General features: G+C 45.6%; 1 pseudogene; it reads right to left on the bottom strand.

The window, feature by feature from the left end:
• Nucleotides 1–50,783: 50,783 nt before the first annotated feature.
• Nucleotides 50,784–50,922, bottom strand: LOC144122325 (U2 spliceosomal RNA; annotated as a pseudogene).
• Between the last annotated feature and the right edge of the window lie 93,257 nt (nucleotides 50,923–144,179).

Genomic DNA, 144,179 nt, shown 5'->3' with positions numbered 1-144,179 from the left:
CAATCAACGCCTGTCTCTGTAACATCTGGCGTCCCGCAGGGACCAGTTCTAGGGCCGCTTTTATTTCTCATTTACATTAATTACGTATTTAAGATAACTGAGAACACATCCGTTAAACATCTGTTTATATGCAGGTGACTACGTTCTGTATTCAAATATAAATAATGCATGCGACAAGCTCACTTTAAATATTACGTTTTCTTCGTTCGGAGATTGCAGCAACAAATGAGAAAAGAAGATAAATTTTGCTAAAACTATGTCAATGACATTCACTAACAAGAAAAATCCTTTTGTTTTGCATATACTAAAATCACACATCAACTAACGCAAGTGAACAAGTTCAAGTACCTAAGTGTAACAATCTGTTCAAACTTGAATTGGTCTAAATATTTTGATTCAACTTGCTTCAAGACACTCAAGTAACTCGAGTTTTTAAAGCGTACGTTAAAAGATGCAACCAAACACTGCAAGCTGGTGCAGTACAAATCTCTAGTAAGGCCTGTGCTTGAGTATACCTCGGCGGTCTGGTCACCACACTTTGCTAAAGACAACACTCAACTTGAAAATGCACTGAAAAACGCAATAAGATTCATTTATAAGCGTTATGAGTGCCACTTCTCTCCCACAGTTCACGCCCGCACCTTAAAACTGCAACCCTTCAACACAGACGCTGATGTGATCGCGTTGCCGTTCTTCACCAGATCATCAACAAGGGTATTTATGTTGACGCCACCTTTTCTTTCGACAGTTCTTCAGCACATATCATGTCAAGCGCACGTGGAAAGCAAAGTTACCACTGTAAAAGCTTCACTTTTCCCCTAACCTCTTTAAGCCGTTTGAGGTCGTTTTTATTACCTGACAGCTGGTCGACCAGTGCGGCAAGGATAACCTGACTTGATAAGATTACAGCTTAAACCCTGCCAGGTTGAGTTAGCAATGGCGCCCGGCAGGAGCCAGGAATACTTAGCAGCCTTAGGGCAATGAAGACATTGTGCCCCATTGGTTAAGTAATGTAGAAAATAAATAGATAAATATTGATTGCGAATCAAAGTGCATAACAGAAAGAAATTGCGAGATGAGCTCCCTTTCAAAAATAAAGATAGAGAACTCATGGCGGACAGGCAGCAATAGCCATTGATGAATAGCATTTTAACGACCTGATAATCGCCGTAGTAGGGAAGCTGGTGTGGTTTTAAATGAAGCCCTGGGCTTGCAAGTGTTGTTCATTAATGTGAAAATAATTACAGCACCGCCCACGCCGGAGTTTAAAAGAGGAACGTCAATGACTAGGTTCACATCAGCATGTATTAGACAAGCGCGCTCAAGTGCCACAGCTTTTCTCAACTCTGCACGCATCAAGGCCAGACAAAGTGCATATTGTACGTTTTGCGTACATTGTTTCTTATGCCAGATGATGTTAATTTAACACCAGCTTGTGATTTTTAGTCGTCCGTGTCTTTAGGTGGCGTACATCCGTGTACACGTGCGCAAGTTAAATTGCATGCCTCATTGTTTTCCCCGCGAGAAGTACACGTGCTTTGGGGTTGCCTGCACTAGGTTGTGAAGAAGCCCGCATAAAACTCTAGCTGCCAGGTTGTCTACAATGACTCAGATTCAGTGGACAGAAATATAGTTCTGCAGTTCTTTAACAGGTCGAACTTCCGCGTGTGAAATTTCTGGTTGTAATTTTCTAGTGTGTCTTTCAGGCTAGCGAACGTCAATACGCCATTCTATTGCTAGTTTGCTTCGCTGCAAGTGAAACAAGCAAAGCCTTTCTTGTGCGGGCATTAACGTGCCTATTCCTTTTAATTCGTGTTAGGCGCATTGCCGCTTTATGAGTTAAACGTGTAACCATGACGCATTGCAGTTATTACCCCAAATGCACTTCAAAACAAAGTACGAAAAGCCACTGCTCTGTTTCGTAGAAAGGCAAGAAAGAAGTAGGAACTTTTCTCACGTCCGACCCTTAATGCCATCTTATTTGCGGAAAGGCGTGCAACTAGTATTCAATGGCTTTGCTTTTCACAGTAAGTTCTAGTCATCGCTGTACAGAAAGATATGGGTGTCCAAGTCGCACTTCATTATTTTAGCATGAAGTGTTGTGTGTGTGCCTTTCTTTTTTTGTTGTCCTTGATCTGTTGTGACTAGTTTCCTTAAGTATGCACCAAATGACCCAAATTACGACTCGACCTGTCAGGAAGAGAAAAGTTGTGGTTCCATTAACTCCGTTTTCCGGCCGCCACTTCAAAGTGGCCCGCTCAGCAACTAAGGAATTAGGTACAGCAACTTGATCATGATGGTTATGATGACAGCGGCTTAGGCCTTGGTACTTGAAAAGGAGCTTCGTGGAAAGGCCGGGGCCAAAGCCATGCGATTCAGTCCGGGGTATGCGACGGAAGCGGACTGGTGGGGGCACGAAGTGCTTCTGACGATTCTGCTCCTGCGCTGTAAGAGAGCGGGCAAGCTTGCGGCATTGTTCAGTACATGTAGCTGCTAGAGAAAGGGTTAGGGACTAGGTAACCTCAGGATTATACGGGATCACGGTATTTATGCTGCAGGTGGACTGCGGTCATAGAGAAGGAAGAACGGAGAGAAACCAGTTGTTGCCTGCGTGGCAGTGTTATACGCGTAGGTTACAATTGGAGAATGCGGTCCCAATTTTAGCCAGGATGTCGCTCAATGTGCGGTTGAAACGTTCATTCATGCCATTTGTATGAGGGTGATAGGTCATTGTAGAACGATGAAAAATGCGGCACTGGCGAAGAAATAATTGTTTCGACGCTGTCAGATACAATCACATGGCCCGGTCGCTAAGCAATTCTTTAGGTGAACCATGGCGCAAAACGAGATGAGGCAAAGATGCAACATCTTGTGCACACGTGGAAGGCAAGACTGAGGTATCGACGTAGCGAGTGAGGTGATCCACTGCCACTACGACAAAGCGGTGTGCAACCGAAGTGATGGGAAGGAACCCGTAGAGATCAATGGCAACCTTTTCGAATCAGCGCGTGGGGCAGGGCAAGCGCTGCATCAGAGGGGTTGTACAGTGAAGAGGAGCTTCGTGACATTGGAATTCGGGCAAGAGCGAACATATTGTCGGATAAAACGTATAAGGCGGTAAATTCTCGCCAGTAGAAGCGCAGCCGAAGGAGCGTGTAAGTCTTCGCCACATCGGCGCGAGCAAACTGGGGCTCGGCGTGAAAAGAGGGGCGTATATAGGAACGAAAGTGCCGACGTATGACTAAGATTAATTTGCGCCCGTCGGTAAGGTAGTTGCGGTGGTAAAGCAGGCCGGTAGCAGAGATTGTGTAGATAGAAGAGCGAGCAGGGCAGCGATCCAGGGGTCCTGGCGTTGCTGAGATGGCATGCCGCCAATGTAGAGGGAAGAAGAGTCAGTGGTGGCGAGAGATGTGGAGTCGAAGTGACAGGGGAGAGGTGACCGGCATAGGGCGTCGGCGTCGGATTGTTACGGCCAGAACGACTGATAACTTCAATGCCACGTTTTTGTAAACGCAACGCACAACGAGCAAGACGGCCAGAGTGGTCTTTGAGGAAGGACAACAAACACACGGCATAGTGATCAGTTACGACAAAACATAGGCGACCATATATTTAAGGACGGAACTTGCCAACAACCCAGATGATCGCCAAGCATTCTTTTTTCGTTATGGAACAACTCCTATCGGCTTTGATCATAGTGCGACTGGCGTATGCAACAACCTGTTCGGCGAAGACAGGTGGTTTGCGTAGTGTCAAGAATGCGCTGAGGCCCATGTCGCTGGCATCAGTTGGAATATCAGTGTTTTGGCTGCGATCAGAACGGTGGAGGATCGGAGGGAACACAAATAGGCGGCGGAGCGTGGAGAAGGCCGCATCACAAGCTGGTGCCCAAGATGACAGGTTGGGGTGACCGGCAAGCAGTTCAGTCAGGGGAGACAGGATGGTGGTGAAATTCGCGCGAAGCAACGGATGTGGCTTATGAACCTATGTATCTCTTTCAGTGAAGTCGGTCGACTGAAATCGGTGACTGCACGCAGCTTGGCAGGATAGGGAAGAACGCCTTTTCTTGAGACGACGTGGCCCAAGTGTTAAGCTGCCGGGCAGCGAAGCAGCACTTCTTCAGGTTCAGTTGCAGGCCGGCGTCGGTCAGACATTGTAGGACACGCTCGAGGCGGAGCGGTTGGTCTGTAAAGTCTCTAGGAAAGACTTCGACATCGTCCAAGTAACCGAGACACGTGTTCCACTTGAGTCCGCTGAAAATTGCGTCCATCATGCGCTCTATTGTGGCCGGAGCGCTGCACAAACCGAACGCCATCACGTTAACTTCGTACAGACCATCGGGTGTAACAAAGACCATTATAATTATGTCGGTCAGCAGCAGCTATGAACGCCTAATAGTAGACAGAGAGCAGGTCGAGCGAGAAGAATTCTGCGCCTAGCAGACAGTCGAGGGCATCGTCAATACGGAGAAATTGATAGACATCCTTTGGAGTAATCTTTTTCAGTAGATAGTAATCAACACAAAAGCGAATGGGTCCGCTTTCTTCCTTACGAGAACAACGGGGGAGGACCAAGGGCTGTGGAAACACTGGATGATGCCGCGCTGAAGCAGGTCAGCCACTACTTTGGTAATGAAGTTCTGTTCAGTGGCCAGCACACGACGCGGGTGCTGGCTCAAAGAGGCATGACGCCGGTGTCTATGCAGTGAGTGATGAGAGATTCGAGGACAAGAGAGATGTGCACAAAGTCTAAAGACGGACGGAAACGCTGAAGCAATACGACGAGCTTTTATCGTTGAGCTGTCGAATACTGGCTGGGGACGAAGGAGGACTTGGGCAGTTCCAAAAAAGCGCAGTTCTTGCCTTCCGAACTGCGGCTTCTGGTTTCCCTCCGGACGAGGAGGAGAGCAACGACACATCAGAGAGAGAGAGATCGACGACGAGGGGAAGGCGATCGAACTGGAGAGAATGAATAACGGTCAAAAGCGGAGTCCGCAGAGGGGCAGGAAGAACTTGGCTGCGAAGGAGGCGCATCGTCGCAGCTGCACGAGAGTGCACAGGGCCGGAAACTCGGCACTTGTTGTCGACAAAGCAGTGCGACGTGGCCCGGCAAGCCACAGGCATAGCAGATGGGCCGGTTGTCCTTGGTGCGCCATGCATTCATAACGGCGCGGCGAGGCGGCGGGTAACGACAGAGAGGTACCGGCGGTGGTGGCAGTGGTGCGACGGGCTGGAGGAAGGTGTAAGCGTAACTGCGCCGAGGTGTGGCAGCAAGAGCAGCGTAGGTGAGTTGGGTGGTCACTGGCGGAAGCGGAGGGCTGCAGGGCAAAACGTTGGCGATCTGGTTCTGAATGGCGCGTCGAAGCTTGAAATGAAGAGATGGCGCAGGATCTCCAGAAACAGGCAGGAAGTACAGTTGCCGGATCACTTGCCGTATAAAGACCTTGATCTCGGGAAGCAGTGAGGTCGGGTCAGAAGCGAGACTGCAGGTCATTGGCGCAGGAAGCGACTCGTCGAGCACGCTGGAACGGCGAGTAGAAGCCCGCTGCTTCTTGAGGACGTTAAAGTTTTGATAAAGTGTGATCAGATTGTCGACTGTTTGCGGATTCTTGGCGAGCAATATTTGGAACGCGTCGTCGGAGACACCTTTCAGGATGCTGTTAATTTTTTCGGCCTCAGGTATCGATGGGTTGATGCGCTTGCATAGGTCGACATCATCTTCAATGTAACTCGTAAATGTTTCGCTGAGGTGCTGAGCGCGAACGCGGAAGCTTTGTTGGCGCGCAGTTTGCGCGTAGCAGGACGGCCGAATACCTCCGAGAAACTAGTTTTGAACGAAGACCAGATTGGCAAGTCGGCTTCATGATTTCGGAACCACATATTAGCCACCTCGGTTAGATACAACTTTTGTCCGTAAAGTTCCAAGACTGAGTCCATTAAAAATTGGTTTAACATTGAAATCATTTCTGCAGCACCCCTTCGAAATAGTCTCGCTTGCAGCCTATACACAGTTTCCAGCGCTTCTTGAGGCGTTGAAAAGACTTGGAAAGCGCTTATTTTGGCAGGCCTGTCAGCTCCTTTGTCGTGGCGTCTTGAATGGCTTCCACGCTCTCCATCCAGCGACCTTTTAGGACTCTCTTCACAAGAGGAAGCAAGAAGTAAACGCATGGGGAGAGGTCAGGCGAGTATGGTGGATGAGGAAGTACATTAATGCTGTGGGACCAACTCGTTGTGTATGACACCTCTGGCATCAAAAAAAAACTATCAGCATCGTCTTTGTTGAAGAAGGAAACCAGCGCAAAAGACGAAGACACAGGAACAAGGAACACAGGACAACGCTGGACTATCGACTGTATTTATTTGAGAAACGATCACATTTATACCCTTCAGTTATCAACCAAGCTTGCGCACACATGACAGATTAACGAGACAAGGTAAATAGCAGCATCACATACAACCGCGTGAGTTCATAAATCTAACTTCTTTATCAAATAGACTAACCGTCGTGTCACTTACACATAGATGTCTTTGATTAACAATATGGTATGCCTCTAGAATTTCACGTTGGCTCTTAGTATTACCGCGTACAAAAATCGTAGACTTCTTGAAGAGCGGAATGCATTTGTGTTTTCTGCAATGTTTCTGCAATACAGTCGATAGTCCAGCGTTGTCCTGTGTTCCTTGTTCTTGTGTCTTCGTCTTTTGCGCTGGTTTCCTTCTTCAATAATGTACCGACTCGCCCAGCTCTCCACTCAACTAAATCGTCTTTGTTTTGGTCTTCTGTCACCGCACCTTTCTCGACGCCAGAGAGCTTGTGGACCGCCATTCGGCGCTCTGCTTTTTTTTTTGAGTATCTTATTGAAAACATCATGTTTCATCTTCAGCAACAATGCTGTCGACGGATGCAGTATCCTTCTCTGCCTCGGATAGAAAATAAGCGCTAACTGATGCCTACGTGTCCTTCTAGTTCTGTGTGAGGGAGTTCGGCGCAAGTTTGGCAGAGATTTCGTTTCCCTAAGTCTCCACGCAAAATTTGGTGGCATGTTTTCTTGCTACTGTCGAAAGCATTTGATAGCATGCGGACTGTAATGGTGAGGTCTTGCTTTACCATTTCCTTTATCCGAGCCAGGTTGTTTTTATTCCGTGAGGTTAAAGGGCGCCCCTGCCTTGTGTCGTATTCCACCGACGTTCCACCCGAAACGAACCTCTTGTGCCACTCGAGAACTCGCACCCACGATAATGTCGCTTCGCCGTGAGTATCACGAAGGCGCTCATACGTCTGTGTGGCTGTCTTGCCAAGTTTCACACAGAATTTTATGTTTACACACTTTTCGAGGTGGGCGTCCATCTCTCCACATTCACTTACATTAAGTATAATGCGCAAACGACTAGTGACAACAAATATTTCTACGTGTAGTGCCATCTGGCGGCTGCCACAGCAATTATTATAAATGGATCAGGTTAGCCCGAAAAGATGGCGCTATTCATACGCACCAACATTTATTTTGCGGAATAATTTCTAGGCAAGAAAATAAATCAGTCTCGAAACATTTACGGACAAAGGTTGTAGAACAAAGCGTTATCGAGCTTGGTGACATCACCCCATTTGTTGTAGGCGCTGACGAGCTCGTACGATGACAACCAGCCGTCGACGTCGTGGTCGTAGGCGCCGCTGAAAACGGTTAGGTCGTGCTGCCGGAGCCCGGCGTATTAGAGGATGGTAGGCGAAGGAACGGGAGCTGCCTGGCTGTTGACGTTGGGCATAACGGACTTCGGAGCTAAGGTGCTGCTACGGCGCTCCAGGACGAGATGGGGAACGTATAGCCGCCTCCATCAAATATAAGAGTCGGTTGTGGCTCAGCTGAATCTGCAACACGTTGAGTTTGCAGCACGCAACCACGATTCCCCCGAACGTTCGGGCTGCGAAAGAACTTCACACCACAGGGTCGTCGCCTTCTTTTTCATCAGACTCCACCATATTCTGTGAGAGCGGCTGCTATGCTACATGCTAAATAATATGGCATGGGTCCTTCCGAGAAATGGTATAACGGAAAAAACTGCATTCAGCAAAGTTTAAAAGGCAAGAACTTTCTCGCTGACCTCGTTGAGAGCCAGCGTCAATATTTTGAAACACAAAAAAGTATAATACTCTACCAAAAAATGCCGATATTAGTTTCTGAGAATATCATAGAACAAAGTAAAACGCACCGAACTATATTGCATGTTATCTGAAGAATCGCGTGGGAAAGTAAGCAGTACATGGCTCCGTATTGTTTTCTAATATTTCAGTGAGTTTTGCCCAGCCTCAGTTCTAGGCCTTCCTCACCTATAGCGTAGAAAGAACCCAACAGTCATTGCAGCCAAAGAGAGCATGGGGATTGTAATTTTTTTTCCCGGTAATGTAAATATCGAGGATTTGTTGCGGAATAGTTTTGAGTACACTAGCAGCGCCAGTAATACTTACCTGTGGTAAAGGCCTGCAACAGGTTCCGTGGTGATTGTGGCATTTTGGAGCAGAGTTCGGCGTAAAAAATACCTCTTCAGAAAATCTTAAACATCATAAATATACATAGCATTGAATAATTGTCGAACCGCGAAGGCACTCAACTACCTTAACCTGAATGTCCTCTCCAACAGCGCAAAGCGCATTATCACCTCAAGGTATTTATTACATTATAAACACGAAATGATTAAAAAGGAAGTTTTCCTCTAGCGCAGGTTCTTTTACAGACAGAGTATCCTGCTCAAGCTCTGCCATTCATTTCGATCCCTAAAAATAAAGAATACTTACGGCTGGCAACAGAAACAAATTCAAGCTTCAAAACATGCGAAGTTCTAGCAGTGTTTTTTTAAAGCGAAATGTATTGCCCTAGGGCATCAATGAAGGGTGAAGGTGTGATGAATGATGTAGTAGAGATTAAATTAATGAGAAAAGGTTAGCTTATTTGATGAAGTCCAGTAGAAAACGATGGTATGGTCCCTGCGTCCAGGCAATAAATGAAGCAGGGTTACTTGGTGAAAGACCTGCTACCATGAGGTGCCGGATCCTTGTATGCTTGAGAGCTGGGCAGTCCCACAGTAAGTGATGAATATCGGCCTCAATGTCCTCGTGTTGACATATCGGACACCCTGGCCGAGGAAACAATTCTCGGTACTGAGACCACTTTCGAGTGATGGCTGGTGAGTGGGCAACCCTGACCCGGATCCTCCTAAGCGCAACCTCCTCTGTATGGTAAGACAGTGGGGGAAGGCTACCGCACACCGAGGGATAAGAGCACGTGTGCGGCGCCGAAGGAGTTCCTTTCTTGATGAAAGAAGGGTAAAATAGTCCAAATGAAGGAGCCGAGGCGGCGATGAGTTTGTATTCGCTAGGCGGGTCGTTAAATCTGCCTGGCTTTGATAGGTCAGCAGATCCCGTGGGACCCACTCAATACGTACTGGCTGCAGGATGCGTGCCGCGAGCCGGTCGATGTCCTGACATATCGTGGGACAGCGGCTAACACGTCGTAGCAACCGGAGAACTTGAAGGGATTCAGTGCAGATGACAACGCGCGCCGCAGGGAGCATAGTTATGTCGGCCACAGAGCAGAGTGCTTTTTGAACTGCAACGAGCTCAGCACAAAAGGACGAATGGGGTTCCGTAAGCTGAAACCAAGAGGTTTGATTCAGGGCAGGTCTGCACAGACAGTAGATAGTTGTTGTTGCTTTGCAGTCTTGTATGCTTGCGTCTACGTAGACAACAATGGATCCTTCAGAGAGGCAAGCATCTTGTTCCTCAAATTTGTGGCGAAGCAACGATGCCGAATGAGCAGATGTTGGCGGGCGATTATCTTTTGGCTTGTTGTCGCTGAGCTGTACAAACTTCCATGGGGCAAGAACTGGCGTTGGTGGCTGAAGAATGGAGTGCGACGTTGCATAGTCCTCAGTGCATGCGTGGAGCGCGATAGTCTGGCCTTAAGGCTGCGCGCATCACGGCGCTGCTGCACCAGCTCATCAATGGCATTGAGCTGCGTATTCTCTTGTAAGGCTATGACCGGTGTGATGTGTGGAAGGCACGTGATGCTCCTCATAGCCTCTCGGTTCACGGCTTCAAGGCGATCGCATTGGGCTCTTTTAAGATGTTGAAACGGGGCTTGATAAACAATACTTGGCTGCAGAACTGCCATCACCAATTCCCGTGCAAGGAGCGAGCCTGCGCCACCAGTTTTAGGGGCAATTCTTCTAATCAAATCCAAAGTCTAAATAGCTTGCCTTTTTGCCTGAGAAAGCCAAGCAGTCGCTGATCCTGATTGGTGAATCATTAAGCCAAGGATTTTTGCACTCGGACATTCCTGTGGTGGGGTGCCTGATAGACAAAGACGGATTGAACTTGCAGCAAGTTTACGGCGTCCCTAGCGGTTGGCGACTGACGTGTATGTTGTTTTATGTACGGATAGTTGAAGTCCGATGGATGATGCCTAATTACAGGTAACACCCAAGGTAGATTGAAGGGCAGCCTCCTGAGTACAGAGATCTTGGTGAGTACTCCACATCGTGATGTCGTCAGCGTACTTAAGAAATTTTATGTCATGGATGTCATGTAAGCGCCAAGCCAGGGGAATGAAAGCGATATTAAATAACGTCGGCGAGAATACTGATCCCTGGGGCACGCCGCAGAGAGGAACAAATGACCGACCGATTCGCCGCTGAGGCGTATTTCAACTTTTCTGCCTTCCAAAAATGATTGGACAAAACTACGCACTGTCAGAGGGAGATGAAGCATGTCAATGGAGTTCAGAATGGCTGCATGACTGATGTCATATGCCTTTTCAACGTCCATTGCTAAAACAGTACGCACATTGCGGCTGCGAGTAGATGAAAAAACTGCAGATGCTAACACAGCCAACGCGTCCTCTGTACCAATGTATGGACGAAAGCCGATTTGTGCTGGGTGATAAAGACCGTGCTGCTCTAGCCACCATGACAATCGTGTGGCTAGCATTTTCTCTGCCACCTTGCACAGCATAGGAGTTAATGAGATAGGTCGCAAGTTGGCAAGGTCCGTAGGAGGATTTCCTGGTTTCGAGATAGGAATCACGACAGCGGATTTCCAGCTCTCGGGCACTACGCCATCCAACCATACTTTGTTTATGGTGTCAAGTAGTTGAGGGAGTGCAGCGCTACTCAGGTTCTTGTACACCTCGTACTGAATACTGTCCGGGCCGGGCGCGGTTTTCCGTTTCGCATCATCTATTGCAGCCAGCAACTCAGGTATAGACAATGGACATGCAATTCCATCTACGTCGACATCAGACGGCATATGATATACATGCGCTGGGATGACTGCCATATTTAAACTAGCGGATGAAGAAAGCACAGCATCGTATTGCGGGAAAAACTTTCGCGCTGCTTCTTTGGCGAAATCATCTGGCGACAAGTTAGCCGCGAAGCATGCGGTTGCCGCTGAGTCAGTCGAACGGCGACCGCATTCCATTGTACGGAATGTTCGCCAGAGAGAGGCATTCGAGGATTTTGCAGAAAATTGTTCGCAACACGCATGAAACTGCCGCCGAGAAAGGTCGCGTTCATATTTGCGTGCCTTAGCTGTAAGATAGTGCAATCGCGTACGTGCCTGCGACGAATTAGGGTCTCTCGTAGCAGCCAGCTCGGCTTGACGGCGTGCCGGCCACAAGTTAAGAAGGCCGAGGTCTGGTGCCGGTCGACAAACATCAGTCCAGGTGGTAGTTATAGCACTGTTGAGCGCTGTTTGTATGCGCTCAACAAGTATTGGCGAATAATCTGAGGAGAGATTGTCCATACAGGAGCGGAATCTGTCCCAGTTGATCACAGAAAATTTTTAGCATAAAGGTCGGAAATGTGAGGTGTGAAGACCGATGATTACAGGGTGGTGATCACTTCCCAAGCAGTCTGGCTGCATGTGCCAGGAAGGAGTACTCGGAACCGACTAGCACGTAGTCTTGAGCATAGGAAGAACTGCGAGTTTGACGCACTGGCCGTGTTGCTGTCCCAGGATGGTTGAGCAGCACAAATTGTGCATCTGGGAAGGTGTCCCGCACACGCCTGCCACGAGGGATTGAAGTGGGGTACCCCCCATCCTGGTGAGAGGCGTTAAAGTCACCTCCGACTAAAATCGGACACCCGGGATACTGCCGATGGACACTTGTTAACGAGCCAAGATTAATACGGGAGGAAGCACCACCGGCTGGTCTCACGTAAAATGAAACGACCACAACGGGTCCCTTAAGTTTCGCAGCCACTGCCACTACTTCTTGATAAGACGTGAACCAGTTTTCGAGAGCAGGACGTACATGCGGAAAACGTGAGTCCACATACACCGCCGCCTTTGCTTGGGGAGCAGGAGTTTGTACACGACGGTCTATCATTGAAGGAGACATGTACGAGCTGAAGCCTGGAATCGATGGCAAGGCGTTTGTTTCCTGTAGGAGCATGGCCCACACCTGCAGCTTGTGAATTTGTAGTCGGATCTTAAGCTCTCCCACCTTCGTGGCAATGCCTCTGCAGTTCCACTGCAGCACACCAGCACGACTGGAACTTGCCATTTCTAGTTACTAGCCCAAGTGCTGGTGAATCACGGACGTCAGGTTAGACTACCGGTTGACCATAAACCGGAGCAAAGAAGTCTCAGAGTTGTCCAGTGGCATTGCGGCAATCTGGGAAGAGGTGGCAGGAAATGACACTGGTGGGCGGCAGGAAGGCGATGTTGCTGCGCCATCGATAGATGCGGCGGATGATTCCGCTGCCCGTCTACGTCGAGTGAGCAGTTCACGTTGTTGCCGGAGCTTGGTGACCTCAGCTAAAAGACGTGCTATTTGTTCGTTGACTGCGGCCTTGTCGTCCTACGGTAGTTCAGGAAAACTGCGCTGCTTTGCTGGCTGTTTTCGGATGCGTTCTTTTCGCACTGTACCGTTTGAATACTGCTGAGCTGAAGGATTATGCGAGGTGTACTCAGGGAGCTTCGGCCACTCGTCGTCATCCCACTGCAGAGATGTGAACCGATTGGATTTCGGCAATGACGTTATACTGTCCTATATTGGCCAATCCTTAGTCATTCGGCGACGAGCCTGTTGTGTTGCCTTTTGTTTTGTCGGACAGCTTGGAGATGTTATCTCGTGGTCGTCGGATTTAGAAAGGCCGCATCGATAAGCCACTTTCCCTTCCGATACATTTTCACCGGCAGCAGTGAAGGGGCACGATTTGCACATATGTCCAGTACGGAAGCAGTTACAGCAATATACTGCACTCGGTTTATATGGCCGAGGCCGTAAAATACAGCCATAATAGTACAGACGGGCTGGTAGTGGCAGAGGGCCTTGCAAGGTGACTATGCAAGAGCGCCCCTTTCCCATGCGTCGGGCCTGGATGACACGGTGCGTGGGACAGTGCAGCTCACGCTGGAGGGCAGTTTATCCTCAGTGATATCGACGTTGTAGACGACGCAGCGCTGCAATTCGGAGAATTCAACTAAATGCACTTGTACTGGCACTGAGATTTCTCTTGTCAGTGAAATACTGGTGAGCGTTTGCAGGCGCTCTACGGCAGTCAGACTCGGAAGCCACACTGCAATGGTGTTGGACTTTGTCCTGGCTGTGAAGCCCCGAAAGCCTTTGGTTCCGAGGCACGCGTCCAAGTTAGCTTGTAAAATCTTGTTCGGATATTCGAGAGGCTTTTGTTGGCCAGAAATTTAATAGACACTTTGTAAGAAGACGATCCAGGTGTAGGTTCCACCGAGTTCTCGATCGTAAGACAAGTGCGCTTACCTTGGGAGCCATCACTTGCCGAAGGTGGAATCGGTTGGTTGTCGTTTGAAGGACGCTTGTGAGTGGCGTGAGGGCACTTTTGCACGGTTAGAAGTGCCGATAAGTCCATTAGAATGCCCTGTTCATCATGCCGTGCCGTTGAGGCCCATCCGGTGGTGTAGAGTTGATAGCCATGTGCCCTCGTGGCAGATGACCCACGAGCAGTCCGGCATTTCGGGAAGGCAGGAGGGGTGCATCTGCCGATGAACCGGGAGCACAAAGCTAGACCTGGCGCCACGGATCAGGTGTCGACTGCGTGACACGTGATGCCACGAGAGACGCCGGCAGAGCTACCTCCGCCAGCATGGCAGCGGAGGCACTAAGCCTAGCGTCAGTGCCCAGCTCAGCTGCACTCATGCATGGTTCCCAGGAGGCCTCAAACGGTGGGAGGACGTCCGGAGCTTCTTGAGAAGGCGAGGATGCTGTTCTCTTCAAATAGGGCAGGTATTTACGTGGATGGCGAGGTTTTTCTGAAGAGCGCTGTGCATCCACTTTAGCAGGGACACGCTTCTTTTTTTTTCTTGACTGTTTTCTTGACAGATTTCTTGACAGTTTTTTTTGTGTTCAAGCAGTTGCTAAGATTATAACCGAGGTTTCAATATCATCTAATTAGTAGCCTCAAGGCCTCGGGCGCCGGGCTTAGAAGTTCCCGGCACTGCTAAGTGAATCAAGTTACTGTATTTTGCAGTGAGAATACGATATCGATGCCGAAATCGAATCTTCTCTTTAGCTGACATGTGGCGCTAGTTTTTTGCTGTCCTTATCTGTGGCTAATGTTGATGTTGCTATGCCCATGACATGAAGGCCACAAAGGTAATGTACTCATTTCGTGATAAGCGCCCCTTGTGGAGACCACTGTCGTCTCTGTCGACTGCTAGAGGTTAAATTTCATGACCTCTAACTCCGTAGCTAGCGGTTCGCTGTTTAGCAAGAATATTATTCATTAGCCGAATGTTTGCTTAGATAGCGAATAACCACGCATATAATGAAATTCGTGTACGATTCAGTTTTCTTAATATTCAATTCGTAGTAGGTTTCGTCTGTATGTACAATGTTTGCACTCTACTCGGTTTGGAAAAAATTCTGTTCGCTCACCCGTAATATTTGTCTAAAAATTGCGTGGAAGAAAGCAAACATCACCGAAGGCAGGTAATGAACCACATGCTGAACAATAAATCGTTTTTGGCAATTCAGCACATCTTGCGATGAAAGCAAGTTATTTCAACTGAATAGGAATTGCCTGCCATAACAGAGCAGAATGGATAGCTAAAATGAACGTAGTATTACTATTTCGGTGAGAAGTGAGTGCTTTGGTCGACGAGCGACGTTGCAGCATTTGTAATCCTGTGATCGAACAAATCACCCAGTGCTCAGAAATCTTGCTGCCATCGCAGTCGATAGCTGTGACACTCTCCGTTCGAAAACATATTGATCGCGACTAGTGGATTTGAATTCCCTCATACACCTTCGTAGGAAGTCGAGATACACGACAAAGCAGGTGCTCCGTGAAACGTGATTCTTCGCGACGCTCTCTTTTTTGAAGCATCAGCATTTGTCTCGGGCCGCTCGACACGCTGTTCACGGACGGTGCCAACATGAGATATGCACGCGCTTGTTGTGACCTGCAATCTTTGACGTCAGTTTTACAGCAGGTAAGCCCGGGCGCACTAAGAACTTCCATTGTGGTTCTTCGCCCAAACGCCCGTTTTAGAATCCTCATATTCTGGCGCGTTGGTGAGGCGTCCTTCAATGACTACAGGCAAAGCAGAAAACGGCAGGGCCATGTGCTTGTATAGAGTAGTCCGCCTGTGTCACCTTTAGGCACCTGTACTTTCCTTGGGTTCTAAGCAGTGGGTTGTGACGATTTAAGCCCCGCATTCTCTTCTGAATATTTGCGGCGAAGTGCCTCCTACGGCTATGCTTGGTCCCTATCTTTACATAGCATGGAGTGCCACTGCCATTGACGAAACGTGATCGAAAACCTCTACACCTCTACATCCAATAGACAAAGAGAGCTAAGGAAAAGGCGCTGCTGCAGCCAGAAGACGCGCGACTGGTGGCCAACTGCATCTTTTCGTAGGTTCATTGCTGATCCTAGAAGCTGGCCGCAAATCCCCTGTATTCGCACTGTCAAACTGAAAACTATTTCATTGGCACTGGTAATGAGTGCTGCACTTATTGTTCAAGAATTAGTTGCTTTCGGAACCGTGTTAAATGACATGTCCGCGTAAGCAGCCCGGTGGCTTCTGGTTGGCTTACGGGTTCTTCTGCAAAGATCCGATAGAAGGGTTCCTTCTTGTGGCCTTCTGCATCAAGCAGTTCTTGATTTTTGCTGGTGATGTTGAGCCAAATCCGGGCCCGTGCCGGTTTGACGAGGAGATAGTCATAGTTAACCGCCTTCAGGAGGCTGTAGACGTCAACAGGAGAAAAAGATCACAGCTAAAATGAGAACTGCTGCCTTGGGTATCGGCAACGCATTCAAGCGCGTATCATAGCTTGAAACAGATTAAGGACTTTGCTGGCCTAGAAGAATACGTTAATAACATGCATATAAGCACAGCTAACTTGGTATCTGACAAGAGTGCTGTTAAGAGCTCAAAGAATCAAATCAGAGAATAGGGAGCAGTGTACATGACCTTATCATCGAGAAATACCTTGAGAGCTAAGGGCTTATTTCCTGAATTTCAAACCAAAAATGGGAATACATTAAAAGGATCCGAAAGGAATTTTTCGTGACGAGTTTAGATTTGAAGCCGAAGAAAAGGACCACGCTCGCCGCGTCGGTCGGTGTTAGTCGTGCATTATCCGTCCGACAATACTTCTAATGGTTCACTCCAAAACGAAAACTGCCATTGAACGTTAGTTTAATTATAGTAAGCATTAACGATGGCTTTTAATGAAAGTGCAAGAAGCGCTAAAAAGTGGATGAAATCCGCAAATGCTGACGCAGGTAACAGTAAATTTCGATTTCTATGTGATAAACTTAGCAGGATCTACCAAATCGAAAAATAAAGGGAGATCTGTGGTCATAGTGTATCATCAAAGAGAGACTAGCGTTTTTCAAGGGATAACCATGAGCACTGCAGTGTTTTCAGAACCAAGGCTTGCATCCTTTCTGGCTATGTTTAGTACTCTGCTACCTAAGGACAGGGAATTGCTTTCCATCATTGACACGTGTGATGAACGTGTTATGCCTGGACTAGAAACCCGGCTTAACTCCAGTATTTTCGATTTATCGAAGGGACAGGTCTTGCTCCAAGGGGCCAGGCGCTAGAACGGTTGTCATTTTAAGAGGATTTCCATTAAAATCCGATTCCACTATCCGCTCTAGCTGTTAATTGGACTCCTGAAATGTAGTGGATAAGTATTGCTGACATGAAGTAAAGGTCCTCGATACTACTCTTCTCCTAGCTGGCAGTGTTACCAACCCCGAAAATTTTACTGTTCCAAGCAGATGCACTCGTTGAACCACATTTATAAAAATGATATAAATGACGAATTACTTCGAAATAAAACATATAGTTACTACGCCAACCCAGCATAAGACTTTGTTATACAAACATCTGAAGAACCGTTCTCAGCTTATGACTTGCATTGTTAATAAACATGTCAGTGAGAACTGCGTTTCGCGTTGCATGTTCATCCTTCATGTTGAAAGATGTGACTTCATGGGAAAACAATTATTTGGTTACAGCAGAGCTCACGCGGATATGCCAAATTTATTATTAAGAGATTTCTCACCATCCTTCTCGCATCGAATTATTTATTAGTATTTGAGAAAAATGACAGTATCTATGTCGAAAACTAACTGATTGCGAAGCCATATGCGCTCGCATGCAAAATAGTGCACCTTGTGATTGTGTCCTGTGGTTTACGACCAAAAACAAAAATAGCGTTATTCGTGAAAGGAATTGGTTATATAGCAGCGCTAACTCCACAGCCACAATGGATGTTTATATCTGTTATTATGCCTTTTCTCTACGCTTGAAAACAAAACACAACTAAATGAAGCTAAAAACTGTTCATCACGATAGCATAACAACTATGACCCGATCGGATTCGAAGAAGTTTTCGACGGCTTTGGGATACTTCCAATAGTTTCCCTGTCTGGGTTCAAAGGGCACACCACCAGCAGCACCTACGCGGGCGGATTAATTCAATGGATTTTTGTTTGACTTTACTCCCTATTATTTTATACGAAGAACTGGTTCATCGCAGTAGAAATTTGAGGACTTCGCGGCTGACATAGTAAATTATAGAGACAGTTTTGCGTGCAATCGATCGTCTGTCTGTCAACATCTGCCTGTCAACTCAAGCCCATGACCACATAGATTCTCATCAAAGGTGCTGAAGATTACCAAAGCATTATCTGACCCTGTTCAACAGCTCGTTTGAACATTCGAATTCTAATAAGATTGGAAGTAGGCGCCGATCATTCCTATGCAGGTGACAATATTCTATGCTAATTACAGCCGATATCCCTGACCTTTGCTCTATGTAAGCGGCTGGGGTTTATATAATTCAATGTCACGAAAGATTTTGCCAAAGCATATATTTGTGTCGCTAGCAAATGTTCAATCTACAGGCTAGCTTGTAATATTTTAACTTCCACCGTCTATAGCCGTAGAGTTTTTTTGTTATATGCATCGGATCTAAATTGATTTTGAAATATATCTCCATTTTATTGCCACTCGTCTTGAGTTCCCAAAGACTCCAAGTTTCAGTCCGTTCATCTCCTGTATATTATTAATTTCATTTACATATACTGCAGACATACAGACTAAGCAGCCAGCAACGTTAAGAAAAAAATAAACTACAATAACCAACTCGCAAATCCAACACGCCGTGGTAATGACGAATAGAAAGAAAGAGCATTAGGATATGCGGTAACACAAAGTTAATGCGTAAGGTATAACATTCTTTTAGGAACCAGCAGCCTAATCCATGAAATTATTCACGCATAAGTCAATCGCAGATGCCTGTATTTGTGGCAGTGGTTTATAGGCACTTGCGACCACAACGTGTTGCAGGAACATTTAAATACTTTCATACTGGTGCGCCAGGCGGGTGACGAATAATATTATTGGCAAGAAAAAACGAAACATTCCCTAGAGAATGCCTGCTCGATATTACACGGTTGCACCTTCAGTATTAACGCCAATCAAAACGAACCCGTACAGAATATCTAGGCGTCTACATTCAAAACATGACTGATAAAATATTCCTTCGTTTACTTTAAGAACTCTCCACTAATACCACGCTTGTATGATCTCAACTGCAGTTAGCATGCATCATTTGTCATCCACATATATTATGTTTGATCGATTATATTGAATGACAGTAACACAAAGCAGTTAAATTAATTGAGTAGGACTATTTATACCTGTCTATCGTATCAAGCCCGAAATGCTTTCTTAATTTTTTGGCACTCCATAGCAGCAGACGGAATGCGCGCCCGTCATACTGCATACACTATATTATGGGTCAACATTCTTCAGCTAAAGTTTTTTTTTGTCCAGAATACCCTATAAATTGCTTGTGGACCATCATTTAAAAACAGTACTGTGTTTGCACGCACCAACAGGCTTATTGAGCACTTCTTGAAATTTCAAATAGGAATACCTTTAAAAAAGGGGTACGTACCTATGATCGTTATCCACTGGGCCATTGTTAACGCATTTGAAAGGTTCCCACTTTAAGAACTCTTTTGAGGTTGTTCGGGGACATTTATATTGAAAGTATTTTTGTATACGCAGTGTTGACTAGGTGGAAGTGTATTTCATGCCAACATTACTATGTCATATTAAGAGTAACTTTCGAGTAAAGGTAGCATATTCACTTTCAATTTTTTACATGTTAACAATTAGGAATAATTGAATTTTTGGGAAAGGAAATGGCGCAGTATCTGTCTCATATATCAGCGGACACCTGAACCGCGTCGTAAGGGAAGGGATAAAGGAGGGAGTGAAAGAAGAAAGGAAGAAGAGGTTCCCGTAGTGGAGGGCTCAGGAATAATTTCGACCACATGAGGATCTTTAACGTGCACTGACATCGCACATCACTCGGGCGCATTAGCGTTTTGTCGCCATAAAAGCGCAGCCGCCGCGGTCGGGTTCGAACCCGGGAACTCCGGATCATATCTGCTGATTCCTGACTGCGGTGAAGTGTATATGCACAGATGCTGAGTGTAACAATCTGCACTACTCAGTTTTATTGCCTTCTCTGTGTAATGCCCGCTTACAGTGCTAGGATACGCCAATAATAAATAAAAGTCATTCATTATGGTTTACATTGGCGATGTAAAATGAGATGGTACCCAATAAGTTAATGTGCCACTTCTCAGGTAATGTGTGAGAAAACCTTAGTAGCAGTGTGGGTGTTCTGATTGAGAGAATACCTTAGACATTTCTAATTTCACATATTATCTCATTTTTCTTGGTATATCAACTTATTCTCCCTGTATCAGCTGGTTCTCTCTGTTGCAGAATAACGCGGAAACGTAAAAGCCAATGAAGGCTTTCTTATGTGCAGACTAAGCTCGTTGCCGAAAAGAGAAACTTTTCATATGATGTGCTTATTATTAATGATGCTGTCGAAGAATGCACTGCCGACAACTTGCCTTGTTATATGATTCTTGTACTTAAGTAACTGCAATGGGCACACCTATGAATGTTAGCAGGGGTAAAATTGGCCACACTTACCTCATTTATTTGGTCGCTTCAAATAAGGGTGTGAACTTCAGATATACGTTGATGATGAACGATGTCACAGTTTTGTACCGATCCGTCTCGCATGCGGGAGGCGCGGGGTTCGATCCCCACTGTCGCCGGATGCCAACCGGTGACAAAATAGGTACCAGCTTTCCCCTGCCCGGTGCTCGTCTTTTCAGGGTGAATGCTTTTGAAATGGGTCTTTGACCCCAACTTGTGCAATGAAAACTACCTTGTGCCATGACGCTCTTTGACCAAAACGGCCCTTGGGCCATAAAAATTTCTCATCATCATCATCAGCATCATCATCAGTTTTTGTACCGAGCCGGGAAGTGAAAGCACACGAATTAGGTCGCCATCAGATAAGTCCGCTGGCAAAGGCCGGTGGGGGGCATAGTAGATTTACGACACTGCTCGGAGCGTCTGTTTCAAGACGCCATCAACACCTCGAAAATTGTGACTAAGGAGGAAAGCGATCCCAGTCCGGATGCTAAGCTAGTACATATGAAAGATGAAAGAATAACAGCGAAGTATACACGATCAATGGCGTTAATGTAAGCATAATCGACACTTTAAAAGCCGACTAACCCGACTTGAAAAGGATATCGAGATGTACACGTGGGAAGTAAGCCGAGAGCAGTGGCATAAAACTTACGACCGCCTTAATGGGCAGCTAGGCAATAAGAACGCATAGTTTCTGCTCAAGCATTTAATAGATCTTACCAAAACAAAGACTAAATCTCACAAGCCCCTACAGAGGATCGCGCAACTTTTCAGGGCAGTAACGAAGTACTCGTGAAAACATTAAATGATCAGTACGTAAAAACCCAGCCAGATGGGCATTCAGGGTCGGGTAAACCTCACATGGATAAGGTGTTTACCGTAGCGGACGTCAGAGCTGTTCTTCATGAAATTAACACCACCTCGGCAGCCGGGGAAGACCGCATCACAAATAAAAATTTCGCAACTTAGAGGGCAAATCAGCAGAGGCCCTAACCGGCCTCTTCAATAGACACAGGTCAGGAGGCAGCATCCCCGACGAATTTAAGCAGGACAAAATCATTTTAATTCCTAAACCGAGCAAAAGACCCGAGATTGGGAACCTCCACCTGTCACAAAATTCGGCGCATTTTCGAAAAAAACCGGATCTGCGTTAAAGCATCGCCCCCCGCGCGCGGTAAAATAAAACAAAAAAAGAGCGATGAAGGAACCACGGAGAGTGCGTAGCTTTGCGCACTGCTGCAACCAGCTTACCGGCACGGCGCCGAGGGGTACATGGCCGCGCGCGGTGTCGATTTTTCGCGAATGTCGGGGAAGTTTTTGCTTGTCGACGGAAAGGGGGTAACCTTGTCCGCGTCAAAATTATACCCTCTCCCCTTCGCTCCTGCGCCGATGACTCAGCCTGCCAAGATTGACCTAGATTTTTCTGGACGGTGATTTCCGCGCTCGACCAATGGTGTCATGCGACCTATTCTCTGGCTTGCGACCGGCGAAAGCTAGGCACCAAACGACCAACCCTCTTGTCACTTGGTAGGTGGTCTCCGGCTGAGCTTGCCACGCTGAGTCGAGGGCATCTCCTCTGTGACCGAGACCGCTACCCCCCCACGCTCTAAGGGTGTCTGAGAGCGCACGCAAAAGTGCGCGAAGTGGTGACACCGCCTAATTTCACTAATGTCAAGTCTAGAAATGGCAATGGAGCATGCTGTCTTAAACAAGCTCCAAATGCATATCGACGCGAAAGACACGTTTCCCCTCCCATGATTGGGATTTGAGCAGGTCCCTAGACTCGGGACATCATATGGCACACACAGCAAGACAGTCTAAACTCAAAGCGCTGAAGAACCACGCGTACCATCCAGGGACTCGATGTAAGGCCTTTGACAATGTGTCACATGCTTCCATCCTCTTTCACCTGTCACTTATTAACGTAGGCAAACGGACATAGGACTGCATTACCACCTTTCTGAACGAGCGCAATGCTACGCTGCATTCCGGGGACAAAAGTAGCGACAAAATTATGCTAGAGACCAGAGGAACCCCGCAAGATGCTGTATGTACTTCACACCTTTCCTCTTCAACATTACTATGAGTGGCCTCCCTCGTCTGTTAGATGCTATCTCACATATGCATCATTCTACATACTCGACGACATTACCATATGTACCAACTCAAGATCCGATGGAGTTTGCAGAGTCATTACAACGAGCGATCGACATGGTACTCCCTTTCGTGCTGGGGAACGGCCTTGCGTGTTCATGCTTATGCGCGGCATGCTTGCGTGGCACGCTGATTCAGAATAACGCGACACGGAAGCGATCCGCCGGCTACGCGTCATGGCCCACTAGATAGGCCGGCTTGTAAGGCACATTGCCACCCGTCGCAGAAGCAGAGAGAATCCGAACTTTGCTGGATCTTGCAATCCTTCTTAATAAGTCGAATCTTGTACGCCTGCACGTCCTATCATCGGCACCGCAGGGAGGAAGAGGCACTTAATCGCATCATTAGAGCAGCATACAAGACGGCTCCTGGCCTGCCGGCATACATAAGATGGCACAAGTGACCCGCCTATCGCGAATCGTTGTGGGACGCGTAATTCTCGATAAACTTCACATAGTTTCTGTCGTGGAGGTGTGTGCAACATTGCATTTATCAGTTGACATTATTAGTTGACTATGGTTGTTAAACGGGTAGCCAAGAACACGCTTCCAGGCAGACACGACGCCTGCAGGAAAGCAAGGGCGCATGCCCATAAGAAACAGTACGAGAACAAACAACGCTCAGTGCACTTGGATGCAGTTCAACACATCAAAGGCAGAACATACGTGACATGCTTGGCCACTCCATAATCACCCCCATTAACACCATAACCTTTCACGCTAGCTCTATGCCTGAGGCACAAGTTGTAGCTATCGCATTAGCCATCGCGAATACCCTCACCAAAACTATTCTAATCGACTCTAATATCGCTGTTAAAAATTTCGCTCAAAACTCTGTAAGCGCGCTCGCAATGCGAATTCTGCGCAACCTAACTTTCGATGACAGCAATCACACATGGGTTCTGGCTTCCGCGGGTAACTATGGAAACGAGGAATTCGACCGTCTTGCCTGAGGCTTAACCAACCGATGGATGGGAGACCTCTCGGGAACGGGCGCGCTCGCCGAGGCACCTCGCTCGCAGGCGGAGATTGCAAACATTTATCGCGAACTAAGATGCACGTACCCCGCCCCGCCCCTCACCCCGACCTGGACTGGGCGCAAACTATGACACTCAGGCGCCTGAAAACAAAGGCTGTTCTTAGCACCTACCTATTTTGTTTGATTTCAAGTCGTGAATACGACCCTGAATGTCCGCACTGAAGTAACGGGACCTACGCCAACCAAATGTCTATACCATATAATATAGGAACGCATTAGCAAACTCCCTCCGGTGACACTCTTGCCAGCTTCCTTCGTGAAGGAATGGGACAAGCTGTTGGCCATTAAAAAAACAACGCAACTGGCTCTCATCACGCGAGCTCAACAGGTCGCCCCCTACTGGAGGCTACTAGGCCTGCACTCACCCCAGTCCCAACTAATCACTTCCCTATTGAATGAACTAGTATCCACCACCACCACCACCACAGTTTTGTACTACAAAACTATAGCGTCTGCTTTTAACACATTCTTTCATTCACTTTTCAAAGTAGACTATTCGACAATTATTGCCATTGCTTCCCACTTGTATTCCTCAGCCGGCCATATTTCACAATCCAAGGGAGGTGATTATAACATTTTATTAAACTTATATGCTGTCTGATATAAGGCGACGAAGAACCAGCCCCCACAGCGCTAGGTTTTGAACTGATTTGCATTGAGCGGCACGAACTAGCAGGCCACGTGCGAAACTTCTTCTTCATCTAAGTTCACCGCAAGTGGAGTGAGTTGCGGCCTGCGGACAGAACGCAACGCGAGGGGCGCTACAGGGCTGCACACCGTAGAGCGGAAGACACAGGAGTCGCCCAGGAGACGCGTTTCCACAAGGCCGCACAGAAGAATGGCAGGGTCGAAGCCATGGTGAGTGGGGGAACCACGAGCGCAAGAGCAGAAGAATTGGTGGGTCTGAGCCTGTCAGCAGAGACGACGTCTTCACAATCGTCTATGACTAGCTTGACCGCCTTAGTCGTAAATTTAGGCACGCGCAACGGTCCATCATAGGTCTTTGTTAAGGGAGAGATGGTTTTGCCGGACCAAGCCATGGGTGCAGGAGTTCATATCGTGGCTGAGAAAAAAATGTATAGGGGTGGTGGTTAGCAGACATGACAGGAGTAATGTGTCGAAACTTGTTGCACAGGTCTCAGATGTAGGTGGTAGCATTATGGTTGAACGGCTAGGTCGGAGGCGAGAATTATCAACGAAGCGCAATGAAACATTGTAGACTAATTAAGCAAAACAGCACTCCAGAGCAGCCTTCAGTGAAGAACGAATGCCCAGATGGACGAGGCGATTGTGTTCGCACCAGCGTTCTGTTGGCTGATGAGTGGTGAGGGCAGCCTTCAGTTATCAGTGGAGTAGCTCCAACTTGCCAGTCACCGCAGAATAGCAGGCGGTCGTTGCGCAGGGCGGCTGCTAGCTCTTCAATGTCGACTTGTGGTTGGGACGCCAGAGCATTCACGTGGGACACCGCATCAGCAGAAGCATTTTCTGGCCCAAAGACATTACTGTAAATTCGGAGATGCAGCACAGTTGGCGGATCTGAACTGCAGTGTATGTGCGGTGATTCATTTCGAAGGCAAACGTCAATGCCTCATAGTCTTTATCCTCATGAGAATGCTTGATGGTGACCTACGCGTAGAACGCGATGAATGTGCTGTGCTTAGCCTTAAGGGGTCCCAACTTTTGTGGAAAAAAATCGAGAGGCTGCCAACCAGAGGCGCTATAATAACAAGAACGCATCTCAGCCTGTTACTTTCCTTGCTCGTTACTCCCATCGGTCCAGCGCGTACGTACACCTTAGAAAATTCTAAACAACCGTCACTCTTTTCTCGTCATGAATATTTGCTAATCCTTCGCCAACTTTCAAAGTCCGTAATTTACAATTCCTCTATACCTACAGGCGCATTTTGTTGTCAACTCATTCGCATTCGTGTTAAACTTCTGAGGCGCATTATTTCTATTGTTATAATATATATCGAGACTAATTGATATTAATTGATTTCCAAAATGATTTTCGTCGCAGGTCGCTACCGTAATACCACTCGCAGAATTTGTCCAGAGTTTTAACAGTTCCCTTGATACAGGAGAGCAGTTCCTTCGAGCAGTTCTCTCGACCAGTTTTCTCTAGAAGTTCTCTTCAAAAGGTTGTAGCCAATTTAATGAACGTTTTATTGGCGTATGGCATGACTTTTCACCGTACACTAACGCATAAGCTGTGTGCCATATTAAGGCAGTCTGCGCGGTTAACAAATCACCAAATATTTTTGCCGGCATACTCAATAGGAACGCTATTACTAGACCAACTCATTTGTTATTGTTTCGTATGGAACGCCCCAATGTTCAGCCTGGGTCCCTTTTTTTCATGCTGTGTATTAATAATTTACTCCTTGACACTTTAACAAAGAGAGCCATTTATGCGACTGTCTGAATTTTTTACCGCTCCATTAACAGAGCAGTCGATCACACTATGAATAACGATTAATTCCCTGATTTGTGCTAATGGTTCGAGACCCGGCGAATAAAAATGAACATTCCTAAGACCGTCTTTATCGAATTTTGACGACTTTCATGGCAGCCCTCTGTTACAGGTACATTCATTGCGATGGATTTACAAAGTGTACGAATATAAACATCTTGGTGTCCTGCTCACCCACGACATGTGGTCAAAATATATTGATGGGATCTGTAACAATGTTTTTAGAAGGCTACCGCACACACATCCTGTTCGGAGGTCCTGAAGAAACTAAACATTTAACTTATGACACACTCAATCCCTCCTTCGTCGACTATGGTTGTGTTGTTTCTAATCTTTATGTTGCAACTTCACGTGTGTTTTGAAGTGCGCGCACCTGTTATCGCCTTATCTGGCGATCTTTCAGAGCTTCGGACTATCACTACTAAGATGAGCTCCTTCCTATCTTCCTCCCACTTGGCTACTTAAAAGTACGCTCAACACCTGTGAATAAATGTGCATTTTTGATTGTACTGAAGACGCTGCAGCTGCCCTGGTCTGGCGTTACTGCGAGCAAGCCATGGCTATGATAAAGTGGCGACGAGGACGGACATCGAGCATGCAGTGAAAGTCGACACTGAACAGGAACCCACGCAGAGCCGAGCAATTAAGGCCATCATGGCTCACCACCTTCCGGACGTTGGAGAAGGCAAAGATAAGTGGCTGTCGTACAAAGTAGAAGCATACTTCCAAGCGAATGCGATTGAAGACTCGACTAAGAAAATAGCATTGTTGTTTGCCGCGTTAAATACGAATACGATCCAAGTGCTGGCAGGGAAGGTGGCTCCGCGCAAACCAAATGTGTTGACGCATGAAGAAGTCGTCAATGTTTTGAGTGAGAATTACAGTCAGAAGAGACACGACATTACCGAGAGCTACAAGTTCTTTAGTTCTGGTCAAGCGGAGGGTGAGCCGATGAATGAATTCCTGGTAGAGATTCGCCAGATAGCTGACAATTGCAATTTTGGCAGTGCTTTGGATCGCATGCTACGAGATCGCATTGTGTGTGGTATACGGTCAGGTGCCCTGAAGAAGCAGCTACTGGCAAAGCAGGAATTAACGCTACAAAAACTTGAGACAATGGCCCTCGCAGCTGAAGCTGCGGATAGTAACGTAAAACGCTTGATCGGGCCGGCATGGACACCCGTGTTAAAAGCACAGGCGTATCAGAAGGAAACTCTGCTGAATGAGAGGAGGGCTGCCCCACACCAAGAATGCAGAAGGTGTGTAGTACAAAACATAATGACACATGTTGCTCCTGGTCTAACGCTGTTTGTTACCGCTGTATACGATATGTTCACCTCGCAAGGAAATGTCGAAGCCGCAGGGCTCGACAACAAAGCACGGCAAGGACGGCACAAACTAACTCCCTCTTGAGTACGGAAACCTCAGAAGACGAGGAACACGAAGCCGCCCACATTTGGACTTTGGTATCACAACAAAAAGGCTGTCTGGAACCGCCGATCCGTCGAACATTTGCTTGGGGCGGTGTGCAGCTGAGCATGGAAGCCGATACCGGGTCGCCCGTTTGTCTCATTCCGCGTCAACTGTACGATAAGCATCGCGGGCAATGGCCAAAACTGAAACCGTTCAGTCTGAATTTATCCTCTTACACAGGACGCCTTTCAGAATTTGGGGAGCCTGAGCCCCAGGTTTGTCATAAAGGGGCGACAGTAAAGTGTGCGCTGACCGTGTTGGACTGTTCGGGACCAAGCCTCTGCGGTCGCGATGTTATCCAGCAGCTGAAGAGCGCAGGTGTTCCGGTGGTTCGTTTGTCGAGGACTCAGCGTCAATAATAGAAGCACGCGAATCCAGCCTGAACAGTATATTCTATGACTACCACGACGTGTTCTCCGAGGTACTGGGACTCCGCGAAAATCGGGTAAATCCCCAGAAGAGCTGTTTTTAGGCTATCAAACACGCTCACGCTTGGACACATGCTTTCGGCCAGAACCTCCGGGACCAAAAAAGAACAACGATGACTGGCTGTCCATACTTGGAAATGAGGTGTATACCCACGATTGCGGTGCGGGGAGCAAGTGGACGCCCGGCCTTGCGAGGGCGATGTCTTCAGGGAGAATGTTCCCCGTGGAAATGTCGGACGGTGTCGTCCAGCGGCACGTCGACAAGGTGCGCCCGTGACCAGAAGCACTAGGGGATAACCCGGCAGTAAATACAACCACAACACATCGCAGTGAGCCAGACCAAGCAACACATATACAGAATCCAGAAACAGTGAGCCTGGAAGAAGGCATATCTGCTCGGCGACCCTCAAATGGCACCAGTTCCCCAGATTTTCCAGCACCAGATATTCCGGTGGCCCAGTTGAACGCGAACCTGACCCTGAACCCGATAGAACGCGAGCCTGACTACTGACTACGCTGCTGCTTCCCTGGTCTGGCGTTACTGCGAGCATGCCATGGCTATGCTACACTTCATAAAGAATGTAATGGTAACAAATCAAAGTGGAATGTCTATTGAAAAAGCAGCGCCTTTGTTTAGAGAAGATTGGACAGATATTTCAAGCCGTCTCCATTTGTGCTCGCACTAGACGTCCCTGAATGTGCTGCTGCGTTGTCGTCTCGAATACGTAGAATTCATGTACAGTTTGGTCAGTTCACCTCGCGTCTCGTCGCTAAATAACTGTCTAAGATTTTCCAAGGTTTCATGTAAAAGGAGCTATCACGATTTAAACATTTCCTCATGCTGCCCACGCACCAACTTGCTTACAGCATTTCCACTCTCTTAATTCAAGTTGGGAACTGCTTAGCATAGAACACCACTCGAATTTTTGTCAGAAGAATTATTGCAAGCCCTTCCAAATGTTTATGAGTGTTGACTTTCTTTTTTTATTTCTACTGTCCCCACTTTTTCAATATCCATGATGAGGCTGCAGTATGTGCAAGTAAAGAAAAAATTTAAAAATGAATCGCGAATGCGAAATAAATATGGAGCGTTAGCTAAGTTGTTTTCACCTATGCTATCGACTGTTCTTTATTACTAACAATGATTATTAACGTGCCCCTTATTATTAACGTATATCCAAATTTCACTCCAAGGTTCCAAATTCGGATATCAAAGTGTACATTACGAAAGTACGATTGCTTTGGTATCACCCGTATCTCTCTGCGACCAGTGGGTCGCCGCTATTACAGATTCGAGGACCAAAGAATGTCAGTACATATCCCTTACACACCAGGGATCAACTCGAATAAAAGCTATGTTCACCGAATCCCGCCGATGCGTTTGCCACCATACAGAATCTTTTGCGCCGAACGGGTGGGCCACAATTTTATCACCGATTGCGACCCGAAGTCGCACCAGTCAGGGCACCCGCTCCGCTCAGACGGTACATACATATATATATATATATATATATATATATATATATATATATATATATATATATATATATATATATATATATATATATATATATATATATATATATTGTTATCTTGAACAGGGATGACTATATAGCAGAAGGCATCCGACAGCTTTCTGACAACCATTTTTATAAACAACTGCATGGCGACCCCACCGACGAGCACTCAAAAGCTATATCTGACATTCTCCTCGACCTCATAAAACACAATGAAATCTCCCCGAAACTATGCAAGGCACTCACGGCTACCCATCCTTCTCCTGGGCGTTTCTACATGCTCCCTAAATTACATAAAGCCGGTATTCCTGGACGGCCAATAATTTCAGGAATCGGCACTCTCACAGAACCAATATCAAAGTACATTGACACTCTAATTAGCCACATTCCAGCCACACATCCATCCTACATCAAAGATACAAACCACTTTCTCCGCCAGATAGACAATATAACATTACCAGAAGGAGCCTTTCTTGTGACCATGGATGTAACATCTTTATACACAAACATTCCCCATGCCGACGGCATTGCAGCCCTTTTAGAATCTTATGAACAGCAGAAACCTCATGAATCTCCAAGCCCAAACGTGTTAGGAACACTAGCCAAAATTGTGTTAGAATATAATAGCTTCGAATTTGATCTTCAATATTATCTGCAAGTAAGTGGCACCGCTATGGGAACAAGAATGGCCCCAAATTATGCCAATATCTTCATGCATCATATAGAGTCAAAATTTCTTTCTTCTTGTACAATTCAGCCGTATTTTTACAAGCGCTATTTGGATGATATTTTTATAATATGGACAAACACAGAACAACAACTTATCCATTTCATTGACAGTTTCAACTCCGTGCACCCAAACATAAAGTTTACGCACACCTACTCAGCCAGTCAAATCAATTTTCTTGATGTTGACATTCTGGTGGACAAGGGGTCAGTTCGTACAACCGTTTATAGAAAACCAACCGACTCACAAAAATATCTACATTTTCAAAGGGCCCATCCCCGTCACTGCAAAACCAGCATCCCTTATTCGCAGGCCCATCGTTTTCGAAGAATCTGCTCTAACGACCTAGACTTTCATGAAAACTCCGAACACATGCGCAACGTGCTCTTAACACAGCGCTATCCACGTTCCCTTATTGATGACGCCATAAGCAGAGCTTCAAATCTTAACCGTAGTAAAATACTCCAGGGGCACCAAATAGATAACCGAAATGACTACACTACAAACCTTATCCTCACATTTAACAGTAACGCACCGAACATAAACAGAATTCTTAATAAGCACTTTAACATTCTCCAGCAAAGTCAACGACTATCGAAAATATTTACATGCGCACCCCGCGTGATTTACAGGCGTGCCAAAAACATTCAGAACCACCTAGTCCACTCCAAGGAACACAAAACCCCAAAATATGGATGCCAGCCCTGTGGTAAGGGTCGCTGCAAAGTTTGCAAGCACATGCAGACTACGTGTTCCGCAACTAGTACGAGGTCAGTTTTCCAGCATTCAATCAACGGTAACTTTGACTGCGACTCATCAAACATTATTTACCTTCTTGAATGCACTTTGTGTAACCAGCAATACATAGGACAGACAAACACTGCATTCCGCATTCGATTTAACAATCACCGCGCACACGCCAAGTCTCTCCCAAACCTTCCCCTATCCAAGCATGTAAACGCAGAAGGACACCCATTTGACCAACTAAAAGTAACAATTATTCAAGGGGGCTTCAAAAACAGGCGAGAACGTGAACAGCGTGAATCCTATTTTATCCACAAGTTTAATACTATTCAAGAAGGTCTTAACAAAAAGCCTGGTACCCTTTCTTTTATTCACGACCTCCAAACAAAATAATACTACACTTCTCGTTAATTGGCTAACTCAGATATACCTTTTATAACTCCTAGTGTATATCCCAGGAAATCATACCCCTCCTTACTTACACTATCCTGCCTCGTGCAGTATTGATAAGTTTTTGACGTTCTTTCCTTACATTTTCCGACAATCTGAAATCTTTGCACACAGCTAGCCCAGCCCTCCTTCCCTACAAACAAGTATTCCCGGCGAGGTCGGTTCAACGACCTACCCACGGAGAGGGGTGCACCGTTCAGTGAAACCCAGACCCCGTGAGTAAGTTCTTAGACATGTGCTCGTTAACGTAGCCCACTCCTTCCTTAACGTTCTAGCCCTCGGCTCACCGGAAATTAGTGAGACCCCCAAAAGGCGCCTGGTTTGGCCTGTTAGTCACTGCCAGTGTCATTTGCGCAGCGGCTCCTCTTTGGCCACGCATCTGCAGCGGCGCCCTTTGAGTTTGTGCATTTTGTTTGTGTGTTTTGTGTCCGTGCTGCCCATGTCCCCCGCACCGTCTTCCTCTCCCTTTCTCTCGTTTCGCCATCTCCTTTTGTACCCCACCCTTCCTTACTATACTAGTTTTCCCCCCTTTTTTTCTTTTATTTCTATTTTTTTGCTTCCTCCCCCAATATTGTCCCGGTCTGCTCCCCGCACCCCCATCTTTATTTTCTTTTTTTCAGTTTTTTGAACCGTTGTTGCTATTTGCGTGTTACACTCCTTTCTCCCTCCTCTTGAGCTCACAAACTTAAAACGTCCATCTGACGCGAGACCACTACAGTCCTGAAGAAGACCGCACCGCGGTCGAAACGTTGATAAATAAAAGTGTCTTTGTAGAAGTGCCCACTTCTCTTAAATCTTTATTCTGCGGAGCCAATGCAACCTACGTTCGTAACATTCTCTACAATGGCTCCTGCTCGCACTTCATCAAGACACGTCCTTTGGAAATTCCCCGTCGAGAGCCCAACTACCGCCATCATCGGGGACTCTCAAGTTAAATACTTACATCAGCACTTTGATCCTGCAATCCTGCACACCCCAGCATTTATCTGCCAACCTGGTGCCAAAATTGAAGACATCCCCAACCTCCTGGATTGGGTACCACGAGGTGTGTCGGACATCGTCCTTCACGTCGGAAGCAACGACGTCGCAATCATGGATGCCGCCACCGCCGCAGACCGGTACGTGCAACTAATACATCAAATCAGAATAAGAAGACCGGATATCATTAACATTTTTGCAACGCTCGTGCTTCCTCGGGCTCCAAATTTGCGAAGGAATTCAACCAACAGGCCTCAAGTGGTAAAGATCAACCAGAAGGCCCAGACCTTTAATGCCCTTCTTGTAGACATCTGCCGACGAGAGCAGAACACCTTCTTCGTAGACCACCAAATGGAAATGTTCCACCCTAGCACAGTTCTGTCTGCAGATGGCGTGCACCCCAGCTTCGGTGGAGTCTCGCTGCTGTCATGGAATATCTATAATTTACTCCTCCAAATTCGCCACCTCACATTGGGGCAATGGAGAGACTACGCGCCACAACATCCACAGCCTCGGCAGCAACAAAATTCGATGAGTACTCCAGAGCCTCGAACATTTGCACAAATCGTAGGCCAAAATGCTATGTCTACTAGACAAGCAGCAGCCAGCCGTCCAGACATCACCACCAGGCTACCACTCAACTCCCGGACATCGAGGGGACACTGCAGCGCCGCACTAAAACAGCCACACCAGACCACCAGTGGCACAGCAACAGCACATTCCCCTACAGCAAGCACCTCAGCCCAGGCGAGCACATCAAACAAGCCATCGTGTCGAGAGGCAAGCCCGAAGAGAGGTATGCAACCGAGGCAAAAACCTGCCGTGGATTCTACACCAGAACAGCAACCCATCACCTGCAGCCCGTCATATAACTGTGGACTGATCCCCAGCACCCCTGTTTTATCATATGACCTCCGGAAGCGTTGTGGTTCCGCCCAGCGAGTGCGCCGGGACTGATACACAGGCCGCGTGAGTACTCCGCCTCCCTTGTTCTCATATCACCGGCAGCCCTGTTTCAAATCTTCAGCTTTTCTTAAATTACGAAAAATAATTGATAAGCGGCTTAGACATGACCTTCATGTTAAAACCTTAAAAACGTACCTTCGGGCTAATATCGTACCGAAAGGTCTACAAGTGAAGCTGATACCAGCAATGAATAATCTATCAGAAGGAGACAAAAAGCAATGGAACGACATATTAAAATCAGCTTCCCTAGAGTTACTCAAAATCACAATTCGGCACTCTGAGAAAGCTTCGGTGATACTGGGAACAGAGGAGCGTCGGGCTCGGAATAATCTTCTTGTTTCCGCGCTGGAGGCCGAGGAACTAGAACGTTTCAAAACAAAAAAAACTTCAGAAATTGGCATAATCAAAATTAGAAAATTTACACGGGACAAAGTTCCCCATGACGAATGGATGAAAGAAGTACTAAGTGCGGTTGGATCGAATTCTCCCAACCCCGATATCACTCAGTCAAAGGTCAGCCAAGGGCAAACACTCTCAAAACAGGGCCATCACAGTGTAGACAACATCACCAATCTATCTCTAACACCGCTCACAGAGTATGAGCGAGCCGTCCTATCTAGAGGGCTGACTTTTTGCCCCCGCACAGGCAAATTCAATGAATTCCAACTCCTGAAAGATCTTGACGACTTCGCCCGAAAACTTCGCCTGAGAGAATACTTTTTTGATAAGCCCGGAAACCCCCACCAAAACACGGACTTCCACCCAGCAAACCAAAATTGGACTCCCAACATCGGGCGGGAAAAACACTTGGATATCTATATTAAGGCAGTTCAAAATGACATTGTTGAAAATTTTAAGAACCGCAGGTTAGGACCAGACAATCTTTCTAAAAGAGAACGTACTGCTCTCGAGGCGCTCAGCAACCGTACCGACATCGTCATAAAGCCAGCTGATAAGGGCGGAGGCATTGTTATCTTGAACAGGGATGACTATATAGCAGAAGGCATCCGACAGCTTTCTGACAACCATTTTTATAAACAACTGCATGGCGACCCCACCGACGAGCACTCAAAAGCTATATCTGACATTCTCCTCGACCTCATAAAACACAATGAAATCTCCCCGAAACTATGCAAGGCACTTACGGCTACCCATCCTTCTCCTGGGCGTTTCTACATGCTCCCTAAATTACATAAAGCCGGTATTCCTGGACGGCCAATAATTTCAGGAATCGGCACTCTCACAGAACCAATATCAAAGTACATTGACACTCAAATTAGCCACATTCCAGCCACACATCCATCCTACATCAAAGATACAAACCACTTTCTCCGCCAGATAGACAATATAACATTACCAGAAGGAGCCTTTCTTGTGACCATGGATGTAACATCTTTATACACAAACATTCCCCATGCCGACGGCATTGCAGCCCTTTTAGAATCTTATGAACAGCAGAAACCTCATGAATCTCCAAGCCCAAACGTGTTAGGAACACTAGCCAAAATTGTGTTAGAATATAATAGCTTCGAATTTGATCTTCAATATTATCTGCAAGTAAGTGGCACCGCTATGGGAACAAGAATGGCCCCAAATTATGCCAATATCTTCATGCATCATATAGAGTCAAAATTTCTTTCTTCTTGTACAATTCAGCCGTACTTTTACAAGCGCTATTTGGATGATATTTTTATAATATGGACAAACACAGAACAACAACTTATCCATTTCATTGACAGTTTCAACTCCGTGCACCCAAACATAAAGTTTACGCACACCTACTCAGCCAGTCAAATCAATTTTCTTGATGTTGACATTCTGGTGGACAAGGGGTCAGTTCGTACAACCGTTTATAGAAAACCAACCGACTCACAAAAATATCTACATTTTCAAAGCGCCCATCCCCGTCACTGCAAAACCAGCATCCCTTATTCGCAGGCCCATCGTTTTCGAAGAATCTGCTCTAACGACCTAGACTTTCATGAAAACTCCGAACACATGCGCAACGTGCTCTTAACACAGCGCTATCCACGTTCCCTTATTGATGACGCCATAAGCAGAGCTTCAAATCTTAACCGTAGTAAAATACTCCAGGGGCACCAAATAGATAACCGAAATGACTACACTACAAACCTTATCCTCACATTTAACAGTAACGCACCGAACATAAACAGAATTCTTAATAAGCACTTTAACATTCTCCAGCAAAGTCAACGACTATCGAAAATATTTACATGCGCACCCCGCGTGATTTACAGGCGTGCCAAAAACATTCAGAACCACCTAGTCCACTCCAAGGAACACAAAACCCCAAAATATGGATGCCAGCCCTGTGGTAAGGGTCGCTGCAAAGTTTGCAAGCACATGCAGACTACGTGTTCCGCAACTAGTACGAGGTCAGTTTTCCAGCATTCAATCAACGGTAACTTTGACTGCGACTCATCAAACATTATTTACCTTCTTGAATGCACTTTGTGTAACCAGCAATACATAGGACAGACAAACACTGCATTCCGCATTCGATTTAACAATCACCGCGCACACGCCAAGTCTCTCCCAAACCTTCCCCTATCCAAGCATGTAAACGCAGAAGGACACCCATTTGACCAACTAAAAGTAACAATTATTCAAGGGGGCTTCAAAAACAGGCGAGAACGTGAACAGCGTGAATCCTATTTTATCCACAAGTTTAATACTACTCAAGAAGGTCTTAACGAAAAGCCTGGTACCCTTTTTTTTATTCACGACCTCCAAACAAAATAATACTACACTTCTCGTTAATTGGCTAACTCAGATATACCTTTTATAACTCCTAGTGTATATCCCAGGAAATCATACCCCTCCTTACTTACACTATCCTGCCTCGTGCAGTATTGATAAGTTTTTGACGTTCTTTCCTTACATTTTCCGACAATCTGAAATCTTTGCACACAGCTAGCCCAGCCCTCCTTCCCTACAAACAAGTATTCCCGGCGAGGTCGGTTCAACGACCTACCCACGGAGAGGGGTGCACCGTTCAGTGAAACCCAGACCCCGTGAGTAAGTTCTTAGACATGTGCTCGTTAACGTAGCCCACTCCTTCCTTAACGTTCTAGCCCTCGGCTCACCGGAAATTAGTGAGACCCCCAAAAGGCGCCTGGTTTGGCCTGTTAGTCACTGCCAGTGTCATTTGCGCAGCGGCTCCTCTTTGGCCACGCATCTGCAGCGGCGCCCTTTGAGTTTGTGCATTTTGTTTGTGTGTTTTGTGTCCGTGCTGCCCATGTCCCCCGCACCGTCTTCCTCTCCCTTTCTCTCGTTTCGCCATCTCCTTTTGTACCCCACCCTTCCTTACTATACTAGTTTTCCCCCCTTTTTTTCTTTTATTTCTATTTTTTTGCTTCCTCCCCCAATATTGTCCCGGTCTGCTCCCCGCACCCCCATCTTTATTTTCTTTTTTTCAGTTTTTTGAACCGTTGTTGCTATTTGCGTGTTACACTCCTTTCTCCCTCCTCTTGAGCTCACAAACTTAAAACGTCCATCTGACGCGAGACCACTACAGTCCTGAAGAAGACCGCACCGCGGTCGAAACGTTGATAAATAAAAGTGTCTTTGTAGAAGTGCCCACTTCTCTTAAATCTTTATTCTGCGGAGCCAATGCAACCTACGTTCGTAACATTCTCTACAATGGCTCCTGCTCGCACTTCATCAAGACACGTCCTTTGGAAATTCCCCGTCGAGAGCCCAACTACCGCCATCATCGGGGACTCTCAAGTTAAATACTTACATCAGCACTTTGATCCTGCAATCCTGCACACCCCAGCATTTATCTGCCAACCTGGTGCCAAAATTGAAGACATCCCCAACCTCCTGGATTGGGTACCACGAGGTGTGTCGGACATCGTCCTTCACGTCGGAAGCAACGACGTCGCAATCATGGATGCCGCCACCGCCGCAGACCGGTACGTGCAACTAATACATCAAATCAGAATAAGAAGACCGGATATCATTAACATTTTTGCAACGCTCGTGCTTCCTCGGGCTCCAAATTTGCGAAGGAATTCAACCAACAGGCCTCAAGTGGTAAAGATCAACCAGAAGGCCCAGACCTTTAATGCCCTTCTTGTAGACATCTGCCGACGAGAGCAGAACACCTTCTTCGTAGACCACCAAATGGAAATGTTCCACCCTAGCACAGTTCTGTCTGCAGATGGCGTGCACCCCAGCTTCGGTGGAGTCTCGCTGCTGTCATGGAATATCTATAATTTACTCCTCCAAATTCGCCACCTCACATTGGGGCAATGGAGAGACTACGCGCCACAACATCCACAGCCTCGGCAGCAACAAAATTCGATGAGTACTCCAGAGCCTCGAACATTTGCACAAATCGTAGGCCAAAATGCTATGTCTACTAGACAAGCAGCAGCCAGCCGTCCAGACATCACCACCAGGCTACCACTCAACTCCCGGACATCGAGGGGACACTGCAGCGCCGCACTAAAACAGCCACACCAGACCACCAGTGGCACAGCAACAGCACATTCCCCTACAGCAAGCACCTCAGCCCAGGCGAGCACATCAAACAAGCCATCGTGTCGAGAGGCAAGCCCGAAGAGAGGTATGCAACCGAGGCAAAAACCTGCCGTGGATTCTACACCAGAACAGCAACCCATCACCTGCAGCCCGTCATATAACTGTGGACTGATCCCCAGCACCCCTGTTTTATCATATGACCTCCGGAAGCGTTGTGGTTCCGCCCAGCGAGTGCGCCGGGACTGATACACAGGCCGCGTGAGTACTCCGCCTCCCTTGTTCTCATATCACCGGCAGCCCTGTTTCAAATCTTCAGCTTTTCTTAAATTACGAAAAATAATTGATAAGCGGCTTAGACATGACCTTCATGTTAAAACCTTAAAAACGTACCTTCGGGCTAATATCGTACCGAAAGGTCTACAAGTGAAGCTGATACCAGCAATGAATAATCTATCAGAAGGAGACAAAAAGCAATGGAACGACATATTAAAATCAGCTTCCCTAGAGTTACTCAAAATCACAATTCGGCACTCTGAGAAAGCTTCGGTGATACTGGGAACAGAGGAGCGTCGGGCTCGGAATAATCTTCTTGTTTCCGCGCTGGAGGCCGAGGAACTAGAACGTTTCAAAACAAAAAAAACTTCAGAAATTGGCATAATCAAAATTAGAAAATTTACACGGGACAAAGTTCCCCATGACGAATGGATGAAAGAAGTACTAAGTGCGGTTGGATCGAATTCTCCCAACCCCGATATCACTCAGTCAAAGGTCAGCCAAGGGCAAACACTCTCAAAACAGGGCCATCACAGTGTAGACAACATCACCAATCTATCTCTAACACCGCTCACAGAGTATGAGCGAGCCGTCCTATCTAGAGGGCTGACTTTTTGCCCCCGCACAGGCAAATTCAATGAATTCCAACTCCTGAAAGATCTTGACGACTTCGCCCGAAAACTTCGCCTGAGAGAATACTTTTTTGATAAGCCCGGAAACCCCCACCAAAACACGGACTTCCACCCAGCAAACCAAAATTGGACTCCCAACATCGGGCGGGAAAAACACTTGGATATCTATATTAAGGCAGTTCAAAATGACATTGTTGAAAATTTTAAGAACCGCAGGTTAGGACCAGACAATCTTTCTAAAAGAGAACGTACTGCTCTCGAGGCGCTCAGCAACCGTACCGACATCGTCATAAAGCCAGCTGATAAGGGCGGAGGCATTGTTATCTTGAACAGGGATGACTATATAGCAGAAGGCATCCGACAGCTTTCTGACAACCATTTTTATAAACAACTGCATGGCGACCCCACCGACGAGCACTCAAAAGCTATATCTGACATTCTCCTCGACCTCATAAAACACAATGAAATCTCCCCGAAACTATGCAAGGCACTCACGGCTACCCATCCTTCTCCTGGGCGTTTCTACATGCTCCCTAAATTACATAAAGCCGGTATTCCTGGACGGCCAATAATTTCAGGAATCGGCACTCTCACAGAACCAATATCAAAGTACATTGACACTCAAATTAGCCACATTCCAGCCACACATCCATCCTACATCAAAGATACAAACCACTTTCTCCGCCAGATAGACAATATAACATTACCAGAAGGAGCCTTTCTTGTGACCATGGATGTAACATCTTTATACACAAACATTCCCCATGCCGACGGCATTGCAGCCCTTTTAGAATCTTATGAACAGCAGAAACCTCATGAATCTCCAAGCCCAAACGTGTTAGGAACACTAGCCAAAATTGTGTTAGAATATAATAGCTTCGAATTTGATCTTCAATATTATCTGCAAGTAAGTGGCACCGCTATGGGAACAAGAATGGCCCCAAATTATGCCAATATCTTCATGCATCATATAGAGTCAAAATTTCTTTCTTCTTGTACAATTCAGCCGTACTTTTACAAGCGCTATTTGGATGATATTTTTATAATATGGACAAACACAGAACAACAACTTATCCATTTCATTGACAGTTTCAACTCCGTGCACCCAAACATAAAGTTTACGCACACCTACTCAGCCAGTCAAATCAATTTTCTTGATGTTGACATTCTGGTGGACAAGGGGTCAGTTCGTACAACCGTTTATAGAAAACCAACCGACTCACAAAAATATCTACATTTTCAAAGCGCCCATCCCCGTCACTGCAAAACCAGCATCCCTTATTCGCAGGCCCATCGTTTTCGAAGAATCTGCTCTAACGACCTAGACTTTCATGAAAACTCCGAACACATGCGCAACGTGCTCTTAACACAGCGCTATCCACGTTCCCTTATTGATGACGCCATAAGCAGAGCTTCAAATCTTAACCGTAGTAAAATACTCCAGGGGCACCAAATAGATAACCGAAATGACTACACTACAAACCTTATCCTCACATTTAACAGTAACGCACCGAACATAAACAGAATTCTTAATAAGCACTTTAACATTCTCCAGCAAAGTCAACGACTATCGAAAATATTTACATGCGCACCCCGCGTGATTTACAGGCGTGCCAAAAACATTCAGAACCACCTAGTCCACTCCAAGGAACACAAAACCCCAAAATATGGATGCCAGCCCTGTGGTAAGGGTCGCTGCAAAGTTTGCAAGCACATGCAGACTACGTGTTCCGCAACTAGTACGAGGTCAGTTTTCCAGCATTCAATCAACGGTAACTTTGACTGCGACTCATCAAACATTATTTACCTTCTTGAATGCACTTTGTGTAACCAGCAATACATAGGACAGACAAACACTGCATTCCGCATTCGATTTAACAATCACCGCGCACACGCCAAGTCTCTCCCAAACCTTCCCCTATCCAAGCATGTAAACGCAGAAGGACACCCATTTGACCAACTAAAAGTAACAATTATTCAAGGGGGCTTCAAAAACAGGCGAGAACGTGAACAGCGTGAATCCTATTTTATCCACAAGTTTAATACTACTCAAGAAGGTCTTAACGAAAAGCCTGGTACCCTTTCTTTTATTCACGACCTCCAAACAAAATAATACTACACTTCTCGTTAATTGGCTAACTCAGATATACCTTTTATAACTCCTAGTGTATATCCCAGGCAATCATACCCCTCCTTACTTACACTATCCTGCCTCGTGCAGTATTGATAAGTTTTTGACGTTCTTTCCTTACATTTTCCGACAATCTGAAATCTTTGCACACAGCTAGCCCAGCCCTCCTTCCCTACAAACAAGTATTCCCGGCGAGGTCGGTTCAACGACCTACCCACGGAGAGGGGTGCACCGTTCAGTGAAACCCAGACCCCGTGAGTAAGTTCTTAGACATGTGCTCGTTAACGTAGCCCACTCCTTCCTTAACGTTCTAGCCCTCGGCTCACCGGAAATTAGTGAGACCCCCAAAAGGCGCCTGGTTTGGCCTGTTCGTCACTGCCAGTGTCATTTGCGCAGCGGCTCCTCTTTGGCCACGCATCTGCAGCGGCGCCCTTTGTGTTTGTGCATTTTGTTTGTATGTTTTGTTTCCGTGCTGCCCATGTCCCCCGCACCGTCTTCCTCTCCCTTTCTCTCGTTTCGCCATCTCCTTTTGTACCCCACCCTTCCTTACTATACTAGTTTTCCCCCCTTTTTTTCTTTTATTTCTATTTTTTTGCTTCCTCCCCCAATATTGTCCCGGTCTGCTCCCCGCACCCCCATCTTTATTTTCTTTTTTTCAGTTTTTTGAACCGTTGTTGCTATTTGCGTGTTACACTCCTTTCTCCCTCCTCTTGAGCTCACAAACTTAAAACGTCCATCTGACGCGAGACCACTACAGTCCTGAAGAAGACCGCACCGCGGTCGAAACGTTGATAAATAAAAGTGTCTTTGTAGAAGTGCCCACTTCTCTTAAATCTTTATTCTGCGGAGCCAATGCAACCTACGTTCGTAACATATATATATATATATATATATATATATATATATATAGCAGAACACCAGCCTGAGGGGTGAACCGGTCGCCATGCAGACCCGACGACTGCGGTCGCGTAGTGACGTGAGGGGGGTCACATATTGCACGATGCTGCAGCCATGCAAGAATAAAAAACTAGCAGGGAGCATGACGTCACGTGCTCAGCCTCCGCAAGCTGTCCTCCTCTAACACCGCTGCTAACTTTTGGGAAATAGGCCCTCCACAGTTACCTAACTACCAACCATCTTGGATCGCGGTGCTTTATAGTGAACGTGAGTGCTCCGCAACGCAGTGAGAGAGCGACACCGAAACCGAAATTCGGCTAGGAGCTACGGCAGCTTTGTCACGTAAGGGCCTATTTCGCATGATGCTTTGCATTATATTTTTTATGACTAGCTTCAAGATTACTACGTCACGCTGTCCCGTAGTTTTTTTTTTTCCTCCATGGCTGCAGCAGTCTGATCACATGGTGCCGGCTCCTACCCCACGAGCGGCCGACACCATGCGTACATATGCATATATGCAGCCGAAATAGCTCTGTGGTGCCGGGTACCACCGGGCAAGGCGCTCCGCGTGCGGTGGCGCCTTCAAGGAGCTCTGACCGCAATCGACGCCAGCTTGCGCGGCCTTGGTCTGTCGCTGAGCGTGGGCAAATCGGTGGCCACGGCCTCCGTTTCGCGCTCGCGCGCGCACCTTGCGTCACTGTCACTGGGCAGGACTCCAATTATTTGGCTTAAATCGATGCGCTACCTTGGACTGGACATCGACTGCCGCCTTTCCTTCCAACCTGCGGCGACCAAGGCCTGTCTGCAGGTGAAGAGGATCACCGCCGCCGTGTACAAGCTCACCGCTCGAGGCCAGTGCATCTCCCAGGAGGCCGCGATGCGGCTATACAATGCCGCCCCTTTTAGGGCGGTGCTCTATGCGTTGCCGCTCGTCCCGGTGCGCAAGCAGGGCTAGAAGAGCTCGAGGTCCACCACCGCAAGTCCCTGCGCCTGTGCCTAGGCCTGCCCAAAAACTCGCAGAGCGCCGCAACGTTGCCCGAGGCAGGAGCGTGGCCGTTTGAGCTCCAAGCAGCGCGCATGGCACTGATTCACATCGACCGGCTTCACCGCGCACCGGACTGCTTCTCGCTGCAGCAACGTATGCGCTCGCACCCGCGCTCACGAATGGGCGCGGCGCTGCTCGAGTTTGAGCAATTAACTCAAGGCCCACCCCTACGGCTCCTGCCCGCCCTGGCCTGCTGCCTCGGAGGTACAGCGAGAGATCGTCGGCATCGCGGGAAAGCGGAGCACACCCCTCTGTGCTGTGCAGCAGCTGGCCAGAGCCATCATACACGAGGAGCTCCAGGACCATCTCCTACTGTACACCGGCGGCTCAGTGGCCCGGTACAGCTGCTCCCATGGAGCGGCGGCTACCATCCCCGCCCTGCGACTGCACAGCCTACAACACGCAACCTACCCGGGCTTCTCCACCACGGAGGAGTTGATGGGGATCCGGCTCGGGCTGGACCTGCTGCTCACCATCGGCCCTGCGCCACACAGGAGTGCTCTGCTGTGCGACTCCCGCACCGTCCTCAGCCGTCTGCAATCCAACGGCCGCGATACCCCACTAGTGCTGGACATTCGCTCGCGCGTCGAGCGCCTCGCCCAGAGAAGATGCGCCGTGCGTGCACAGTGGGTGCCCGGTAACTGCGGCATCACCGGCAACGAAAAAGCTGACGACCTAGCGACCTCTGCACACCAACTACTTGCCAGCGATCTGCCCCTTGCGCTAGAGGATGTGCGTGCGGCCATCCACGTCTTTCTCCGAAAGCACCACCCTGACCTACGCATCGCAGGAGGTGAGCGCATTGTCAACATCACCGGCGGTCGCGCACTTACCCGGTCGCAACGTGCAATGATCCTCCGCGCCCGCATTGGCTGCGTGTGTCCCGGGGAACGAAGGGAACGTCACGAAATCGCGACGTGTGATGTTTGTGACGGATGCGGTGCAGTGGAAACCAGAGCACCTGCTGCTTCACTGTGCTGCGTTCGCCGATGCTCGTCGCGATATGCTTGCGGCCTGTAGAGCGCTGGGCATACTACCAGACTCCCCCAAGACGCTATTGTGGCCGCAGGGCAGTGCGCTCACTCTCGAGCGCACCTTGGTTAGCATCTGTGCGTACCTCGAACAGACGGGCTGGACGTCCCGTCTGTTCTCCGCAAGGTAGTTACACGCACTGACCGAACGCTCCGCGAGTTCTACTTCGGACGCCCCACTCCATTTGTAGTCAACATAGCGCGTAAGTTGTAATTGCTCCATCATGAACTAATTACGCGAACAACCTGGACACACTTGTTATTGTGTAAAACTTTTTGTATATTACATCCATCCCTATCCTCTCTTCCTGTTTCCTCAACTCTTTCATTTCTTTTCTCCAATCTGCCTGTTATGTTTTATTTCCGCTGCCCCAGCTCAGGTGCTTAGTATCGATGGCAGATGCCGGGGTTAGCAAAAATCTTTCCTTCTTTTTTATTATTATTCTAATAAAACCACTTACTACTGCTACAGAACGGCCGCCATCTTGAAATATCGGACGGACAAGAAACGTTCGAATACGAATAGTTATAGTTAACGCTCTTAAAATTGATCAGGCATCTTGCCAATGGCTACAAAATATAAGACCAAGAAAATGATTGAAGTTAAAACATCTTTGTAAGCATATTTCGTAAAATGCCGTTACCGTATGTATTGTTGTTTGTTATGTCGAAATGCTATAGACAAACAAAAGTGGTTGGGGTTTAGAGTAGTTAAACCCTTTAGACCTGTGAAATCCTGTGTTTAGCCTGATTGGCTCATGGTTGTGCTGTGCTGTGTCGTCAGCACGTATGCCGAGGATATTACACTCAGATTAAGCTCTGATCGAGGATACTCTCGTCTGATCTGTTTGCGCCGCAGACCGAATTTAATGAAGACGACGATATGAAACGCACTGTGCGAGAGTGTGTCGCAGTTTAACCAAAGGCCTGATCGGCTGCGGCGATAGCATAGTGCTCTCGTGTAGTGGCCAGCGAAGCTGCTTCGTCCACGCCGCCGCGTTCTCGGATTCCAGGCGCGGCAACATTTTTATATTCATTTATTTATTCTTTCAAAATCAAGGTAAAGGCTTGAGCGATGGTCCGGCTTTTGCAGCTTCTGCCTTGATCGAGAGCTTTAGCTGTAAATGTGCATGTTATGATGGCTGAGAGCGATGGATGTGTTTTCCAATGAGACGGATGGGGTCTATACTTCTTAAGGCACAGCTTACTTTCGACGTTGTCCAGTGCCTGCAAAAATGGCCGCTTCTTTGCGGGGCATCGGTGTGGGCTACGGTTAAAACAGCTCGCAAGCAACCGCGCTAGAAACGATGCGCTGCTTTTTCTAACATTTTTTGTGCACCGTTTTGCCCACGTGGCTCTTACTAATTGATTCTGGGCATTGTGATCAATATAGGCTGGGCGTTCGATAAGTCGATAGTGGAGGGTGTGCGCGGTCAGTGCGTCCTCCATCATTTTACTCAAGTTCATTGTTGTATGTGTTTGAAAACCATAAAGGGGCATCATTAATAGCGCTTTTATGTTTACTACCGCAAAAGGTCAAAACCAGCAAGCGAAAAAAGAGTAAATAGCACTTCCTTTCTGTTGGAGAAAAAAATATATTTGTTGGATAGCTCTAACATATCCTAAATGTTCATTTCCTGGGCACTACCTGGACCCCCACCTCACGTTTTATATTGGGGACGCAGAAGTAAATAGCCTAAACCGTTGCTTCGAATTATTCTGTTCCTACCCGTTTTTTATTTTATCATTAGGAGGAACTGTAAGCTCTAGCTCAGAAGGTTTTTTGGAGATAAAATATACCATGATCCTGTCCTAATAGCTCATATTCTTATATCAGAGGGCCGGGGCTGCATGACACGAAATCTGGCTATCGGTGATGACAAAGACATGGCTGCATGAACCTCTTGTCGTATGAACTTGCTTCTCGATGCTACCGAAAGCCAGCAGCGCAAATAAAATAACCGAGTTATAGCCATTTCTCAGCCTGCTTTATACCACTATGGATCATCTACAAGCGGTAAAGACATATGTTATAGTGTTTACATTCCGCATGCGGTGCAAGCTGCAATCGATATTCGAATGAGTTGCATGCGCTCAGAGCAGAAAACGCTAAGCGCGAACCAAAAATAGCTTTATTCGCATAAATTACCTATTAAGCAGTCAAAGGGCATGATCTCGGCAAAGAGAAAAAAAGATAACGGGACCATCCTACTTCTGATTAGACAATTATGCGAACGAAGTTAGACTTATCCCCGCCGATTATTTTGAAGCATTCACTCTGCTGAATGTGTCTACTATATGCCGAGGTTTCACACACGCGAAAGGATTTTGCCGGAGGGTGAAGGTGGACGGTGGTCGGTAGAGAGTGGCAATAGGTGGTTGAGGAGCATTGTACAGAGGGTGGTTGGGTTGGAGGAAAAGGCGACGGTTGGGTGGCGCTTAGGGGTGGCCAGGTTCCTTTCCCTCTGCGTCCTAGAATCGGATTTCGCCGCCTCTTTTTGTGCCGCAGCTGCTTTTGCTTCTAGTGAGTGGAGGCCTTATGCAGTGTGGTGGAGCTGGTAAGGTATCGGTTGGCGCTTCTGAAGATTCAAGGCAGGCAGGGATGCGGCAAGGCGGTAGATAGAGGGTTGTGAGGTGATGGCCAGCGCCCAATGAAGGCAGTGTGATTGATAGGCTCCTTGCTGCTGGGTGGGGCTTCTGAAAGCGGGGGGGAGGAGGAGGGAAGCTGGGGTGCCTTGACAGAGCTAGTGGCTTCACTTCAAAATACATGATTCCGGAGAGGTGGTATAGAGAAGCCTTGCTTCCACACAAAGGAATATATAGTTTATAATTTCACGTGAAAGAATCATTTGCCTGTTTCGTTGCCAGTTTGAGGCAAATCTACTTGACGTTTTTTTAATTAACCGCTAATTTGGCTACTGCAATCGAAAGCGCAAAAGTAAACTTTCTTACGGTTATGACCATAGGGTTAAATGAAAAAGTGAAACCTTTGTTAGGGCACCAAAATTGATGCTTAACTTGTACTGTTGTTTTTATGACATTAGAAGAGATGTTACTGCGCACCTGGAGTTGTAGGCGCGGAAGTCCGTCCGGAAGAGTTCTTTTTGATTCAGCAATACAGAACAAAGAAAAGAGCGGAGAGGAGCTTGCCTTGGATAGCACTACCTCCGGTGAACAGTATGTAAATATTCCTACTAAATTATCGGTGTTTGGGTTGTGACTTGAAATCCTTGAATCTAGCAGAGATGAAATTAAGGAACTAAAATACTTATCTGGACAAGGCGCTGATAATGCGCTACACGCGTGACCAAACCTAAAACCTGCGGAAACGCAAACTAACCACTGAAGATTCCATGAAAAAGGAGTGACGTGAAGCCTTCTGCTCTCGTAGCAGCTGCACAGGGGGCAGTGAAAATAGGATACCAATGATTCTTCTGTGTTCGTGCCTACACCGCGTTGCAGACACGCAACGGCACAAGACGCATTACGGACGAAACAAAAAGCATTCGTGCGCATTTTCGTAAAGTACAATCCAATTGTTTCTAATTTTCAATATCCTGATCAGCCCGTGGTGCCGCCGTACTTTTAAGCAAGTCAGTGCAGTGATATCGGGGAAACTTTTCGTTACTGTTTAGCTAAGTCGAGTGACATAGTATGGACTCATTTCCGACCTCTTTATGAGGCGTTGTACTGTTTCAGCAATGCAGCAATACATACGGATTCGAAGCCTATCACAAAGTTTATGAAGTCGCCGCGGTGGCTCAGTGGTTAGGGCACTCGGCTGCTGTCCCGGAGTACCCGGGTTCGAACCCGACCGCGGCGGCCGCGTTTCGATGGAGGCGAAACGCAAAGGCGGCCGTGTGCTGTGCGATGTCAGTGTACGTTGAAGATCCTCTGTGGTCTAAATTATTCCGGAGCTCTCCTCTCCAGCACCTCTTTGTTCTTTTAGTTCCTGCTTTATCCCTTCCATTACGGCGCAGTTCAGGTGTCCGCCGGTATGTGAGACAGATACTGCGCCATTTCCTTTCCCAAAAATTATTTTTCATTTCATTTTAACTTCAATGCCAAAACTGGAAAGTCACCTATGGCGTTCGTCATTAGCAAGTCGGTTTGGGACGTTAAACCTTATATACCAAATCATTATCCCATTATACAAAGATGTGCTTGTTTTCTTCTTTATAAACGTTTTTTTTTTGGGGTGAGCACTATATTGTGTACGCTTCATAAAAAAAACTGTTCTGCGTCACACAACACTGATTTACGTGATTTCAAGCCGTCCAAACAGCTCGAAGCACTGTAGTACCATATATCTCGTTCACAATTTAAGTTGTAAAAAAACACTTCATGTTTTATTTTCATTCATTTTAAGCCTTGTTAATGTGATACGCGTCCTCCTAAGGAGTCCCATGCAACACAGTCGTTCAGATACCTGCTCTTTTCTGAGTACCTACCATATCATTGCAGTACGGGCTAGATTGGTACGTACTGTCGCTGAAGGATTCCCTAAGGCCATGAGATGTCTGAGGTTTGAGACAAAGTCGAGCGCAGGATCATTTCTAAATCCGTACTGCATTCCAATTTGTTGCAAGGCAGCCGCACAACTAAAGTTGGTTGACTATGTAAGGTATCTCGTCTTATCTCACGTGCATGTGCAACAACAAAAAAAAACAGCGTGAGAGGTCCGAATGAGCACTTGTGCGGCGTATTTCAGATTACTGTGCAATCAGCAAGCTGAATGCATTTGTGTATGTTCAGGCAACTTGCAATGGAGATCTAAAACAAGTTTTTGTCTTCAGCGAAATGGTTACATTTTACAGGTAAATGTGTCACACAAAGCATTGAAACTTGATTTCGAAAGAGCTTTGTAGTCGTCTGGGAAAAAAATCTGTTTTGTAAACTTGCATTCTTACAACCTTGGAGCCCATATTAGGATACGAAAACTGTAAAATCTGAACTTTATATACATAAATATACCAAAAGATTTCACTCTTGATTAAACCCGGAAAGCTTCAGAATGCTATTTTCGGTGAAAAAAACTCACAAATATTGCTCTTTGAAAGTGTGTTAAATCAAAAACAATTTTATTACGTTCAAGGGAGAATAAAGAGCGTAGGCATATACCTAAAGCGTTTTCTCAAAATTCTTCAAACGCATCAATCCCTGTCACAAAAAATTGCTTTTCATGGCGTTTTTATAGCTTTGTTGTGACATCTTTGGATTTTGTAGGCATCTACGATTTACATTAAAAACAAATTTTCCCGATTCTCTCAGTGCTTCTGCTAAATTACACTAAATTCTTTTTTTGAGGAGTTCTTCGGGAGGAATTCAAAGTGTAGAGGTCAGCTATTTATGTCACTGCTTGAGAGGAAAAAAAATGAAAATCGGTTTTTGGGCCAATGAAATGGCCCAGTATATGTCTCAAATATCGGCAGACAGCTGAACCGCGCCGTAAGAGAGAGGAGCACGTTGATTTTCAGTTCACGTCAGTTCTACCTGTTAGACGCGCGTTTTATTGCCACCTGCAAAGTTGAGACAATTATTGATTTTTGTTATCACTGCTCCTCGTGGTATGTGCTTAAAATTTCGATTTTTTTACAGTTATTTTCTATTCAACGTTTTTTTCTTTAGCTTGATAGCGGAAAAAATATCAGCGGGGCATTAATTGTTGCTCAATTCCTCAGTCATTTCAAGCAATATAAAAAACTCCTTTTTAAATGAATATTTGGCTCCGAACAATTGATAAATCTTGCATGCTCCTTGTTCTATTGGCTTCCAGTGCGGATACAAAACCTGAAACTGTTTCATTTCTCTGTGTAATAGTTAACGGGAACAACCCGCCTCTATGCCGGAAGGCAGATGCATTAACTAACAAACACTATAATTCACATAAAATTCACATAAGAAATTGTTTTAAATATTGCTTTTTGCCTAGGACAGTAAAAGAATAAAATAACTAATATCGAATTTACTGAATCTTCCTTCTTTTATTTCTTGCAGATATCACTTATCTCTGTTTCAAGGTGAAATATCTTTTTTCTTCAATTTTTACTTTCGTACCACTTTGTATTGATTGATGACGTTTCTGTTCTAATTTGAAGCAGTGTATTTTTCCTTCATTTTATTTCTTTTCCTGAAATTATGTTCAGAGAAGTTGTATTTCCATGGTGCTTAAATGCTTTTTGTCTACTGGTTTGTCTGTGAATAAAAAATAAAATAAAAAATTGCTGGCGCCTCCCGCTAACTTCTTCGCTATCAGATGAGGCGCTTTGTGGAACAACACTACGCCAAACGCCTCGAAACGCGCACTCAGGCAACATTACGAATTGACTTAATGACGCAGCATCCGGCCAGCATGTGCAGATCCAGGCACACCAGTTATTATGACAGAGAAGCAAGCAGTAACACAGCACATAAGACATGTTAGTGGAGGGCCATAGACGTAGCCGAGGTTGAGCGTCGTGCCTGAACGCTACACGCATGCGGGTGGCAAGAGCCTCAAACATTAAATGTCGAATAGAGATCAACCGCTTTCAGTGCGGTGAAATCAAATGAATGATATGAAATTAGTTTTTGGGGAACGGAAATGGCGCCGTCTCTCTCACATATCGGCGGACACCTGAACTGTGCCGCAAGAGAAGGGATAAAGGAGGGAGTGTCTGTCTGTCTGTTGTTGCAAGGAAGAAAGAAAAGGAAAGTGCACAGGCCTGCTCACTGGCTCAAGCCGAGCCAGAATCGCTACCACGTGCAGATAGTAGGAGAGTTGAAAGACGGGATAGTAAAGACGAGCTAAAGGCAAGGCCGATCCCGGAGGTAATGCAATACCGGGCCAACCGGTGGCGGGAGTGAAGCATGCTTCAAACTCTCCGCCACATTGCCAAAAATAAGTCCAATTGGACCCGTAACAGATACTTTACGGGGTCCGGAGATTCGCTGTATCGGAGTAAGAGTAGAAATAGGTAGGTTGTTGGAGTGAGAGAAGAAATAGGTACCGCAGTGGAGGCCTCCGGAATATTTTCGTACACCTGGGTAACTTTAACGTGCACTGGCATCGCACAGCACACCTACGACATTTCAGGGGCGGTGTCCTCAAATGCGCTGCTCAGGACGGTCGTCCTGCGACGAGGAATCCCGACGAGTGATGTGTGTGACGGATGCGGTGCAGTGGAAACACTTGAACATCTGCTCCTTCACTGTGCCGCGTTCGCCGATGCTCGTCGCGATATGCTTGCTGCCTATAGGGCGCTGAGCGTACTTACAGACTCCCTCAAGACGCTATTGTGGCCACATGACAGTGCGCGCACTCTTCAGCGCACCTTGGTGAGCCTGGTGCATTCCTCGAACACACAGGCTTGACATCCCGTCTGTTCTCCGTCAGGTAGTTACTCGCAGTGACCAAACGCTCCGCGAGTTCTACCTTGAATGATTAATAACTGGACGCCCGACTCCAGTTGTAGCCAACACAGTGCTGTGCGCGTGTTTTAATTGCTGTGTGCGTTTGTTTTAATTCCTCCAAAATGATCTTATCACGCGTACAACCTGGACACATTTATGATTGTGTAAATAGTTTGTATATACTACCTCTCCCCCTATCCTGTCTTCCTGTCCTCTCACCTCATTCATTTCATTTCTCCATTCAGCCTGCTATCCTTATTTCCGCTGCCTCAGCTCAGGTGCTTCGGTATCGATGGCAGATGCCGGGGCTAGAAAAAATCTTTTCCTTCCTTTTTGCTATTATTTTAATAAACAACCGCTACCACCACCAGTACGGGCGTCCGTGACTTCACAGTACTAGCATCACAAAGGATTCGCTGTAATGCTGGCGAAACCAAAACGCAATCGACGTCCGCACATGAATGGCAGCTGCTGCTGCTACGGCTACTGCTGTCAAGAAGAAGGAAAAAGAAAGTACACGGTCCGGTCCACTGGCTCAAAATGAGCCACAACCGCTGCCACGTGCTGAAAGTAGAAGCGTTGAAAGATAGGAGGACCCGCCGTGGTGGCTCAGTGGTTAGGGCGCTCGGCTACTGATCCGGAGTTGCCGGGTTCGAACCCGACCGCGGCGGCTGCGTTTTTATGGAGGCGAAACGCTAAGGCGCCCGTGTGCTGTGCAATATCAGTGCACGTTAAAGATTCCAGGTGGTCGAAATTACTCCGGAGCCCTCCACTACGGCACCTCTCTCTTCCTTTCTTCTTTCACTCCCTCCTTTATTCCTTCCTTTACGGCGCGGTTCAGGTGTCCAACGATGTTTGAGACAGATACTGCGCCGTTCCCTTTCCCCGAAAACCAATTATTATTATTATTAATAAGATAGGAGAGGAAAGATAACGAAAGACGCGTGCGTGCTAATATGCATAGAAAAGGAACCAGCGAAAATAGACGCAAGACAAGAACAAAGGAGGCACACACCACAACGCTGGTGGTGTGTGCCTCCTTTGTTCTTGTCTTGCGTCTATTTTCGCTGGTTCCTTTTCTATGCAATATGAACCAACTAGCCCAGCAGTTTGCACTCCTGTGCTAATATGTCCCGGGCCGATCCCGGAGGCAGTGCGATACCGGGCCTACCCGTGCCGGAGTGCGTTAAGTACTACGCCATTTTTGCAAAAATAAATTTATTATCTTGGGCCCAAATGGGACCCGTAGCTGATATTAAATCAGAACCAACCCACCACCAGAAGCACTCAAAGCAAAAGCAACAATATCAAAGGGACGAAGTGGACCAGCTGAGCTGATAACCTGCATGAACCCGGTAAACGTCAATACTATTTTTCTGGAGGACATCTCAATGACGGCCGGAGTTAAAGCTCAGTGGTTGTTTTAATTCAAATCAATTAGTTTGGTAAAAAGCAGGCTGCCGACGAGGTGGCTCAACGGTTATGGAGCCCGGCTGCTATACCCGAAGGATGCGGGTTCGAACCCGGCCGAGCAGTTGTATTTCACTGGAGGAGAAATTCCAGAGGCCCGTTTACTGTGCAAAATCAGTGGCTGTTAGAGATCTTCAGGTGGCCGAAATTGCCGGAGCCCTATACTGCTGCATTCCTCATAGCCCGAGTCGCTTTGGGACGTTAAACCCCCATAAGTAATAAACCATAAACCAACTTCGCTTTAACGTTCACTGACATTGGACAGCACACGGGCGCCTTAGCGTGTTGCCTCGATGGAGGCGAAACGCTAAGGCACCAGTGTGCTGAACGATGTCAGTGCAGGTTAAAGATCCCCAGGTGGTCGATATTATTCCGTAGCCCTCAACTACAGCACCTCTTTCTTCCTTTGTTCTCACAGTTCCTCCTTTAGCCATTCCCTTACGGCGCTGTTCAAGTGTCCGCCGATATGTGAGACAGATACTGCGCTATTTCCTTTCGTCAAAAACCAATTTAATTTCACTTAGCAATCAATGTAGTGCATAGGTTCTCATTTCTGTGTGCTGTGTTTGTTTCGCTTGAATTCTGGAATCGACAAGATTGTTCTGTATTTTTTATATGTTGCAACACAAAAGTTTTTTGACAAGTGGAAGGTGTAGGACTGTTTCTCTCTTCCGCCAAGCAGTACTTATACTATCGGGCGTTTCGTTGTGGTAGTGTCATATTTCATGCGTCAAGAGTCTCGTTCAGCAGAAAACCGGGCGTTACCTTAGTGACAAGAAAATCCAGATTGGTCGAGAGGGTCGCGACGTCGCAACCGCATTACTTCAGGCGGGTAATTCAAGAATCCCGCAAAGATCACACAGCAAACAGTGATAACCTCAATACACAATTTCTCACTGAATTATCTTATCGTGACGTCACTCCACCACCATTACGTAGCTCCTCCGAAGCAAGAAAAAGAATTTAGCAGAACTGAAAAATGGTCGAGCCAGGATTCCGACCACTGTTGTTTAGGTCGCGACATAGGCGCGTTAACCCTCGTCAACTGAGGACGTTCGTTTGAATTGGATGAAGGGACACCTTAATTGTGTGTCTTGTGTTGGAAAAAAATATATAATGTTAAAAATTAACTGAAAAGCAACAATGTGCATGTCTGCGAAGTAATATGCAAAGAAGACCCCAGGCTGCTACATGTAACACATTAATGCTAATGCATTATACCCTTAAGGTGTCCCCAGACTTCCTGACAAGCCTTAGCCGCCACCGTCTCAATCTTTATTTGTAGATTTCACGTTCATTGAGACTTCGAACCTGACAACTTTTAAGGTCATCATCCAGTGGCGAAAGAAAAGACTTTTCCATCTGACCTCTCAAAGACCAACAGAGCCGTCTGCTGTAGCCCGAGAAGCCGGTGCAGCAATCAGATTAGAAGACCGAGGATCTGCCTGCTGACGTCCTTTCGTCAATGCCAGTGTTTGCTCCCCGCAGCAGTTCCATGGCCCAGTCATTTAAGAATTATTCCTTATTTCCCCTGCATTCCACACTTTTTGTCTGCGCTCTTGTTGTAGCTATAGACGGCACTGGTGTCCGAGCTAGAGTTTCGGGAAAAGGTTCATGGCTCCTGCCAGCGAGTGGTCATTTTTCCATTCTTGATGGGATTATAGTTCATAGCTTGTTTTAGTTCTCTGGTTCTATGAAAGCCTGCCTGCCGGAGAGTCGCTGGCAATATTTGCTGCGTTACAATTGTTTTCACGGAATAATTGCGATCTAATCTAAGCATCTATTCTGTCCTCAACAGTACGGCTTTCAGGCCGGTAAATCAAACCAGTCAGCTCTGTTAGATAATAAAAACCCTATATTTACAATTTTGAGAATAGGCTTTTTTCTGTTGGAATGTTTCTTGATATGTGCAAAGCCTTCGATTCTGTGAACCATTCAATACTTCTTCATAAATTAGAGACTTATAAGATCCGTGGAGTAGCAAATGCACTTTTGGAGACTTACCTAACTTCACTTATCCAGTACACTCAGATTCACGATGCAAAATCTACTTTTGGTATGAAAAATGTCCGTGTCCCTCAGGGTTCAATTTTAGGACCACTTTTATTCATTTCATAGATTATTGACATTGTTAACATTCCATTAACTCCTAATATTATGATATATACCTATAATACTAATGTCTTTTTTTCTTGCTCCAATCTTCAAGTACTTGAACAGCAATCGAATGCCTGGCTTAAGAAGTTTGCGGTTTGGCTCTCTGTTAATCAACTTCAGTTAAACGTCAAGAAAACAAATGTTATGCTCTTTCATTCTAAAAACGAACCCTTAGATCATCGCGTCAAACTAGCTTTTAATGACTTGAACATCGAGCAAGTTTATAGTTGCCGCTTTCTAGGTGTTATTTTCGTAGTGATACGGGGTAGAAAGATCACGCAAACTGCGTTAGACTAAAAATGGCCAGGTCTATTTGTGTTATCGATCGCATTAGGCATCTACTTCCACTACAGGTTAGACGACAATTAATCTTTGCCCTTTTTCATTCCCATCTTGTATACTGCAACCTGGTGTGGGGAACTTGCAACAAAACCGATTCGTATAAATTGTTTTCCTTTCTGAAAAGAGCTCTACGCTCATCATATACGAGCCCAGTTGTCGATAATAATCTTTTCGAAAGATTTCATGTTCGCAATTTCTCTCATTCTTACAATTTGAATTTGGCTGCTCACATTTTTTTATAAAGCAAAGCATAATTTCAGGTATTTCAAAAATGCTTAAAATTCAAGAAATGTTACGTATGGTTCACGTGCGGTCGCCTTATCCACTGAAAGACCTAGAAGAAACTATGAAAAATAAACTATAGATAACCAAATTGTAACATTGTGTAATACCTATCAGTCTCTAATAAAAATCGCCGTAGAAAGTCATACTGTATCTGGTTTTCAGAAAAACTGAAGATTCTTTTTCCTGTATAAATTTAGCTAACTTTGTATATTTTGTCTTTTGCGTTCCTTCTTTTACTGCCGAGTGTTCATGTCATATTTTCAGCCAATTGCTGTTTATTATCTTTGCGTCGTTTTTCAGTGTTTGCTATTTCTCTCGTATAAATTTTGTTGCTTATTTTGAAGTTGTCTTTTTTTTGCCATGCGGCCGCTGCTCGATGTATTATTCGGAGTGTAGGCCTCGTCAGGAGGTTTGCCTCGTCTTCCTTCTTTTGCCTTACCTCGAGGGTTTATTGTATTATATGGCCAAATAAAAATACTACAACTACTACTACTACTGTGTTGATGATGATGTACGACATCATCAGCAGTGTAGCTCTTCCATATTTTGTGATGGGGGTGGTGATGACACATAGAGTATAACGTCCCAAAGGGAAATGGACGGTTAGGGATGTCATAGTGGAGGGCTCCAGGTTAATTTTGACCACCCTGGGGTCATTAACGTGCACTTACATCGCGCCTTACACGGGCGTCTTGCGTTCGCCTGTACCTAAAAGGGCCTCCGCAGCGTGGATCGAAGCCGCTTCCTCGCGCTCGGCAGTTGAGCGTTCTGTCAAGTGAGCATCCGCGCCGGACGCTTACATGCTTGCATATTTATTTGTGTCATGCTGGGGGACACTCCCAAACCCCAACCACTGTTTGTCGTTTCGAACACTATACCGTAGTCTCGTACTGCTCCTACTGCGTAGATTTCATTTCTTTGCGGTTAGGGACAAAATATAAAGCTAAATCAGAGAGAGCTCTGACGGTTCTGTGCACCTGTATATACTAATGAAGTAGGGTGTTACGTTAGTTAATAACTAAACAAGCAGGACAGAAAATTAATTTTAATCGTCACCTTTGACTTCGCATAATGAAATTTTGCATCCTGCGTTTGTAACAAAAGTCGCGATTGGTCGGGAGACGTCACGAGACCTCGCGACATCAACGAAACCTGCCCGCTATGAACGGTGACAAATAAATAATTCAAGTAAAGGAAATTAAATTTTCACATACTCACCATGGAACTGAACATAATACCGTTTTGTGCCCTGCGTTAGTCACAAAAGTAGCTGAATTGCCGAGAGAGCTGCCAGAACAAGAGGTCACGTGACCAGGGCTCGAACAACAAACACTGAAAATAATGGGGAAGCACACAACTAGGCAAAAGCGAGCCGAGCAGTTTGCAACAGGTTCTCGGCGGATACACAGTGTGTATGATTTTTCGCGTGGAAATAAAGATACAAAGACAGTGACAACATTTTGTATGGGGTGTTATAACTGACACAGACACATCAAAATGTAGCTGGCTCGTTGAATCTAAATCAGTCACATTCCACGCTTACGTGACTTTAGCGAACGCATAATTTTTATTTGTGGTTCTTTATCTGGTTTGGACAAGCGCGATGTCTTAGCGGGAAAAATGGGTAAAACGACGCACGCTAATACAGAATGCAGGCACAAAACCTGGGCCACACATCTCGCCTACTGCTTTGGCTTCGACACCATGAGCGCTTCGATACGTCACGTTCGCGCGCACTGATATAACTGCAAGAATTATATAACTCATTAAGATAAGGACACCTTGATGGGGGTCTCAAAAAGCATCAGTGATGCTTGTCATATAACCTGCTGATGGTTTGTTTTGACTTTTTTCGTCGCTTTTCAATAAACGCATAAATAAAGTCTGCGAATGCGCAAACAATAACCTATTCTTTATCGCGATCACATGTAAGAGCTGCGATATTTGAACTATAGGAATTTGTTTATTTGTACAATTTCAGATCGCAATAATAAATTCTAATTAAATTTATTTACCATATGCCAACAAATGTATTTTCATTGAGTGTTCCAGGACTACCAAGGAAACTACATAGCTCAATTTTCTTCAGAGTTTAGGACTTCAGACGAAGTTTCACCTTTCAATTTAAGTGTTAGTGAGTTCGAACCTCGACCCCATCTTTCCTTCGTGCGCACACAGATTTTCTATCAATCTGTTCCAGACGAAGACACGTCATCTTGTCGAAACATCACCTACGTACACTGAGGCTCGACCCTTACTTGTTCACTTTGTCTTGCCAAGAAAGATGTCCTCCTGCCTTCTCTCCCCCCTCCCTAGATACAGACCGTCTAAACTGGCGGCGCGTACATAAAAATGTAGCAGATAGTTTGCGCCACACTTGACCGCAAAATACAGCTTTGTTATTCGCTGTCCTAATCATGTTATACTCTGCCCTTCATTCCTTGACTAGACCTATTTCACTGCACGGCTACGGTGGGAGCACTGCTGCCCGCGGCTATTTGGAAGCGCATAGAAATAGGAGAAATATGGACAAGACGACGATGATGATGAAGATGAATGCAAAAGGCATAATGGCAGCTTTGGTAAGATCACCCCGTAGTACAGCGTAGTACAGCATTTTCCAAGAATTTCATCACTGGGAAGACAAACATCCGGGAAACCTTGTGCCCATGGGAAACCGGTGACTCCTCGGTGACGCTGCGGGCCGAACTTAGCATCTTCCCCACACGGGGCAAGCACTCACAGAAGTATGCCATAGTTGCGCTATGCGAGTGAAGTGGATATTTTACAATAGAGTGACAGAATACCACTAATCATAATTTGTTTTCGGGGAAAAGAAAATGGCGCAGTATCTGTCTCATTTATCGTTGGACACCTGTACAATGCCGTAAGGGAAGGAATAAAGGAGGGAGTGAAAGAAGAAGGGAAGAAATAGGTGCCGTATTGCAGGGCTCCGGAATAAATTCGACCACCTGGGGATCTTTAACGCGCACTGATCTCGCACAGCACACGAGCGTCATAGCGTTTTCCCCCATAAAAACGCAGCCGCCGCGGTCGGGTTCGCAACCGGGAACTCCGGATCAGTAGACGAGCGCCGTAACCACTGAGGCACCGCGGCGGGTTTGAATATCACTACAATTCATAGTTTCAGATGACGCGGGCAGGGTAGAGTAGAGTGAGGGATCGGGAAAGCAAGCTTCCTTGTTTGTGCAGGCAATGATTCGAACTGTGCACTCGACGGATGTTTTGTTCTTGTCCGTATCAGTGAGAGAGAAAATTTCGTCATCATCATCATCCTGACCATGCTCACAGCTGGACAAAGGCCTCTCCTATGTCTCGGCGGCCGCCGTATCCTCGCAAGTTTCGTAATCTCATCCGCCCCCCGAACCTTCTGCCACCCCATCCTACGCTTTCCTTCTCTTGGAATCCTCTCCGTTACCCTATTTCGCGAAATTGTTGCTGAGTAATAGTGTGGAAATGCTCGATTTCATTATCGTCTTCATATCTGACCTCGTGATTGCGCTGACTTAATGACGAGACTTGCCGAAATTTGCAGAGAGGGGGACCTCAAAGCATTTAGTTAGTGATGAGCAAAAAAGGATCTCTATTCATACCTTTGAGACCCTCTATCCGGCCGAGGAATGTCCACACGAACTCGATGTGTATCAAGTTTGTAGTCTTTTCAACGAAACTGTCATCTATATTTTCCTTCATTTCTTCATGCCTGTGTGCGTGTGTTACTGAGCTACATAAGCAAATATGCATTGTATTTAACTCTTGCCATTAGAAGAAGCAAATTAAGGAAGGAGCATGCGGAATTCTTCGTTTAAACAAAATCTAGCCACTTCTTAAGGAAGAAGTAGACAGCTGAGGTCATCAGCGCCTGCGTGCTTCCGAGACCGAACTGGAGTGTAATTTCACTAGCTGGTAATGCACCGCAGGAAAGCCGAGGTACACTAAAAACAAGTTCAATTTTTCAGGTCGTCTTGAGCGCAAAACTAATGGTGAGCAAGTCGGCTTTTGTTATTTTCTTCTTAAATGTATTTACTGATTGCAGGATAGTCTAGAGCTTTTATGTTTTTCTTGCAACGCAATCTTCCACATAGTAATTCCGTTCATATGCTACCTCGTCAACTAATGTCTTTCGTTTTGTGCACAAAATTAATTGACACAGGGCAACATAGATTATATTGGGTCAAAAAAAAAGAAATCAGAAAATATGTCCGGGCCCGGACATAAGGCAACAGTATACAGGCGATGGTGGTTAGTCCTTGCGTGCGTCGTTTCTTGTAGTACTCCTCGTAATTATCGGCAAGCCTGTATTCGCCGTAAGCGTTTGTTGTGAAGAAATGCGGAAACAATAGTGCAACTGTACGACTTGTACCTATGTGCTAAAATAACCCCAGTCAATTTGCTTATGTAGAAGAGCAGTGGTCCATATGCGGAACCAATCGCGCCGTCCCGTCAGTACCTTGAGCTCAATGACCAGCATTTGTAGATTGTCAAGGTGGCACAGGTTTTATGGGCACGTAATCATTGTAATGGCTGCTTGCAGAAAGACGATAATGCTGCAATATGAACAAATTTTTAACAGCAAGTAGTTGGGATTGCCATGATAAAATGCTTAAAGAATTGCCTTTAAAAGTGATGCCTGTAAATAGGACCCGTAAATTCAAATAGGGCAGAAGCAGTAAATGAAAAGCGGGAAATATCTTTACCCATTAGGTATTGACGAAATAAAGATCACAATAGGTTTCACTATGATGAACTAAACAAATGCATTTCATAGCAAATTAGGCCGCTGAGAAAGCAGCAAAGAGATTTTTTATTCCTTTTCGGATGTCCAAAGTTTCCGCTTTCAAATCTCCGATAATAAACTATTCCTACAGTATTGTGCTTTGCATACAGGTCACCGTATTTTATTGCTCCCAGAAACATTTTGTAATGGCTTTTGGAAGTAAATAGCAAAAACTTCAATCAAGGAGAATTATTTTCCACATTCATATTCAGAAAGAGCTTAAGTATTATGGTCTATAAATAAATTGGACACATGGGAGATATTTAATGCTTCTTATATCAACCGTTGATCGATATTCTGTTTTTGAGAGTCTGCACCACGAGGGCTCTTCCAACAATCCACGGAAATTGATATGCCAAACTGTTTCGTTTTCTATGCTGAAAGCTGCTTGCAGCCCCCGTCTTTATGAAGGATTCGCGCCGGGCATGACGGTGTTGCTCATACATAGTGCTGTCAGTTTTGATGGGCACAGCGTTATTCTGATATGCCTGGTGCCCCACGTAGACTGATGCTTTTGCTCCGCGAGGTGTGCTCTGTTGATGTTTTCTCGCTAGCAGTTGAGCACGCTGAACTTGAAGGGAAAAATAAAAATTAGAAAGGCAATGGCGCAGTATCTGTCTCGCATCTTGGCGGACACCTGAAGCGAGGTGCAAGAAAACGGATAAATGAGGGACTGAGAGAAAAAGGAAGAAAGAGAGTGGAGAGCTCCGGTATAATTTCGACCATCTGGGGATTTTTAGAGTGCACTTAAATCGCGCAGCACACGAGCGACTTTTGCGTTTCGCCTCCTTTGAAACGCGGCCGCCGCGGTCTGGTTCGAAACCGGGCACTCCAGATGTGTAGCTGAGCGCACTAACCGCTGAGCCACCGCAGCGGGTCAACTCTGAACTTCGCGTAATTCGATTATATTTTATGCGAATGAAAAAGGGTCTGATCTTCTTTTAATTTACTGCATTCTGGTTTTATAACGCTGCCTGGAATCTAACTGCCAGGAACTTTCATCTCACTAAGTGTTAAACAACCACTGGAAAGAAATATCCGGCGAAAATTTTGCAAGGCAGTCAACAGTGCAGACATTTTTGGTTATCTTCAGCTGACAATATTTTTTCTCTGTTACTCAGTGCAGTATTTAGAAGGATAAGTTCCGTTAACCGAGAGTGGTGAATAGGCTGGAATATGTGCGGATAAATGAGAGAAACAGCAGTAAATAATTCTTTTCGAGCTTTCTGAGAAAAAGTATTCATGTCGCCTGTTGTCGAGCTGTCATTTTTTTTTCTATACGCTCTTTCTCCCCACGGCACTCCTAACGATTTCGAATCTGCTAGCATCCCACGACTTCCTCATGCAATCGCTTTTTAGTTGTTTCTTGTTACAGCTCTAAGTTAGACGTCGGGCTTTTTTCTGCGAATCGTGTACATGCTGTGCTTTCGTGTCATGTCAACATCAACGTACAGGAATGTCCACGCATCATACGCACGCAAATGAGACGACAAATGAGAATTCAAGGGTCCGATGAGCGACTGAAAGGAATATAGATTGCCCTTACAGGCGCCTCAATAGATCAGATTGACATCTGAGGCACGTCGCCCAACTCCATTTGAATGAAGAATTTCGGAACCGTCGTCGCGAACATATCCGTCAGCAAATGAGCCGACGGCGGGAAGGCCATGAGGTCCGGCAGTCCTGCGCTGCAGATTTAAAGTGTTGCCGGTAAAATTGTCCAGAAATGAGAGCCCACAAAGCCGCCGAGAAATCACCGGCTATACCGCCTAATGACACAGGCCTGATGCGAGCGAAAATGCTAGCTCCAGATGGCAAGCAAGTGACGCTTTCCAAGTTCTGTCCACCAGTTTAGGCAAGCCAGATGCAAAAGAAATGAAAACGGCCAGTGGTGATACTCGTCTTTTCGAATGTCAACTCAACTTCAGCTGAACCACCCTTGCGTTTTTAGCCTGAGACACAATCTCAAGAGTGTTAATTTTCAAAAAGAATCTAAGAGTCGTAGGTGCTAAACTTGTAGGCGAAACTCGGTGATCTTCAGGTTTCTCCTCACGGCATCGAGTATCGCAAAGAAGGACGGCGATAACGTCGTTGTAGCTCAGATTTTAGATCTCCGCAGCCTTCTTCCACATCCCATTGGGCGTCGTGCGATGCCGGTAAAGAAAGCTTTGCGGGCTTACTTTCTTTGGCGCTGGATTTTTTTCCTGCGAGAAAACGTTTCTGCGCAGGAAGTTTAACATCACCGCATGTGAAAAAACCATAGTTACTTCTGCCTGCCGCTGCGCGCTGATTTATACGGCAATTGTCATCGTTTAAAATACTCGCAGAAAACAATTTCGCATGTTTAAACTCCAAATCCCGCAGGCGGTACCCATTACATAGAAAAGGAACCAGCGAAAATAGACGCAAGACAAGAACAAAGGAGGCACACACCACAACGCTGGACTTACAACTGATTTATTTCGATGAAGAATCGCTCATTAAAAAGGAATTTCCTGCCTGCACACCCACCCTACAGACAATACACTTCGCGCACCACATGATGACATGCCTACTATAACGATAAAAACTTGTACTCCTTTTCAGTGATAATCACAGACGGCTCGCTGACGCATATCTGCTTATTCTTTCTGATCATGAATGCCTCCAATAGCTCACGCTCACGTTTAGATTTCCCCCGCCCGATAATGCTGGCAATGTGAAAACTAGGAGAACATTTGCAGTCCTTTACATGTAAGGCTAGATTGCTGCCTCTGCCTGTGCCCAAAGTTGTGCGATGTTGCCTCAGAGCTCTACCGACAGGTCTGACACTTGAGGGAATGGATGCGACTTATGTGCCTTCAAGCCGGACAATCTTGGGCGGCTGCAAGCAGGCTTCGGGAGCATCTTCGTCTCGCTTCACTACTCACTGAAGCCTACTGGAATGACTTTCGGCGATTTCTGCCCAGGAAAAGGATACAAAAAGCAACTGGTACAGCTGTCACGTACCTGGGCGAAGCCTCTCTTCCCTCAGTTTTCGACGACATCCTGAAGCGCGGACCTAAGTTCTCCCTTGAACCAAGGTCCCGCAAGCACGAGCTTCTGGAAGTGGTTCACAGAGTGGCTGATAAGGCCCCTTTTGAGGAGAAAGCTCGTTGCGTCTCAGAGGGTGTTGACTGTCTCATGAGAACCTGGACAGGCTGACGTCAACCAAGCAGGGATCTGCGCCCTTTGGTCGCCCACTTCCAACAAGAAGGCCTCAGTCTCCTTCAAGCTGACAAGGAAGGTGGGTTCGTGGTGCTTCCGTCTTCCCTTTTTAAGACGAAAGCGGCCGAAGCTATAGAAAAGAACTTCAAAAAGGCAGAAGTAAAACCGCGCAAGGCCAAGGCGTTGGCCTTAAGGCTTCTCAATAGGTTGAATTTGGGCAGCATTGAGAAGCAAGTTCGTAAATGCCAGCAAGACTCCCTGCGTGTGTTTTTCACAGCAAAGACACATAAGCCTGACAACCCTTTCAGGGCGATCGTCACGGAAGAAGGTTCATGGCAAAAAGTGGTTTCAAACTACCTAAAGTGTTCCTTCGAGGGCCTGGTGCCTGCGGATCCTTTTGTTGTGCACGGTTCGATGAGCCTGGTGGAGTGCCTGAGTCGCGGTTTCCCCGACGCTAATGCAGTCTTCTCGGTGGACATTGTGGACATCTTTTATTCTGTGCCCCATGACGAACTTTTTATCGCTGTGCGCGAATTCATTGAAAGATCTGGGACAATTTCCTTCCAGAATAAGTGTGGAATCAGTTTAGAATCCTTCCTCGAACTTTTAAAAGTGTACTTGAATTCTACGATAGCACAGCATGAAGATGAGTATGTTGTGCAAAAACATGGAATCTGTATCGGCTCCTGTGTTGCGCCGGTGCTGTGCAACATATTTTTTTAGCAAAATTTGACTCGATGCTACAAAGATCTCTAAACGACACACGTGTTGTAAGGGTTTTTAGATATGTTGACGATTTTTTAGTAATTTTGAACTTAACCGAAACTGACCAGTTTACCCTTGTGCAGACCAGATTTTAAATATTTTTAGCACTTGTTCTAAGAACTTGGTTTTTACGCATGAAATTCCTTCTGACAAGACCATTAGGTTCCTGGATTTAGAATTGACTTTTTTACCCAATCAACACGTGTGCTGGAAATATGCGCCCAGGTCTAAGAAGGCACTGTTGCCGTATGATTCGGCCCATTCGAAGTTAGTGAAGCGCAGCATTGCAAACTTATGTTTTTTGAATGCCTTAAAGAAGAGTTGCCCTCATGTGATGCAGCAAAGTCTGGCGGAGCAGGTTGAACGGCCACAATGTTCTGGGTTTCCTCCCTCGGGTTTGATGGCGGTGGCGGAATCCTTGGGGAAAAAACTGAAGTTATCTTCAAAGGATGCCAGGCCAGTACAAGTGCCAACAAGAAAGTTGGAAGTCATGCCTTACTTCCACAAGACTTCACATGGTCTGAAAAAAGTAGCTCAGAAGTTTGGTGTCACTATGGCATTTTCTGCTTCTTGCAAACTGTCCGGTTTGTGCGCCCAAACCTTTGCAGACATGCGCAGAACCGGTGTTTGCAACACGAAACACCAGACTATGTTCACCACATGCGCAGTGGGCGTGGTGTATTCAATCCCATTGTCATGCGGGAAAATCTACATAGGCCAAACTGGAGCATGCTTGAATGAGCGCCTGAGGCAACATCGCACAACTTTGGGCACAGGCAGAGGCAGCAATCTAGCCTTACATGTAAAGGACTGCAAATGTTCTCCTAGTTTTCACATTGCCAGCATTATCGGGCGGGGGAAATCTAAACGTGAGCGTGAGCTATTGGAGGCATTCATGATCAGAAAGAATAAGCACATATGCGTCAGCGAGCCGTCTGTGATTATCACTGAAAAGGAGTACAAGTTTTTATCGTTATAGTAGGCATGTCATCATGTGGTGCGCGAATTGTATTGTCTGTAGGGTGGGTGCGCAGGCAGGAAATTCCTTTAAATTGAGCGATTCTTCATCGAAATAAATCAGTTGTAAGTCGAGCGTTGTGGTGTGTGCCTCCTTTGTTCTTGTCTTGCGTCTATTTTCGCTGGTTCCTTTTCTATGCAATATGAACCAACTAGCCCAGCAGTTTTGCACTCCTGAGGTACCCATAAAGCTCGTCAAATCTTTCAACCTCTTCAGTTGGTCTTTATTCGGCAACATCATAAGTCACACCATGTATTTAGGCGTGTAAGCGATATGTAAGCGCTAACATCCACACCTTCTTTGATGTCGCTTGGTAATTTTTATCAATGTATTGTTAAATAAGATTAAGATATATCCTTATTGCTGAAACCAGCGTTCCCCAGAGCCTTCGAGCTCGAAACCAGTATGTTTTTTGCGTTGATTTTGGCTGGGAACACTGGCTGTCGGTGAATTTCACCAAGGCTGGGATGAGAAGACACTGTTTCCGATAGTAGGAAGAAGCTAAACACTGAAATCTCCTTTGCGAGGCTGGATTTCCCACTGGTATATCATTCATGGCACTGGAACAAGTGCTTCTCGCGTTGGGCCCTTGCTAGTCCCAGTGTCAGTTTAGAAATATCCGGCAGTCCGGAAACTAGGAGCCGAGATATTGGGCAAATGAACCATGCTCTGGCAGCAAGCGATGTCGGTTTTTTGGACTCTCAGTTTGCAACTAAATAGAATACGATTGCAAATTCTTGTTATTTCAACTGGTTAGACGGGTGAGCTGATCGTTGTTAAGCTAGAGCAATCGACGTAGCGCATACCTTCAGATCAGTCAATGCCGAACAAACTGCAAGACAAAACCTAAAGCATTTCAATCAATCAATCTTTTATTTCAGATTGTACATGAAAACTGGGGATGGTGAGAAAAAAGCAGTAGATGATACACCGCTTGCCGGGCCTCACCATCCTTTCAAGTCAGCAGTTGGCACGAGGCAAAAACAACCACTGCTAAAAAGTGAATACAAGGGCGCTTATGAAGAACCGGGTTGACCGAAACAAATATCCGGTAATTGGCAGCAATATTTATTAGCAAAAGGCAGTGAGGTTATAACATAGAGTGGGACAGTACAAGCAGACACTTCGCATCACTGTATAACAGATTGCTGAATAAAGCTTTTCCCGATTGCAGACCGACTTAATATTCGGGAACCGAAAACTGGGCGAGTTCGAATGTTTTCATTTTTAAGCAGCGCGAAACGCAGGACGTAGAAAAAGAAGCACGGGACGATACGAGCGCTAATAACTGAACTTTTATTTTAGAAGAGTTAGTTATATAGGCACCAAAAGCAAGAACAGAAAAACACACAAAAACCCAAATCATAAAATCGCGATTCTCCGAAAAATCGTACGTGCACGCAGCGGGAGATTAATCGCCTCATTTTAACAAAGCACACCAGCAATCTAACACATGACATGCACCTGCTATAAACCTGTCGCCACATATTCCATGAGAGCGTGAATCTCTTTTTCCACGAGATTGATACAAGGCGAAGCGACACATGTTCCAGACTCCTGCCTCATCAGAAACGTCTCAGCTAACTCCCTGCAGGTCCGATCTGGATGACTAAACAAGATATTTGTCCTGTCCAAAAGAGGGAAACAATCTTTACATTTAAAATCGCTTCATTTAAAATGAGGCGATTAAGCTCCGGCTGCGTGGACGTGCGGTTTTACGGACTGTCGCGATTTTATGATTTGGGTTTTTGTGTGTTCTTCGGTTCTTGCTTTTGGTGCCTATATAACTAATCCTTCTAAAATAAAAGTTCAGTTCTTAGATAGCGCTCGTCACGTCTCGTATTTCTTCCTCGACGTCCTGTGTTTCGCACTGCTTAAAGATGAATCCATTCCAACTCGCCCAGTTTTCAGTTCTCGTTAACCACATTTTTTGTACAATGGGCTCTTTTCCTTCTGTAACCAATGACCTTCATAACCCAGCGGTGTTGACCGCTCTCATAGCAATATGTGTGTGCAGATAAAGAACGGCATCTTGGCATGCAAGAAACAGCAGTGCCCTTCCAATGTCCAAGTATTGTGCGGTTGGTTTCCGCCCAACTTCGCGTCCACTGTGGCCATGCAACGAATAAGCAACACCAACTGCGGCTTTACGCGGACTAGTCCATGACTGCGGACCACGTAACAGAGTTTTTTGTGGAATACCGTGCGACCTACGTTACCTACTAGGAAGAAATATTCAGCAACGAAAGGAAGGGTTTGTCTTGGCAATGGGGAGATTGAAGACCGTCACCGTCGTACTCTAGAGCTTGGTCCCAAGTTCTGCTTTGAGCCAGCCTTACAACCTCTCGAGAAGGTAGCTCTCGCGCGGACAGTGTCCCAGGGCGTACCCGACGGTGACAAACAGAGGTGTGCCAATGAGTGCTCAGAAGTGGTCTGCAACTACAAGGGCAAAAAGGCGTCAAGACGAATGAAGGGATTGATCAACTATATGGCAGCTGAAGGCTTGAGGCCTCTCCTTACGGACAAAGAGGGATTCTTTGTTCTCCCACCAGAAGATGTGTTCACCAAGCAGGCAGAGGAAGCTGTGAAAAATAATTTTATACAAGTGGAGTTAAGGCCTGCTGCCTTCAAGAAGCCAGCCTTGAGTATGTTACAAGGAATGAGCCTGGATGGACTATATGACACAGTCAACAACACAAAAGGTGCGGTGTTGTACCTCTTTTTTATGGTCAAGAAACACAAACCCGATGTCCCTTTTCGGGCAGTAGTATCGGAGCGCGATACTTGGCAGCATGCTGTTTCAGGCTATTTGCAGCGGCATTTAGGCTCTCTTAAGCTGTCCAAACCTTTTGTGGTAAAGAACTCTACTGAGGTAGTTGATTTCCTGTCGCGGATGGAGGACAAGGAACATTCTGCCTTTAGCATTGATGTGGAGCATCTATTTTACTCCCTACGCCACGCTGAGCTGTTGAAGAACGTCAGAGACTGCATTGTCAACGATAACGACGAAACGGGTTTCGTCTCGTGTTTCTTCCTCTACGTCCTGTGTTTCGCGCTGCTTATAGATGAACGTAATATTCACTTGGTCACTAAATGAGGTATTGAGGACCTTTGGCACAATATACCGTAACATAACAAATCCATAGTTTGTTCTGCATTTTGGTAGTGCAAACCTACACTGCAATCTGATGTCGTAGGATGAGTGGCGACATGTAATTGGCAAAATTTGAGAAATAAATCAATCACTCTTTTTCATCACTGTTCTGTAAAAACATGCAACTCTGTAGTCAAATAATTTGTTGACAAGTACAATATTATAATGTAGGTCAATGTGTCAAGTAGGCGAATCACACGACAAATTGAAAATTGTACGAAGCATTTTCTTTTGCAATGTTTGCAGTTTTAGGACGTTAGATACAGTTGTGTTGCCCAGACAAGGAAACAATACCTTAGGTGGGAATAGAAAAATGCATAATATAAACTAATTTTAGTTTTGATAGGTAAAGTATGCCTGTTACGCAACGTATTCCGACGATTCTAGAAAGTATTGATGCAAGGTTATTAACATGAGCACCCCATGTCATCGTACTGCTGAACGTTACACACAATGATTTAAAGCTGTCCACGTACTCGATCACACTGCTACTGAGTGAAATTCTATGCAAAAGGCCATGAATGCCACGTAAAAAAACTCGCAAAGGTGTAACAATTATGCTCTGTACTTTTGAGCACGCAGTCGAACACCCCCAGTTTCTATGGCGGTGTGCACGCTGAGCAAGCATTTCGGCTGACACATGCCGAACTAAACTCTTAAATGTGCGATAAAGGAATAAAGAGCAGGAAGTAAAATTGCAAGATTCGCCTTCTGAGGAAAGTTGATGTTACTAAGAAGGCTAAGAAAGTAAGGCAGGCTGCCACGCACACACAAATAAAATAGAATGGCTGGTGGGTCAACATTCCTAAGCACGAAACATTGTGCGATGTTTTGTTTTTGAATTTTGAGGAAAGCAAATGGCGCATTAACTGTATCACGTATAACAGTGGACACCCGGACGGCGCCGTAACGAAGGAATAAAGTAGGGAGAGTAAGTAGTGGAGGGTTCCGATATATTGTATGAAAGCACGGTTTTGAAGCGAAAGGCTTCACTACTGTAGGCAAAGCAGTCTTTGGGTAGGCAGCACAACGACCTTGAACGACCTTCAGCTCTACCAAGGATAGCCGTGTATGTTTGAGGTTCCCACCGACATGTCGAGATCTGAGAGCTATTGCGCCCTTCCCTTACATCAAAAACGTTTCCTCTCTTCGAAACACTTGCTTTCGTGGAATAGAGGTGTCCACCGATATGTCGAGATATGAGCTGCTGCGCCCCTTCCTTTCGTCAAAAACGTTTGCTTTACTCAAAACATATGCTTTCGCATTCCACCACAAAAGCAGACTTAAAAGCCCTCAGATGCCCAACACTAACTTTAAAGTTCCTACACTGTGGCTGCGCAATCCGCAGGTACCAGCTGGGAAATCGCATTTTGCAGACGCCACTGATCCACAGTAAGGCAGACCTCATATGGGTTTGATGCCTTCTTCTGGAAAAGCTTCACTGTGCTAGGAAAATTGGTTTTGGGGAAAGGAAATTGCGCAGTATCTGTCGCACATATCGGTGGACATCTGAACCGCGCTGTAAGGTAAGGGGTGAGGGTGGGACTAACAAAAGAAAGGAAGAAAACGGTGCCGTAGTAGAGGGCTCCGAAACAATTTCGACCACCTAGGAATTATTAATGGCGCATCGAGCGCCTCGCGCCGAGAGGATGCGCCGTACGTGCACAGTGGGTGCCCAGTCACTGCGGCATTGTGGTCAACGAAGAAGCTGACGACCTCGCGACCGTCGCACATCAACTACCTGCCAGCGATTTGCCCCTTGCGCTGCAGGATGTGCGTGCGGTCACCCAGGATCTTATCCGAAAGGAGCACCCCGACCTATGCATCGCAAGAGGTGAGCGCATCGACAGTATCAGCGGCTGTCGCGCACTTACACGGTCGCAACTTGCAATGATCCTCCGCGCGCGCATTGGCTGCGTGTGGCCCGGGGAACGACGGGTGCGTCACGGAATCGCGACGAGTGATGTGTGTGACGGATGCGGTGCAGTGGAAACACTAGCGCACCTGCTCCTTCACTGTGCCGCGTTCGCCGATGCACGCCGCGATATGCTTCGGCCTATAGGACGCTGGGCATACTGCCAGACTTCCTCAAGACGCTACTGTAGCTGCAGAGCAGTGCGCGCACCCGTGAGCAAACCTTGGTGAGCCTCTGTGCATTCCTCGAACAGACGGGCTTGACGTCCCGTCTGTTCTTCGTCAGGTAGTCACAGGCAGTGACCGAACGCACCGCAAGTTCTACCTTGTACGATTAACAATTGGGCACCCTGCCCACTCCAGTTGTAGTCAACACAGTGCTGTGCGCATGTGTTGTTATTGCTCCATGATGAACTAATCACGCGCACAACCTTGACACATTTATTATTGTGTAAATAATTTGTGTATATTACCTCTCGCCCTATCCTCTGTTACAGTCCCCTCACCACTTTCGTTTCATTTCTTCATTCTGCCTGCTATCCTTTATTTCCACTGCCACAGCTCAGGTGATTCAGCATCGAAGGCAGATGCCGGGGCTAGCAAAAATATTTTCCTTCCTTTTTATTATTATTTAAAAAAAACACTTATCACACGGTAGCCTTAACGTTTCTACTCCATCGAAACGCAGTCTTCGGGTAGGCAGCACAACTTTGAATGACCTTCAGCACAACCAAGGATAGCCTTGTATGACCATGTGGAAAAGTCATGGTGTCGAGTTCTAGACCCCTGCCTGACCTGACCCATGACGTTCAGTTGACCTTTGACCTTTGATATTGGGCGACCTTCGCGTTTACCCTTGACCTTTAGAACATGCCATGGGGTGATGAGAAGCCATGTGATGATATCCGATGGGAGTGTTGTAAGACCATGAGACACACGTCACAGCCACGTGGTCGTGTGGGTATGTATATTGTCACCAAGTGGTGACTGCACTCCGGAGACCAGAAATGCTGCGAAAATGGTGTCTAATCAAAACTCTTTATTTGGGCTGACTTACGCACTCAATGGACTGAATAACCCGGCGGCGCCGTGCCAACAAGCGTGCTCCGCGGTCGTCGAAGAGAATATCCGCCGCTGTCGGCCGTGCTCAATTTAAAGCGAATAGCGAACTTTCGAGATAAAGGCGGCAAAGTTACTAGAATATACCGGAACAACGTAAAATCAGCTCTGCCTGGCTGCGATCAAACGAGATAAATCTAGTAGCGTGTTGCGTTGCAAACAAAGCGATAAAGTTGCGTGGCGGCAGAGTTGAAGGAACAAATAATGCAAAGTTACGCGGCATTTCTCCCCTCTCAAAGAAGCAACAACCCGATGCATTAAAACAAATAATGCGAATAACAGCAGATAAAACGGATCGTGCGAAAATAAACACAGAGTGCGCATATGCAGCGTTCTTAAGCGCGCATAATAGGGCTTCAGACGGAAGACATAGACAACATGCCTTTTATCTGTTTCCATTCTAGAGAGGCCGGCCATATTCTTCTTCACAGCCCGCACCGACGTATTGTTCTTCGAGAATTTCCCTTTAATGCCCCACGATCCCGCTTCGGCCAACGTCCTCAGGAAATCGACGAGTACCTGCGTCGAGAGGAGTACACGCCGAACCGCCTTTCGTGCTCACCATCTCCGTCAACGTCGCGCTTCGCGTCGCCACGCCGCAGCTACGTAGCCGTGGTACGAGGAAGGTCTCCCAGCCCCTGTAGGGGAAAGCAAAGACTGCAACCTCTGAAGGTCAGGTTGCTCACGAGCGAATCTCCGAAGATCTTCCACTGACCACGCCCCATGAAGACGCTGCAGCCGCTACGCCGCATGAAGACGCTACACTCGCTGCACCGACACCGCACAAAATGACAACCCCGACCACGACGCGACCTGCATTCAAAACGACGCCGCCACACAGAAAAGCTTCGACCACACGCCCCACCCGCGATTCACATACGCAACAAAGCTGTGGCCCGACGCCGAGGCCGAATTGCAATGCAAGAGCCAGGACGTCTGACTAAGATGTGACTATCGATGGCCGGAAAGTTACCGCTCTAGTCTACAGGAGCGATTACTCTGTGTTGAATGGAACATTTGTGTGCAGCTCAGGAAAGTCATGACCGCTTGGGACGGCCCACAAATTCGCACCGCAGGGTGCCACCTCATTACGCCATCAGGGTGATGGACCGCGTGAGTGACTGTCAAATGATATACCTATCATGCGTCCTTTGTTGTGCTACCGCAACGCTCCCGTGAAGTGATCTTGGGCATAAAATTCCTTAATGAGCATCGGGCGATCATCGACCTGCGATCCAAGCTGATCACGCTTGAGACGGACGAGGCCATCCCTTCGATGGAAGCTCTGAAAAATAACGTTCCCCTGAGTGTCCTGGAGGAAGAAGTGAGCGTCCCACCCCGTTCAAGCGTTATCGTTACCGTAGCCGCCACTAAAGCCTTTAAAGGTGAAGCAATCATTCAGGGGAACATGCAGTTAATTCTAGACCAAGGAATCAGCATCGCAAGAGGAATCGCACATCTCTGCAATGGCCAGGCCGAGGTACGGCTGACTAACTTCAGCGAAGAATACCGGCACATCAACAGAGGAACGACGATTGCTTTTTTCGGCGAAATATCAGACGTACGAGACTCCCTCGCCCTCTCCGACCCCTCCGCAGAAGATTCGCCTGACCAAGAAAACTCGCCCACTTTCGACACCAACCCAGCCATGCCCCGAAACAGACAAGACCAGATCAGCAATCTGCTTCGAAGCTACTGCGTGTGATTTTCGTCATCACCGAAGGTCCAAACAAACGTCGATTGCCAAGCTTCGCATTATAACCGACCAGCACGCCCGACCTCTCCGTCAAAGCCCCTACCGTGTGTCGCCGCGAGAACGATTAGCCATCCGGGATGAAATCAAATAAATGCTTCGCGACGACGTCATCCGGCCATCAAACAACCCATGGGCGGCACCGGTTGTTCTAGTGATAAAAACGGCGCACTTCGATTCTGCGTTGATTGCAGCCGCCTGAACGACATAGAAATGAAGGACGTCTGCGCCCTCCCCCGTACCGACGATACACTGGACCGGCTCTGCAATGCAAAGTATTTCGTATCGATGGACCTCAAGAGCGGTTACTGGCAAATTGAGGTTGACGAAAAAGATGGCGAGAAGACGGCATTCATCACTCTGGATGGGCTGTTTGAATTCAAGGTGATGCCAATTGGTCTCTGTTCCGCACCAGCGACGTTTCAGCGAGTAATGGATACAGTGCTGGCAGGCCTGAAGTGGCAAATTTGTCTGGCATATTTAGATGACGTCGTTGTTTTCGCCTCGAACTTCGAGGAGCACCTCAATAGACTACGAACAGTACTAGACGCCATCAAGTCGACTGGCCCAGCTCCTTGAAAGCAGGGAAGTGCCACTTTGCCTATGAAGAGCTGCTGATTCTACGCCACATCGTTAGCAAGGAGGGAGTACGCCGAGAGCCGTAGAAAACAGCTGCTATTGAACAGTTCCCACCGCCGGCCGTTAAAAAAGCAGTGCGCAGATTCCTCAGACTGTGCGCATATTACCGACGATTTGTGAAAAATGTTTCGGGCATAGCCGAACCCCTGACAAAACTGACGAAGGCAGACGTGCTGTTCAAATTGAAAATCCCGCAAGCAGAAACCTTCAAAGAACTTCAGCGTCGTTTACAGTCCACACCGATCCTCGCGCATTCTGATGAAAACGCCGATACTGAAGTTCATACCGATGTACGCAGCATGGGCCTAGGCGACGTCCTCGTTCAAACAAGCGACGGGCTGGAGAAAGTCATCGCATACGCTAGCCGTTCCCTTTCCAAGGCTGAGGCTAACTATTGGACAACTGAGAAGGAGTGCCTTGCCATCTTCTGGGCTACGTCGAAATTCCGCCCCTACCTGTACGGACGACCGTTCAAGGTAGTCAGCGATCACCATGCGCTGTGCTGGCTTGCCAATTTGAAGAACCCTTCTGGCTGCCTCGTTCGATGGAGTCTGCGCCTCCAGCAGTTTGACGTCACCGTCGTTTACAAGTCTGGACGCACACACTCTGACGCCGATTTCCTCTCACGAGCCCCTGTAGATGCTCCGCCGCAGGACGATGATGAGGACGCCTTCCTGGGACCCATCAGCTCCAGCGCTTTAGCCCAGCACCTCCACCAGATGTCACGAAGTGGTGACTGCACTCTGGAGAGCAGAAAGGCTACGAAAATGGTGTCTATACAACACTCTTTATTTGGGCTGACTTGCGCCCACAATAGACTGAATCATTCGGCGGCGGCGTATCAGCAAGCGTGATCGGCGGTAGTCGAAGAGAATGCCAGCCGCTGTCGGCCGTGCTCAATTTAAAGCTGATAGCGAACTTTCGAGATAAAGCGTGCAAAGTTACTAGAACGTTCCGGAACGACATACAATCAGCTCTTCCTTGCTGTGATCAATCGAGATAAATCTGGTCTCGTCTTGCGTCGCAAACAAAGCTAAAAAGCGGCGTAGCGGCAGATTTGAAGAAGGAACAAACACTGCGAAGATTCGCGGCAATATATAACCGGTGGCGCAAACGTGTAGCGGTGCTGCCATGAACGAGAGAGAGAGGGAAGGAACTTTTAATTGTAAAGAGAAGACCGGAACGGATTGTTGGTGGGGTCCTCCGTCCAAGACTTCAGTGGCTTCCGCCAACCCTTTGGCGATGGCGACTAGCGCCTCCTGGTCTTCCAGGGTGCAGCTGGCCACCGCCACCTCCCATTGCTAAAGCGCCGCGTTGTGCATCTTTGAGTGGTTCGGTTTATCTGAGCATGTCCACGTAATGTGCGTGAAAGTGGGAATGGACGAGCCTCAGACGCTTAGCAAACCTGCTTGCTTTTTGCTGAATTCCAAAGTTAGCCAAGTTAAGAAAAAAGCTACTTTTTTAGCTCTAAAAAAAACCTGCTTGCTTTTTGCTGAATTCCAGGGTTAGCCAAGTTAATAAAGAAGCTACTATCTTTACGGTTTTTTTTTTCCTGCTTGCTTTTTGTTGAATTCTAGCGTTAGCCAAGTTAAGTAACCCGCTGCGGTGGCTCAGTAGTTAGGGCGCTCGGCTACTGATCTGGAGTTCCCGGGTTCAAACCCGACGTCGGCGGCTGCGTTTTTATGGAGGCAAAGCGCTAAGGCGGCCGTGTGCTGTGCGTTGTCAGTGCGCGTTAAAGATCCCCAGGTGGTCGAAATTATTCCGGAGCCCTCCACTACAGCACCTCTTTCTTCATTTCGACTTTCACTCCCTCCTTTATTCCTTCCCTTACGGCGCGGTTCAGGTGTCCAACGATATATGAGAAAGATACTGCGCCATTTACTTTCCCCCAAAACCAATTATTATTATTAAGCTAATCGTAATCGGTTTTTGGGGAAAGTAAATGGCGCAGTATCTTTCTCATATATATTGTTAGACGCCTGAACCACGCCGTAAGGGAAGGGATAAAGGAGGGAGTGAAAGAAGAAAGGCAGAAAGAGGTGCCGTAGTGGAGGGCTCTGCAATAATTTCGACCGCCTGAGGATCATTAACGTGCACTGACATCGCACAGCAGACAGGCGCCTTATTAAGCTAAGAAAATGAAAACTGGTTGTTGCGGAAGGGAAATGGCTCAGTATCAGTCTCACATCTCGGCCGGCACCTGAACTGAGTAAGGGAAGGTTAATAAAGGAGGGACTGAGAGAAGAAAGGAAGAAAGAGGTGCCACAGTGGTGGGCTCCTGAATATTTTCGACCACCTGGGGATCTTTAACGTGCACTGACATCGCACAGCACACAGGCGCCTTTGCGTTCCGCTTCCATCGAAACGCGGGCGCTGCGGTCAGATTAGAACCCGGAGTACTCGGTGTCGAACCCAAATGCGGCGGCCGCGTTTCCATGGCCTGACTGACTGACTGATGTTGCTGAGAAGTAGGAAAAGGAAAGTGCACTTGCCTGGCTACTAGCTCAATCGAGGCACGCTCGCTGCCGCGTGCCGAAAATAAGAGGATTGACGGATATGAGATGAAAGATAGAAAGAAAAGGAGCAGCGCACATATGGGCCCATAGGGCCCGGACTGATCCTGGAGGCAGTACAATACTGCGCCGACCCGTGCCAGAGTGCGTCTAGCACTCCGCCATATTCCAAGAATAAGTTTAATATATTGGGTCCAAGGACCAGCAGCCGATATTAAATCAGGCATCAGGTAATCCTGCCCCTACCACCTATTCTGGATAGATAACGTTTTCGAATCCTCTGCCCTTTGCAGCCCTCCAGCTACTGGCCGCAGAGCGTTTCCATGGAGGCGAAACGCTAATGCGCCCGTGTGCTGTGCGATGTCAGTGCACGTAAAAGATCCCCAGGTGGTTGAAATTATTCAGGAGCCCTCCACAACGGCACCTCATACTTTCACTGCCTCCTTTATCCCTTCCCTTACGGCGCAGTTTAGGCGTCAGTCGCTTTGTGAGACAGATACTGCGCCACTTCCTCTCCCAAAAATCAAATTTCAGTTAGTTCCGAATCGAACCCATACCCGTGGTTGGCGATTAACATAGGCTATCAGTAGGCTATTGAGGAGTGTTCACTGCACTTGGTTAAAGGAAGACCTCGTGTTTCTTGTGGTGTATCTCGTGGTCTTTTACTCCTACTGTATGTGATATGTTTCTTGGATTATTTTGGAGAAAGCTTTTAATGGCTCATACTGGCGCCATGTTTGATGGCTGTATAGTGACTAGCTAATTAATTATGGCCAATTATATTGGGAAAAACAAAAAAGCAACTAAATGCGTCGATATCGTGCGGACGTCGCTATAGCGACGAGAGAGGGTGACGTCACACCTGAAGTCGTCATAGTAACGGCTCGCAGGCTGGTGACGCCACCTGCGCGCCACTACTTGAAAAGCCCGAGACGAAGAGAAGAAGAAGGCCAGAGAAGCAGACCGCAAGCGCCAACAATGTCGTCTAGATGGAAAGTGTGGCAAAAGAAAAAGAAAGCCTTTGCGAGTGCCACTTGTGTGGGAAGCTGCGAAGTTAGAATCGCAGTCGGCAAGGCCAAAATCCTTTCGCCTTGCCGCACTTTAGATTGGCAAAGTGATCCCATAATTTTTTCGGTAAGCAGTTTAAACCATCACCACATTTATTATCATTCTTTATTTTTATTATTTATTTCGTTTTACCACGACAATCCGTGCTAATGAGTGTGTGTAATTACACGAGGTAGTAATCAGGATAGGAAACATCTTAAATCCATTCACGCTCTCGCGCCACATCCTTAAGGAGGAACTTAAGGGCCCACCTAATTTTAGAATCGAAATTTCACTCCGGGCGCTTTCTTCATGCGGTGAAACAATGAGCAAGGTATTGTACAAAGTCAGTTCCGGTAGCAGGGCGGACAGAGAAAAACTCCAGCTGCTCGAAAGTGGCCTGTGCCACCTCTGCGGCCAATAGCTGGAGGGCTGCAAAGGGCAGAGGTTTTGAAGAAAGTTATCCATCCAGAATATAGCTTAGGTGCATTTAGGTAGAGCGCAAAAAAAAAGCGGGTAAAATGCTTTGACCGCCAAAGTTAGGTATATGTTATATATTCTGATGTTCTCGATATTTCTCGGTGAAAGTCTTCAGGCTCTCCACTGGCAAATATGCACATCAGATTCACATTCGAAATTGTTACATTTAGATCAGTTGCCAATACTTACGCCTTTTTTATGTGTTGGTCTAGAATGGGAATGAGTTCTCAGAATTATGTTTTGGTTAATGCCTCTACTTAGCTGGGGCAGCCCTTATGCTTAAGAGCCTTGCTGCAATTCCCTGCGCGCGGTGCATTTATATTTTGTTATGATAAACTTTTCCTCCTGCTGAGTCTCGCTTCAGAAGATTGCTGATATGAACAGAATAATATTATAAAGCACAGATTATTTCAACTGATCTATGCCTCTGCAGTCACTCGTTTATTCCTGACTCATAGAAATGCAACAAGTTCTACCATACTTAACTCACGTTTTGGAACGTGAATATTCTCTTGCGTAGCCCTGATCTCTATCCCGGCGCTGTAGTAATTAAGTAATTAGGCTCAACTAGGCTGCTTCGTACATAGGTCGCACAAGGTGGTGGTGGTAGTGGTTTTATTTTTATTAAAATAATAGTAAAAAGGAAGGAAAAGTTTTTTGCTAGCCCCGGCATCTGCCATCGATACTGAAGCACCTGAGCTGGGGCAGCGGAAATGAAGGATAGCAGGCAGAATGGAGAAATGAAATGAAAGGGCTGAGGGGACAGGCAGAGAGGATATGGGGAGAGGTAATATGTACAAACTATTTACACAATAAGAAATGTGTACAGGTTGTGCGAGTGATTAGTTCATGTTGGAGGAATTAAAACACACGCGCACAGCACTGTGTTGGCTACAACTGGAATGGGGCGTCCAGTCATTAATCGTTCAAGGTAGAACTCGTGGAGCGTTCGGTCACTGCGTGTAACTACCTGGCTCAGATCAGACGGGACGTCAAGCCCGTGTGTTCGAGGAATGCACAGAGGCTCACCAAGGTTCGCTCACGAGTGCGCGCACTGCCCTGCGGCCACAATAGCGTCTTGAGAGAGTCTGGTAGTATGCCCAGCGCCCTATAGGCGGCAAGCAAATTGCGACGAGCATTGGCGAACGCGGCACAGTGAAGGAGCAGAACCTCAACTAGCCTGCTTCGTACATAGGGCGCACAAGGAGGAATCCGGAGTCGTGCAAGTCATTCGTACGTCGTCACAGTGTTCCTTGGGGCGTGAAATCAAATAAAGGAATTAATATTTTTACAGTTCTCGCAATTTCACGTTCTGCTAGTGGTGGTTGCTGCTCAAATCCACAACCGTATCTTGCCCCAACATCCTTCAACTGCCTTCAACGTAAATTTTGAGTGCAATTTGAAAAAAAGCTACAATTATAGTAAACTGTACTAAAAAAAACGAAGCAAAAAATTTATTTTACTACAGGACAAGAACTTATTTCATCTGTGTCCTTAGACTTGGCAGCAAAAGTCAATCAACTATCAGTAAAATAAAAGAAGTGTAAATAAGAATGCAGAACAAAACAGAATGTCACTTGCTGATTATAACATAATTGAACATGAGCTTCCGAAAGTGAGGAAGTTTTTGTACTCCGTCTCGCCGCCGAGAGTAGGAGTAGGGTTGAAACATTTTAAGGCGTGGCGCATTATAGGACCGCACATGGATGGTTTCAGCTGCGCACTGGTATTCGATAGGGCATTTAGCTGTTGAAATTCTATTAGCCTTCGTCCGCTTCTGCTATCCGAGCTAAGGAAAGCCCATGTAGGCCCGGCTCCTTTCCCTGCCTCCGGAGCCAGCGCTCTACAGCCAACAGAGGCGGCCTTTGTAACTTCACACGACACAGGCAGCCAACTGCAGCGGTATATTCACGTCTTTTTACCGCCTCATTTTGATTGGCTTTGTTTAGAGAAATGAACGATTGCGGCCATCGTAAACGCTCTCCTGTTGTCTTCACGACGATACCAAGGTGACAATGCTTCGCTGTCGGAAAGAGGCGGAGTCCACGATACGCAGGTTCCTTCAGAAGCGCGATTCGCTGAGCATTTTTACAATAAAAGTAAAAATGTAACCAAAATTTTCTGGTTATATTTTAACTACAGTGTTTGTCACGACGCATATGTAGACCCAGTAATCGCGAAACATATAGGAAAACTTTAAAATATTGACCTAATTAGCCATTTTCTTTTCCGGGCTCTCCCAATAGCAGAAAATGATGACAGCGAGTGGCAAAAATTGCCGGTGGTATAGCTCTGGTTAAATCTGAAGTGACGCGATAGCTGCAGCTGGACGAGTGCAATTCGCTCAATGGAATTGCAAAGTCTGTCTTTCGCCGCCCCGTTTCGCTGGGCGTTCCTTCTTGATCTTCGTCCCTCTTGACACGCCGCATGCACTCAGCTGTTGCAGATCGGCTTCGCCGGCACGGCACGCCGGCGGCAGCAGCAGCTGCTTCACACGACGTGACCAACCATGTGGCTGGTCACGTAACCAACCACGTGACGAACCACGTGACCAGCTACGGCGCCGCGCAGCCGGCAGCTACTCCGCACCACGTGACCAACCACGAGGCCAACCACGTGACCGTTGCCGCGCGGCCACGCTGAAGGCCTGAAATGCTACGGTAATGTAGCTATCACTAAAAAACATTATAGCTAGCAGCAGCTATCTATGTTCGTAATTCGAACACAAGGAGATATTCCATTCCAGTAAAGCAGAGCATTGCTCGTTTGTATGCACTGGGCGATTGGAATAATTTTGGAAGCTAGTTCATAGACGAGGTGCAGTGCTCTAGAGTAAGGAATGCCTTCATAAGGAACGCTATCTGGAGCCGCTTTTAACATGGCTGGGAACGCCGAATGGCGCGATAATCAAACCGTAATGCCTTGCGACCGCGCTTCCAATCGTTAGCGAAGAAGATGGCATTATTGCTTTGACATTCAAATTTGTAAATATCGACAGCGTGAGGCTGTGTTATAGTTATCTTTGCACTATAATGAATAAAAGCGTTGTCGGGACACAAAGAGTGTGGCAAAGGAGACACAAAATTGAGCGCACTTCGCCCCGTCTGTGTCAGGCCTCAAGCGATTGTTGTGTTCGTTGAAACAGCGCAGTTGATCGCTATGTTGTACGGTTGTACATATGCCGTCCGTGTCCTTGCTGCACAATTCTATAGAAACAATCCCGCCCTGAAACGTAACCTAATGGCAAGAAAGCCAATGTTAAGTAAGAGCACGTGCATTTGTAGAAAGGTCACTGTATCATGCATTCCTTTTAACACTACAGATTTAAAGCTTCCGTTGTGCAAAAAATCCGACGTTGCCGTCGGTGTCGTTAGCGTCGCTGTTGGGAGCGAAAATCTCCGGAGAAGCAACCTAGGTTGACCGCATAGGTCACGTTACCTAGTGGCTTCATCACAACCTGCCCACGAGGTTGTGCGGAAACTGACCACCGTGTCAGGGGGCAGTTAAATCAATCTTTCGTAGCAAGAGGTTGCTCACAAAGATTGCCTTGGGTCGCACAAGCCACACCGATAGCAACACCTGTCATCGCCGGGCAGAGGCACATCGTTTAACCGCTGTACCACTGCACCAGGAGTGTTGCCAGGACTGCCAGAGTCAAGAATGTGCGATTCCGCATATATAGGCATTAACCAATTAACGCTATCATGCCATACCTATAAGGCGGCGCTTAAGTGTCTCCAGCAATGTTTCTTTACCGTGCCTACGGTAGACACAGCAAGACAAGTTGATTGTGTTTTGAATCAATTCCTTTTTTCCTGCGTGTAACGGGAACCCGCGAATATGATAACGAGTCAAAATTAAAAACCAAAAAAATGATATTCAGCTACAGTCTGGAATTACTGCCAGGAAGGTGGACCTTTTCTTTTGTCATTGCCTGCTGCGGAGTGGGCGCACTATCACGGAGGCATGAGGCAGGCTGAAACTCTAGAATGTACAAAAAAGCGTGCGTGTTTCGCACCAATTTTTTTCCTCAAACTCGTAGTGCGTCCCTGCGTGTGTCCTCTTCAAGGAAAAGACGACATTCGCCGCACTGGAAACAACATTGTGCGCTTGCGCAAACTCTTGCTGATATCCCCGTTTACCGCCGTTTTAAGGCGCTCACATGCGGCGCGGTTGATGGTCGAGCGATATTAATAAAAATCCGGAAAGCTGCGCCAGTCAAACTTGCTGAAGCCCTTATTGATTCTATAATCGATATGGATATTGGAAGCGTAAAATGGCAAAAGACGGGAAAAAACATTGTTTCGGTTTAATATAAGTGCCCCAAGGACCGTAGTTGGTTGTTTTTGGAACGGCCGACGAAGCAATTCGCTTTGGTCACCCCATCACAGGAAACGCGGGATGCTTTGCAATGTGTCGCGATAAGGGTTATTAAAGCTTCACAACGCTATAGGTAAAGCCGATTTTGCCGTGCGCTGGCGTTTGACCTTCAGTGAGCCACACGTCAAGTGTGACTGCAGGCCTTACTATATGTGGTCCACCATGGTGTCGCACCACTTGACCTTTGACTTTGACCTTTCGATTCGCCGATAGATGGCTGTAGAATTGTCACGTGACAATGGCGTGATGTGGCCCGATGGAAACTGCCGTTATGACGTTAGTCGGGGAAATACCTCTATAGGCCGCAGCGTTCATTGGGTGACCTGCCTCTCACAATCAACCATTAATTTAACTGCCACCTGCCAGGGTGGCAGGGTTTGCGCTCTTGCTATCCAGTGTGCGGAAGGCACTCAATGTTACAGAAGCCAAGCCGGGTCTATTTGCCCGGTACCACCGCAGCTTTCGCTCTCTTAACGGGTTCAGCAGTTGTTAAACCGCAGCTGCTTTTTTTTTCTCTTCCTCTGTATAGATAGTGATATTTGCCCTCGTGTTCGAAAGAAGCAGGGCCAATTCAACTTGAAGTGGTTCGGCTGCTTCCCACCTCCCACTTTTTTTTTTTCACCTGTCGCAAGTGGAGTGTCATCTCTCAGAACACCGGATACAGTCATCACAGATTCAGCGCACAACTGAGGTTTCACGTGGAACCAATTTTTCTTACTAGAATGGTGCTTATAGCAGCAGAGAGCCAAAGGAACGCAGTACACTTGTTAGTCTTCTGATTTCTTCTTCTGAATCACACATTTCAGCCGGGCCTTTAACGTGGCGCTTGAACGCAGACACAGCTTTCTGCTTACGTTGATACTGCTTGACTTTTTTTTCTCCAAGAACAATGAAACCTGCCTCATTTCTATCCTTGTTTTAGAGCGCAGCTCTTAAGAGACCGTTGGTGGGTTGAGTCGCGTCGCCGCCGTCGGGGTAACCGAGCCGAACTATAAATAAATACGTAAATAAAAATAAACCTTTCCGCGACTTGGATTCGAAACTGCGGCGCCGCGAGCAGAGCAGCTTCGCTGACCTCTGCAATAGAGCACTAGCCTATCGCTGCAGCCGTCCGTACCTTGTATTAAATTGCAACACACTCTCGCAATGTGCATTGCACGTCGTCGGCCTCATAAACTAACACTACTATCGAAACACTATCGTCACCAGACGTGCCGATGGCCCAGCAAAACACAACGATGAGCCTACACCCCCTGAGACACCAACGGCGGTGCGCTGAAATTTCACGTTTGGAGCAATCGCAATCGTTCTTAGAACATTTTACGAAGAGAAACCCAAAACGCTCAGTCTTACAATGCATTTTTTTGCTATACTCCTCTGTAAACAAAATGAAAAATGCAATAAAAAATAAATCTAAAGGAAAGGATTTTTGTGTAGCATACTTATGCAGTCGGAAAGAAAGAAAATGTGGTAAACAGCAAATGCTCAGCAAAGAAAACATTGTTTTATCTATGGCTTCAGGCTTTTCTACACAGAGAGGAAATTTCCGCCGACGAATGCTATTTTCAAGAAGGTTTCACATTTGGTGAAAAAGAGAACAGAAAAGAAACATATAAAGGGACGGGATAATGATGTAGGCGGCGTAAACAAGCGAGGCAAACAAAATTATAACACACACGCAGCTTTGTTGACCAAACTCTTTCGTCAATGAAGGTTAGCTTGGAGCGTGTAGAAAGGCTGCCATGACGCGGAAGGAGACCTAATTAACTCGGCAGAAACGAAGCCTCAGGGGTCCTAAGAATTATGGTTTGCGTTCCACCAGAGCAAGTCTCTGAAGGAGAAGGACCGTATTATTCCGCCTCGATGGCGTCAAGGAGAAGGAAGGGTTTTCGGTACAGGGAATGCGGGCGCTTTTCACCACGATCGCATTTTTCGACCTCAGAGAGAGATAAATAGGAGGCAGAGAAATATTGGTGGATAGGTTATAGTTCTAAAGGACCATGGGTGCGGGATAAACAAGGACGGCGCCATCATCTCAAAAGAAGGGCTGCGAAAATGCTCTCGGACGAACATGTGTGTCCTGACTGCACCTTCTGAAACACATACAACACTGAGTCGCCAAAGTTCAGCTGATCAAATTCCACTCTTTCGACGAGTATTTTCAGAATGAGCAGGACTACTGATCAAGTATCGGCCGGCTATGGAAGAGCAAACATACACTAATGCATATACTACACGTGGAAGAATTTGTACTGTAATCGGTACTTACAGTATTATTGTTTTGTGTTTTTGAAGTAAATCTTTACTTCTATCACCAGATGTTAATTATCTAAATATATGCCATCTGGTGTGCTTTGAGATGTTGTGTTTGATTACACATTGTCCAGGTCCGCATTCTGTCACATTCCCTAATCGACCCTTTTGAATATTGGCGTTGTTTACAGCTGTTTATGAATACTGGCATTCTTTTCCTATAAAAAAGTCAAAAGTTTAGTCTAAAGCCAGTTACCATTGTTTGTTTCCCTGCAATGAAGACTATGTGATCTTAGACCCGCTCATTGGACGTTTAAAAATAAAGTCGACGAATGAAGTGCGGCTGTGCTGCCGGGAAGGCATTGTCTTTATTGTAGGCACAAACATCTCTGCACCCAGTTTGCGGGTTTTCACTGTGAAGAATCGCTTGTAAAAGATCTCATATTGTTTTTGAATCACAATCCTGTGGGCAGTGATCAGCTGAACGATGTAATTATTTTAGCCCCCCGCGTCTGTTCTTGTTCCATCGCGCCCTCGTTACCACCGCACCATCGTTACCACCCATGTGAGCCAACCTTGTGTCGGATGATAAAATCAACGACTAAGAGTTTCTATATTTTCTATCCGCCATCTTCATATATTGAGCAGCGTTTCCACTGCCCTAATGCCTCATCGCAGTAGCTATCTTAAACTCGGTTGAGCCTATTGTCGTACTAGTGCTTGTCCTGCAAGCGTACCGTACGAATTTCTTTAACTCTGCGCTGCGACAGAGTCTCCGCCGTTGATAACTCTGCTCCGTTGTGATAAAGCATCAATCCTGACAGCATAGAAGTGCCTACGAATAAGGAGAGATGATGCACTTCATAGATTCACTCGTGCTTTACTGCGGAAAAAAAAACACAGCGGATAATACGGCCGTTCGCTGCTCATTTTAGAGACACCGCTATCAAGCGCTGGCTCGTCGTTTTCGCTTCGGGGTAGTTGTAGCAGTAGTAATAGTCGGCGTAACCGATGGGTGGCTGCCACGGAAACCATTGGGACCGTGGTTGGCGTGGAAGGAGGAGGGTACAACGAGAGCTGGGGTTGGTTAGAGTGGAAGGAAGAAAGTTGGTCTGGCAAGATGGAATGCGCCACTAAGAGGTTGTGATGAGGACCAGAACTTTACGGAGGGTGGCTACAGTAGAATTAGGTTAGGGGGGGAGGGTGTCAAGATGGAAGGATTGCGTAACCGGAGGGTTATGACAGTCAGAATCACCTGAAGGGTGGGTACCGTGAAAGGAGAAGGACATGGCTAGAGTGGAGGTATGCGTAACCACAGTGTGGTTACCACCGGGACTATCAGGAGTTTGATTGCATTGGAAGGAGCTGGCTTACGGTGAAAGGAGGACGATATGGTGAGGGCGCCCAATGGGCAAACGGAAAGGGGTTAACGCTAAAGGAGGACGGTTAGCGTGGAAGCAGATAATGACGGCGAGAGTGGCGTGCGTTACGGGAAGGTTGTCACTGCAGGAACCATCTTAAGGTTGGTGACCGTGGAGGGAAGAAGGTATAACTAGAGCGAAGTAATGTGGAAGTGGAGCATAGCTGCCAGGGAAAGAATTCGAAAAGTGGTAAGCGTGGAAGGAGGACGGAGAGCAATGCCTCAACAGCTATCTGTGAAGATCGCGTGCAACAGTGGTAACTGTCTTATGAATTTTTATCACAAGCCTTGCAGTAACTTTGTGATCGGTAATGCATTGCCGTTATTATTTATTTTATTAGTCACTGTTTTAATAACATTAACTTTTGCAGTTGTATTCCACTGAACTGGCTGCTGACAGCGCTTAATTCGTTTTCACTGCTCCTGCAGGCTTTTCAGAATAAAATAGAGGCAACTTTCTCATGCTCTCGTAAAGGGATCGTCAGCAGCAATTGTTTGACTTTTCAATCTTCGAGAACTAAGAAGTCTAACAAGACGCTTTGATCTGAGCGCTCTGCAGAACAGAAAGCACTGCTATACGTTTCCATCAGTGAGACGTAATGAAGACTTCGAATTTTCTGGAATCAGATTTACAAGATTGAGTTCCAGAGACATTCAACGAAAGATGTATCAAACAATGAAGGACAAAAATTCCGAAGGCAGTTATTTATCTAGGAATTTTTATTAATTTCAAGTGGACACATTCAGGTTTTTTAGCACCTAACTGACAACAATGAGAAATTTCAAAAAGAAAAGCGGTAGGAGTTTAACGCATTTAAAGAATTAGACGAGCCAATGTGTATGGTTTTCTTCAGTTTAAAGGGATACTTAATTTTCAGCTTAAGGGCATGACGCGATAGCTTTTGTGTGTTAATGCTCATATACGAAAAATTGGTTATTCTCAACTTAAAATTCGTAGATTGCGTCGAGTCCTTATACAGAAGAATGATGAATTGGGCGAGTTGGATGTAGTTCATTTTGGCGGTAAATTCAGCGCGGAGGGACGAAAGATATTGGAAGGGGGACAAAACAAGCGCTGCCTTGCAACTAAATTTTATTATGAAGGAACGCAAATATGTATAAACGGCCTAGGTGCGAGAGGCACGCAGTGCATTGACAGCGTAGAAGGCACTACCAACTCCAACGTGCAAAAAACGGAAGAACATTTGCGCCACTTCGCGCTGAATTTAGCGCAAAAATAAGTCCTCATACCACTGCTAATGTAGTGGCGCCGCGGTTAAGCGAGCGAGAGAGAAACCCTTCAATAAAAAGCAGAGAAATTAACCGGCGTTTAAAAATCACTGGCCTGTTACTTTGCATAAAAAAAGGAATTTTGCAGACGAAGATGGAAGGGAATCGCATCGAAAAAGGTAAAATAAAATATAAAACACAGGCCGGCATACAATGGCTATGTGCAGCTGTACAGGGTGGAACGTCAAATTACGCTCACTGGCCAACTTGTAAAGCATTTCCAGAAAGAAGGCTGTACCACAGGACAGGACTGAAGACAGGGGGAGACAGGACGCATGCAGCGTGGACTCTGCACGTCTTGCCTCCTCTTTTCCTCCGTCCTGTCTTGTAGAGCCGTTTTCTTTCTCAAAGGGGCAAGCAGACCGTTCATGGCTTCTTGTTGAAACGTAGTACTCTTTCAACTGTTTGTTCTTAGCCAAAGCTGAGTTTTGCTTTCTCTAACAAAAAGCGCAGGGTCTTCTTAAATCCAGCCCTGCTGTGCACTTCCGTAGGTTGTGCATTGCTAGGCATGCAAATGATTATTCACTGAATGAAAATTTAAAAAAAAAGTCCTCAAGGCGCCACGGGAACTTGCCAAGTTTTTTTCCTAAGTGCCAGAGTAAAATGACAGTATTGCATGACCCAGCCTTCTGTTGTCTTTTACACCAACAAGTGCAGGCGAGTGAGCATTGCACGGACCTTGAGCTCATCCGCCGGATGTAAGATATAAGTATAGGTGCTTGTTTGAGAATTACATCACTTGCTAATGCTGAAGCGGTCCGGCAGCCTGCCCTTTGCGGTTCTTTTCTTCATGCTGAATTTCGTGTATGACGTTAAACGCCCAGCTCATCAGTTCACATTCCGATTTCCTAAATGCTCAATTTTTCCAAGCGCTGCAAATAAACTCGTTTTCATACTGCAATAGCGCGTTCAGGGTTGACATAATAGGGTTTGACAAATTGCTACCAATTACGAAATGTTCCCTTTCGATTGTCCCGTTGCGTTTTGTTGGGCCTATTTCCAAACAACGAAATGTTGTTTATTTTTTATGAGGTTTCACGTCTCAAAACAACTCAGGCTATGAGGGACGCCGTATTGGAGGGCTTCCGATAATTTCGACAACATGGAGTTCTTTAAAGTGCACTGACATCGTACAGTAGACGGGCCTACAGCATTCCACATCCATCGAAATGCGACAGCTCTAGCTGTGATCCAACTGGCGTCTTTCGGACGAGTGGACGAGCACCATAACCTTGCAGCCAAAGCGGCGGCTGCAAACATAGAATTATCTTTATTTTGGCCTCTGCTAGGCGGAAGTAACTCCTATAGCTGAACGGGGCTTAAATCGACAATTAATCTCATGCATAGAGTTGTCGAAGGGGAGAGAGAAAAAATCGCCTTTAGCTTGAATAATTTAGCGGAAGGCTCCACTTTTCAGTCACTGTTACCAGAGTCCAAGCATACGAAGCTGATATGCAAGTAGAAAGCGTAGCTGCAAGGGGTACTTTGTTGTCATAGCTATTCGTGAAATGGTATTAGGGCTACTCTGGTGCCGAACTCCAGAAAGTTCGTTTACTAGACCCCACTAAAGGTGACAGCAGTTGGTTTTACTTGCGATGTCCCGCGTGATACGGAGTAGATGTTTCGACGCACTTCCATGCTCTTAGGAGCACATTTAAAAGGCGTTTTATGTTATTTTTTTCGAAAAAAACCTTAGGTAGTGCTCATACCACGGCTTCTCACTCCTGTTACACGTAATCTTTACAACCCGAGCGTGGCCGCGCGAATGCCACTCATTATTTAGTTGCGAGAGGCATTGTTAAGGTAGCCAATGAGAGCAGCGTTCTCATTTGAGGTGTTCCTTTCAACGTCGTTCGCCTGCAGACTAGCCTTTTGGTTATCAGAAGCGATGCAATTGCTCCGGTCGCGTACAGTGCCTTTCCCATTGCATACGCCTTTGTGTCAGTGTGTCTTTGTCTTCAGCCTTCGGCGCCCCCTTTCCTATCCGATAACCCGTAAACAGCCGTATTTCTCCGTTGTTTCTTTTTGCTTTGCATTCACGCTTTGCTAGGTGTCCTGCTGCCGCCGGATTGATGCGGTACGCTGGCTCCCGGGCGTTGCTTTATAGAGTCTTTTTTCTTGCCTCTGTGCCCTTTTACACGCCTAACTTTCTCTTGGTCTGTGTTCTGTCGCTCACACTAAATGGAAAAGGAAAGAATGCTTCACTGAACACCATTTTCCCAGCGGACATGTTGGCGCTGAATAAATTCTGTTTCTGCAAGTAAACCTCTTCCTTGGCTTCCTGACGTGGGAACGGACAGGTGGCATTGTTCTTTACATGCGCAATGAAAGAAAATGTTACTCGGGACACAGTGCCTTTTCTCTTACTCCTGATCATTTGTGTGTCTTTCATTCTTGGAGGAAGTGTCAGCGCCTGCTCTAAAACATACTTGCGCAATAGAGAAGCCTCGTCAACTAGGATAATGAGTTTGTGTAAGAGTGTGTGTTGCTAACACTTTGCCTCTGCTCAAGAACAGAGACATGGGAAGCCGTATCGTCGTGCACACCAATGACCAGAATCTATTATTAAGAGATGAATAGGTATCACCCGCGGGAAATAAACACAAGTAAGATTTTTATCCTTAAGTGCTGTGCGAAGGAGTAGTCACACGTAACGAAAAATATATTCCCTGTGTTGGTTACAAACAGAGAGAGAGAGAGAGTCTCTTTAATGAAAAAACAGAGAATTTAGCCGGCGTTTCAATATCGCTGGCATGCTACTCTGCGTAGGGAGGGGAATTTGGGACATAAAGACTGAAGGAGAGCAGCGTGGAAGAGATGAAAAAAAAACGAAGATAAAATGCAGCCGTGAAATGGGTACTAAGGATGCAGTGGCGAGTATTGATGTAACCTATGGAATGATGGAGTGCATAGTCCGACTAATGGGCTGATGAAGTTCACTGCAAGAAGAATGCATGAAGGTAACCTGCAAGTGAATTTAGAGCTTATCGAGATGTCCAATGTCTTTTAAATATGTAAAAAGAAAGTTCATTGCAAGTCTCTGTTGCCTGAAGCAGGCTAAGGGGCCTAAAACTTTGTCCATTGTTAGGGGCACTGGGCAGTGCTTCTGCATGCAATGTTCGTAGTACGCACGCTCGTTAGCATACGCAGGGCACTCAAGCAGGATATGCTCCACAGTTTCTATCGAATCACAGTTGTCACAATGCGGACTGTTCATTTGTCCAAAACGGTATCGCAGGCCATTTGTATATGCAGCATTCAGACGAAGTCGGTGATAAAGTGTTTCGAGTTGTCGAGGAATTCTGGGCGAGAGTCTTGATCTAAGATGTGGGTCGATTGAGTGAAGAAATTGGTACTGATGTGTCGGCAAACTCCAAAGCCGATACGTTTCTTCGTACGCAAAACTTTTAGCCAATTGGGACGCATCAGATTTCGTGAGAAAACTTCGAATGTATCTCTGATGTTGATGGCACTTACGGGCCGCTTCATATGCTTTTTTATTAGCCATAATGCCACAGTGAACAGGTACCCACTGAAATGTTATGCAGTGGCTTGCGGCAATAGTTAAATGATGGATATACCCAATGTCCAGGGAAACTGGCTGGTGATTCGTTTTCTTCTGCAGGCTGGCCAGGATCTGCAGAGATGCTTTTGAATCGGTGAAGATAACCCAACGGCCTTCGGTTCGGCGCAGGATGTAAGAAACAGCTTCCTTAATGCAGTGAAGCTCAGCTGTTGTAGAGGAGGTCCTCCGCTGCAGCCGGTAAGAAAGGGCACGGCCTGTTGAGGGCACATAAAGGCCACAAGAAGAAGTTTCTTTAGTAGTTGAACCATCGGTGAAGATATGGGTGTGCTGCGCATATTCTTCGATTAAGTAGGCGAGGGTAGCTTGCAGAAGAGCTGCCTGTGGCATGCGGCTCTTTGCATTCACACCTGGAACAGAGGTCTTCACCTTTAGAGGAGAGAGTGTCCATGGAGGAAAGGCCAGAGGTAGTAGTTTCTGAGGCTGATTAATAGTAGGAAGGGGCAGGAGCTGCACTGCCTGGCCAAAGCTAGAGTTGCTGTGAGTTAGGTGGAAACGGTGTAGGAAGTGCTTCTTCCCTTGCGAACATGGCGGAGATGGGTACGCATAGTTTCCTGGGCGGCAATTACCTCTAGTGGGAGACATCCTGCCTCCGCTACTGTTCCTGATGCAGAGGAAACCTTTGGGATGCCAAGACATATTCGCAGGCAGTTGTTCCGTGCGGCATTGAGAGTCTTATTGCTTGATGTAGATAATCTTTGAAGCACTGGTAGACAGTAGCGCAAGGTTCCTTCAACGTAGGCTTTTTCAAGCAGAAGCATTGATCTGCAGTTGCTACCCCACCTTGTTCCCGCCATGAACCTGAACACTTGCGATGCTGCAGTAATCCTCGCACGGAGTTTTTTGATCTGAGGTGACCATGACAGATTATAGTCGATTACAACACCCAGGAATAGCTGAGATCGTACATATGGCAGCGATCGTCCGCCTAGAAGCAGCGGATATCGGGTCATCGTTTTTCTTGTAAACGCCATTGCAACACTCTTTTCTGGCGAGAGACGAAGACCTCTGGAAGCCAGGTACGTCGAAATGTGCAATAGTGCTCTCTGAAGACGTTGCTGGGTAATATAGCGCGAACGTGACGCGGTCCAGATGCAGATATCATCAGCATAAATTGTTATGCGGACCCCTCGCGGAAGGTGTCTTCTTATGTGAATAAAGACAATATTGAACAGGAGAGGGCTGAGTACCGCTCCCTGTGGTACGCCCCTCTCCACTGCGTGAAAGCGTGTTGGACCGTTTGGAGTGGTAATAAAAATTTGTCGTTCTTTTAAATAATGCCCAATCCACTTGTATAGCCTTCCTCCAAGGCCAAGACTGCCAAAGGCTGCGAGAATTGCATGGTGAAAGACGGAGTCAAAAGCGGCCTTGATGTCTAGGAAAACGGCTGTTGGGATGTACCCAGCATGAAGGTACTCCTCAATTGATGAGACAAGGGCGATGATATTGTCAGTCGCAGACCTGTTTTGACGGAACCCGTTCATTTCTTGGGGGAACTCATTTCGGCTTTCTAGGAACCAAGTTATGCGCTTGCAGATCATGCGCTCCATGAGCTTACCTACGCAGCTCAGTAGGGCAATGGGCCGGAATGATGCGTAGCTTGTTGGCTGCTTACAGGGTTTCAAAACGGGCACGATTTTCGCCAGATTCCATTCCGTGGGGACCTCACCTGCCATCCAGGAAGAATTGTAATACTCCAGGAGTCGAAGACGGGAGGTGTGGGGTAGCTTTGCAATGACGTCATAGGTCACCTCATCATGACCCGGAGACGTGTGCCTGTTTGTCTCCGCGATAGCTGTGGATAGTTCTTCCATTGTGAAAGGCAGGTCTAACGCTGGCACTGCCGCCTTTGGGATGCCTGTTTGACCATCTGCGGAGAGTGTCGAATGCCCTGACCCCACCGACAGCAGCTTGCAGTATTCTTCTGAGACTTCTTTTATAGATTTTTGTTCGTGAAGGGAGAGTGCAGCGAAGGGGTGGAGTTGTTGAAGTGGCGTGCGCATACCTCTAACTATCCGCCAAATATTGGTTACTGGTTTGCGCACATCCAGCGTAGAACAAAAGTCACACCACTTTTGCCGACTGAGTTTATCCATGTAGCGTCGAATGTGACGTTGTGCCCGTCGGCATGCACGTAGGTCATCGAGGCTTTTTGTGCGTAGAGCTTTCCTTTCAGCTCGCCTGCGTATAGCGCAAAGCCTTTGGAATGTGTCATCATTTGAAGGTAGGTTATCATTTTTAGCTGTAAGTTGTGTACTCGCCCTCAGGCAATACGCAATTGTCGATGCTAATTCTTCATTGCGAGTTGCCGAGGTAACTCCTCTGCTTACAGCGTCCTTGTATGCGTCCCAGTCTGTAGATTTTATAAGGAATTTCTTTGGGTTCCTCTGCGCATGGAAAGCCGATATGAGGATTGGGTAATGGTCGCTTCCACGTGTCTCCAAATCAGTGCACCAGCCAAAGTTGTGGGCGAATGAACTTGTGACAAATGTCACGTCGATGCTGCTGGTAGTCGTCGGGCATCGGAGGTAGGTGATGCTGCCGTCATTTAATGGCTGAACTGAATGCTTGGAGAGAAGTTTTGCAAGCTTGGCACCTCGGGCACATGTATGTGAGCTGCCCCAAATTTCATTATGAGCATTGAAGTCTCCGCAAATAATATGCGGAGAGGGCGTCCTTGCTATCAAGTCTTCAAGTCTCAAAGCATCAAATGGCGTGCCTGGCTCAAGATATACTCCAATCAGAGTGTACTGTTGTCCGGCAATAACTGTGACAGCGCATACGTATTCATTGTCGCTGTGAGGCGGGACATCAACCGGTGAGGCCGGGATATCCTTGCGAAAGCCTGTCAGCAATCTGCTGACGTTATCTGGTCGTTGTGAATGATGGAAATAGTACCCATTGAGTCGGAAAGTTTCCTCGACGCGTGATGCACAGATGACTATGAAGGGGAAGCGGTACGCTCGCGCGAGCTGTCGGAAATCTGAGAGTTTAGAGCGTAGCCCGCGAGCGTTCTACTGCAAAATGGTGCATGTACGAAAGATGTTGTGGATTGTCAGCTGCGGTGAAGTTCTCGCTGTGGAAGCCATGATTACTGAAGTGTGGTATTACGCCCCTGCGGAGCGTAGGAGACCGACACCAACGGCTCCATTGCAAGGACAGCTTCTACTTCTGGGAGTCTTCCTGACGAGGGGTTTGCACGGATAAGAGCCTTGATGGCTGCAAACAGCATCGGAATCAGTAGGCATGTGACATCTTGTTCAGAGCTTCCAGTTTGCTGCCTGCCGCTGATCTTCTTGTCATGTTGTGGCGCCCTAGGGTCAGAGCGAGCGACGCTGTTTGTCGGGTCTTGTGTAGTGCGTTGCAGTAGCTTTGATGAAGGCGAAGAACCAACGGACTTCCCACGCTTCTTTTTTACCGCATCTGCGTAGGTCTTGTCAGCTGCTCTGCCACGCTGTGTTGACTGGTTCTCGGAAAGAGGTGCCGTAGTCGTGAAAACTACGTCGGGGTTAGGTGGTGGTTCATGGCGCTTAGGGGGTTTCCCTTGTGTTTGCACTGCCGTGCGAGCAACTGTGGCTGCTTTCTTTTTATAACACCCTCCATAGGAAGCAGTTTGTGGGCCACCGCAGTTAGCGCATTTAGGTTGCGCTCTCGAAGTGCATTCTTTGTGCGAGTGGGGGCCAGCACACACTTTGCAGCGCACGGGGCTGTTACAGTGTCTTGATATGTGGCCATGCCTCTGACATTTATAGCACTGAGTTGCTGCTCCGACGTATTCAGTTACAGGGTAACTACAGAACCCCAGCGTTACTCGTTTTGGTAGCGGCGCATCTTTGGCGAATTCCAATATAACTGTGCGACGGCGTACCTCTTTTATCTTTCCACCATCCTCAGGAGTGTAGGTGGTTAGCCTCCTTGCTGAGAGGACACCTTGGTCGCGTAGATATTCCTCCAGGTCTTCGTCTGTGTAGGTGACAGGTACATCTTGTATTTTGCCATAGCTTGCCATGTAAGAGTATGGGACTCGGGCCTCTACAGCCACTCCAGCCACCTTAGTTACCGTGAGCAGACGGTTGGCGGCGGGCAGCGTCGATACTGTAACCATCAGGCTCCCATCCTTGTGAATGCGATGGATGAGGACTTTTTCTTGAGCCGATGCTACAACCGCCGAAGCCACAATGTTGGGGTTGGCTTTCCATAGGCTTCCTCCTTCCTCAGTGGGCCTGAAAACTACAGGAACACCGGTAGCTCTCTTTTTCTTGTACGATACAACTGTAAATGATGCTTGGTCCATGTCCTCTAGATGGTCGGTCAGAGGCTCGTTGCTGGCTTGGTCGTCGCGCAGTCTCTTGTTTTGCGAGGCCTGGTCTGTAGCCGCAACTACAGGGGCCGCTGGACACGCCGCTGGCGCTGCTGCCATCAGTGCAGCTTGGAGTTCAGCTGGCGGTGATGTTCCGTGTCGGCGTTGATACGGCGCACAGCACCGAGGAGGTCGCTTGACGTGCTTTTGCCGGCGGCCAGGAACCCCCAGGTCGTCGCACGTCGAGGACACACGCCAAAAAGACTGGAAAACCTTTTAAGTGAGAAAATAAAGCCGAAAATTACGGACCGGTGTCAGACAGCCGGCCCACTAATCGCCGTCTCCTTCTCGGTTACAAACAGACAGTTTTCTTGGCAGTGCTAAGCTTCAATACCAGCTTCAAATATTTTATGATGAGCTTGAACTAAGCAGCGCTAAAAATTCTGCAGCCCGGGTGAGAGAAATAGGTTACTACAGAGTCTATAATGGAAGGCTTCGTACTCGAACGTAAAGGGAGGCGAAGAGGGCAGACATTGTAATTGTTGTCTGCGTTCACATGCTTTGTTAAGACGTACAAAAACTAAAGGGCTAAATCTTTTCACGCAGCTCCGTAAAATTTATAGCAACCGACGTTATCTACGTTCCTCATGTATATTGTTCACTGGAGCTTATCATGATGTCTGCTATTTACGTTGCCAGACTCGCAACATGTGCGCTGAACGCGAAAGCGTCTATTCACTTTGAGACGCGCACGCATGCACAGGTCATCAAACGCTGCGGAGTGTATTTTAACTAGCGCAGTAGTATCGCGCTGTGTCGGTTCGCGCTGATCTCTTCAGCCAGCAGGGTATTGTGTGCAAAGTTTTAATCAAAAATTAAAAAATTCGTGTTTTATTAAATGCAAGTTCAAGGTACCAGTGGCCTCTTCATTTGGCTTGAGCACCCTTCGAATCGGCCGCTATAAGTAAAATCAGATTAATGCGTTATCCTTGAAACTCCAATTTTATTTCTGTTTTCTCTTTTTAGAGTGACGCGTCGAACATTAGAAAATATACACCACCAGATGACTGCACCAACAAGCGGTAAAGAGTTTACAACTGAATTGTTCTTTTTCCTCGTTCTGTTTCAGTTTCAACAGCCGCACGGCGGATGTGACGTACAGGACGCATTCAAGTCACGAAAGGCATATCTAAATTGCATTAGGGTCGCTACTTTTTTATTCTAATTCGCATAATCTATCATGCAAGCCCACCTAAAAGTTGGAGTCACAAAAAATTAACAAGCAGCGATTACGTCGCTGTTTTTGCACGCCTCACGTGACCTCAACGCGTCTTATATGTAAGAACTGTGGTTCGGCTTTCCAAACTGATTTCGCAATGACCATAGAAACAAGTTCAATTACAGATCTTTGAGCTGCCATTGTTGAATTCCACCTCGTTACTTAGATATACCATTGTTCAGCGCACCACTTCAGGGAAAAATATATGCATCGAAAAGTTAGTGTCTCTACTCTTTTCAAGCGCAAGAATTCATAGCCAGGGTAAAATCAAGGTCACCGAGTGACCACTTTTAATGACATTATTAGCGCATAATGCAATGCTTAGGCCTCGGCACCGGCGATTCTTTCTGGATCTCTCTTCTAATGAAGTTTTCTTCATCTAAAAGACAACACGTGTTTATCGCTTGTATTTTTATCGTCTAAGTGCCGGAACATCACCTAAGACCCCTTGTTTAAGTGACGTCACCTTTTTATGAGCTATCAGTAAGCAATATTGACAAGAAAATTCATTCTTTGCACGGGAACGAGCGTTGAATGGTGATGTTTACAAGAACGTCGCTTTTTCATGATTCGTCAACATAAAAATTCAACACTTCACTGTCAGGATACTCAACAGCACTGACATTGTTTTGTATTTACTGTGTAAAATGCTTAGTTTCTCAATTTTTTACACATGCGCGATATATTGAGTGCAGTAGTGGTTCAGGAACCTGAAATGTGTAAAGAATAGAAACATGATGACTACGCCTCGAAAACAACTTAAAGGGGACAAGGCAAGGAATATAACTAATTTGGTAAAAAATTTTCAATTCTGCTGTTTATTTTGTGTGTTAACCATCGGGTCTTCATCTTCGTCGCGACGATGCAGTGAAGAACGCTGTGCAATTTTAGGAAATCAAGTTTTGAACGTGTTTTTGTTGAAAACTACGACTTAATGGTGCGTCTGGTGGCGGCGGCGCATCGCGAGTGCCCCGGGTTTCCGACGGCAGAGCACGATCCACATTGCTATCGGCATGAGAGGGAGATATCACATGAAACTTCTATTGGTTGCAGCGCCGCGTTTCTCGGACCAAAAGCAAAAGCATAGCAGGCGAGAAACGAGGCATAAAGAGGCAATAAAATTAAAGTTTTATTTTCACGGCTTCTCAATTTTCGCGCACTTGTTCTAAATCATCGTAGCTGCATTTAGTAACCAATGGAAAAAGGATGACTCTCTTAGTTGCGCATGGCTGCTAAGACTTTGAAGGGTGCAAGAAAGATCCGAATTTCTTTATATATGCCTATACAGTCGTGACTCGTTAAACTGTGCACTTTGATTCTCGACCAAGACTGCACCTGAAGCGAGTCTACCGCAATGACAAATTATGAATAAAAAAGATATTTAAAAAATTCGTTTGCAAATAATGTCAGGTTCTGTGCGCAACGGTGGGCAGTGAAGTAGTACTTAAAATATTGGGACCTCCTAAAGAATTATCCTGGCCGCAGTTATTTCTTTAAAGTGGTTTCCTGTTTTGTATATGATAAGTTGGTCTTTATTAGCGTGAAGGCAGCTTTTTCCGACCAGCTAAATAGCGCAAATTATGTTCGCCTAACCAAGGTGGGGTCAGATGCTAATTTTTCAAGAATTTAGCTACAGAGATTCGGCGCACTAGGTAAAGGAAAATCTCGTATGCGCTACATCACTGGTGGGCGCACAGCGACACTAACCCCCACCTCCACATACGAGGCTGATGCTCAAACCTCTTGGCCACCACAGCGATGCGAGATCCTGCTTTAAGCTCTTTGTGGTTTATGAGTCAAATGATAGTGTCTCATGGTGCGATGACGTAACTCCTATTATGAGAGCCGGCATACCACATAACACTAGCTGCAGAGGAAGCACCCTCAGCAACCATTCAAGATATATGACAAATGCTGAGGCGCGTCAAACTAAGCACCATGGACTAGAAACCAAGAAACGCCAAAGCAAAGGAATGTTCTAACAATTGCCCTCTTGTTCTTTCATTCGCTGATGCGCAGCAGCCAAAATACAATAAAGAGAAAGGTCGGGTTCCTCTCTGCGGTGGCTCAGTGATTAGGGCACTCGGCTACTGATCCGGAGTACCCGGGTGTGAACCCGACTGCGGCTGCCGCGTTTCGATGGACACGAAACGCTAACGCACCTGTGTTTTGTGCGATATCAGTGCACGTTAAAGATTCCTAGGTGGGCGGAATTATTCCGCAGCCCTCTACTACGGCACCTCTTTCTTCCTTTCTCCTCTCAGTGCCTCCTTTATCCCTTCCTGCCGTACGGCGCGGTTCGGGTGCCCGCTGATATGTGCAACAGAGGCTGCGCCATTTCCTTTCCCCGAAAACCAGTTTTTCAAAGTTCCGGTTGGAGAAATCGTGATTTTCTTCTCATCATGTTCTTATTTACAAGCTTACATGGGACATAATAAGATTTGTGCATTTTAGAGGGCTTTTCTCCGGGCATGGTGTTTCCATATTACAGAGACGAGAGTACATGGAGAAATACTGGTTGGCAAGAAATGTGTCCATAATTCGAGTTGTCCTTATTATTGAGGGGTCGTATCTACAGGGCATGATTGCAACAGTGTTTGGAATTTTCTCACGGATATATGAACATCTGTGAAGCAAACATCCATTGATGCTTTTTAACTTTCAATCCAAAAATACGAACCATCTGAAAAAAACCTAATAGCACTATTACACACAACGGACATTAAAAAACCTGCTGATAGCTGACATCCAATACTAGTGCACTTTAGCCATAATTACTTAACGCGCGGAAATGTATATAAGAGTTTTTGTAACTACTCAATAACAGAGAAACCAAGCTGAAACTCAAATGCATTTCTTGAATTATCATAAAACGTTATAAGCCAGCAAACATTGAAGACATATTTGCGCATATTAACGAAGACACCTTTAATTGCCGCATATGCACTTAACAGCAAATATAGGAGTTCCGTGTTCGCAAATTGCTCTAAATAGCACATGAAATGTCTTAGTGACTGTAATTTCGCACAAGAATCAATGAAGCAGTCTGTGTTCGTGGTCGTCAGCCCTATGATAGCTTTGTTATTATATTGATTGCTGCATGAAGAAAATAAAAGTTACAGATTGGCAAAGACAAGGATGCCATTTCCAGCCAACTTATGAATTTCTTCCGCATCCATTGCATCGCAGATTATATTCTCTCCTTTTGGTTTAGGAGAGAGAAAGACGGAAAGGCAGGGAGGTTTGGTTTGAAACCCTAGAAAGCGCCCATAGCAAACAGGTTTTTAAAGCCTTTCACCAAAATAGAACAATGCTACAAAAAACATCAACAAAATTTGGCACCTTGTTTGATGGCACCAGAGAAATATTAAAAATTTCCCTGAAAATAGGAAACTGATATTGAAGTTGATTTTTTTATTTTTGCGTATAAATAAACCTCAAAGCAGCAAGTAACTTGATGTTAACCGTTCCAAATGCAGAGCCATTTTGGTGCTGCGATATCAAAAGAATAAATAGGGAATACAGGGGACTCAAATACACAAAAGAACGTAAGCACATAGATTTGAATGTTGGATTTGCTATAGTAGATATCCAAGAATGTGTAGCTTATCGAGCCTGCTTTGTCGCAATAAATTTTGCATTCTTAAGAATGGCTTACAAAACCTGTACATGAGATTGGATAGTTAGGTTTAAAGGAAGTGAAGGAGAGGCACATAATGCTTCTATTGCGTACAATAAAACAAGGCCATGTACTTTTTGGCATTTATTTTTTAGAAATTCGGCGGATGTTTTTCAGCGCTAATTTGTTTTTATTATTAGTTGGTTTTTATTTATAAAATAACAAAAAAAAATGTTACCAGCCACAGCATCTGCCATCAAAACATGAGGCGCCTGAAATGCGGCTAGGGTGAAAAAATGACAAGAAGAGGACAGTGCGAGGCGAAGAAAGGGGAGCGATAGAAATTAAGCATTCGGTAGGTGGACACGATACACTACATTCAAATAACAATGTAAAAAATATATGCGGGGTGCGGTGCACGCGCCAAGCGTTCTCGGGCGTGCAGATTGCTTGGGAGGGGAGGGATCGGCCGGACGTGGCTTACGTAGTCTTTCACGCTGGAAATGATGGTTTGTCTTGCGCCAGGAAAAACGTCTCGCGGGGCCACTGAAAAAAATGGTGAAAAATTTGGATGTCGAGCTATAGCGGTCCCCTATGGACTGCAAGTCTTTCTGTAGTAGTATAAGAATCCTACAAGCTGTATTCTAAGGTCTTCAGCCAGAACGGTTATTAGGCTCTCCAGCTCCAGTAGCCTTCTGCCGTTTCCTGAGTAAACATTTTTGGCATAAAAAAAAATTTCTTACTAAAGATAGGGCGCATCTTTAACACCAGGTTCGCCTCCAACAGACGCGTATTCATAACCTCGAGTAACGAGTCAGATGTCTCTAACTGAAAGGCCATCCTAAGAAGATTTCGCGAATACTGAAGTTTTTGACAATTAGACAAGTGCCGAAAACTTTTGACTTTTAACTATTACGGCGGCAACGCTCTAAATGGGGGGCATATTGGGCGCTATGCTTCGCAATAGAGGCATGAACTGTGGTAATCACTATAGAGAGGATTTTGTATTTAAGGTCCTATACGTTTTCGCAGCGTTGAAGGTAAAGCTGTACTTTATGGCATATATTCGTAACAGCTGTGATCGAGCACTCTCCGCCGAGATGGCTTACACTTGTGCTCATGAGCTAGGCAAAGTTCTGTTTTCCTTGACTCGCTGATTTAAATAGAAGGACTCCACGCTCTTGCATTAAGATTCGATACTAATGAAAAAAAAAAAAACTCGTAGATTCGACTCTGCTCTTTGCGCTTATCTGCTCGACGATGCATTCTGCGCTGTTTTGAAAAAGGAAACGAAGCCCAGCGGAGTTATTGTCGTCGAAAAAGGCTAATATATCAGCCACACTGTTGTGACTGCCGCCTTAAATTTTGAGCAGACAAGGGAAGAAAAAATAGGGCTCTTTATGACGCACATGACTGAAGCTAACACTGACTGACCCCATGGTGCATAGCGTGTTTTTTTCTGTCTTTTTTGTAATTTTATTTTGCCCATTGCGTTGCACGGCTACCAAGCGTGACGCAATATGAAATTTACACCAGTACCTGGAAAGTAGAAATGATATATTACTGTAATAGCTTAGCGCGCTGTGTCCTGTAGAAGCTGATAATAAACGTGTCGACCAAGCTCACGAATAAAACGAAAAGGACAAAACTTGAAGCCACAAGCAAAGCAAGCCTTTCGATGAGGAGCCATGGAAAATACAGTTGCACACATTGGCTTGAATTTACTTTTTCAGAAAACAGAGCCAATGCCAAACCAAACCTTGAGAGAGAACAAAATCACCGAATGACGTTCTGTGCAGCCGCATCCGAAATTTCTTGTCTAATGTTGTTTTTTGCTGTTTTATAAAGAAAGAACAATAACTGACGTGTGGTCGCGCCAAGAAAAAATAGTCAAAACAGGTTTGGCTACCCTGTCACGTAACTGCTGACAGATTCGATTCTCGGAAGCCGAAAGCCGGGACTTTCGTGTCAGCATTTCTGCGTTCATGGCATTTTTGATGCCGAGAGGAAGTGCACGCCACGAAGACAGTTTCTGTATTTTATTCCTGAGTGTGCTCAGCTTGCGCGTTTTTTTAACAAGGATGTGAATATTAGGCGTCGGTGGTTATCAAAAAAAAAGGCAAGTGATTCTTTTTGCCTTCGTAAGCGCAGTGAGAAAAAGACCCAGAAAATACGCATTCGATGCAGGCAGTTTACACAGGCAGACTAAAAAGAATGGGGATAAAAAAAGTCTTGCTTACAGCTTCTTTTCTCTTAGATACCTATTGATGTTTTTTTTTCTTCAAATTACCAGTCTATACAGCGCCACTGAAAGATGCTGTCGTAGTGGCGGCTGTATGGTCAATAACAGCGTCGACGTCTTTAGTCGAATGAAAAAATTCTTCATTTACAGCGACCTCCAGAGGCCGCACGGGATGCTACAGCTTTTGAGCATCTGCCATCACGCCCTCATGCCAGGTGTGGCCAAAGCGGCGGCAGTCCTGCCAACGTGACGTGCGTTAGTGTCCAGCGCAGTTGCATCGAAGACGGAGCTGTGGTTGCTAGAGGATGAGGCTCATGTTGTGTACGCCACACAAGGAGGAGATTTTTTTAAGTGTCGCCAACGCCGAGTCCTTCGGTAATCTTGATATTTTTATGCCGGCTTAGCGTCTCATTTCCCCCGTTTCCGTGAGTTTCTAGTTTTCCTTAGAAATTGATGTCATCTTGCTGCACATTTCGAATCCCTCTCGCAAGGTGCAACTTACAAGCATTCGGAAGGTCACAGAAGCTTCGCTTTGAACATGTTTCGTATCCGAGTTTGTGCCAACACAGCGACGTCATAACTAAGAAAAAAGGAACACACAGAAACGACAGCGATGTTTCTTCGCCATACATTTAGAGGAGTTCGGTGTTTACCGGGACCGCCGGTTTTGCCCCACAATCAGAATTACACCGGTGCTTGTTTGGATCCAATCGATACGTCTCATTCAGAGCTGCTTTTTGTCATCGATAAAGCAATAATCGAATCAGCTTTCTCCGGAAACTGAAGCTGGCGTTTCTTTTTCTTTAGTGTTACACTACAACGCACACAAGAAAGCGCACGGATACTGCGCTTGGCGGGGAAGGTCGATATAAACTACAATTTAGCCTGTCACTCAGCGAAGACTTAGTCTTTGTCGAAAGAGGTTTTTTGCGTGTCCTGCTATATTTTTAGAGAAGTGTTTTGCTTCCTTAATCCGCACGGGATACACCTTCTTTTTACATCTCAAACGACAGCCCCTGCACCTTTGTGATCATGAACGTCTACACATCATGGGCGTTATCAATACTGTATCGGCTTTCGTCGCTTGGGATTGGTGTGGACGTTAAACTTTAAGCCTCTTGCCCCGTGCCTGATCGAATTTTTGTAACTTCTTTTCTATCTCGGAACTATTGCTTGTTTCCTGATGTGGACCTAAACTTTTATTTGACGACATCACAATCTCTCTTTATATCTGATCGACTAAAAGAATGAAATTCTCTGTTTCAGGCGGCCAGCTCTCTTCTTTCCTTTATTAAAGTCCTGAATTCAGTTTATCGTTTTTTTGCACAAAGAAAATTACATAAAACAAAGGTTTTATAAAACGTATTGAAAAAATAAAAAGAAATAAGTGTAACATTTCTAAACCGCGTCACAGAGACTCGGCAGTCGAAGTAAACCACCAGCTGGAAGCAGACCTGCCGGAACACATGCACCCAGGTCGTCAGAAACTTTCTTCATTTCTTGTCGTTGGCAGCGCACGCTCAAATGAACCACTGGCAAGTCGAGCCCAATCCTGTATTCCGCCTCCCACAGAGCCCTACGGGACAACTGAGTGCGTCCGGCGTCGCATGCTGGCTCGTCATCGGGGAATCAGACAAAAAAAAACAAAATAAAAGGGAAGACCGCAATCCCTAATGCCGTTTCTAGCAGCTGGCTCCTCCAAGTTTCTCAGCGAACGAGAGGCGCAGTCGCACCAATGTGAGAGAAAGAAGAGCGCGCCCGCCATATAGACCAATTTACGGCACACTGGCTGAAGAAGACAGGAAACCCCCCGGTTGCTTTTTCAGCACGGTGCACGTGCTTTGCACCCAAGTGCTCGACATCACCGAGCTGCACTTGACAATTCATGAAACGTGGTTTCTACTTTTTCCCTGTAACATTTTAACAAAATTTAAAGCGCCCAAAAACGCCCTGTCAATTTGTTCGTTTCAGTGTGCTGCATAAGCGAAGTCACCTCTTTAATTGCTTCATCATGCTCGGCAAAATACAACTCTGTGGATACCCTGCGAGGACCTTGCGTCGCCGTTAGGAAGAAAATGTTGACATGTGAAGATCTTCCAATACCCTAGAAGGTTTGAAAACGCAATAGCGGCATGCACACTATACCTGGTTTATAAAATGCTGGATAAAGAAAACTACTACCCTTTCTCTGACATCTTACTCTTAAAGACGTTACAATACTTCCCATGGGCACTTCTCATGCGGACAATGTGACATTGTTTTTGTTAAACCGTGTACTCTGAGAAATTCTAGTAAGCAAATATATTAATGAAAAAGTTAATTACATTAAATAAGAAGACTGAATGCCGCTGCGCTGAAAATATCTCACTCAGTTTCAAGGTAGACTAGCCTGTGATCGCATGAGCACTTCTACCACAGCGCAGCAGCACATTATCTGATTCTCTTGTACTGCACGTGATTGTGAAACTCCGAAATAGAATACAGAATTGAACTCACTGGCGGCAATAAGTGTTCGGTTGTCAATCAAATCTAGTTATGAGTAGGAAAATAAGATAAAGAACAAGTGTACAAAGAAATTCTGGGCAAGCGCATTTTTTTCCGACGAGGAAGCTGCTTATGAAACAGACCTTTTCGCATATGGTGTGATTTCACCGTAGCAACCAATGTATTGGCATATCTTTCCTCGAAATGGTTGTAGTTTTCGGCTGTTGATTGTCAGAAACATACCCCACCGATTTTCTAGGGCAGACTAAAATACTCGAGACGAGCTCAGGACTATATGAAAGCTAAAGGAAGAGCGGCGGGTATGGGGGGGGGGGGGGGGGGTGCAGAAAAGTAGGAAAAGTAACAGTTACGCAATTGTGATCAAAAACATAGCGGGAACGATGTGCCTGAAAGCCGAAAACCGAAACGGCTAAAGCGCTGACAATGAAAAAGTGCTACAATAAAGCGAAAAAGAAAAAAAGAAGCAAGAAAGAACGTTGTCGAAGCCGTATGGAAAAGCCAACAAACGACACCGCTAAAACATGGCTGGGGTAAGAGCGCTAAAACATCTAAACGATTCATTGACGTCGATCAAGCAAAGAGTTTTCACCAATCTTGAAAGGTAAGGTTTTGAATTTTCGGCCTGTCTTTATTTTTCGCTTCGGTAACGATAGAAACAGTGTTGACTCATATAGTCGTTGCCTGGTTTCTTCTTTGGATAACCTTGCGCTTGCGTACATCTGCATTCTTTTGCTTGTCAACTTTCTGTCACAGTAAAGAAGGTGGAGTTTGGCTGTATTCTAAAAAAGCTGTCAGTTCAGCGTAGTTGTGCAAACTTCTTTTCCTTGTGTCCCGTTCGCCAGCGCGGCTTTCTTAGAATGATAATCAACAAACTCGCCAGTCAACATACCTTGCACTAGATTTAGATGGAAACTTGGCGCTACGAAGTTCCTTTCATCGGGCTCTGAACTACGCAGAAGTTAAGCAGATCTGTAGGTGTTTTTGACAGGTAGCGCACTTATGGGCCTGATTTACTGACAGCGCCAACCATTTAGGAAAGATCGAGTTCATGGCAGTCCATTAGAAGACCCTCTGCTTCTCTTACTAATTTAAAGCAGCCTCGTGAGACCAAAGTGCTGTGTGAAGAATCTTGTGTGACAAATAAGCGCTTGCGCGCTATCGGTTCTATGGAATAGGGACGCTCATGGGTAATGCGTTTCCTAAAAGCTCATCGCAGCTTCAACACCACCGTATGGTTTTCAGCAGACGGCGTAGATATCTCGCTGTTTTTCCATAGCTTTTAATGCCATCTTGCTTTCACAGCTGAGATTTGGCTGGGAAAGTTTTTACTTCCTAAATGACAGGTGTATTGGTATGTCACAACTTGAAACTCTGGAATGCATCTTCAGCCCAGGAACATTGTTGTCCAATTAGGCCTCAACCATTTGTGGTCAAAGTCAGTGCAAACCTGTCCTCCCAATGCAGTTTTGCAAATGTTGTATTGCTGATTTCGTGCATTCGTTTTCGTACCTTTTTACAGCGTTAGCTACTATTAGCTTGTTGCTCAAAAATGTGGCGTTGTCAGGTCCGTACAGCTCACTGTCGAGTCCCACCGGGTGCGCACTACGCGAGAGCCCAAGTGCACTCAACCCGTCTCGATTACAAGGCGCTTGCTCTGCGGTCTCCACTGTGGTGGCCGAGTGGTTTCAGTACCCGCGTTAACACGTAAACTCTAATATGGCCCAATTGCTTCGTTATCACTGGGAGCATGAAGAGCGTGATGACCTCGCATAATTGATGGCAATGGGCATGCGCTATAGAAATCCTCGCTTAAATGTATAGGCTAGGCTGGAGTACCGGGCAGGACGCCGTCCGGTGAAAATGCACTTCCAGGGCCCCGCATCCGCAGACAGAACTACAAATTGGCGCAAACATTGGTGCAAATTAAATGCAGGTCCGAGAAACGAGTCAAGCGTCTCGTTTGGCTCCTTGGAATCCGCTCTTCTAAGCTCATACCAAACATGATGCGGGTGCGCCACCCACTTGGCCATTGCTGCGGTGTTTTATTAGACCATACACTCTAAAAATAAACACTACACGCCTTCATTTGCTCGAGATCAAAATCCAGCTAACGCCGGATTATTCGAGTGCCCGCTCCTAACCATCCTGGGGTTTTCCGTCCCGTTTTTTCATTTTTCTTTGCTTTCACAATTGATGGATAACTAATACGCAATATATATATACATTAAATACATTTCACACACGGCAATTCTAGTACCTCGCAAATTGAAATCGCACATCAATATATGAATAAAAACTATTGCAGATATTCGGTGCGAAATTTGTTATCTTGCAGGGAGAAATCAGAAAACTTCCCATATCACTACTAACGGAATATGCCAGGTGCTCAAGCTCTTGCGGAATTTTGGAACGATATCAGGAATTGCGGGCTCGTTTCAACGCTCACACCCTGCCCAGCGGGCTGTCACTAACATGACAAGTCGGTGGCGTCTTGCGAAAGCAAAGGGGCGAAGACAGCGCCTGTTGTAATCTACGAAGGCAAATGATCGCTTTCATTATTAGGTGCATTTAGGCCTGAAACAATTGTTTATCATATATAAGGTAAGCTGCGCAAGCATAACTGGCAGATTTTACGAATTTGCAGGCGGTATTCGCAGCCTCGTCTCGGTAGTGCCGCTTGGTGGTCTGCATGAAAATGTTCATTGAGACGGCACCAAATTTTCAGCAGTAGAATCAAGAATTTGGCTGTTATTATTGAGAAAGACAAGCACGGTTAACAGGCACTCACTTATTTTGAATGTTCAAACAGTAGCCGCAGCTGTTGTTTAAAGCAGTGAGTATAATGTGGTGTTCAAAGAAACGCAGTTGCGAAATTTTGAAACCACTGCCTCAAAGCATGGCTATCATCCCAGTGGTCGCGGCCATCGCTTCGTTTCACACCGCTGTAACAGCCGCACCCTGAAGAAATAACCTAGCCGCCGCTTTATCCGCTCAAACATTGTTTTGAGCTTTCTTCGTCTTGGAAACAACTAATAAGCATCTCCACATTTTCAATAATTCAGGTGATGAATTCCATTTTTAAAGAAAAATTTTATTTCGTTATAGTAGGTCCGAATTGTGCGTAGTGACCAAAAGGACAGTGTGATTGCTGTTTAAAAATGAATGGCGCTTTAGCGCAGCCTGAGGTATCGGAAACTAGGACAAAAGCAGAAATCACGGCAGTTCGCTGGTTAAAAAGGGAGCCTGCGGTGCCACTGAATTTAATTTTTACCCTTTTGTAGTGTAAAAGGGAGTGCTTAAAGTAAAAATGACCAGTTTATTATTGGAACTCGCTAATCTAAAAATACACGGCATCGTAACCTATCCATATTAGCTAAATTCAGTTGTCGCTAGTGTTCCTATAGAATAGGGATATCAAGGTATCCTTTTTTGCCATAACGTGTTCGCGAGATGTTTAGAGTTTAAAGACAGGCTACTATATCGGCGGTCACAGTGCTTACTACAGACAACCTGTCTCACGCAGGTCTTGCTGAAAAGAATCAATGACCCACCTGACAGCAACCTACGCTCCCTTAGGCATGCGTTGCGAATGAAGAAACGACACTACCGGCCTTTTTTAACAACGCCTAAAAATAGTTTTGGTTAGGCCTATAAATATAGTTTTATTTCAACACGACAGCGTTAACGAGCTCGTGTCGCAGTAAAGCCTGCGTCGTCGGCGTCATTGGCCGTGAGCGAAAAATGGCGCATCTCAGTGAACACCTGAACTGCGTCGTAAGGGAAGAGGTTTTCCTTCGCTTATGGTGCGGTGTGGGTGTCCAGCGAGAATTGTGAGACAGGCGTCATTTTCTTTTCTTAAAACAAATTTTCACATCATTTTTCTTCCCTTACGACCCAGTTCGGGTGTCCGCGAGATATGTGAGACAGGCATCCTTTCCTTAAATTGTCTAACGGGCCACGTGTCACGCTTAACGGGCGATGGAGTTCCGTACACTCCTTGGCAACGCTGCAACAAGCTGTCTCGTCTCACTCTGAAAGACGAAGCTTAAGCGTCCTCCAAATTTTTGCGCACGCGGTTCTCATGACTGCTGCAAGTTATGCCCTGTGCTACATAAAATGAGTAAATGAAAAGATGGGCGCTCCAGCGGAGAGCAAAACTTTTGAGGTTCATTACGTCTTACCCCGTCTTTTCACTGCTGTCATTCAAAGTGAACGTTGGAAAAAAACTTTGCGTAAAAATAATAAAGCAGAGTTGGGGAATCAATCATGCTGCATTGAAGTTATTCTCATGAGACTAATGACCCATTGACACTAGAAAGACAGGTTAAGCTGCTCCTCCCCATAGTTTTTTCTCTTTTCTTAGTTAGTCTAGGTTTTTCCTTGTTACTGTTCAGTTTTCTAAAGGTGTTTTCATTCCTCTCAAGCCACTCCTTGAGTAGCCGGCCTCGAATATTTTCGAAAGCGAAATAGGTCTGTTTTCTTGGATGTTAAATGATCCATTTTCGCGAGAACTAAAGCGAAGTCGAAGTGGATCTGCCAAGCAAACGCAGGCTCTCGTAGTCGTAGGTAAAAAATGCTGCTACACTACTCCATAAAAGTCTTAATACTATATTGGTGTTTTGCCAGTTCGTTCTGGGCGTCACTTTCTGGAATTGTCTCCTACGCTTTAAGATGCAGCGACAGGAGAGGCTTGTTTAACGAATCCACTTGTACAGCCGGACAAAACCTCGAGGTATAGTCTTTAATTCGTTATAGACAAAAACGTGTTATTGATTTTCTACAAGAACAATTCAAAAGTGTATCTTTTACTGTTAATTGTTTTTCTAAAATGAAAATATCGCTTTTCATAAACGAAATTTTATGAAGTGTAGTACACTGACAGTTACCTAGAAACCTTAGGGATTTAGGAAGTTCCAACGGGGATGACTAACGTAGTTTCCACATGGCAGCTCCACTCTTATCTTTCATTGGCACATGCTTCGGAAACCGCCCTTACATTGCCGTTAGAGGCAACATTCTCAGAATCCAGATGAGGGAGCACAAAAACGCAGGAGTGATGCCTAATGTCCGGAGCAGACGCCCACTGACGAAATGAAAGGGAAGAGGTTCCCATTGGTGCTGCAACAAATTAGGAAGGCAAGTGGAAGTAGAGTGGCCAACAGCCGAATGCGGTGCAGTCAGATGGTTTGGATAGTCCCTACTGCGGACCCCAAAAGTTGCACTGCTAACCTGGAATAGAATCTACGTGGTAGGCGCATGTGCACTTGAGTATCGCTTCAACGCAGCAAAAAGTTCTCCAAAAATCAATACAATGTGCGTTAACAAGAATTCCAGCGCCAGTGTCTGTGCCTAGGTGAAAAAACAGGTCATTCCGGAATGGAATTGCATTGACAATAATAATAATAATAATAATAATAATAATAATAATAATAATAATAATAATAATAATAATAATAATAATAATAATAATAATAATAATAATAATAATAATAATAATAATAATAATAATAATAATTGGTTTTAAGGGGAAAGGAAATGGCGCAGTATCTGTCTCATATATCGTTGGACACCTGAACCGCGCCGTCAAGGAAGGGATAAAGGAGGGAGTGAAAGAAGAAAAGAAGAAGAGGTGCCGTAGTGGAGGGCTCCGGGATAATTTCGGGATGATTTCGCACCCTTCTTTCCTGAATATTTTTACAAAGCGTGATAGCGCGACTGCAAGCTTCTCATGACTCCTATTTTGTTTTCTCTTCTCTTTCCTTGCCCAATGTCGCACTGCGCGCTGTATCTCAACTGCGGTAAGATTTCGGCACCAAATTTGATCTTTGCATGCAGTGCGCCATTGGGCAAGAAAAGAGAAGAGAAAACAAAATAGGAATCATGAGAAGCTTGCAGTCGCGCTATCACGCTTTGTAAAAATATTCAGGAAACAAGGGTGCGAAATCATGACACAGAAAATGTTTCATTGGTCGGTGCAGCTTACTTGAGAAACGCACGAATTGTTCTGAACGTAGCGGCGGTTTGCGCTGCAGAGGGCACAGAAGATAACGGTAATGACATCGCGATGTTTTGTCGGGTAAAAAGCAACAAACGGGACATTCACCGACCCTAGAGAACAGTTGCTGCTTGTCGTTGTTCTGTGCTTCCACTGCATCCGGCCCGGAACCGTAACACAATCAGTCACAGCCTGTATACCGCTCCACTAAATGAATCAGAACATATCTTCGGGGCACATTACCGAAAAGCACACTGAATGAGCGGCGGCATTCTTCAGGAAAGCAGGAGAAAGGAAGCGGGGCTCATTAATAAATGCTGCCGCTCCTTTAAAACGAGCCTTCTTTTGAAGCTTCACATTATCGTCACTCTCACTATATCTATCTCACGTTGCTTCAAACCTATTCTGTAAGGCTTCTGCGAAATCACTAAATGAAATCTCTATTCCTTTAACATTTCCTCTATTTTGCAAGGAACAAATAAAAAAAACTCGACCCGCAAGCCAGACTTTGGCGAATGGCTGGCGGGAAGTGCGACTGCTGAGAAGCATATTCAGCAATGATTTGAGTACTTGTGCAAGGTAGATCTCAAGAAAACGTATTTATGATCGGGAAGGCGCATTTTCGCCACGTTTTCTTGTGTACTGTCGAAAAATAAACCATCGTTATCAAGGCCTCCTACGTCACTGTCGCTCAAGGTTGCGACGTCATTGTAAATGGAATATAACTGGAAAATTTTCTTCCCTAAACTGTCGGATGCTGCAGCCTGTGCCATATAGTAAGGTAACGATCGGAAAAAAGCGAGCAGAACGCTTTAAGCCAATGAATGCATCACGATAACTGCACAGCAGTTTCGAAAGCCAATTTGCAAAGGATGTCATTCCTCTTGCGGTGAGCAGGGGTGACACAGATGGCCTGAATGCAGGTGCCCTGCTTTGGAAGAATGAGAACGGTCTGCATATGCACTACATGAACAGAATGCCATGGAGGGAACGTGAACTCAGTTTTCTGGAATCAACCGGGCTACGCATGACATCCTGTTAAGTATCGCCTTGAGGTGCATTCATGCTCGACCCGACTGGAGTCTTATTGATCCAAGACGATGCAACGTAAAAGACTGCAATCTTGGAAACCAGACTGCTTGCCAGGGCAGAGATGTGTTTACCATCATATTTATGTATAATAGGGCAGAAAACTTTGTGAAGACATTTCAGGCCTACGCAAGGACAGCTACTCTGACCGCCCACCTGCCTTCCCAAGCTCTCATAAATAAATTTCCTACCAACCCATTTCTTAAGCTCTGGCCGTAACGCTTAAAGTGCTTCCCCCTACTTATAACATAAAACGCGACCCAAAAACCAGTTCTTCTTAAAACAAAAGAAAAAGGGTGTTGATTTGAAACAGCGGTGGAGCATTAACGCGTCCTACGTTAGAATACCCGAGAAAAAAAAAACTGCGCTCAATGTATAATTGCGCCTTACTTTGGTTCTGAGTGTTAAAGAATACAGGGGGCAGCATCGAAAAGCGCTCCTGGGGTTGGCTGCAGGCCGGTATCATAAAATGCGTTGATTTCACTGCTCAATAATGAAATAGGCGTCAACTGCAACAAACAATTGCCAAAAAAGTTTAGGATACCGGATATCTCTGCGCTCTAGACGCCGACCGCAATACGCGGGGGACGTCTGCCTTCTGTTTCACAGTTTTCTATACATAGGGGTTGCCCTGCAGACATTTTCGCCCCCACTGGCAACTTAAAAGAATGTAGATAAATGCAATATCACAAATTTTTTCAGCTTTGAAAGAAAAAAACTTTACGTAAGACCCTCTGCCGAGAATAAAATATGCTGTGGCTCTCCTCTCACAACACCATCTAGCGACGGAGAAATAAAGCGCATTACAAGATCAGGCGGCACGTGGATGCATTGTCCATTACTCATGTGCTTTCCTAGGACTAGATAGTGAAAGAGGTTTTTTCGCCACCAGGGTATTTCGGCAACAGCATGCGTCGAACGGTGAAAGAGCCACGGAAATTGTTGCATACACATCAATGAAAGTTGGTCACATTTTAAGACTAGTATATAGAACAAGTCTGGAGTTAGTATTCGCGTAAATAAGCTGAAGGAACAGTAAGTCAGGAATTGCCACGCGGTCAGGATCTACTGAGTGTAAATTCATTTCGATCAAGAAACATATGGCCTATGTCTGTTCGATAAAATTATAAATTGCCTTGTGATCGGTTTTTAAGAAGGTAAAACGGCGTAAAAAAATCTTTATTCTGTTAGTTAAAATTAGAAAATTTTACCTCAAAACTAAAAACAAACATTCCATTCTATAGTAGTGCTTAATAACAACGCATTCCAAGACCAATAGGATAATGTAGACGTGCTAGGGCGCTTAACGTAAAATAACGTAAGGCTCGTATTCTGTTTGACACTGATAAACAAGAAAAAGAATACAGACAGAGTGAAGAGAAAAAGTAACCTTCCTGATATTATTTTCCTGTCAAACGAAGTGTTCTTTTGCGTAGTGAGTCTGGAAAACGTTTTCACAGCTAAAAACGATGCCAACTGTTGTCACAGCGTAATGTGACAAGCAATTACTTATCCCGATGTATTACCGCCAGGCAAAGAGCAAATGATTTCAGGCGCTGCAGAATACACGAATCAGTATTAAAGCACCGTAATTAGAACGTACACGTTGCAAAATGTGAGTAAAAAGACGTCTGCATTGGTTCTAAGCTGAAAAATTGCTCGCTAGATTATCGCTAGACTGAAGCCAAACCTAGAATAAGAGAATGAAGAAACGAAATAAGTAAGGTTACCTTTGGCCCGGGAACACTGGTGTGAAAAAAAGAAAGATTAAATTCCAGACCGTTCTCCTCTACCAAAAAAGCAGAAGGTCCTTCTCCAAACATGAGCCGAACAAGTGAAATGTACTGTAAGGGGAAGCCGAGTAACTGGATATGAAACATATGAAGGAATAAAGTGCTCTACCTTTTCGCGAGATCTTTGGATATTACGACAGAAACCGTGTTCTGCAATGAGGCGCTTCGACCGGGCCCGAAGAGTGTTTGAGCAGAAATATTAGAAATTAAAAGAAAAGACGAAGGGGAGGGATGTGGTGCAGTATGTCTTCGCTGCCTTCCAGGCATCACGCACTGTAGGCACAAATCTCTGAAGCAATATAGAAGGGCGCAAATCTCTGAAGCAATCCTTCTCCAGTGTGAGAAATGCAGAAGAATGCGTTCAGGCCACCCTCAATCTTCGGACCTTTAAAAGCCTCGTATTTTTATTCAAAAGAATGCGTTCCTTATTTAGCAGCAGCTGCCTTATGCGTACCGGTTCATTTCTTCGTGTACGCTCCGGTGTCAACACTTATAGCGAAGAAGGAAAATGGCCGTAAACCCTGCTTTCATCCTATCAATTGCTGTTTGGATCAAACTTATTGCTAGATCTCCGAAGCGCCGCAGTGCATGATGCGGGTGGTTACGCGGTTTTACGGAGAGGTGCTATCAGCAATATTGTTACAAAGACCTAAAACGCAGCCAGTATCGAATTCGTAGCTAAAATTTCATAAATGTTATCCTGAATAAATAGAATTGGCTCAATACAAAAATTACAATATGTCATACGCTGCTTTCCTCGTGTGCAGCGGACACTCTGCTCCTGATGCAGTTTTCACATGCCGCCGCCCATTCGCGCTGCTTAAGACCTTTCTCCAAAAAGCATCAGTCGCCTCGCAGCCAGTAAACACGTAGTAAATTTTTTAAACTATACCATTCGGTATTTAAGCTTGAACATTTATTACGTAGGCGATTGTCGAGCTGCGCCATGCACTAAGGAGGACAGGGCGTTTTCTGTGCCATTTATCTGTGACATAAATTTTTATTTTGTTCTCTTGATTTAGCGTTACTAAATTTCTCGTTGGTTTTGTGTGATACACGAATATGAAAAGAACTCTAAGGGCGTAAACTAGAAAAGTAAACACATAATTTGTGGTCTTAAAGTACACCACTTTGAAGGCTCCACTGCCTGTACAATATCAGGATGGTGGGCACATTTAGGTTGACGCCCAACAGAAATTTAACCAAGAAGGTGGCACATTTGCGTGTGCGGCAAATCTGTACACCTCTTACTTGAATTTCAGTCACTCTCCCTGAAGTTTTATGGTTACATAAATAAATCTGCGGCGCAAAAAAACAAAAAGCGATTGGAAGCTTGCTGGATAAAAACAGAGTGGTGACCTAAGGTTAGAAGTGTAGGACAAAAAACGTATATAATGAAAATCGTGAATCAAGACCAAATTATAACACAGTTAAATTTAAATAACGAAACAAAATCCGGGCATGGTGGCAACGGCCACCACCGCGTTTCAAAGGGTTCCTTCCTTCCTTCCTTCCTTCCTTCCTTCCTTCCTTCCTTCCTTCCTTCCTTCCTTCCTTCCTTCCTTCCTTCCTTCCTTCCTTCCTTCCTTCCTTCCTTCCTTCCTTCCTTCCTTCCTTCCTTCCTTCCTTCCTTCCTTCCTTCCTTCCTTCCTTCCTTCCTTCCTTCCTTCCTTCCTTCCTTCCTTCCTTCCTTCCTTCCTTCCATCCGTCCATCCGTCGATCTATCCATCCGTCCGTTTGTCCTTCCTTGCGTACATTAATCAAATGATCGTATTGCATTCTGTTCTTGATGGCGACTGCAGTATTAAGGCCTTTACGCAAAATGCCGGCGCCTTCTCGTGACAGCAAAGGAAAGCTACCTCCAACGGAATTTCAAAGAAAATGAACAAAGCCTGAGCCACCAACCAACCGCCTTCCCCCTCCACACATTGCCATTTTCTTGAAGGCCTTCACGAGCCAGGAGCCCGCCAGAGAACCGCACCTGCGCATTTACCCTGCTCCCAGCTCTGTCCAGCAGAAGCCCATGAGAGAAGCTGACCCATGCACCACAATTCTGTCTTCAGAAGCACCAAACTTTTGCGCCCTCTACTAGAATCTAGCCACCTGTTGCTCCAGAAGTACTACCTATAACCTGCCTCTGCCCTCTAAAAGCATGCAATTAGCAGGCGCTGATGAGAGGGTCCCCCACCACCCCCTTTGCACTCTTCCTTCCTCCACGTTCAAGAACACTTCAAGGCAGCTGTACCCTCTACACGTCTCCACTCTCATGAAGCACAAACAGCAGCGAACCAAACCGACCTGCGCCCTCCAGAAGCCCCCTCCCACCAGCGCAAAAGATTCACGCCACCTACCTCCAGTCATCAGACAGGAGTCCTCCGCTCTTCATACACCAGTACCTTCCAGATGGCTTCCACGAGAAGCTCGCACTACAGCAAGGAAAACGTCACGGCTAATTCGAATTCAAACATGGAGTGGGAAGGCGATGAATGTAAAGCGAAAGGCAAAGCCTTTCCGAAAGAAGTTGTATGACTGTGAGTGGTATATTTTAAGGCTCAGATGTAAACACTCCTACTTTTGGTCGCCATCTAAACTGGGAAAAATACTTCACGTACGCTGTACGGCTTTCTGATGTATCCTTAGTGTAAAAATAAACGTAGGTCATTATGTAACCTATGACGGGGGCTTCGGCAGCCGCTTGACGCTTTCAAAAGGAGTGTCTAACCACGCCATTTAACCGCGCCATTTTTTCGCATACAGTGTAGAAGCTGCATTAAGACATCTGTAGGAGACTTTATTGACAGAATGCAGGAGCATAAATTAGTTTGGGCAGAGAAAAGAAATAAAAATATAATTTTCCAGCCCGGGCCGCGCAGAGCACAAGCCTTATAGATTCACGAACAAACGGAGCGCCCGTTCGTTTAGAATGCGTTTGATCGCATCAATCACAACATAAAGTTGGCGAAGCTCGAACACTATGGTTTTCGAGGAAACTTTTGTCAAATAATTACGTCATACCTTAGTTAATGTGTCCAACAAGTAATAGTAGACAACCAGCCATCAAAATTTATATATCTGCCTTCTTGTGCGTCGCAAGGCAGTAAATTTGGACCGCTGCTTCTCCTGCTTTATGTAAACGGCATAGTCTGTATAAGTAAACTCCCAACTTTTTTCATATATGCAGACGACGCCACTATATTCTTTCGAGCAGCACATGTGCGAGATCTTGAACAGCAAGCTAAAGATTGTTTCCACAAACTTCACGAATGGTCGGAGTCGAATTCACTGATCATAAACCCAGGAAAAAGCAAAGCTTTACTTTTTAGACCTCGTAATAGGATCCTGCTGTCCCACAAATATTTCTAAAAATGGGTTCCTCATTCATTCAAATAGTTGCTACGGTCAAAAGCCTAGGAGCCAGGTAGCACATGACAGCGGGCCAAACTAAAAAACCACTGGCAAAGCGTGGGCCTAAGTAGACCCAGAGTTGCGAATGAGCATCTGATATTGGCTGTGCCATCATCAAGTCATGGCTTTCATGCCAGAGTTCTTCCACTCTTTGCCCGAATTGGTTAAGCCATTTTCAAAACCTGGCTACCATGGGCCATGTTAGCCAGAGTTATCCCACTATCTGCCAGAATTTGCTAAGCCATTTTCGTAACCTGGCTATATTGGCCATGGCTGGCCACCCCTTATCCAGTATTAAAAGTATACTGGCCGACGCTGGTGAACATTGTAACATCTGTGCTACTGGGTAGAAGATTGATTTTATTGTCGAGTAGCATCTCGGCAGTTTATAATTTTCGAACATGCTAAAACTCATTTGAGCTACTGGAATGGTCTTGTGCGAGTTCAAAAATTTAAAGTTTTATTCATTTTTTTGTTACCGAACACTTTCGCAGTATATGCGAGGAGTTGGATAAACAGCGAATATTTTCCGACTGCGCAGTAGGAGATAGAGGCATAGTTATGAAAACAAAAAGCTCAATGAAACCAAAGCTGTCAGCAGATCGCGCCGACCCGAGGGAGCTCTCATACAGGAGAAACTAAAGGAGGAGCGTGTCGACGCCGTCGAGGCGCGGCGCGGCGACGTCTGCCGCGGGCTCCGTCGCTGATGAATTGGGTTCTTAGGCGCTTCACAACAATTTCCAAACGCATTCCTCGTTTTATAGCAATGGTGCTGCTGCCATCGACTTTTTTTCTCTCCGTTCGCGGATTTTCAGTGGTGCAACGGCGTGATGGCGACTTCATTGGTGTGTCAGTAGACTGCGCATATTCCGCCACAGAGGAACCGCTCTGTAGCATAAAGCTGACGACGACACCATCCAGACCGAAAATTACAGATCTATAGAATTCTATCGTTAATACTGGGCAACAAGAATCGGCTACACCTAATCACTAATAACTTTTTAAAACGTCACGTAAATTTAGTAATATTACGAATGCGCGCTGGCATGACCAAGTTGTAATTATTCGTGTAACTATGTATGGCTTAACCAAGCCGCTAATAACAAAATATATAGCTTTTTGAGAAGTGCACTGACAGAGCTCACGCTGTGGCATTTGTCCGAATTATGGGCATAATAACTCGCCTTCTTGTATAGAATTTATGTATTTAAAGCGTTTTTCCACGCCCTGCTTGCGCGAGTATCTGAAAACCAACACTAGAGGGATTCCTTCTAAAAAAATCAAGTGACTTTCATTTCATAAATTCCTGAACACAGTTGAAATTCATTTCATAAATTCATAAACACACTTGCAGGTGCAATAGAAAATCCTAAACATTTTGACAGATTTGCCTTTCTGGTTGGGTTTGAAGACATAATAAATTGCACATCTCCATCCAAAATTTCAAATTTAACGCAACGTTTCGAAGCCGACTCAGCTCCTTCATCAGGGGTGACTGAGGGCAGTAGCTAGCGTTTTTTAAGTATGGAGGGGAGAGGGGGGATTGAAAAGAACGACAGCTGTGTCACGAAAGGAGCGGGGGAGGGGGAGGGGGGTTTAGGCTGTTAGTCACACTGGCGCACTGCAGAAAGGTGCTGAATGGCGACTTTTTTTTCGTTGCGTTGAATAGGGAAGTCCCTGGGCATATACTGGGAGCAGGTTTCCTTTTGTGCGGTTGATTTTGTTTGGGTTGGTTTGGATATGCCAGGATTCCAGAAGGAGCTTCTTGTGGTTATTTGTTTCGGTTCCGAGGATGCGGGTATCTTCAAAGTTGATTCTATGGCCGGAGTGCTCGGAATTTTCGGCTACTCGATTGCACTCTCTTGCGAATTTGCGGATATTTGGGGATATTAGTTTGTGAAGGTACAATATCCCCAATCGCAGGAAAAACAGCGACCCATATCCGTCATTACAGCCACTTCAGCGAACTGGTGTCCCAAGCCTTCCTTGAGGCCGACGAATGCCTTGTCCCCTTCGACGTGGTGTCCCTTTTCACAAACGTCCCCGTGAAGGTGGCGGTGGCCGCTACGCGTGATGCCCTACAACGCGACGACACACTCAGCGCACGAACCCCGCTGAGTGTAAATGATGTGTGCCACCTCCTGGAGTTGTGCCTATCAAACACATACTTCTCGTCAAACGGGGAATTTTACCGACAAGTGAAAGGAACACCAATGGGAGCATCCATCTCTGTCGTCATGGCCAATTTAACAACGGAACACGTCGAACAACGAGCCCTCAACTCATTCCACCCAAAACCAAATATTTTCCTCAGGTGTGTCGAAGACTGCTTCGAAGTCATAAAAAAATCTGAGACTTAAAATTTCCTGCATCATTTAAACACCGTAGAACCTGACATTCAGTTCACGCTAGAGGTCGAACAAGAAAACTCCCTGCCGTTTTTGGACGTCCTCGTGTCCCGAAACGACAATACCCTTCAGTTCTCCGCATACCGCAAGCCAACTATCTCAGGCTGGTATCTCCACTTCTCTTCGAGCCACCCGACAGTCCATAAAGCAGCAGTGGTGAAGACGCTGTTCAGAAGAATTGAGACACACTGCAGCACAGAACTTGACAGAAAAAAAGAACTACGCACGATTTTCTAAGAACTCATCGTGAGCGGCTACCCAAAAGACTTTATTCAAAAAACCATTCGACCTCAAAAAGACAGCATTCGTCAAGAAATCAACGCGCAAACACCAACGCCACCACCAAAATACGTCACTTTACCTTATGCCGGAAGTGTCAGCGAAACCATCGCCCGAATCCTGAAAAAATCTGGTCTCCAGGTTGCGCACAAGCCCACAAACTCTGTTGCGCTTTGCCTACCTGTTCCCAAAGACCGGCCGCCGAGAGAAAGAGCTCAAGGAATTGTTTACCAAATTTCATGCGCAGACTGCGGCGCAAGCTACATCGGCGAAACCAAACATTTCAAAGAAATAATTCGACCACATAAGAACGACGTCCGCAAATTCTCAAGAGAACGCAATCCAGTAGCCGAACATTCCGAGGACTCCGACCATAGAATCAACTTTGAAGAAACCAGCTTCCTCGGAACCGAAACAAATTACTACAAGAGGCTCCTTCTGGAATCCTGGCATATCCAAACCACCACGAACAATATAAACCGCACAAAAGGAGACCTGCCCCACTATATGCCCATGGACTTCACTCTTCAACGCAACGAAAAAATGTCGATATTCAGAACCTCCCTGCAGTGCGCCAGCGTGACTAACAGCCTAAACGCCCTCCCCCACGCCTTTCGCGACACAGCTGTTGTTCTTTTCACCCCCCCCCCCCCCTCCTCTCTATACTTAAAAGACGCTAGCTACTGCCCTCAGTCACCCCTGATGAAGGAGCCGAGTCGGCTTCGAAACGTTGGGTTAAATTTAAAAATTTGGTTGGAGATGTGCAGCTTATTATAAATAGAAAATCCGCACTTTACGGTTAAAGCGTTTGCCAAGTTATCTCTCAATGAAAAAAGGCACTACTCTGGACTGTGAGACGGGTGTTTTGTGTGGTTTTGAAGTCAGTTTCGAATCTATATTATATTTATTTATTTATTACAACCTCAAAGGAACTATTAAAGGGGTATTACATGAGGGAGTGGAATTCAGGGCACATGGTTGATTCGATGGATTTTTTTAATGATGATGGGTCGGAGTGAGGTATGACGGTGTTGGGCAAGTCATTCCAGTCCTTTGCAGTGCGGACAAAAAATGATGACAGGTGAGCACTAGTCCGGGCAGGGGGAGGGTAAACGGCCTTCTGGTGGTTCGTGCGGCTGGAGATGCGGGGGTCAGGGCTGATAATAGGCTTGGTCATGGGGTTATAGTAAAATTTATGAAAGAGGCATAGTCTTGCAATAGTACGGCGGTCTGCCAAGTTAGTAAGATGAGCATTACGTTTTAGTTCAGTGACACTTACATGATAGGAATAGGCCGAGTAGATGAATCTTGCTGCGCGGTTTTGTGTTGCTTCCAGTAAGTTAGAAAGGTTAATTTGATAGGGGTCCCGAACTGCGCATGCGTATTGAAGCTTGGGACGAATGAATGTTAAATAAGCTAACAACTTTACTGATGGAGGAGCTAGGCGAAGGGTTCGGCGAAAATAACCGAGAACACGATTAGCATTGTTAATAATTTGCGTTACGTGATGTGACCACTTGAGATCGCGGGTTAAATGAACACCCAAGTATTTATACTCCAATACAGCAGTGATTTCGGAATTGGAGATTGAGTAGCTTGAAGTAGGTTCGGAGCGACGTCGATGAAAGGATAGGAGAGATGTTTTCTTCGCGTTTAATGACATTAGCCATTCGTTACACCAGGTTATGACACAGCCAATGTCGGATTGTAGGAGTTGGATGTCAGTACTGTTGGTTATTGGGCGGTAAATAACGCAATCGTCTGCAAACATGCGCACGTTAGAACACAAGTTAGCTGGTAAGTCATTAATATAAATAAGGAAGAGAAGGGGCCCCAGGACGGTGCCTTGTGGCACCCCAGACAGAACAGAAGCATAAGAATATGTGCGCTTATTAGCTAAAACAAACTGCTGTCGGTTAGTAAGGAAGTTCCAAATTCATTCTAAAAGAAAGCAATTAAGATTGAGGCGTGAAAGTTTTAGAAAGAGCCGCTTATGAGGAACTTTGCCGAAGGCCTTTTCAAAATGAAGGAACAGAGCGTCAACTGGAATGTTAAGGTCGAGGTTAGAGCTTAAGTCGTTAACAAACAATGGTAGTTGAGTGTCGCACGATAAACCTTTTAGAAAGCCATGTTGAGCAGGCTGAAAAAAATTAACTGAAACTAAGAATTTAATAATATGCGAGTATATTACATGCTCCATTACCTTTGAGAAAATGCTAGTGATGGATATCGGTCGGTAATTATGACGAGAAGACGATGGGCTCTTTTTTGGGACTGGAATGACTTTGCCCACTTTCCAGTCATGTGGTATGACACCTGATGAAAGACACTGGCGAAAAATATTGGACAGTATGACGCTAGTAGTATGCTTTGTGCTTTTGAGTATTTTTGCGTTTATGCCGTCGATACCTGCAGATGACGTTAGTTTCAAAGAGTCTATAAGTTTTACAGTGCCATTAGGGTCAAAAGTAATATCAGGCATGGGCGGGGAATCAAAGGAAGAGAAAACAGGAAGGCCACCATCTGGTTCGACAGTGAAAATAGAGCTAAAGGTTAAATTTAAGATTTCTGCAACGTCTTGCTCCGCGATTAGATTATTACCATCGTCGCAACGGGTTATCGTATCGCTCGACTTAGGATTGATGTACTTCCAGAATTGACGGGTGTTGGTGCGTAGCATATTGGGCAGTGTAGATGAAAAAAATGATTGCTTGGCTTTGAGAACTTCTGAGGTATAAGAGTTTTCAGCTTCATAATTTTAATTCCATGTTTTCGGGTTCATAGAACGTGTAGCGGATCGAAAAAGCCTTTTTTTTCTGGTTGTTAAGGCGCTTTAGTGAATTATTAAACCAAGGTGATGTAAGGCGCTCAGTTACGGTAAATGTAGGAATGTATCTTTTAATTAGGCTGTGAATTTTGTTTTTGAAGAGTGCCCAGTTAGTCTCAGGAGTGCCTTGTTCAACGTGGATTAGGAACCAACTACAGAAAGCTTCGAGTTCTTGGTTAATGCTAGTGTAATCGCCTTTATCGTAAAGTGTGATTATTTTGGTTACTTTCTTTTGTTTTGGCAGGTGACTGAAAAATGTGGCATGGAATATTGAATGTTCACTAAGTCCTGGCAAATAAGAAAGTGAAGATAGGGTTTCTGGGTGCGACGTTAGAATTAGATCAACTATGTTAGATGATTGAACAGTTTCTCTTGAAGGAGAGGATATCAGCTGGGTTAAAGCGAAGGTTTGACACGTGTTGATGAAATCGCACTCAGGGGAATTTGATGACGTCTCAGACGGGTTAGACCAATCTATTGCGGCGAAGTTAAAGTCACCCAGTACGAAAATAGTAGCATGTGGAAGCTTCGTGGTTACCGTGTGAAGGGCGCTGTGAAATAGAGGGATGAAGGAAGCGTCGCTATCGGTGGGATGGTAACAAGCACAGATTACGGGGGGAAGGAATGAGGCGCTAGAGCAGATGAATAATATTTCTAAAGGTAACTCTACTTTTAAGCTGTAGCATTAAAGATTGCGATGAGTGGCTATCAAGACGCCGCCCCCCCGTTTGCCTATGCGGTCGCGGCGAAAAACACCATAGTTAGGAAATATGGCCTGTACTTCGTTGTTATGTATGGATTCATTTAGCCAGGTTTCAGTTAGTATGACTGTGTTGCATTCAGTTGTGTGAATAATACTAGCCAATACATCGCGTTTCGGTAGGAGGCGTCGGATGTTTGTGTACAGAAATGAAATTGGGTTGGAAGTCTCTTTATGCTGGTGACAAGCCGACAGCTACGGGGCACGTGGTACTATCTTCTGTGACGCGTGATCAAAAGTATATGTGGCATTTCCGATGGTCATCTTTTTGTGACGGAGAGTGAATTTTTCTTTGTGGCTCTTTGCAAATTGGATGAGGTTCTTACGGGCCATACGAGTGTTGGGAGAATAGTCTTCAGAGATGCTGTAGTTGGTCCCTTTTAATTTCTTTGCGTTAGTGATGACGTGCTCTTTTACTTTAAAATGTGCGAATTTTACTATTATGGGTCTCTTCTTATTTTCGTCAAAACGACCGAGGCAGTGTGCCCGTTCGATCTCCATTGGTTGAATTGAAATCTTGAGGTTAGTACTGCAGAGTTCGGGGATTTATTTTTCTGATTCCGCCCACGTTTCCTGGCAGGTGTCTTTGAGCCCAAAGAATAACAAATTACAACGACGGGCATGGTCTTCCGAGTCGTCCAGTCGTTAGACTATATCAGCAACCTGACTCGCATTATTTTCGGCAAGGCACTGGACCTTCTCAAATTATGCTCTAAGGGAGCCTAATGAAGCACAGTCTTCTTCAATTTTCGCAAGTCGTGTTTTAATTTCGTCAAAGGTTTTTTCCTGATGCGCCAGTTTGGTACGAATTGTTTTCATTTCGCTTAGAAGAGATGCCTGTCCAGCTTTGATATCACTCAGTGCCAGCAGTATTTCACTATTGCTATCAGTGGTATTATCGGCGACGCCAGTGCGGGTGGAAGGCCCGGGATTTAGCTCGACATCACCACACAGCAGTAATAGATTTAGCAAAACATGTGTACAGTCAACAACAAGAGCAGCAAGGCACTGTGGACTCGGCAGCACAATCAGACCAGAGTAACGTGTTCGCTTGGCGAAAAAAGCGTAAGAATTTATTTTTACCTGCACGAGGCAAAGGTGAGGCATATTAGCGAACCTGGCCGTCGCAGTGCCGCCGAGTCCACTGAAGTGGGTGCTGATATCGGGGAGCCTTATATGCGGTGACGTCGGTAAAGCAAGGTGCGTAGGTGGTTCTGGTAGACAGTTTGGCGGTTCCGGTGGCGGCGCTGCAGGGCATGAATTCGGATCAGATGCTGTTGATTCCTGGGTTGATGGTGGGCGGCGCAGCTGCCACTGCTCTTCCACAATGGTGGTTGGTTTCCGTGACCACGAAGTCGCAGCGGTACGGGCCGCCGCACAACTGGGGTGGATCCGGATGGCCAAGAGCATGTCAGGATAAGCAGCTGCACGAGGCAAAGGTGAGCCATATTAGCATATTATATTATATGCATTAGAAGCGACTAAGACAAATTGTTGGATTAAAAAAACTAAAATGTTCTGAGTTTTTTCCGTCAAGCGTATTTATTTTAACCCCATCGAGAAAAGCGAATTTTGTTGAAAACGCTGGGAAAACTTTGTTTTCACGTCCATATGGAGAAGATGCTACAGCCTGTGCATGATTACTTGAAAAAAAAAAAAAATGCGCTCTCAATTCAGAGATACGTAGTAATGATAATAAAACAAAATAATACAATAATTTTCTTGCAATATCACATTACTTTGTTTTTCACATTGAATATCTTTACTGGAGGTGCGAAACGGCGCATTAAACTAAAGATCACCAATTTGGTACAAGGCAAACTAAATTTCACTTTGCGCAAAAAATGCGGTGTTTGTTGATAGAAATCATCCTCTAAAATGAGTGTCGAGTGTCTTCATGAGGACTGTGCCTCAAAAAAATTGAGTGTTATTTATTCATTTCCGTTTTTGTTCTATGACGGCAATATTTGAGTTCATAATGACATCATGCCTTTCTTTGCCGGCTCGACGCATTGTGAGGTCATCGCGCAAAAGCTGGACGAAGAATTTGAGTGCAGTGCAAGAGTCCTCTTGCAAGAGGAGTGCAACGATTTCTTCAGATATGACTGATCAGTTCACATGAAGACAGCTCCTTTAAGCCCTTTATGGATGTCTTAGCTGTGCTACAGTAGCCTGCCGAGCCGCGTTGTCCAATCTGAATCATCGGCATGCAGCAAACTTGAAAATAAGTGATTTTCCTAGAGACTTTGCCACCATGCCCTTGGGTCCTCCTTTCCATTAATTCCCAGGATGAGTGGTAGCAGCGCCAGCCATTCTGCGTGCGCTAGAAGCGTGATCCTTATATATAACTCGATGCAATAAACCAGTCTTTTACCTGAATTTCCAGGCACCCTCATCATCATCATCATTTATTGATCCCTTAAGGACCCTTCACAGGGTATTGTATAAGAGGGGGGGGGCGACGTACATAGGACAATTTAAGAACAAAGCCAAAGAGGTTGAAAAAAAAACAAGTCTAGTAAAACATATATGTGAACATGCAATGAATATTTGCTAGGTTCCAAGCTACATCCGCAGTTCCAGTCATTGGGCAATGGGTTTTGTTGCATGTGCCAATTTTCTAAAGCAGGATACCAGTGTTTGAAAGCTGGCTATCAATGTTTGAATGCTGGATGCCAATGCTCCAAAGCTTGATGCCAGTGTTCGAAAGATGGAAAGCCAATCCGAGGCCTTTACTGGCCCATGTCGCGGAACGAACGCCAAGCCTGCGTTGGCCACTCGATCGGCCGAACGTTGGCCCAAAACTGGCCTGAAAGTGTAGCCAATGTGTCAACGTGGTAGCGCTTTTCCTATATTTCAACGTAGGACCGCCGTTCATGCCACTTTTTGCCAATGATCACCCAGTGTTCGCCCAATGCTGTTGTGATTCGAGTGCTTTTTAATGAAAATTTATCATGGGATGAATACGTTGAAGAAGTCAGGGGCGGGTTGTCCAAGGTTGCTGGTATTGTGTCCCGACTGCGATACCTCTTTCCAAAGCATATTAAGCTGATGCTGTACAACGCAATGTTTTCCTTTGTTGCTAACTGTTGTATTTTGGTCTGGGGGAAAACATCATTTATGAATATTGCATTTACTTCAAAAGAAAGTAGTTCGATATATTGTTAACGCTTAACGTTTTGAGCATGCGGAACCGATTTTTGCATCGCTTCGCATCCCCCTCCCCTTCACCAAGTCTTTGAATCTATACTATTGAGGCGGTATGAAACAAGTATTAAACAAACTTATACATTTATGGTGCACCTGTCGAACTTGAAGAACTTAAGTATACGCCACCCGTACTGGTTTACCATTGTTCGTGCCGAAAACTCGAATAAATTTAGGTAGCCAAATGCTTTCATACACTTTTCCATGCTCATTAAATGAAGCATCTAAATTGATGTACACTTCGGTACCGTAAGCACTTCATGCAACTGAGATTTGTACTTCTGACTTGTTTTTTTTTTCCTGTGTGCTTACATGCCGTTTTATTTTATTTCCATATTCACGTAGTGATCGTGCTATGAATGTACGCCACACGCTGTATGCCATTCTCGTGCTGCTGTCAAGTCTTTGTAAGGTGCGTCGACCCCTGTCAAGCCTTTTCTCTGGCTTTTAATCGACGCACCCAACATCCTCAGGATGGTGAATAAAATTGAATTGAATTAAATTTCGTCCTCATAAGGACATTAGCCGGAAGGGCTATTGATCTTTTTTTTTCCGCCGGAGAAGACGGATGTTACCAGCGTTTCGATTGGTGTGCCCGCCACTGCCGACCATCTAAAGGCTTTCGATGGCACAGGCATGCGTAATAGCAAAGAAGAAGGTGACTTGCGGTACAAATTAGTCGTATTCATTGTTGCTTGCGAGCGGCATCCGCTGCATCGAAGCTTTCTAGTAGTGATATTTTTGTCGAACGTAAATTTGTGATCGGCTGTAATGGCCAAGGATTTCGGCGTGACCGGCCAAGACGTTCGCGAATGAATTCCCATCTAACTAAGGCCGCCGCTGTGGCTCAGTGGTCATGGCGTAGTTTCGATGGAGGCGAAATTCTAGAAGCCCATGTGCTGTGCGATGTCAGTGCATGTTAAAGAACCCCAGGTGGTAAAAATTTCCGGAGCCCTTCACAACGATGTCCCTCACAGCCTGAGCGCTCGCTTTGGGCCGTCAAGCCCCCTTAAAGAAAACTAAACCATAAAACTAAGATCACAGCCGGAGAGCGTCAGCATCAGAAACAATTTCTTGGTAAACGATACACACGTGTACATTCGCAATTCTTTAAATTTGAAAACGATGGCAGAGCTTAATTAACATTTTGCGATGAGCGCTCTGGTTTCCAGCTTGGCATATTAATTACCGAAAATTTATTTTCACTGACGGATTGGTCCTCCACCTTCCACCAGCTTTGTTGTTTCCAGAGCAACTACCCTTAGGCTGCGCATTTTTCCGCTCTCGTCAGGACCACCTGCGTCTACAATAGACGTCCTCTCGGATTCTACCTACGGCCGCCAACTTCCGGCCTCTCCTCCTCCTCAACTACAAGGAGAGAAGGACGTTTTTCTCTCAAAACTTTGCCGGCCAACAACCGTTTGAAGTGGCTGCTCCTCTCTTCTTCCTCCTCTCGCCAAAAACTAGAGGGGGCATCTCCCTCTCTCCACTTTCCCATCTGTCAACCATGGTAGCTGCTTTCTCCAACATTACAACGCCAGGAGCCACGTTTTCATCATGGCGGGGCTATTAATTCTGACGCATAAAAAACAAGTCGCATGGCAAACGCGTACAACTTGTCGTTTGACCGCGATCGGTCTCAGTTTGGAAACAGTGTTAAGCTTTTTGCCCCAAAATAACTGATCCGTTAAAGATACACCGCCCCAAGGTGTGCAGTAAGAATTTTGGCACGACATCATTCTTATGGCGATCTCACAGTGTAATGCAGATAGAGTAAAACAAGTTATAGGAGTTATAGGTGAAGTGCACACATGCCTAGCCATCGTGACTATATACAGTTTAGGAATTTACAACATTTTGCTCAGTGGTCACATGAAGTTCGTTATATAATTAGTCAGGGCTCCATCGCCGTTAATCCTTATGAGTTCACTACAGTATATATAGATGTATTTAATTGCTTTCTCTTGCATAAAAATTATTGAACTTGTTTGTTGCCTTTCCAGAGAAGTAGTTTGCTTTATAATGAGTCGGTAGGTGTAAAGTTCAATGCATTTAAAAATTTTTCAAGGTTCAGGTTGCTTAGATTATTTTGATGCTTTATAGAGAACAATACGACTGCTTATAAAAGCAAACGTTGTTTTGTGCGTGTTATGTACGCAAACATTCATTTATTGGCTTCACATCCACCAGAACAAGTAGAGTGTGACAATGTGAGCATTACATGCACTATGCCTTATAATTCTGAAAGCTTTTTTTTTTGCAGGCGTGCCATGCTTGGCAGTGAGAATGATATGTGTGCCTCATGTAGCGCTACAAATGCTGATGGGATGGTCAACATAGCTATTGTAGAGCGCGATAACTGTCGAAAATTTAAAAAAAAAGCATACGGGCTCTCAAATGCACTGTGACCTCGAGAGCATATATTAGTGCATTGGTATGAAGATTGACATATAAAAATCACTAGCTCAATACCTAAAATGTGCACTGATCTGTGAGCAGTATGGGTTTAGTATGAAGGTAAAATACAAGACTAGTGGAATGGTTTTTCGTCGAACAACTAAACATCATGAATTCAATTTTGGGTCTAGTAATGCGCCATTTCTTAGCACAACACCAACTGTTAACATTTTCTCAACCCTGACTGCACTGTACGGTTGCCCTGTTATTCCTGAATTGGGGTATCACCAAAAGGAAAATCGTGGTATCACCAACGCAAAATATCTACTTTCTAAGCTTTTTAAGACAATCAGTAATAACGAAAATAAAGTATAAAAATAACATTGACCCCAGGAACCAAAGGAATACGTTTAGTGTCTGAAAATGCGCCTACCACGCCAGGTGTGTGTCGCCGACTAATGAACAACACCGAAATAATTGTAGTGGCTGCCCGTTGCCTTTAAAGAAATTGAGTTCATCATGCAGGATATCATGATTCACAAAGTCGAAACCCTTCGTTAAGTAGGTTAGTCAAAACAGTTCTGTAGCAATAACTACACTACAGCACCACTTCGTGAGGTCAGCATGGCTGCGCGCTGAGCCGTGGCACCACCGCTCCGCCAGCTGCGCGCATGCGTGGTGTGAAGTCATAGCTTGCAGCTAGTGTGCGCACCGCGCACCTCTACGCTACGCCGACGGCGGAGCACACGCCCCCCGCCTCGTTAGTTATGCGCATGCGCGGTATGACGTCAGAGCGCGCAGCTGGTGTGCGCGTCGCGCGCCTACATTACGCTAGCATTTCGAGCCTTCAGTGCAGTGGCGCCGTGGCTACCGTGGCAGTTGCCTGCCGCGCGGCGCGCCGGCAAAACCGGGTGGAGGAGTGGAGAGGGAGAGTGAATCCACGTCCATGGACGAAGACGAAGAACGAACACCCAGCGAAGCGCAGCGGTGAAAGACTGACTTTGAAATTCGTTTAGCTAGTTCCAATCGGCCAGCTATATCTATCGCGTAACTCCGGGTTTAACCAGAGCTAAACCACCGCCATTTTTTTGCCTGTTTTAGGTTTGGAAGTATCTAACTGGTGATTAGGACAAGGTTATGGTAATAGCTCTTACGGAAACCAAACTCTTTTGGCGCCTTTATTCTGGATTTTTAAAGTGAATCTGAAGGGGTTCTTTAATCTGTTTCTCGTCACTGTTGCCAAAAATTCGGACTATCGAGACAGGTGCGGTGTTAGAGAGAGTGTTGTTGCCTTTCATTTAAAGCGGGAATAGTTAACTATGCTCTTTTCCTGAGGAACAACACAGTCACTGTATACAGTGGCTGTGCTAATTATATTATTTCCCGTTGCATTAAAACAGATAAATTATAAGATTAATAAATTATTTGTCCCATCAAAATGAGCTCGAAGCTTTAATTTTTAGAACTGTAACACGGGCTTGAGGTGGGTGCTGTTTGAGAAAAATAAATGAATTTGATCTGAATCTGGGCATATACTTGGTATGTTCACAAGAATAGAAACGTACGAGCATAGTTTTTTCGATGTCTCTAACTAGAATGCTTAATGCAACTGTCCAAACAAAGGAAATAAACGCTCCATTCTCAACCCTAGTTCAAACCACCAATAAGTGCGCCTCTCGCTTGCTAATGTCAAAAAGGCTGGCTAAAGTGCTTCCATCAGGCTTAATAGTAGGTAGTGGTTCTTTGCTAGGTTGATTGCCCTAAAATTGGTTAGAATATTCCATCGGTACCTAGAACCGTTTCTGATTTCGAATCGATGAATCTGGCAGCAGGATCTCTGGGCCCGTTTCAGTAAAAGCGAAAGTGTGTTGCTGTGCTAGTAGCAACACTTTTGCAACGATAAATTAAAAGAATTAATTTTTTTGTTTTCCTTGGTTGAGGTTACGCTTTTTCTGAACGTTGTTTAGTAAATAAAAACTTGTTGTAGGGGTTTGTCGATAATATGATCTTTTTGCATTTAACCATAGTCGTGAAGAAGTGGAGGCACCTAGAGATAATTGTTGAACAGTAGGTGTAACAAGGCAGTGGGTCACGAAACAATGTGGCCTCTGCCCATTTTATATTGGTGATAAATGCTCTTAACTTCATTGTCGAAGTATGCTTTTAGAAGATCAATGACTCGTAGGATCTACTGATAGAAGAACGAAGGACGACAGGCAAATGATCAGTGATAAATAAGCTGGAATGAAGAAGATGAACCAGCCTCGGAGCCAACGACGACGAAGCGCTCGCGCCGCCGGTTGGATGCTCGTGCTGGATGGAACACTACCGCTTGTGTCTGGTCTCTCGGCTCTCTGCCTCGTAGATTGCCTGTGCCAAGGTCTTCGTAGCCGGCACTTCCATCGTGCCAATAAACCGCTCTACAAAGCGATTACCAAGTGCATCGACTGAAGCCAATATTGTGCTAAAATGTGATCAATAAGGGCGTCAGGATTCACAGAATGCATTGGTAAGGTAAATATTGATTCGCGAAAATCGCAAATATACAAACGTTTTGTGTAGGCCTTGTCCTAATATTATTATTAGCCACCTTTAGTAATGCTCCAGTAGTACACCGCATTATTCACGGGATTCCTTCGGTACAGCATCCCTGCGCTAGGAAACTTGAGGAAAACGAACATACGGTGCCTAGAAAGTGTTTAAGCTCAAGCTCTCCGGACGTGCCTTGGACTGCCAAAACGCGCGTCTACATCTGCAACAGTACTCAGCTCAGGAGAATCCAGTGACTGCCGAATTAACAATCGAAGCCTTGAGAGCGCATATTCGTCTCCTCTCTCGGATTCCCGCGCACCATCTTGACAGTCTTCCTGCTGATCGGCTGAGTACATCGTTTGCGAAAATTATTGATGCCCATCGCAAATTTCTACAGCCCTGTTCACACCAACCTCTCGTCCGTCTTCTCCATTATGAAGTCTGCATCAACCTTGTGTGCTTCTTTGCATACCAGGCTTCAAAAAGAATGCTGATTTATCGTCGACAGCATTAAAACAGATCACTCTAGAAGATTTGCATGAGAAATACTGACACCGACTGCACGTGTACACCGATGGCTCAGTGACCCCTTCCAGTTCCTCGGCCTCGGTGGTCATCCCCGTAAGGAACATAGTTAAGAAAGTGAAAACATCACACCGGACGTCATCGTCAGGTGCAGAACTTACTGCTATAGGTGTCCCCATTGAGCATATCAGTGAAGGAACACGCCTACAATGGTCTGTTTTCACAAATTCAAAGGCAGCCCTCCAAGCCTTACAATCTGCTCTTCGTCATGGGTCCTATGAACAGCTGGTCGCGGAAATTCGAGAGCTCCACCTCACCGCCATCAATAAGAGGAACGATATTGTTGGCCAAAGGCTGCCAGGACACTGCGGCATCGCAGGCAACCACCCAGCAGATGAGGCCGCGTGAACTGCTCACCGTGAGGGCGATTGTGTGTCCATTCCCATTTCGAGAGCTGACGCAGCGGGTAGGCTTATGCCACTGGCGCAGGACATGACGCTTGTAGCGTGGAATTGCAACGAATTTTCAAATTCAGGTTTAAAATCCTTGAATCCTGATCTGAAGCTCCGGCTTCCATCCGGCCTACCACGACGTGAAGCAAATCTGATGTGTCGTCTTTGGCTTGGTGTAGCTTTCACCAAGCAATACTCTTCCTTAATCGGTATGGCTGATAGCCCTGCATGTGCGATATGCGGGTGTGATGAGACTGTAGCCCACATTCTTTGTGAATGCCCTGTCTACAACGCCGAAAGGCAGTCTCTCTGCCGTGCTCTGGAGCGTCTAGATCCAAACCCATTGACGATAACTCTCGGCCACTGGCCGCGGCTATCGTCGGCGGTGAAGGCCTCCAAGGCGCTGCTCCGCTTCTTGAGAACTTCTGGCCTGCACGATAGGCTCTGGCTACCGAACTCTGTTACTTTGCATAGTGACGTCAATTTCCTGCTACTGTCTTTTCTCCTTCATCTTTTTATCCCCTCACTCCTTTCCGCTCGCACAAGGTAGCAAACAGGTTATTCTTCCGATTAACGTTGCCTTTCCCCCTCCTCCTGCTCCTCCCTTCACCTTTAGTAAGACATTCTCGTTCTGAAAAGATATTTTATGATGGATTTTGCATTAAGCGGAGCAGAAGTCTGGCACTGAGGAACTCAGGAAACGTTATACGGGGTGTCCCAGCTAACTTGAGCCAAGGGTAAAAATGAATTATTAGAGACAGGTTGGTGAAACCACTTGCATATTGGTGACAGCTATCTTGCGCACCACTGGCAATTTTTTTGTTTCAGAATTATTTAATAGTTTATTGAAGTTTAATTATTTAAATTAAAATTGACTTTAGGCATCAGATTGCATTTGCAGAGTTTTCGAGCACCATTAGAAACCCCCATTGCATCATTCAAAATAAGGAAACTCTCATGTGTGCCTTTTTTCTCTGCTCTGAGGAAAGTGCCGCGAAATACAAAAATAACCACTGACTAACGCATTTGCGCGCCACGAACATGCTACTTTCAAGCGTGTTTTGAGCAAACGAAATCACCTGCAGCCTTGACTCGACGGCCCCGCACTCGTGGCAGGCTGATATATTAACGGTGGTATATAGTCTGCGTCCGCCAGTTACACACCTGTCGATGCGAGTTGCCTCCGCCGACTTATCAGCCTGCCACTGGTGCGGAGCCGTCGAGTCAAGGCTACAGGTGATTTCGTTTGTTCGAGCCAAGCTTGAGAGTAGCACGATCGTGGCGCGCAACTGCGTTAGTCACGTGGTTTATTTTGTATTTCGTGGGCTTTCTTTGGAGCTGGGGAAAAAAAGACACACGTGAGGGTGTCCGTACTGTGAATGTTGGAATTGAGGTATCTCAAAGTGCTCGACAACTCTTCGAATTCAATTTGTTGTCTAGAGTCAATATTTGATAAATTAAATAATTAAACTTCATCAAACCAATAATAATTGCGAAAAAAATTGCCTGAGGTGCGCAAGGATGCTGTCACCAATATGCAGCTGGTTTCACTCACCTGTCTCTAAGAATGTATATTTAACCCTTGGCTCAAGTTAGCTGGGACACTCGGTATTGTACCTAAAACTTTTTTGATCAGTGCTGAGCTTAGAAAATATTTAGTTCTATTCATATTTATTCACACCCATGGTAGCAGAATGTAGTCGAACTTGATTTTGTAATTCCTGCCGGAGGAATGGAAATATTTGGGCCACCGTAACTGGATCTTTTGAGATACACGTATATGCTACAGTTTATTTTGGGAATCCATACATATTTTGACAGTAATAGCTAAGCAATGCTTCGGAGACAGATAACAGTAAACAGCTAAGGTGGAAAGTAGATGATTGAGTGACACTTCTTGTGGTGTTTACGAAGACTCGCACATTGAAGTGAGTGATGCTGCTGCCAGCAAACATGTCCACAAGAGGTTTTCGATGGTAGTCATGTTTTTGGTCGAATGATGGAAGAGAGGAACAGAGCAGAGTTGGTCAGGGAACAAATGCGAGTTAATGGTTTTTTAGTCGAGACCAAGAAGAAACGGGCATAAAAAGGCCATGTAAGGCGAAGGAAGAGAACTGGTGGTCATTAATGATAATGGACTGGATGTTTTTCAGAGAAAGCAACCGTAGCAGGGGTTGAGTAGGAGCAGAAGGTAGGGTGGGCGGATGAGATTATGAAGTTGCTGGGATAATGTAGTTGCAGTTATACAGTGTATGGTTAATTGGAGGAAGAAAGGAGAGGTCTTTGTCCTGCAGAGTGAATAGTTAAAATAATGATTATGTTCTTTAATGTGGAATGTGTATTCAACAGTATTCTTCCTTGCGATACGTGATTTTGTACGTAAAACTGTTGAGACGAGCATTTAGAGACGTGTGTAAATTACAATGAGAAGTGCTGTCTGCTTTTTCAAACTCATTTCAGCTGTTCACATTCATTATACTGACGATGGAAAAGCATTCGCTCCGATCTCAATCGATTTTGTGGGACGCGTACTTTCCACTCAGTTTTGCTGCTTTCTACATGCACAGAAAATTCGTTGTTAGTAGATATTACTCGGCGCTGTTCCTGAAAGCGCTTGTAAGTATTAGCAAAGCTAAAATGATTGTAAAAATCAACGGAAAGCAGTTCGTGACACAGTCACCGTGTATGTAGCTACGTCATACAAGCAGTTGAAGACTACTCTGCTAAATCAGTGTAGATGATTCCAAAACTCTACAAGGGGGTAAATTTCGCTCGACGCTGCTTATTGCCTTATAATTTGCAGTAGCTCTCAACGCCGGCAGAACGACAATGAGGGCGACAATATATGTAACGCGGCATAGCCATTAGCACCAAGACCCACTGTTTTCACTTCTTTTCCTGGACACCAATTGTAGCCCTCTCAAAAGCGAAGAGGCGGCAGTCAACAGCTGCAATCCAGCCGTCGAGCGTGGCCCAGAACACATCGCAAAATTTGAACTAAGTCTAGCTGAAATCCAAATCCGGCAGCCCGATGTGTGCAGTCCGGTCATCCGCCCGCCGAGCGAAAGTTGAACGAAGAGAATGTACAACGGCGCTTCAGGCGACGAAACAGTCAATGTATTCGCTGGATAGCACGGACGTGCCTGCACCCAGTTGCCTACGGTGTTGGCGAGGCACCTCTACGAACGACACAAGCTGCCAGATAGAGCGGCGAGTTTGTGGGCTCGAACTTCGGAGTGGTGCAGTGGTCGAGAAGAAGAGCTTCGATGACAGCAAGAGAGCCCTAATTTAATCGGAAAGCAGGAAGTTCTTTGGTTTGGGTGGCTTCTCCCCTGCTTGGTGAGGCGGAAGTGTCTCAGGTGAAAAGCAACACACTGCTTCGCGGGCAAGGTGTAAGTTGGACATCGAGGAAGGGGTCACCGGTGAAAGCCAACCCATTAGTGAGACTCTGTCGAGACTCTAGTGGCAGCGAACACATAGAATTGAAAGACCTGTCACGCACAGAAAACCAGCTTTCGAGAGCCGATGGTACCATGGGCAATATTTTATTTGGCTTCATGTAACAGCCGTAATCTCCTTTTACGATCTCGTCACCAATACACCTTGGGGTCTGCAGAAAAAAAGAACAAATTTGAAAATAGTGTTTTCTCTCAGTGCTCACATCACTACAGTACGTGTCTAAAAGAATCCCGTGCGCCGTCACTGTTAAAGAGAGTCCATACAACTAGAGCGAGCTTAAAAAATGGCTACATAGAAAGATAATATTGCAATATTTACGCCAGTTTGCCATTAACAGGTGCTCACGAAGTGTCACAATGAAGCGTGAAGCTTGAAGCGTGAAGGCCGAGCAAGGTTCTAAGCAAGGTTTGCTGCTCCTATCCTGAAATTGTATGAAGTGAAGGTGATTATGACGACTGAATGCAAAGTAACCAAATATATTTCTATTTGTATACTAGACGTAAACAGCTATCCAAAAGATGTGTCGCTAAGTCGCGCCTAACTTATATAAGTCGCGACTAACTAGGAGGGCAGGCGCATCACTAGAGAAGTGCTAATTTCTGTAACTGAACTTTAGTCTTTCCCCGCATGGGGCGTCTGCAGTTTGCAGACGTTGGTGAGTGGCGACACCACGGGTTCTCGAGCATCCACAGGGACATCCCCGCAGGGGGATGTTGGTGAACAGTGCATCACCACGGACCCGAGCACCTGCGCCTAGCCGTGCGTGGCATCGCCGTGTCCGAGGAAAAGTAGAACCTGTGGCTGAGCCGATACCGAGCGTTTGGACCTATAAGGCCCCTCAGCAGAGGCAACAAACCATTTTGGCCCCAGCTTCATGTAGACGGCACTTCCGGCCTGACACGACCGGGGGAAATCGTCAGGCGCCGTTTCCTATCCTCCCCTTCATCTTTCACTTTCCTATCTCTTTCTCACAACTATCCTGTGACCTACTCACTTCTTCATTTTTCCTTTTTTTTCCTGGCGGCGAGGGTTAACCTTGTGTGGCCAACCACCCTGAGTTGCATCATATTTGGTTATAGTTAGGGTGTACAGGTGGCGTGGGCAGGACTTTCTTGCAAGTACCTGCCCCATCCCGTCGTGTGGCTGCTTTGTGGGTGGCTGGCACCATGACCAAACAGCAGATGTATTTTACGGAAACTTCATTCCTTTCTTCCGATCTCCCCCTGAAAACGGCGCACGATACGACGGCAAGGTTCTTTGCAAAGTATCCCAATAACTTTCCAAGATTTGACGTGGTCCACTCCAACCACGAAGAAAAACCTCCCAGATTCATTTCACCATTTCTCGTAACAAAAACTCTCACAGGCACCATAGGCTAGGAGTACAAAATAAAAAAAAATAGCTAATAGAGACCTTCTACTCGAAGTTCTCTATAACCACCAGCATGAAAAACTGCTAAGAGTCACTTGCTTTGGAGACATTCCTGTACAAGTCGGCCCACACTGATCATTATATATAGTCCATGGAGTCATTTCCAACGATGACCTAAGATACTTGAGTGAAGAGGAACTTCTGGAAGGCCTAAAGGAACAGAATGTCACGAAGTGTAGAGGATTAAAATCAGACGACACGATAATGAAACACAAACAAAGCATATTGTCCTCACCTTCGCTTCAAGCACATTTTCAGTCTGTAGAGGTCAGATACACCAAAATAAAGCTGAGACCATACGTCCCAAACCAACGTCGATGCTACAAATGCCAGAAGTATGGCTACGGTTCGCCGAGACGCCAGGTCAAACAGACCTGTGCTAAATGCGCTTCTCACGACCAGCCCGCTGGAAACTATGATGTCGAACCTCACCTTTGCGTAAACTGTGAGGGCAATCAACCGGCTTACTGACAATCATGGCCGACCTTGAATAAAGAAAAAGAAATTATTATACTGAAAGCAAGAAAAAGAGCATATCATTTATAGAAGCGCGGAAGCGAGTCTCGTTGGGGCAGAACCCAACCTACTATGCTGCGGTGCAACAGGGCACAGCATCACAGCGGCCATCGGCACTTGCACAGCTCACAACCACTGACCCTAGAGCAGGGCCACCCGTGGCTCTGGTGGCCGCAGCTAGTTCTGCGCCACCATCCACAAAAAAGGCTGCGCGTAGCATCAGCTCTGCCGGCCCCAAGACCCGTCCTCACGCGGAGATGTCCAACATGAAAACAGCGGTGCGTTCAGCACGTCCGTCCAGCGTATTCGATGATGCGATGAACACAGCTCCTCCCTCACCCTCGCTGCAGCGGCGGCAAAGCTCTATCGAGCGAAAAAAAGGGATAAAATCCCCAAAACTGGTCAAAAAGATCCACCAACCTAGGTTTTGAACCTTATCTCTCCTTGTCTATAATCATAGAATTTCTAGTTCACTGGAACTGCCGTAGACTTGTACGTAACTACACAGACGTAAGGGATATTTTAAAATCATTCTCCCCGGTAGTACTGTCTTCAGGAGACTAACCTAGGACCACAGAAAAAAAACATTGTTAAAAAGTATCAAGTCTTTCGCTGTGACCGAGAAAAACCAAGCAGGCTCTCTGGAGGCGCTGCTATTGTTGTCCAGGATGGTGTTGCTACTCAGAAAATTGACCCTAAAACCTCATATGAGGAGTTGTTGTGACTTTCATCAAATTTAAAACATAACAATATGTTCCATATACATTGAACCTTAACTAAATGTCACATCTCACTATTTACAAACCCTTTTAATACTGCTACCGGAGCCGTATCTTTTAGTTGGGGATTTTAATGCAAAGTCCTCCTTTTGGGGAAGTGAACATACGGACGTCAGAGGCAGAATTCTGGAAGATTTTATTCTCTGCAATAATGTATGACTGCTGAACATGGGCAAACACACTTACTGTTCTCCATGCAGTGGGAAAATGAGCTGCCTAAATTTATCATTTTGTTCATCTTGTGTTTTGAACGATTTTAAATGGGATATCAAAGACAACACATATAGAAGCGATCATCTTCCTGTATTAGTCAGTATACTATCGCCACCGGAAATTAATTTAATTTAATTCAATTCAATTCTATATCACCCATGTACACATGGAGAGGGTTGAGGGAAAAAAGGCAGTAAGATGTGTCTTGACATGACCCTCGGCCGCTACACAAAGGGCAGTAGGCAACATGAAGAGCAACATATGCAATCAAAATAAGAGATGAAACAGCAATAATAACCAACAAAGGAACTGAAAGAAAATATCGCAAACAAAGCGCGTCTGAGGTTACTTCAAGAACGCCATTTCATGAAAAGAATTCGAAAGAAGCAGTGAAATATGCATCTTACTATCTAAAATGTAGCACATACACAGTGTATATCTTTTCGGCATACTCAGAACACGCCAACATTTGGAGCATGAAACTTATTTAAAAGATGGGGTAATGTGTTTCCTAGGCTTCGTGTACCATCCATTACGTTTCATGTTGGAACGTGCCACAATTCGCTATGTCTGTGTGAGTAAGATTGTACTTTTAGCGAAGGTGCGAAACGTCGCTCATGTGATTTACATTTGCTTTATTTTCTTTTTGTATATTTCAGTCAGCCTAACATGGTACGTTTCAAATATTTTTACAGCACTGAGTTGGTGGAATAGGTCGCATATATCTACTTCATAACCGACGTTAAGTCCTTCACGCAGAGCCTTCTTCAGTAAAATACATATTTTGTTTTATTTGCAACTGTTGTTGTTCCCCAAACTCGGTGAGCATAGTTCACGCCGGACATAAATAGGGAGTTATACAGGAGGAGCTTAACATTGTATGGAAGTATGTGACGATGCCTGTTGATGATACCCGTGACACGAGAAAGTTTACTAATGACAGCGTCAACGTGATTGTCCCAACTCAGCTGGCTATAAACATTGATCCCCAATATCTTAATATTTCCTACAAGCTCAATCTTTTCCAAACCAAGCATAAGATCGCATGGTGTCGTAATGCACTTATTTTTGGTCTGAAGATAACAGCTTTTGTTTTAGTTGCATTAATTTTCAACTTATTTGGAAGTGACTATTCGTGCAGTGTCTTCAATGTTCGGTTTGCCTGGTTTATGCCTTCTTCACATGTGACTGACGAGAATATAAGTGAGACATCATCTGCATACATAGCAAATTTCACATTAGGACATCATTTAACAATATCAATAATGTATAAATTAAAAATAAAAAGGCCCGAGAATATTGCCATGAGGTACGCCAGCGGTCACTTTTTTTACCGAGGATCGTTCGAAAGTTCATTTAGCAGACTGAGAATTTTTTAGAGCAGAAGCCACATCGGAAAAAATAGTTTTTAGAAAATTTGAGCATTGATGAAGTAAATGAAAAGTTCACGAATTGCATCTTAACTGCCGCACATTTAGCTATTCCTCTATCTTCAAAATTGGTGCGACAAAACCACGAAGTGTGGTGAAAAAAGGACTGAAAGGAAGCAAAAAACTACAAAACAGAGCTTGGGGTAAATTTAGTAGATACCGAACACAAGAGAACCTCGTACATTTTAAAAAGGCAAGAGCCAAAGCTAGGCACGTCCGTCGCAGTGCAGAGAAAACCTCGTGGCAAAGTAATGTTAAATTTATAAACACTCCAACGACATAAAAAGGTGTGGAACAGGTTCAAAAATAAAACGGCACCTTTTCACATTTCACAATTCCTTTCTTGACAACGCATGGCACACAAACAGGCATAAAAGAACAAGCAGACATTTTGGGGGAACACTTCGCTTCAGTTTCCAGTTCGTCTCACTATACGCAGTCGTTCCTAAAACACAAAAGTATAGCCTAAAAACAAAGACTTCCAATAAGTGGAGGTGCAAACCAAGAATACAACAACTTAATTACTCTCCAAGAAATCAATAGAATACTGTCTGCCGGCAAAAAAACTGCTCCAGAACCCGACCAGATACTTTAATAAATGCTTGCCCATCTTTCCCGTCCTGCCGTGGAGGCACTCCTGACTTTCTTTAACAAAATATTCATAGAAAGAGAAATACCTCAGGAGTGGAAAGAGTCGTCATAGCATCATTCCTGAAACCTGGGAAACCAAGAACTTCACCTAAAAGCTATAGATCAATAGCACTTACAAGCTGTCTCGCAAACTCTTTCGAAAGTGTCCTAAATACAACACTAACATTTGTCCCTGATTCCCGTTTATCCTCAACGTCGATCAATGCGGTTTTAAAATAGCATGCTCAACAAATCAACACCTTGTTCGTCTCGAAAACACAATTAGAGAAGCTTTTATACACAAACAGGACTGTCTCGCCTTCTTCTTCAATACGGAGAAAGCATACAATACAACTTGGAGGTTTGGGATCCTCCGCAACCTAGGCGACCTAGGTATCCGCGGCAGGATGTTAAACTGCCTCAATGACTTCCTTTCAAACCGTTGTTTTCCCGTACGCCTAGGTTCAACGCTGTCAAGAAATGCATAGTATAAAAGAAAAAATATTTACTAATATAGATGATAACCAGTACACAGTCGGAGACTTTTTTTTGTATTTCGAAAAGGTTTTTGACTCTATAAAATAAGACATATCATTTTATAAGCTACCGTTTTATGGCATTCGAGGAGTTGCTTTAAAATTGATCCGGAGTTATCTTTCCGGTCGTGTGCAGTCCACATATCTGCATGGCCATCAGTCACAACTAAGCCAAATAATATATAATGTCCCAAAAGGGTCTGTTCCGGGTTCAATATTCTTTATCGCTGATATTATTGATATGATAGCCATCCCAAGAAATCCTACAGTAAATCTTCATGCAGATAATACTGGTGTTTTTTTCGGTATGCATCTTAATGATATTAAGGCTGAGGCTAATGCAATGTTACATGAATTATCCTTATGGTTGAATATATTTAAACTAGAATTAAATTTTAGTAAAACAAAGGTTATTGTATTTAAAGCTCGCATCATGACTGATGACTTTAAAATTCAGCTTACTTTTCAAAACAGTATAATTGAAAGCGCTTCTCTCTACAAATTTCTAGGTGCTATTTTTGAAGATCACTTGAAATTGGCCTTGCATGTTAATAGGATTCATGCCAACATATCCAGCTCACTGTGTGTGCTGTATAAAATTAGAAACATTGTTCCCAAATGGCTGAAGTGGAAATTATATTACACCCTAATTCATTCGCATCTTCACTATTGTTTACTGATTTTGGGGTGTACAACACAAACTAATGTTATGAGGTTGATAATGTTGTCGGAAAAAGCCATACGATATGTCGAAAATCTTGCCTATAATGACCACACAGGTTTGAACTTTTTAGTGAACTCCATTTTAATGGTGGATCAATTATTTGAATTTAAATTGCTTGGTCATATCATTAAGGAATACCAACTGTATCCATCTAAATATCTTAAATTACAATCAAGTAGTAATGCTCCTTATAAGTTAAGGCACAACAACTACCGAATGCTACTTGTGCGAACGAACTATGGTACCCAAATGCTTTCCTATTAATTCACAGTATTCTTGATAAAGATACATAGGCCATGAAAATTGTTCAGAACCATGGGTCGGAGAAATCTTTTAAAAAGAATGCGTCATACTACCTGCTTTCTTGTTCTAGCAATTAATGGGTTGTCGATAGAGATATTCATTGTTTCTGATGTTTCCTTGACTGTGCAATTTTTCTTGTATTTCTGTCTTTATTCACACCTTGTAACTATTCAGTGTATAATTTAGTCAATGCAAAAGTATTGCACTTTACTCATTGTTTGCTTTGTTTTAAAAGTGCGTTTTCTATGTAATTCGTGCATGAAGTTCTTGTTCCTTCTGCGGCCTATTCTGTGCTGTGCGACCGATGCTTGGGTCCCGTCAGGCAGACCACATCTGCCTATGCTTCATATTGCCTGCTTTCTTGTTCTAGCGAATAAGGGGATGGTAATATAAATATTTATTGTTTCTGTTGTTTCGTTGACTGCATAAATTTTCTTGCATTTCTGACTTCATTCATACCAAGTAACTATTCAGTGTATAATTTAGTCATTGCAAAAGTACTCACTTTTCTCATTGTTTACTTTGTTTTAGAAGTGCGTTCTCTGTGTACTAAGTGCATGAAGTTCTTGTTCCTTTTACTTCCTATTCTGAGCTGTGCGATGGTTGCCTGGGCCCCGTCAGGCAGATTACTTCTTCCTATGCTTCATATTACCTGCTTTCATGTTATAACAATTACTGGGTTGTTGATAGAAATATTCATTATTTCTGCTGTTTCGTTGACGATGTAAATTTTCTTGCATTTCTGACTGCATTCATACCTTGTAAGTATTCAGTGTATAATTTAGACATTGCAAAAGTATGCACTTTCCTCATTGTTTACTTTTAAAACAAAGTGAACGATGAGGAAAGTGCGTTCTCTATGTAATAAGTGCGCGAAGTTCTTGTTCCTTTTGCTGTCTAATCTGAACTGCGCGACGGTTGCTTGGGCCCTGTCCGGCAGATCACATCTGCCTTTTGCCCCTGCACCAAACACGTTGTTGTCTGAATAAAAACTAAAGATTGTCTAAAAGGGAGTGCCTCAGGGCTGTATATTAGGCATGACCCTCTTTGTTACAAAAATTGATTCCATAGCTAAAATCATCACCAAGTCCATCATGCAGTCAGTCTGCGTCGATGATCTCCAAATAGTCTGCACATCCTCAAACATGACAACATGCGAGCGAGAAATACAACTGACAGTAAACAAACTGACGACATGGGCAGATAAAAATGGTTTCAAGTTTTCCACGGAAAAGTCAGTAGCTGTTCTGTTCTCGCTGAGAAGAGGACTGCACACTGATCCCACCCTTTATCTGAATGGGGTCACAATACCAGTAAAAGTTGAGCACAAATTTTGGGAAATAACTTTTGATAAAAACTCCCATTCCTGCCACAAATTAACACACTCAAAAAGAAAGCTTCCTAATAATTGAATATACTAAAGATACTCTCACTAAAACACTGGGACTCTAATAGGACATGTCTGTTAAAAATCTATCGCTCTGTAGTAGGCTCTAGCTTGGTTGTATAGCTTATAGATCAGCGAGACCACCGTACATTAAGCGATTAGATGCAGTACAAAGTTTCGGCTTGCGTCTTTCTACTAGTGCAT

Source organism: Amblyomma americanum, chromosome 2, assembly GCF_052857255.1.
Source record: "Amblyomma americanum isolate KBUSLIRL-KWMA chromosome 2, ASM5285725v1, whole genome shotgun sequence".
Classification (NCBI taxonomy): Eukaryota; Metazoa; Arthropoda; class Arachnida; order Ixodida; family Ixodidae; genus Amblyomma; species Amblyomma americanum.
Note: the sequence above shows the minus strand (reverse complement) of the source record. Positions and strands in the feature narration are given on the sequence as shown.